Raw genomic sequence first — 144179 nt, 5'->3', positions numbered from 1 at the left:
GCACTGATTGGGGTGGGAGAGGTATAGTTGGAAAGGGGAGAATCTCCTTTGGAGATTGCCATAGAAACACGATCCCCATGCAGAGATCTACACACAATGCACCAGGGAAGAGGGGACTGGCCCCTTGGCCAAAAGCTTGTGTTCTCCCAGCACATTTAACAACAACAGTCTTTCTGCTCCCCCAGGGTGAATGGGTGTACTTACCCTGATCAAAACCCACTAGACAACATGGAAAGGAATATTTTTTTAAACATAGTGGTCAGATCGACCCACCTTTGGCATGGCCATGCCCCTACAACTTTTAAATGTGACATCAGTCTTTCTACCCCCTGGGAGAAGAATGGCGGGTATTCACCCCAATATGCCCTCCCAGATGGGGCAGAAAGCCCACTAGATGACTGAGATTTTTTTTATATATATAGGGGTGGTGCGCTCCCCACCATGAGCATGGCCATGCCTCCAAACCATTTAAATGGGCATCGGTCCTTCTGCCACCCCAGGGGGCAGATGGGGTACTTATCCCCCATCTGCTCCTGAGGGGGGGCAGAAAGCCCACTAGATGCCAGGAAAATGATTTTTTTTTTTAAATAGGGGTGGAATCTGCCCACCATAGGCATGGTCATGCCCTCACCCCATCCAAATGGCACATCAGTCTTCCTGCCCCCTCGGGGTGTATGAGGGTAATTACCCCAATCTGCCCCCAGCCCTCCTTCCCCCTGGGGAGGCAGGATACCCGCAGGACACCAGGGAAAGTATTTTTTTTTTTAAATAGCTGTCAGGGCTGCCATTGGCATGGCCTGCACTCTGCTCATCTAAATTGGGCTTTAGTCTTTCTGCCCCCCCGGGGGGGCGGATGCGGTAATTACCCCCAATCTGCCCACGAGACACCAGGGAAAGACTTAGGGGGTCATTACAACATTGGCGGTAAAAGCCACTTACCGCCGTGCAGAAGACCGCCAATGCACCGCCGCGGCGGCGGGAGACTGCCACAGCTATTATGACACACATCACGGAATCCGCCGAAATTCAGACACCCACACAAGTCCGCCACACCAAAGGTTAGCGATAAATATGCGGAAACAAATCCTCCCCCTCCACGCCAACAGAAACACGCCCATGCTATTACGACCCACGAATCCACGCGGCGGTCTTTCAACCGCGGTATTCCATTGGCGGTACACACCGCTGCGCTCAAAATACACACACAGCTCCAAAACACCGCCACATTGGACAATTCCAAATACACACACCTGAGACACATACACACACCACTCCCACACATCCAATACAATATAAAACACACACTCACATCACCCACACACCCCTATGACCACAAATTAGAGACGAAGGCCAGAGAGAGACTGCACAGAATAGATAACACCATCACACAGAGGCACACTACACCATCACCCACACAACATCCACGCACAAAACACCACATACCACTACACTCACCACACTCATCAACACATACCCCACCCCACACATCACACACACCACCCCATGTCACGCCAAAGACACCCCCGCTTCTCCGAGGAGGAGCTCCGGGTCATGGTGGAGGAAATCATCAGGGTAGAGCCACAGCTATTTGGCTCACAGGTACAGTACACATCCATAGCCAGGAAGATGGAGCTATGGCAAAGAAAAGTCGACAGGGTCAACGCTGTGGGACAGCACCCATGAAATAGGGAGGACATCAGGAAGAGGTGGAACGACCTACGGAGGAAGGTGCGTTCCACAGTATCCAGGGACCACATCGCGGTACAGCAGACTGGCGGCAGACCCCCACCTCCTCCCCCTCAACTAACAACATGGGAGGAGCAATTCTTGTCCATTTTGCATCACGAGGGCCTTGCAGGAGTCGTTGGAGGAACGGACACTGGTAAGTCTAATCTTCACTATCATATCCCCCACCCTACCTGCATGCTATCACACACTCCCACCCTCACACCCTCCCCTATCACCCTAACTCCTCACTAATCTACCCATAACACCAACCACCCATCCCAACCCCAAGACCTGCATGGCACAACTAAGCATGGACACCCATCACTAAAGCATGCCCACTGCACAGACCCACAACACCCCCCAACCATCACCACACAAGCCCCCATACAGGAATGCCTGCACTGGGGTTCACGCACACCCAACCATTGCACACCATTACACACACACATGCAATAATCATGTTCTCATACCCCTGCAGGAACCCAAAGGAACGTTACCACACCAGAGGGTCCAGACAACACCACTCCACCCCCAGAAGAGGCCCACAGTGACGACAGCAGCTCTGCCCTACTGGATCTTGATGACCAGCCCGGACCATCGTGGCCCGCAGGACAGTCGGTTCCCCTTGCCCAGCCACAGCCCAACACCGAACTTCCACCCTCTGGTAACACCAGCACAGCACCCACCCAGCGGGCACAAACCTCCCTACCCAGGACAGGTCAATCAGTGGTGTGTCCACCACTACAGGGCACCCAGGGTAATCCACCACCCCAACAACAACAGGGACCTGGGGGCAGTGGTAGTGGGCACACGGTCCAGGGGACAGAGGCACAGGAACACAGGGGAACTGGGAGGGCTGCTGTGCGACAGAGGGAGGACAGGCCAAGGAACCCACTCTCCACGAGGCCCTATCCTCCATCATGGGAGCATACCATCACTCCCAGGAGACGATGGCAACGGTCCTGGACAAGTTGCAGGAGACCCTGCGTCTGCAGGAGGAGCAGTATTTGGGGTTCAGGGAGGAGCTCAGGACCATCGGCTCCCCCCTGGGCACCATCGTAGGGGTGCTGACGGACATTCAAAAGATCTTGAGGGACACCGTGGCACTCCATGGGGCCCCTGACACTAGCCAGGACGATGAAATGCCCACCACCTCCGCCGGCGCTAGTGGACAGGACGCCCCGCCACAGGACCACCACACCAGCACCCCACCCCCTGCAGACGGACAACCACCACGAAAGCGGGCCCTGAGATCCAGGAACAGGACAGAGCAAGATGGCAAGACCCATGCCAGGAAATAAGACTACTCTAATTGTCCCCCCACTGTCCCACTTTGTTACCCTGTCCACATTGGAACTGCCCCAGCTCCACTTCCAATGGCCAGATGTGCAATGTACCTGTGAGACTAATAGACTGGACTCTGCCATGGACATTCTTCCATCATGACCTCTCCCCATTTCACAACCCCCCTACATTTTTATGCACTTCAATAAACACCCTTGAAACCTTAATGATATTGGAGTCAGTCAATGATTGTGAACTTTGTATTGTCAATTACAGTGTTAAAAAAGGTTACCCATTGGAAGGTCAACATACCAATGTCACACATCACAAGCCCTTCAAGGGTGCAAGCTGTTGACACATAGGTCACCACATTAGTGAAACTGAAATGGAAGGGGACTACTCAGTTTTCAAATAGGGAGTGAAATGTAGGTACAGGATAGAGGTAGACGTGTGAAATGTAATATAATGTAAAACATGAAATTGTACTCACCTGTGTCTCATTGAAAATATTGCTGTATGACTGACTCCCTGTTGTAATTTTCATCTTCCTCAGCTTCATCCTCATCACTGTCCACAGACTCCACAGGCTCACCCACTGCAACAACACTGTCATCGGGATCATCCTCCTGCAGAAAAGGCAACTGGCATCGCAATGCCAAGTTATGGAGCATGGAGCAGGCGATGATGATGTCGCACACCTTCTTCGGTGAGTAGAACCGGGACCCCCCTGTCATATGGAGGCACCTGAACCTGGCCTTAAGGAAGCCGAAGGTCCGCTCGATTACCCTCCTAGTCCGCCCATGGGCCTCATTGTAGCGTTCCTCTGCCCTGGGATTCCTCACTGGGGTCAGTAGCCAGGACAGGTTGGGGTAACCAGAGTTTCCCAATAGCCATACACGGTGCCTCTGGAGTTCACCCATCATATCAGGGATGCTGCTATTCTGCAGGATGTAGGCGTCATGCACAGAGCCAGGGAACATAGCATTTACCTGCAAGATGTTCTGGTCTGCCAAACAGACCATCTGGACATTCATCGAATTATAACTCTTCCTGATCCTGTACACCTGTTCATTCCTGCGGGGGCGACCAGAGCTACATGGGTCCCATCAATGGCACCTATGACGTTGGGGATATGTCCAAGGGCATAGAAGTCACCTTTCACTGTAGGCAAATCCTCCACCTCAGGGAAAATGATGTGTCTCCTTACGTGTTTCAGCAGGGCAGACAACACTCTGGACAAGACGTTGGAAAACATAGGCTGGGACATCCCTGATGCCATGGCCACTGTTGTCTGAAAAGACCCACTTGCAAAGAAATGGAGCACTGACAGCACCTGCACGTCAGGGGTATTCCAGCCGGATGGCAGATTGGTGACATCAGGTCTGGCTCCAACTGGGTACATAGTTCCCGGATTGTGGCACGGTCAAACCGGTAGGTCACGATGACATGTCGCTCTTCCATTGTCAACAGGTCCACCAGTGGTCGGTACACCGGCGGATCCCGCCATCTTACAATATGTCCCAACTGACGGTGTCTAAGAAGGACAACAGCGAAAAAACTGTCAGCATTCCTCCAGGTATGTACCCACAGTCACACACAAGACTACACCAGACAATTAACCCATCCGGGAAAGGTTTTGAGTGTAGGCCTCGGTGTGTGTGATGCAGTAGTAAATGAAGCCATGTGGGCCCCTGAAATGGCGGCTGCCTGACCTCTAAAATGGGACAATGGAATTGTGGGGTAACTGCGCTGCCGTTGAACACCGTCGCGGTAGGCGGTCGTAGAGCGCGGCGCAATGCTGCATTGGTTAACATTAGACCCTATGGGTCCCAGGAGACAATGAACAGGTGCGCTGGCGGTGATGATGCGCACCGCCGCGGACGTCACCGCCGCGGACATCATCACCATTTTCTATCTCTTCAATCACTAGATACCTGACCTTCGACAGGAGAGGACCTACACTGCTAGTGCTGCTGTGACCTCGGTCTGGAAGCGACGATGGCTGCTGCGTCTGGGGAAAGGGCCCCTGCCTTCACTGCACAGGAGTTGGAGAAACTTGTGGATGGGGTCCTCTCCCAGTATACGCTACTCTACGGTCCTCCAGACCAACAGGTTAGTACACAGGGAGCACGTTGTATGGGCTAGGCCTGGGTGGAGAGGGCTGGGTGGATGAGGGAAGGGGGCAGAGTACATAGAACAGTCATGCATGGGGATGAATGGGCCACAGGGATAGAGTTGGGAGGGGGCCAATTACAACAACGGTGCTGTAGGTAATGACTGTTCCTCTTTCCTTGTGCATGTCATGTAGGTCAGCACCCACCAGAAGAGGGACATTTGGCATGCCATCGCCAAGGAAGTCCAGACCCTGGGGGCCCACCATAGACGGGGCACCCACTGCCGGAAGAGATGGGAGGACATTCGCCGCTGCAGCAAGAAGACGGCGGAGGCTCATCTGGGGATGGCCTCCCAACGTGGGAGGGGTGCCCGTCGCACCATGACCCCCCTGATGTTCCGGATCCTGGCGGTGGCCTACCCGGAGTTGGATGGGCGCTTGAGGACATCACAGCAGACACAAGGGGGTGAGTACAACCTCATCCAATGGACTTTGCGTGCTGTGGAGCTGTCTGGGTGGGGGGGGTGGTCTGTGGGTGTCCCTAGGCCAGGGCGAGTTAGGTAGGCAAGGCCCCTCCGTTATGTAGGACATGTGGCACTCTACCCCAGCTAAAAAAAAAGGCAAATTGATGTATAGTTGCCCCTTTGCCATCCATGTGGGCAGATGTCTACCATTGCCATGTAGGCCATTTCCCAGATATAGCATGTGCAGAGGGCAGGAGCACGGCGTAATGCAGGGGGCTGCTGCGTTTGTCTTGTCCGCCAACGGTAGCGGTATGCCATGCACTAAAACTCTCTTTCTTCTGTCTCCACCCTTTTTCTGCTCTCCCTGTCCTTCTGTACATCAACAGGCGGAGGTTCAGTGGCACCGGAGCACGAGGGAGCTGCATCCCACATGGCCATGGAGGGCCACACCACAGACTCTGAATTCACCAGTGGGACGGAGGGCGAGGGGAGCTTCACGTCGGCCACAGGATCACCAAACAGCGACACGGACTCGTCCGCCGATGGGAGCTCCCCTGTGGTGGCGGCACCATCTGTGCGCCCCGCTTCTACAGGTACAGCCGCCACCTCCCCTACCAGCACGGCCCTCCCAGCAGTCCCTCAGCGTTCGCCCCGTGCCCGCTCACCCAGGAGGGTGGGCATCACCTTCGCCCCAGGCACCTCAGGCCCTGCCCCTGTCACCCCTGCTGCCCTCAGTGAGGAGGCCATTGACCTCCTCAGGTCACTCACTGTTGGGCAGTCTACCATTGTGAATGCAATCCAGGGTGTAGAACGAGAGTTGAAACACGGTAATGCATTCCTGGAAGGCATTCAATCTGGTCAGGCTGTCCTTCAGCGAACCCTGCAATCTCTGGCCTCAGCACTGATGGCAGCCATTGTCCCTGTATCCAGCCTCCCCCCTCCAACTTCCTCCACCCAGACCCAATCCCCTGTACCCCAGCCCATCCCAAGCACACCTACAGACCAGCATGCACACAAGTCAACACCCAAAAGTAGCTCAAGCAAACATAGGCACCACACACACACCACAGGCACTCACACAAGCATCAGACCCATACAGACACAGCAACATCCACTGTCTCCACTGTGTCCCCCTCCTCCTCTTCTCCCTCCTCCCTCCCAGTCTCGTCTACACACACACCTGCATGCACCACATCTAGAGGCACTAGGATTCGCACCAGGACACCCAGCACCACAAGCCGCTCACCTGCACTCACCACCTCCACTGCCATACACACGTCCCCTGTGTCCTCTCCCAGTGTGTCTGTGACGCCCCTCCCAAAGTACACAAACGCCGGCAATCACTCACCCAACATTCATCCACCTCACGACAGCCTCCAGTACCTGCACCTGCACCCAAAACAGCTAAAGTGACACCTCCTACAACCACCTCCTCTTCCTCCACTCCCAGAGCCCCTCCAGCTACCCATCCCAGTGTACGTCAGAAACTGTCCCTATGTCAAATTGACCTTTTTGCCCCCCCCTCCAATTCATCAGTCCCGTCGTAGCGCCTCAGCCAAAAATCATCCAGTACCAGTGGTGCGTGTTCCAGGTTTTTGGACTGCCCCGTCCACCAGGGCAGGCAGTAGGACCCGGAGCCAAGGCACTGTCAGCTCACCCCCTGAAATTGGAGAGTGGACCACGGGACCGTGTCAAGACTCCTGGTGGTACAAACAGTGAAATGGGATCCAAGGCGATTGGTGAGTCATCTGTAACTCAAAAGAAGGTGGGGAAGGTCCAGAGGAAGTCTCCCCAACCTGTTGTGAGTGTCACGGCGGAGAAGTGCGCCATCATTTCCGGCGGTCCAGACACAACCGCCAGCACCGTCGTTACTGGTCAGGAGACCACCGCCAGAGTCACAGCCCAGGAGGGCCCAAGTATCGTCACTGGACCAGAGACCACCGCCAGAGTCACAGCCCAGGAGGGCCCAAGTATTGTCACTGGTCCAGAGACCACCGCCAGAGTCACAGCCCAGGAGGGCCCAAGTATCGTCACTGGTCCAGAGACCACCGCCAGAGTCATAGCCCAGGAGGGCTCATGTATCGTTACTGGTCAGGAGACCACCGCCACCGCCGGAGTCATAGCCCAGGAGGGCTCAAGTATCGTTACTGGTCAGAAGACCACCGCCACCGCCGGAGTCACAGCTCAGGAGGGCTCAAGTATCGTTACTGGTCAGGAAACCACCGCCACCGCCGGAGTCACAGCCTAGGAGGGCTCAAGTATCGTTACTGGTCAGGAGACCACCGCCACCGCCGGAGTCACAGCCCAGGAGGGCTCAAGTTTCGTTACTGGTCAGGAGACCACCGCCACTGCCAGAGTCACAGCCCAGGAGGGCTCAAGTATCTTTACTGGTCAGGAGTCCACCGCCACTGCCAGAGTCATAGCCCAGGAGGGCTCAAGTATCGTTACTGGTCAGGAGACCACCGCAACCGCCGGAGTCACAGCCCAGGAGGGCTCAAGTATCGTTACTGGTCAGGAGACCACCGCCACTGCCGGAGTCACAGACCAGGAGGGTCCAGAATCCCACAGCCCCGCTGGGCAATGATGGAACATCAAGCCACACACCAACGTCCAGTGTGGAGTTCGTCATGCCACACACCAATGTCCAGTGTGGAGTTCGTCATGCCACACACCAATGTCCAGTGTGGAGTTCGTTATGCCACACATCAATGTCCAGTGTGGAGTTCGTCATGCCACACACCAATGTCCAGTGTAGAGATCGTCATGCCACACACCAATATCCGTACCAGAACCGCCATGGCAAAGCACCGCTGAACAGTCCATAGCCAGCCATGGCAAAGCACCTCTGAACAAGGCCAAGACCGCCATGGTGAAGACCGCTGAACAGGGCAAAGACCGCCATGGCAAAGCACCGCTGAACAGGCCAAAGACTGCCATGGCAAAGCACCGCTGAACAAGGCCAAGACCGCCATGGTGAAGACCGCTGAACAGGGCAAAGACCGCCATGGCAAAGCACCACTGAACAGGCCAAAGACTGCCATGGCAAAGCACCGCTGAACAAGGCCAAGACCGCCACGGTGAAGACCGCTGAACAGGGCAAAGACCGCCATGGCAAAGCACCGCTGAACAGGCCAAAGACTGCCATGGCAAAGCACCGCTGAACAAGGCCAAGACCGCCATGGTGAAGACCGCTGAACAGGGCAAAGACCGCCATGACAAAGCACCGCTGAACAAAGCCAAGACCGCCATGGTGAAGACCGCTGAACAGGGCAAAGACCGCCATGGCAAAGCACCGCTGAACAGGCCAAAGACTGCCATGGCAAAGCACCGCTGAACAAGGCCAAGACCGCCATGGTGAAGACCGCTGAACAGGGCAAAGACCGCCATGGCAAAGCACCGCTGAACAGGCCAAAGACTGCCATGGCAAAGCACCGCTGAACAAGGCCAAGACCGCCATGGTGAAGACCGCTGAACAGGGCAAAGACCGCCATGGCAAAGCACCACTGAACAGGCCAAAGACTGCCATGGCAAAGCACCGCTGAACAAGGCCAAGACCGCCACGGTGAAGACCGCTGAACAGGGCAAAGACCGCCATGGCAAAGCACCGCTGAACAAGGCCAAGACCGCCATGGTGAAGACCGCTGAACAGGGCAAAGACCGTGTGGGTATGAATAGTCAGGCACATCAGGCATCGTTCTCCCATGTGCAGCTGGGACTGTGACAGGACATGTACTTTCACGGGGAGACTCATCCAGTCTGGGCACCAGTCCCACCCAGTACCAGTTGAGCACTGCATCTACTTGCGGAGATGTGTCTTTGCACTCCCCAGGATTGAACAGTGGGCAACCCACCCACTGTGGAGACTTGAGAGACTGTGGCTTTGCACTCCCCAGGATTGAACAGTGGGCAACCCACCCACTGTAGAGACTTGAGAGACTGTGGCTTTGCACTCCCCAGGATTGGACAGGGGGCAACTCACCCACTGTAGAGACTTGAGAGACTGTGGCTTTGCACTCCCCAGGATGGTACAGTGGGCAACCCACCCACTGTAGAGACTTGAGAGACTGTGGCTTTGCACTCCCCAGGATGTAACAGTGGGAAACCCACCCACTGTAGAAACTTGAGAGACTGTGGCTTTGCACTCCCCAGGATACATCAATGGGCATGGAGCCCCGTCGTGGATCTGGCTTCGCATTCATGTGGCTGATGTGCCCCCCCTTCCCTTCCCCCTGAGGTGCCTGTAGTGTTTCTATCTGATGCCCCGGCAGTGTCCTCTCGGATTTTGGTCAGGTATCTATTGTGGGCGTCGCCCATGCATTTTTGGACTGTTTGTGCACGGACATTGTTGTGTACATATCTGCACTACTTCTTGTATTGTACATTTATTTTTGACAGATTTCGTGATATATATCCGTATATTTTTTAATGAGTAGTATATTGGCACAATACAAAGTTTGACCGCTATTCGCTTTGTCTTTGCATTCTTCTGGGGGGGATTGTGGGTTGTTACTGTGATTTTTGTGAATGCATTGGTGTGTATGTTGTAATATGTGAGGGTGGGGGTGTTTGGTGGGTCCCCGTAACTTTTGCCTCCCCCCACCCCCGTGTCGTAGGTGCAGTACTCACCGGTATGTTCTGCGCCTACGTCGCTGTTGGTCGTAGATGAGCAGGAATGCAAGGGCAGGTAAGATTTGTAGTTCCGGGTCCATGGAGTCCTCGTTCCTCGTGGGACGTGTTCAGGTGAGCGTTTTCCCATTGCAAAAGCTGTTTCCGCCGTGTTTTTATCCACGGTGAATCCACCCCAGAAAAGGTGGCGGATTGGTGTGTTGTGATAGTGTGGGCGGTACATTGTCTTCCGCCTGTCTGTTGGCGGTGACCGCTGCACTGTTTGTACCGCCGTGGCGGGCGATGTGTTAAAGTGGCTGTCTTTGTTGGCGGTTTCCGCCAGGGTCGTAATTCCCTTTTTTTGTCCGCCGGCTTGTTTGCAGTATTACCGCAGCATTAACACCGTCCGCCAGGGTTGTAATGACCACCTTAATTTTTTTTTAAGTTTATGGTTGGGGCTGTCCACCCTAGGCACTGCCATCCCCAAAAACAAAGCAGGCAGCCTTTCTACCTCCTGGGGGAATGGTGACGATTACCCCTTATCTGCCCCTTGGCGGGCGGAAAGCCGACTACACACAGGGGACTAGATCCAAGCACTTAATCTTGGTGGGAGAGCCTTCCTCGCCATCTTTGGCACAAGCTCCCACAAGTTCTTCTTACCCACAATGCCCTGCAAACCTCCAACTTAGCCTGAAATCACTCATTTTCCTTACATTACCGTAATCTGCAGGAATTCACACAATTCTTACCACCCAGCGTTGCCCCACCCCCATTGACCTTGGTTTGATCCATTCCTGTGTTGGGCACTAGGCCCAGTCACACAAGTGGCACTGCATTTTTATTGGCACATGTGGGGTTACGCTGGGTGGTAGGAATCTTGTGGATTCTTCCGGATTCCGGAAGTTTCCATAACAAAAATGTAAGGAAAATGAGTGATTTTAGGCAGTGTTGGAGGTTTGCAGAGCATTGTGGGTAAGAAAATCTCATGGGAACCATACAAGGCACACCATCTTGGAATCCCCTTGTTGTCTAGTTTTGAACAATGTCTGTGGTCAATAGGTTTGCCACAGCACAGCCCTAAATACTACACCTGTGTTGCTTATCTATCAACATAACACCTTAGTTACTTTTGTGGCGTGGTCTCTTGGTCCACTCACACAAGTGGGGAACCGTTCTTATCAGGGGACAGTAGAGAACTCAGGGTGGTAGGAAATTTGTGACTCCCTGCAGATTCCAGAACTTTCCATCACATAAATGTAAGAATAATGTATGTTTTTTACCAAAGTTTCACTTTTGGAAGGGCTTCTGGGTAAAATTACCTAGTGAGAGGCATGCAAGAAATGCAACCCTGGAGTCCCCATTTTGGAACATAAAATAGTAGAATATTTGTTATTACCAAATGTATTTTGCTGCATTTGTGCCTTCTAAATCCAAGCCAGTGCGCATGAAAGAAGACATTTTGAAAGATACCCTCTAAATCAAATGCTAGTATATATACCAACAAATTCAGAGATGTACCAATAACCACTGATCCTAAATGTCATTTCTTGTGCCCATTTCAGACATACATACGCTTCCTTAATACTAATTTTTCACTTTCCATATTTCACATATTAAATGGTCTATGCTTGGTACACAATGGAAAACAATTGCACATGCAACTCAGTTGGAGAACCTACATACACTATACATCCCCACACCCAGAGGAGTCTAAAGGATGTTACTATATTTTGCCTTTTTTTTTTTTTCCAACTCGGCCATCATGACAAAAAGTTACAGATGAAAACATTGTCATATATGGCTGTTTTTTCCTACTCATTTTCAATATTTCTTTATTTCAACAGCTACTTTCTTTGGGAAAACCTTAAAGGATCTACACATGCCGGCCCGACCGCGGCATGAGAAAGAGTTGCCGCGGTAGTGAGCAGCGACACAGTAGGCCCCCATCCCGAGGCCCCAAGTTTATCAGGAAAAAGAGAAAAAAAAAGTGCGAACCAAACGAGGTGCATGAACAGAGGAAGCATCTTCCCAGGAACAATCACTGAGGGGATAACCTTTCCAGTGGATCAGCAATTGGAGTTTGTTCCAAAAGATTTGTGAATCACAGATTTATTGAACCTCCTATTCAGGATGGCCTTCTACAGAAATGGGAGGAGGACATTGGAAACGCCTATGGTACAGATCAGGAACAAAAGGCTTAAGCTGTGAGACATGAAAAACAGGATGAACCTTCCACGTCTGTAGTAAACGCAGCCGAACAGCAACAGGATTCAATAACTTCAGTACACAAAATGGACCATAAAAATTAGGTTTGTATTTGTTTTGGGAAAATCGAAAGGGTAGAAATCAAGACGAAAGCCATACTTAGGGGGTAATTACAACCTTGGAGGAGGTGTTAATCCGTCCCAAATGTGACTGATATACCACCAGCCGTATTACGAGTTCCATAGGATATAATGGACTCATAATACGGCTGGTGGTATATCCGTCACTTTACCGTCACTTTTGGGGCAGATTAACACCTCCTTCAAAGTTGTAATAACCCCCTTAGTCTCCTGGTTGATAAGCTGGTGCCACCCGACGTTGGCGACCAGCTTTTCTTTTTGTAGTTCTTTTAGAAGCTGAAAGAGTAGTATGGATCAGGTCTCGAATATAGCAGAGTCGTCGGGCAAATGATGTAACCGCAGGAACAGAAGGCAACACACGAGGAATAGGGGAAAAAGTTTAAGGATGGATACCATAGGTGCAGTAAAAAAGGTGTGGATCCTGTTGCACTATGCACCGTATTATTGTAGGACTCAGCTAAGGAAAGGAAATCCGACCAGTTACTTTGAGTGGCACTACAGAAAAAAACGTAAATATTGTTGGAGTTCCTGATTCAAGCGTTCAGTTTGACCATTGGTTTATGGATGGAATCCTGATGAAAGGGAGACATCAATGTGCAGTACAAAAAGCTTTCCAAAAACTTGACATATACTGGTGTCCACGGTCTGAAATAATCACTTGTGGAAGGCCATGTAGGTGAAAAATATCTTTCATGAATAGATGACTCATTTCCTGAGCTGTAGGTAATTTCTTTAAGGCTGTGAAATGCGTCATTTTGGTAAAAGAATCAACAGTTACCATGATGACATGATTTCCTGAAGAAGACGGTAATGAACAGATGAAATCTGTAGACAGTGTGCCATGGAGTAGAGGGAACAGGCAGGGGCATCAATAATCCTGCTGGCTTGGTTCAAGCTGTCTTGGGTTGGGCACATACAGGACATGAAGTTACATAGGATTCGGCATCGTTCTTAAAAGTTGGACACCAGAAGGAACGTAGAAGCAATTCCTGTGTCTTTTTAATTCCACAATGTCCACCTATGAGAGAATCATGGCACATATGTAACGCCTCGGTTTGTACTTTCTTAGTTGGCAAAAAGAGGATGTCTTGATAATAGAAGTAGTCCTGATCCTTTTGTAGTTGAGGACTCAATTTCTTCCATTCGTCTAATGGAAGATACTGGTATTCCAATTTAACACGGTCAAGAAAAGACTGAGTAACCTCGATTATGTGACTTGATTCGATTATATTTGGAGATGAAGTGTTAGCACTTTCTGGATATCGACGGGATAGTACTTCAGCTACTAAGTTCTGTGATCCAGGAATGTAAGTTACAACAAAGTCATATTGGCTAAAAAAGAAGGCCCATCTTGCTTGATGACTGTTTCGACATTGGAAGTTCCAGAGACATTGTAAATTACGATGATCAGTTCTTGCTTCAAACGGTTCTTTGGCACCCATTAGGAAATGTCTCCATTCTTTACAGGCACCCTTGAGAGCAAGTAATTCCTGTTCTAACACTGAATAGTTACGTTTGGCTTCTGTAAGTATATGAGATAAGTAAAAAATAGGATGTTCCAAACTATTGTCATCTTGTTTCTGAAGCAAGACTGCACCAATTGCTCTCTCAGAGGCGTCAGTAACTACTATAAATGTCTTAGTAGTATCCGGGTGTCGTAATATAGAGGTTTGTGTGAAGATTCATTTCAGATTTTGAAAAGCCCTTTCAGCACTGTCAGTCCAGACAAATCCCTTCTTCAGATTTTCTCCCTTGATGGTCCGGGTGATAAAACGTTTTTGATGGGCAAAGTCTGGTATAAATTGTCGATAAAAGTTGGAGAGCCCTAGGAAGCATTGGGTTTCTTTGACAGAAGAGGGAGAGGGCCAATCCAAAATTGCTTGTACTTTGTCTGGATCCATAGCTATTCCTGTCTGATTGATGCAGAACCCAAGATACTGTTCTTCGGTCTTGTTGAATTCACATATTTCTTTCCAAAACCTGAAGTACATGCTCTGTATGCTGTTCAGGTATACGGAAATATACTAGGATGTCGTCCAGATAAATTACCACACTATGATTTAATAAGTCAGAAAACATGGAAACCATGAATCGTTGGAATATGGAGGGTGCATTGGTTAAACCAAAAGGCATGACATGGTATTCATAATGACCGAATGGGGTACGAAAGGCTGTTTTCCAATCATCTCCTTTCTTGACACGTAAGAGGTGATAGGCACCCCTCAAATCCAATTTTGTAAACCTCTTCGCACCTTGGAAGGCGTCCAGAATATCCCTAATAAGTGGTAAGGGATTACAATCCATACTGGTTATCTGTGAAAGTCAACAAAGGGACGCAGACCTTTCATTTTCTTTGGAACAAAGAAAAGAGGAGCCCCTGCAGGAGATGAAGAGGGAACGATTAAACCATTCTGTAGATTCTCGTCTAGGTATTCTTTTAGTACCTTCTTTTCTGGTTCAGTCAACTAATACATCTGACCAAAGGGAACCATTTCTCCTGGAATTAAAGGAATAGCGCAGTCATAGACATGATGAGGAGGTAAAATGGGTTTGCAAGGTTTCTGGAATACATCATAGTATTCTTGGTAACAACTTGGACCTCCCTGTATCATGTTGATAAGGCAGTAAGTATCTTTAGGAGAAAGACTTTGCCCTTTTGGAGAGCAATAAGAGTTCGTGGAGTAGCAGTTCTGTTGGCAAAACTGTGATGATAATGATATTGTTCTTGTCTCCCAATTGATATAAGGGTCATGCCGAGTTAACCAGGGAATTTCTAGGATCATGATATGATTTGGAGAGGATATGAGATCAAAGGTAATATGTTCCTGGTGCCTTCCAAAATGCAGACAGAAGGTAGGTGTAGAGTCCACCACTGGTCCTGAGCTTAAAGGAGAACCATCAACTGTGTGAACTTGTTCCGGCGTTTCTTTAGGAACTCGTGGGATTCCTCTTTCTTTGGCCCAGGCCTCATCCAAATATATACCACTGGCTCCGCAATCCAACAAGGCAAAAACCTGCTCCTCTTGATTTTATGAACACTGTACCATAACGAATAGAATAAACAATGCGGAGATTGTCTCCCTGGAGGAACATGTTGATGGTAATTCTACTCCTCCCGTCCCCTTCCTCCTCACAGGGGGTGGGAGCTGGCACTTCCCGAGGATCTGGAAGGATGGACAGGACACATCCGGATCAAATGGCCAGCTTTGCCACAATATAAACAAAGACCCTTTCACCTTCTATCCTCTATTTCTGAGTCAGATAAAGGAACACGGACTAGACCAATCTGCGTAGGTTCTTCGTCTGTAGATTTGGTTGTTTCAAGATGGACTTCGTCAGAGTGTCGATTTGTAGTACAGGGTACTCCTGACTGGTACTGCAAGCGAGTCGTACGCCTTTCCATCTTACGTTCTTGCAATCTATACTCTATATTCAACACTTGATCCATCAGGTCTTTCAGCGATCTACATTGAGCAGAATGTATCAATTCATCTTTTATTCCTTCTCGAAGTCCGCGGTGAAACAGGGTTACCAAAGTGCGTTCTACCCAAGTGGTCTCAGATGCTAGTTGTTTAAACAGGGTTATATATTGTAATACGTCCAGATTACCTTGCTGTATTTCACATAATGCTTCTTCAGCGGTTGCCTCCAACCCGGGTCACTCAAACATCTGCTTAAAGAGTTTAAGAAAGGCAGGATAATTATCTAAGACAGGATCTTCAGCAGAAACCAAGGGGGTTGCCCAAGCTAGTGCGGGGTCCAGACAAGGCACTGATCAAATAATCTACCTTGGCCTTGTCAGATGAGAATTGTAAGGGTCGAAATGCAAAGAAGACTGACAAAGAGTCTGTTCTCTTAGATAAAGGGTAGTCTCTCAAAAGATCCAGGTTAGGAGAGCAATAGAATTGGGTGAATGTGAATGTCTGAACAGTTGAATGGGCAGTAGGAATGTACTTATCTATGCTCTTATCACCCGACTGCAGGTCCTTCCTTTAAAAAAATACCAATAAGAAGAAAGGTGCAGGTTTTCAGAGACACACACTGAATATCCTATCTTCAAATGGGAAACACAGGCTGGAACTGGATCTGGAGGCGGTCTCTCTTTTTCTATTCCCATTCCTCTTCCCCCCCTAGTGGATGCAGGGTTCATATAATCAGTTAAAGTCTCAGCACGCACCTGTTGGAGGGAGTTGGGCAAAAGGCATCTGCTCCTGTGGAAGTTTGATTTAATGGGTAATCTTTTAACACATGGCACAGATGTTTACTACAGACATACTCAGAGGAGGTAATTGAAATGGGTGTCAGACATTAGAGGTGACTATCCTGGGGCTTACTGATTAATTGTTGAGTTTATTCTGCAGACATCTCTCCCTGACATATTGGACCTGACGTCAATGTTGTTCCTTTCAATTACAGATGTGAGGCCTGTCTGAGTGACATTGATACTACCTCCTTGACTCTACTCAGACAGGTGTCACTTTTTGAGCTGTACATTGTTGAAATATTTCCATTGCGACATGGGTATTTTCATGTCAACTAGTCCAGAATACTGCACTTTTGTATCTGAGGTAGCTGGATTTCATTGGCATCATCTCAAATTGTTGGTACATCATGTAAGTGCAAAATAGAGGTGAGAATAAATTTGTGTGTGAAATATGGGAAGATACTTTACAAAGGGGTACAATTGCTGGCTACAAGTTAACTGTGGTCTGCTGCATGTTGCACAGCTGTGAGGATGGAGAGGTCACCTAGTTGTAGTATGGGTATTGTGGTTGCAAGACTTCAGCCATGCAATTGTAGTTGTCTGGGATCCTCATTAGCGTGTGGGTAACTTTGCAAAGTCCAGATGGCATGCATGGAACCTACTTGACATGACAGTATTGTTTGTAATTCAGAGTCGTGATTGAAGTGTTATCGTGTATATTTAATGACCCTAGTTCTCATTCTTTTTGCAGCATTAGCACAGGCAAGTGAAGGAGATGGGGCACAGCCGAGTGGGGAAGCATCTGGTCACATGACCTTGGATCAAGATACCACCAATACAGAGGGACCCAGTGACCTGGTGAGCGAGGGGAGTGCCGCCGGGGAGACAGGATCTACATCCTCATCATCTGATTCCTCCTCTAGTGGTCACTCCCTAGTGTGGCAGACCCATCGGGACTCGCCCAGTACCACCCTTGTCAGCCACCCTCCATTCTATCACCGCCCTCCCTGTTGCTCCCAACCTAGTTGGCCCAAGAGGGTGGGCGTCTCCTTTGCCGGAGGCACCTCTGCCCCAACCCCTGACACCCCTGCTGCCCTTTATGAGGAGGCTATTAACCTACTGAGGTCCAGTCCGTCCCTTTCACCTTCAAGTCATCCCCTGCCCCCCGCAAGTAGCCATTCCTCTCACCCCTCGAAGAAGTCCACCCCCCCAAAAAGAAGCCTACACCTCCCAAGGAGATTACCTCTCCCAAGCCCAAACTCCCTACCCCCACAATCCGATCCCCCCCCAAACTCCCCACCCCTCTAAGGTGTCTGCCTGCTCCCTTGAAGCCCCTTACTGTGGAGGTTACATGGCAGTTAGGAGTCAAGCTTGGGCACAGCAGTGTTCCATTATTGGCTCTTTCATGGACTGGCTAATGGCCTTTAGACAATCATAGTTGTTTGAGTTCATGTTGTGTTTTGGGTACACCTTTGACCTGCAATTCCTTTTCTAGCTTTCTGTTGTCTCTGAGGGACTTTGGTTGTGTGCCTCCAGTTGTGTGTCTTGCTGCTCCAGTTGCTGTTGTTGGCAGTATATGTGTTTATGTGCAGTGCAGTTGTCCCCCAAGAGAAGGGCATATGTTGTGTGTATAGGTATGTGTGTAAATGCAATTGTGGTGTCATGGCATTTGTATGGTAAGTATTTATTTTTGTGATGCCCAATGTGAGCATGTATTGTGTTAGACTTGTCCCCCTGATCTGGCTTATGTATACGTGATGTGTGTCAGCTTGAGTTTTGTGCAGACATGGAATGTGTTGAATTGTGCTACCTTTGTTTGCAATTGCCTGTGCATGTGCCCATTTAGGTGTGTATCCCTTGAAGATAGCTCTTGTAGAGGTATGTCCTATTCAGTAGGAGTTGTATGTGCTTTGTTGACTTTCCCTTCATCATTGTGTAGATGTGCATGACAATTGGTTTTGGTACTATTTGTCCCTGAGACCCATGTACAGTAATTTCCTGTGGACATGTTGTTGAGGGTCCCGTTCAAAGTGTTATATGTCCCAGTGCAGTCTCTTTCCCTGTGTTTCCCAAATGGCCCCATCAAAATTGTGAGGGTATAGCTGTTATGTTGTTCTTGGTGTATTGTGTTTTATACATGCCATTGTGCTTCCACTGTGCTGTCATGTGTGTATCCATTGCAGGCTTGTGTACTGGGGGTGTTGTTTGTATTCCATGCCACATCGATAGATGTGTGTGTTGTATGTGTGGACGGTCCCTGGCCAGTGTGGAATGTGAGTGTGTGAGCTGTATTAGGATATGTGCTGTAGGTGTGTTGTTGTTGTTGTGTGTTACAATGTTATATGGTGCTAATGGTAAAGCTAATAGGAAAATGATCAGAAGAAGCTACTGTGCCTATGTCTACTCCAACCACAGCAGCTGAGAAGCGTGGGGAGGTCAGAGACAGATCTATGCGGGCATATATTTAGTGAGATGCCTAGAAATAGGTGTAAGCCCTGACTGAGCAGTGTTTCATCTGGCAAATATCCTCAAGTCCAACCGCCAGGGTTGGAGAACGTCCCGGTTAGGCTTTTGGTTTGGGCTGACCTGTCCAGAAGTGTGTTGGGTACTAGATTAAAGTCTCCGCCAATTAGGATGTCAGGATCGGGGGATGTCAGCACCCTCCCATTAGCATCTAGTATAAGTGACTCATGATGGTTATTAGGGGCATTAACTGTAGCAACTGTAAAGCTGTAGGAGATCAGAGTTATCCAGAGAGCAAGTAAACGGCCCGTCACTTTGTCACACATTTGCAAAACGTGACCCAGGAAGTGAAGGCCAGCAGTATTGCTACTCCCACCTGCTTCTGTGACCCAGAGGAGAGGAACTGACAATCAAACCAGTGGGATCGCAGGCAATGCCAGTCCCATTTTAGGAGGTGTGTCTCTTGGATAAGGCAGATAACGCACTTGATTTCTTTTAACAAAGACAATAATGCTAGCCTCTTCACTGTGGAATTAAGGCCTCAGACACTAAGACTTAGAATTGTGGACCAATAAAGCTCCAACAATCGAGGGTGACCATCGGGGCACAGGTGGGGACAAGACCTATATCTACTAAGGTTCCACCCCATGTCAACTGCTGCAACTGGTGTGGTGGATGAAAGAGCCAGTTTCAGGGGGAAAAACAAGAGAAAAAAACTCAACCGTAGTACTCCCTGAACAAGGAGAAACCATTTGTGGTAGACAACGGTCCCTGATCCTGGCGATCCAACATCCTTGCCACTGATCTGGATTAAACTATGGGGCCCTGCTGGGAGCGAAACATAATACATCGAAGTCAACAATAACACCGGAGCCGCCTGTTCACTGGCCCTATTTGCAGGAGGTGTTAGCTAAATTTGGCCTTGGCCCCAATTTTTGACGGTGGATATGGAGTAACTACGCCAACCCGAAGGCACACGTTGGGGTCAATGGGGTAAGATCGAGTCCCTTTATCATTTGCCGAGGCAATAGACAGGGCTGCCCCCTTTCCCTGCTCCTTTTTGCCCTCTATATGGAGCCGCTGGCCGAAAAAATACAGGGCAATCCTCAGATAATGGACAATTCAAATGGGAAGCATGGAACACAAACTGGCCTTATAAGCAGTTGATGTCATGATAGCACTCACACACCCACTTACATCCCTTCCACATTTGGTTTAGGAATTGGGGACTTTGGTACGGTCTCTGGTTTTAAGGTCAATTTCCAGAAAACAATGATGCTGGGTCTTACGATCTCACAGGCCTATCAGGCTCACCTTGCTAGCCTCTTTCCTTTTCTCTGGTCTACTCAAGGGATTCAGTACCTGGACCTGCACATCCATGCCACCTTAGAGAAAACCACAGAAGGTAATTAAGGTTTGCTACTGCCAGGTCGGACTTGCAGTCATGGATGGGGTATTCCATTAGTTGGTTGGAAGACTAGCTTCTGTAAAGATGCCAAAGATATGGTATGTAATGTAGACGCTGCCACTTCAATCCCCTGCCCATGTCTTGGGAAAACTGCAGCAATTAATTGAGCACTACATTTGGGATGACAAAAAAGGCAGAAAGTCCAAGAAACAAATATACTGGCCTCAGAGGGAGGGTGGTCTCGGTATACAGCATTTGATACACTACTACCAAGCAGCACAACTCAGATACATGGTCAAGTGGTCACGGCCAATGACTGAGAAGCACTGGTGCTTCATAGATCAGGCTATTGCAGGGATACATATTTGGAAAATACCTTGGCTTCCTAAGCCACACAGGCTGGAAGGGGTCTATGTCTCCCCCTTACTGAGGGCTACCATAAATACATGGGACAAAACCCAACTTGCAAATATCTATCTTCTTGAGAGTCACCACTAACGACGATCCTTGATAGCCCGGACTTTCCCCCCGCCACTCGTGTTGCTTCCTACCTCCAATGGCAGCTCGCTGGCTGCAAGAGGGTGGGAGACCTCTTTGACCTTGAGGGTATCATTGACTTTACACAACTCCAGTTGGCATATAAGATCACACCTAGCGCATACTGGCACTACTTGGCTATTAAACACTGGATTACACAACCCCATATTAAACAGCATGCTAGCCACCCACTCACACCATCTTAACTCTTGGTCCTTACACGTACTCCTGACAAGAAGCTTCTATCAGACATCTTTGCTTTTCTCAATAGCTCACAACATAGACCAATATCCACAGCACACCGGAGGTGAAATGTGAGCGCCCCTTTACTCCCAAGGAGTGAGCAGATGTTACTCACCGTGTATGTACATCTGCTAGCAGTGTGGCTCGTAAAGACACATTCCTGAAAATTATGCACTCCTGGTATTATGCACTTGAGAGACTTGCCAAGTGGTGGCCTGGTGGGGATAGTTGATGCTGGAGACATTGTGGTCAAGTTGGGTCACTGATGCACATCCTTTGGCACTGCCCCAATCTGCAACACTATTGGTTAGAGTTTTTAGCAGATATAGACGAGATGTATGATAATTCTATTCTGGAATTTCCCCAGCTATGTTCTGTTGGGGCTACCGGATTTTTAAATTAAGAAAAATCAGAGTGGTAGCATATCCAGCTTTATGGGAAATGAAGTCTGTTTGTAATCATGAATGACTTGGAGGAGGAGTAAAAACGTATCTAAACACTAGAGGGCGTGTGTCCTGTAATTACCGGCATAGATCCTCCCCTTTAACCCTCCTTCTCTCCCTTTGTTTAGCATTTTGTGATAGCCAGCCTTAAAAAGGTCATTTACCTAGTGATACATTACAATGTGTTGTAAAAACTATGTTCTAATGAACCACAATGTGAAGCTACGCATTGTAACATATTATATTGGTCCAGAAGCAACACAGCTCTAGGCAGTGCAGCAGGTGCAGCCATGCTTCTGGTGGAATGCACTACCGCCCTACCTCAAAGAAGGCATTTTTTTCTTTCTTGTCACGAAATATTGTGGAGGCTTATTGCCAGCAGGAAATGTTCTTGTCAGAGAAGGGACAGCACCTTTCCTGGCAGAGTAAAGAATCAAGACATATTTGTTTGCTTGCTTCTGTCCTTGTAAACATTTTCTTACCTGCAAACATCTAGCAGATGTAGTGATATCTCAGCTGGCGCTGACGGGATAGGAAAGAAAGAACACAGAATAACTGATTTGTTCAAACCAAAGGTTCCTTGGACATGAACTTTTTATTGGTGAGTAAAGGGACTTCATCCTTCATCAAGTGCTGACAGTGTGTCTGTATTATGAAAGAATGGAGGTGTCCCATTCTTCTTGCTGATGTCAAAGCCAGGAGGAGTGTTGTCATCCATGAGTTATCCGATATGAGTTCAAAGGGCAGCAGCATTAGCTTCTGAGCCCTGCATTCAGTCCCCATGGCATCAAGATCTTCAGACTGGGTGAAAGCTCTGAACAAGCCTTTGACAATGTCTCTTTGAGAGAGAACAACAATTAGGGATTGTCTGATCTTCTGCACCTTGATGTTGCTGCTAGATGGACATACACATATGTCTAGTTAAGGTCTTGCCTGGCAAGGTAGAGTAAATATGACAGAATTTGGGGTGAGTTTATAGGAATGGGATACAGGTCAGTACTTTCACACCACAGTCAGAAATGGTTACACTTGGCATTGTAACTCATACTCATAATAGGTGCACAAGCTTGCGCCAATATTTCCCTGCAGTCTGTTGAGATATCCAAATATCTGAACTTTAGGTGATAGGACTCTAGCTGTCAAGTTCAGTGACTTGTGGATGCAATGTAGAACCTGCCCATTGTGCCTGAAGAGTAGTTTCAAATGGATCTTCAGCAGGATTGGCAGCTATCAGGATAGCCCTATCAGGTCAATGTGCCAAAACAGGTGCAGTCATGTTGGGGCTATTAATATCAGAAAACATGAATATGTTTTGACCTTCCACTGGATCCTGGGGTTGAGAGAAAAAGACATGGGGAAATAGGTTCAACCATATTTTTGACGAGACATTCCCTGTGATGTCCAGTTGCTATTTACAGTTTAAGCAGGACAGGAATGTTTTGTTTTGTTAGATGGTGAGATTTAGCATTGAATTAAGCCACTTCTTCAAGATTTGTTGAAGTTGTTGTTAGTAGAGTTCCCACTCGGAGCAGTAAAGCAGGGAATGGCTAAGGGCATAGGTGTGTTCATTTTGAGTCCCTGGCAGATGTCCAACAGAGAGATCTACTCCACTGGCTCTTGCTCAGTCCCATAACAGTTATGCCTTGAATGAGTAAATGAATGGTGGTGGTTTGCCCAGTGCTAAGTATTACAGAAATCAAAACAAGGCCAGCCATAGCAGAGAGAAGAGATCAACCATGTCTTCAGCTTCCTGTGAAATAATGGGTCATAGCCAGTGGTCCGGGTTTCTAGAGGGAGCTGGTTCCGGTCACTGGCTGCCTGAAATGAAAAGGAGAGTCCTTACTTTCTCACCTGCCTGACACTTGGCACCACCGCCAAGGCATCCTTGGCTGACAGGCATGATGATGGAGATAAATCTGAAACCTCCCAGAAAGATACCAGGAGCCTGAAGAGAAAAGGGTCTGATGGACCAGGATCAAAGACTTGAAGAGGATCCTCTTCTTAATTGGCAGTCAATGGAGAGACCTAAGACAAGTAGATACTGACGCTCGTCAAGGTAGTTTCAAAATTAAATGAACCAAGGTAATCTGCACCAACTGTGGCCACTTGTTTAGACCATCAGGGAGACCAAGCTAGAGAACATTAGCGTGATCAAAACAAGAGGTTATCAAAGCATGCACCGCTGTCTTCCTGGAATGCAATGGAAACAGAAAAGGGGACTTCTTGAGGGCACGAAGCAGCACAAAACAAGAGGCTACCAATGCAAACACCTGTGGTTGGAGGGACAGTTGGTTGTCCTAATTAATTTCAAGATTCTTTGCAAGTTTGGTGGCTGGAGGTGGGGGTGGTAAAGTTTCTGCACTCCCACTTATTAGCACAGGAGTACCCAAACAAAAGAATTTCAGTTTTATCTGTAATGCACTTCAGATGATTCATGTGTATCCAGTTAAAGACTGTGTGTAAACAATCTTTGAAAGACATCTAACAGCTGCCGATCCCCTCTCAAAAGAGAGAAGCAATTGTGTATCATCAGCAAAGGAAATTATTAGAAACCCAAATAACTCAACCAGGAGGGCCAGGGGAGCCATGTACATAATTTAAAAAGTATAGCTCGAGGAGGAGCTGTGCCGCACCCTTTGAGCTAGAGGTTTAATAGCCAATGAGAAAAGAGCCAATCAGACAGCCGGCCCTCCTTGAGTCCAAAAAGGACTTGATTCAACCCTGTGCCTGGCCTCCAACCCCCAAGTGATCAAAATGTTGCAAAAGGATGGCTTGTGAGATAGTACTGAATGCCACTGAAAGAGCAAGTAAAATCAGAGTAGCATTATTTCCTTGAGCAAGTGTCAACTTGATGTAATCCAACACTTCTAACATGGCCATCTTCGTACTACATCATGGGCAGAAGCCAGACTGCTGACAATGATGCAAAAGCTTGTGTGGGACCTCCTTGTGCCCTCTTTTTTTATGACACTGAACAAGGAGTTTGTGATGTTCTTTCTGATCACGACTGCCTGATATATTGACAGCAAGGATTACAGGCCAAGTCAGATAGCCAATATTTCCTAGATGTTGATGTGGAGCAATTTCCCTCGTAGATAATCCTGCATGTGAGCTCCTGACCTTTGAAGAAAGCTTCTGTTCTGATGGTGATTTCGGTTGCCTTACATTGAAACATGAGGTCTGCACTGAGGTTTTCTGGAAATATAACAGCACAACATGTCTAACCAGGCATGTCGCTTCATGCCACTGGAATTACAGTGCCTAATGGATCTGTTTCATCCATATGAAGCAGAATACTGTAGAATGAGTAGGAAAATATGAGGTTCAGCAAAGACTATTTTCTGTCTGTGACTATATTGCAGCTGCCTACGTTTGCAGCCTTTGTCTGAGGTTCTGCAATGCATACTGTTGACAGAAAAGCTTTATTGGACCATGTGTCCAGGATTGATCCCATAAACAGGAGCCAAGTACTGGGACCAGTAGAAGATCTTTCCACGTTGAGTATTATGCCTAGTTGATGGAATAGGTTGATTCAAGCCTTTGTTGAGGCACAGACTTCCATTTCCAATGGTCCTTCCACTAGCCAATTATCCAAGTACAGAAATAGCTAGTGGCGCTGCCTTCAACAAAAGGTTGGTACCGGGGCCAGATACTTGGTAAACATCTGGGGGCAGCTTACAGGCAGAAAGGTAATACTTTGAAGTGAAAGTGCTGCCCTCCCATCGAGAATCTGTGGTTTGGTAGTATGGGGATGCATCCTGTAGTTCTCAGGAGGTGAGGAACTCTACTTCCTGCAGCAACAGATGGTCTTCTTGAAAGGTTTGCATTCAAAAGGACTTTTTTAGAGGAACGTGTTGAGCTCTCTATAAACCAATGTTGATGTTTTACGTAGGGAACCTCCCCATCAGAGGGAATGCCGAGAATCTGGAACTGCACCTCAGGAAGAAAGAGGTGTATTTGAATCAGCCCTATCTTATAAGTACTGTAGCACCTGTGAACTGGTAGAAGCCTACGTTTTGTGAAGTATATGGCTGTAGCTATTACAGCTGCAGCAGCCTCCACAACCTTTTCACCAATTACTTTGACTTGATTCCTTCTACCCTATAGAGCAATGTTGATGTTTTACAAAGGGATCCTCCCCATCAGAGGGCATGCAGACAATCTAGAATTGCACCTCAGGAAGAAAGAGATGTATTTCAATCAGCCCAGTCTTATGAGTACTGTACCACCTGTGAACTGGCAGAAGCCTATGTTTGTGAAGTATATGGCTGTGAATATTACAGCTGCAGCAGGCTTCAGAACCTCTTGAACAATGACTTTGACATGACTCCTTCTACCCTCAGAGAGGAGACTGACCAGAGGAGAAGTGGCATGCCACACTTGGTGGTCATAATGAATCTGAATGGATAGGGCATTGGCCACTTTTATTGAGGTTGCAGCCATTGAGCTGACCCTACACCCCAGGTACTCTATGCACCTCTGTCCGGTGCGCAAATGCAGATGTGACCGGTTTTTTGGTTCTCCTTTGCCCTGCCACTTTAATGAAAGATTGTTTATTAAGATGGCCAGCAAACAACACTGGCACTGAAACTAGTCCTTTATGTTTATTCTCCAGATGTAGATTGACAGCCTGAACAGTAGAAGGCATCTTCAACAGTTTTAGTCCTTCTTTCCAAATGTAATCAGGGCTGCCTTCACTGACTTCCTATGCACTTCTTTGAGTTTGAAGAGAAATCATTCTGTTTCCATGTCACCCCTGGAAGACCAAATCAACTGTCTGCTCTCTCTCAAGCTAATAATGGCAGGGAATGATATCATGTGGAGGAGACTCACAGTGGTGTCTAAGCTCCCTCCTCAGGAAGAATTCAATCTCTCCACTCTTCATTCTGTTGATGATCATCATCATAATCCCAGTCACCTTTTAGAATTTTATCTTGTTCTTTTTTGTCCTTCTTATCGCTATCCTATTGATCTATGCCCTTGCACAGATCCAAGGGGGTTGGAGGTTTTGGGTGTACTGATTATGGATCATTCTCCTCCAAATCCTGACGTGGGGAGTTGTGTAGAGAGGGGTGGGGGCAAATCTGGTAACAAAAGTAGAGGTGGAGGGAAGGCCAGCAGTGGCTGGGGTTGTGACAGCTAAAGATATTGCTGAGGAATAGGAGCAATAGAGATAAGGAACCTTTGCAGGGTTGTGGCTGAAGAACCAACTTTCAAAAAGGTCTCAAACATGGTTTGCAGTATATTAAGGAATATACAGGCACATGCATCACACGTAAGGTAGAGCAGTCTGGCCTCGTAGGGCTGCTCATTGCCACTTTGATGCTTGCAGTTCTCGCAGGGTGACTGCCAAAAAGCCTGCCCTGTGGTTTCATATTCTGCACATATTGCACATACACTAGAGTCAGACTGTAGGCTGTATCTGACTGCTCCTTGTCACTAATATCTGCTTCTATTTCAAATCTAGAATATGTACAGACAGTTGTCTAGACACCATTAACGGTGAAATGTACATTTGTGACAAAGATAGCAAAACCTACAGTAAAGGTGGAATAATGATGCCCTGAGCATGGGTGTCAATGGTGTCATTGCCAAGGTCATGAGTGGGGCTGCCATTGATGAGGTCGTTGTCAGTCACATTAATAGAGTTGACACTGAAGTTGTTGTTGAACGGCCACTCATCATTGCCAACTTCATCAGGACGGTCGTTGGTGGAGGAACCGTTGTCTTTGGCAGTTTTGTGGTCACCACCAAGAATGTAGTCGTTATCAATGGTATTGTGGCAACTGACAGAGTTCCCTTCTTCATCGACAAGAGAGCTCCTCTTAAGAGCTGGGGATTCAAAGTATCCCAATTGCAAAGTGATCCACTCTGGACCCTTTTTCAATCTTTGAGAGAGGAAAGTTTGATTTTCCCTCTGCCCGATAGGTGTTTTTATATAAAATTCCAGCTTTGAAATCTCTAAACATTTTGTTTTCATGCCACCATCATGGGAGTGCTTTGTGGAGCACTGTGAAAAGAAGCATCCCCTCACAGGCATTGTCTGCTTTAGAGGGAATTCCTTTCCTCTCCCAGAGGTTCAAGGCTAGTCTCTTTTCATGGGTCTTATAAGGTCTCCACATGAAAGTTCTTATAAATGCCACAGCAAGCTGTTTATGCTTGACGAATAGGAAGAAGGCTAACAGAGGGCTTATAATGGTACCTAATGGAGGAGAGTCCAGGAATACCACTGGAAGGTCTCACAAAATATCTGCTTTAAATATATACACGTCATTATGTTCCACAAAGCTTACCTAACACCTCAGAGGTTACATAGGATATTCTTGGGGTGGTGGTAGCCTGTCCTAGGTGCAGAACAGACCAGACTAACCTCCACCATATGATATAGACATGCCAGGATTTACAGACCTTTTGGGATGAAGTCACGACCTTTATAACTATAATCACCACTAGGCCATGTCTTGACACTAATGAAGCATGTATATGAGATATTTGACATAGGCCCAAAAACGCTAAGGTCACTGCTAAATTCACTGACTTCGCCCATGTCCTAGACAAATGGGTGATTACCATCAGATGGAAATCCCCCAGCCCCCATTGCTGACCGTGTGGCACAGAGATCTGGAACACTGGGTTGTAGGTGAAGGTGGTAGAATATGCAGAGAGGAAGCAAGGAGACGATGGCAGTATTCTATTTATGATTATTACCCTAAAGCTGCTGGCAAAAAAGATGAGCATCCACCATAAAAGGTGACTCACATTAAAAAATTTAAAAAAAGGGATTCGGAAGGACAACAAAAACAAAACCATAATGGAGATCTTCCAACCCCTCTCTGCCCCCCCCCCGATCTTTTTTTTTCTTCTCTTCCACAGCTCCCAATGGGGATGGACACTGAGTGCCCACCTCCATCACCACTACTAGTTATCCTCTGGGACTCCATACCACTACACAGCAGTTTTATCTCCCCCTTTTTACCTCGGCTGCTTACCCTTCTGGTAATGCCACACCACGTGGGTCATATCATTCCTTTTACCATATTGTGCTAGTTCTCACACACATACTGTTGAATAGTCCCTAAGAGACAGGTTGGAGGGAAGTATTTTTGCTAACAAAGAGGGGAGGGTGCGCTTTTAGAAGTACGATCAGTTGTTCAATCACTTTTATTATACTTGACACAACTCTATTATACTTGTACACAACATATACTGCCAACACCTGCTGTGAACAGTGCTCCCCCAAGAGTATCTTTGAAGTTTGTACATTATGAAAATCAATAAAGAGATTTAAAAAAGAAAAAGTGTTATGCTTGGGGTACATGTAATGCATTTGAAGTGCGGGTCTCACACCCCATATTCATCAAGCTCCTGCACAAAATTGGAATCCAAGGACCCACTATCTGCTGGCTCTGGTCCTTCTTAAGGGACAGAAGACATGCTGTCAGCCTGGCACCCTACTTCTCGAAAGCCCTTAAATTAATCTGCAGAGTGCCTTAAGGTTCATCACTAAGCCCCACCCTCTTCAATACATACATGATCCGTCTGGTCAAAGTCATCTGTGTGCACAATATCATCATCCCCTCCTACTCCAACGACATTCAAGTCATTCTCTCCCTCTCGGACAAGGCCCCCAGCACAAAAAAAGCAAAGTGGTATGACCAGTGTTCAGATCTCTAGATTGGGACCTTTTTTTAGATGGAAGAGAGTCCACTCCATAGAGCAGGGAGGTGGAAGGCTGGTGAGCAGTGCTTAATTTGTAAATAAAAAGGTGCCGGTGCTCAAAGCCCACCTCCTAAACATGCAGTTGCTGCAATTAAATGTGTGAACATGGCATACTGAGGCAGCGTAATCCTGAAGCCATCTTGGGCCTCTTCAATCCATTTAAAGCCACTCCCTGCCCCTTTAGCTCACTCTTGCAGCTTTCTGCTTTCTCACAGTGTGACGCTTTTTTGATTTTCTCTTCCTCTGTTTTTCCGATATGTCTCTTTTGTTCGCAGTAAATGCCTGAGGCAGGAAAATAAACGCGGGCCCTCAAAAATAAGTGCTGGTGCTCTGCACCGGAAACAACAAGCACAAATTAAGCACTGCTGGTGAGGAATCTGTGGTTAGAGTATCCACCATAAAGAATGTTGTTGAAGGCAGAGAAACCTGTTCTTCTGATGGTTACTTCTAATCACAGATTCCTCATCTTTTGAATATATAACAAAGCAGGTGGTTCAGATCAAAAATTCCTGCAGTACTAAACAGGTAAAATGCCCACCCAATGGACCTATCAAGGCAGTAGTGCTTCTCGAATGTGTGCACTGATCGCCACATGGCAGCCTGACAGACATACAGGACAGACACTCCCCATGCCAGTGCAGGAACAGGCTTCGCTTGAATGGAATGAGTCCCTGTTCCTTGAGGAGCTTGCTTCCTAGCTAGCGCCTAGGAGGTTTTTCTATGCAGAAGACAAACCACCTAGAGATTGTTCCTTTCTGTAATTGCTTAACCTGCTTTTCTCACAGGAAACCTACAGAGTTGATCTTCCACCCGATGGTCCTTGGCACGATCTATGTTAAAACTGAGGGCTCTCTTGAGACCAAATACTGGGAGTCTCTCCCCTTTTTTTCTTTAATTCTTTTTATTACAGTTAAACAAAACAAACTGCGGTGACATTAGACACTGCTGATCAATAAGGAAAAATAGCAGCAGCTATTGGCAAAAACCCTGAAGGACGGTTACATTACGACATTGGACCATTGCAGCAGCATTTTCCAGTTTGGTGGTTGAATCAAAAGCTGCTCTACTACAAGACATCAAGCCATGAAGTGTGGTTTGCCAGAGAGCAACTGTAGTAGCGGTTGGACTAAGTGTAAGTACAGCCCCTGAACTTCCATACATGGCTCTAAGATGGCCTCCGGGTCTCATATTGTCTTTGTCCATCCTACATGTTAGTTCCCCCTCTGGGAGATGGGCCCAGGGGTTAACTGCCATTATTTGTGAAACCCAATGGTACTTTTTTATGTCGGGAAGCGATATGCCACCCTCAAACCAACTCTGAGTCAATTTTCGCAGAGCAATATGCGGGGGACCTCCATCACAGAGAAGGCTGCCGACCTCACTATCTATGGTCTGGAAGTAGGTCACAGGAACAGGATATGGCATGTTATGGAGCATGTACAAAATTTGGGGCAGGGCCATCATCCTGAAGATGGTTGCCACCCCCTCTCGCCAATAGCAGACATCCACTCTCAGCTTGTCCAGTGGTGGATCTAGATTATGGTGTAAAAAACCCTAGGATTTGAAACCACCTGTTACAATTTGGGCCTCACAATTAGTCAGCAACACTGGAGTCTCACCGCTAGGTACATATATTAGTTGTTTATGGCAACTGATAGTATAGCCTGAGTACCTTCGGTATAATAACACACATGATTCTTTCAAGGGAGTCGGTAGGGTCAGCAACAAACAGCAGAACATCGTCCACATAAAGGGAGATTCCTTCTTCCCATTCTGCAGTCCATCCCAGTCCTGTGATCAGACTCCTCTGATCAGAGCGTCAGTTCTCACCCAGGCCACCAATGTCTTCAGCATTCAGAGCAAAGATTAAGGGGGAAAGAGGACAGCCCTGCCTCGTGCCCTGTTACAGGGAAAACAGGGATGATGTGCCCCCATTCACTGCCCCTTGGGCAAGAGGATCAGAGTAAAGGATCCAGGACAGGAAACAAGGGCAGAATCCACGTTTTTCCAACACTGTGTAAATGAAAGGCCATTCTACCATGTCGAAAGCTATACGTGCATCCAGGGACAGTATGATTGCATCTTCCCAGATTCGGTGTGCTCGGCCCAAGACATTATGCAAACGACAGCTTAAGCGCGTGCTCCTCCCTGGCATGAAGCCAGACTGAACCGGATGGACCAGTGGTCTAATCACTTGAATCAAGTGTGAAGCCAAATGTTTTGCGAGTATTTTAACTTCTGATTTCAGTAATGAAATGGGAGTGTATGAGGCACACTCCTCTGGTGACTTGGCGTCCTTGTGGATCACCACTATCCGAGCCACTCTATGTTCCCTTGGCAGCACACCAGCCTCTCGGGTTTCCAGGAACATGTGCAGTAGGTGGGGTGCTAGTTCAGGGGCTGCAGGTTTGTACAATTCTATGGGGAATCCATTGGTACCCACAATTTCACCTGATTTTAGAGCACCAATGGATTCCACCATCTCCTCTTCCATCAGATCACGTTCCATCAACTCTCTGTCTGACTGGGACAGACCCGGCATTTGGATATCTGCTTGGAGCTTTTGGGATTCCCCAAGTGTGGCTGTGTTAGCAGAGGCACAGATGTGGACACAGTAGTACTGCAAACACTGAGGCCACCACCCTGTCTATCCAGCACAAACTCCACGGTCTCATTTAAGATTTCTAGAACCTACTTCAATTTCCATAAGTTGAGGTAATCATCTTGGTTTCACTGGTTACGCTACGTATGGATGGAGGTGGGTGATATTAGCGTGCAGCTTCAATTCCGTGTGGCCAAAGGGGGGGGTGGGTGGTAACCTCCTCTCATACCTTAGCCCATGTACGTATGAATCATCCCCCGTGGTCGCCTCCCTTCTGTCCAACCAAGCGAGGAGTTTCCCGGCCCTATCACCCACCTTGTATAGATGATGTTGAGTAGCATAAAAGCAGGTCCTGCCTGCCTCACTATGGGCTACATGTATCAAAGTTTTTGTTTGCGACTCACAAATTGCGTGTCAGAGCGACTCGCAATTTGCGAGTCGCAAAACCGTATGTAGTATAGTGTCATTGACACTATTTGCAACTCGCAAGGGGGTCGCAAATGCCCACCTTATGATTATTATTGAGGTATGTCGCAAATTGCGACACCCTTGGGAATGGCGACCCTCACAGGGATGGTGGCCTGCTGGAGACAGCAGACCACCATGTCTGTGACTGCTTTTAAATAAAGCAGTTTTTTTTTTGTAATGCAGCCCGTTTTCCTTAAAGGAAAACGAGATGCATTACAAAAACAAAAAAAAGAAACGTTTTTGTTTCAGTGGTCCATAGGACCACGGCCTGCTCTGATGGTCCATAGGACCTCTGCCTGCTCTGAAAAAATGTTTTCAGTGACTTTCACAAAGGGGAAGGGGTCCCATGGAACCCCTTCCCGTTTGCGAATGTGTTAGCACGTGTGTCCCATGGGACCCCTTTCCCGTTTGCCAATGTGTTAGCACCAGTGTGACACTAGTGCTAACTGCGACTGTTTTGCGACCGCATTCACGGTCACAAAACAATCATACATGGGCCTGCGAGTCGCAATTAGGAAGGGAACACCCCTTCCTAACTGCGAGTCGCAATCTCGTTTTGCCATTCAGTAAAAAGTTTACCGAATCACAAAACTGGGTTTGTGCATCAGGAAGTGCATTTTGCACGTTGCAAACAGCCAGATTCGCTGTTTGTGACGTGCAAAATCGTTAGTACATGTGGCCCTAAATTCCCTCTGTTTCAAGGCCAAGTACCATGGATTCATTACTACTGTATTACTACCACCACCTCTGTTAGTTCATAGACTGGGGAGAGATGCGAGATAACTCTGGCCTGGCATGAGACCTCTTTAAAGCAGGGGAGTTGGCGGGCCAGCCAAGGTTAGTATGTAGTCGATGCGTGAAAAACTCCCATTGGCCCCAAGGGCTGGTGCCGAAGTGCTCCAACATCTGAAAAGGCATCAACATGTAGTCGGAGGAATGTAAAGTGATGCAATGTTAAGCGTGGCGCCCTCCCATTGTCACTGCTACATTTCTGCCATGGGGATCAGGCCATGTCTTCTATATGGTAAGTGGGAGGGTTTTACGCATGAGGATGCTCACTCCCCTCGACCCCTTTGTGTACCCCGCATGGGTCACCGTCTTGTAAACCTATCTTGTAACCCCCTCTGTCTAATGCGTGGCAGGTGTTACCCTTTAAATGTGTTTCCTGGAGAACTACAGCGGGGGAATGTCACCTAAGGTATTGTAGCACTATACCCCATTTAATTTTGTCCCCCACTCAATTGACATTCCAGGAGAGGATCTTAAAGGTCGGGGATTTTAATGACTTGACCATGGACCCTAATTACCCAAAGGGTGGCAACAGTACCAGAAGTCAAACTCCCTTTCACTGTACATAGGAACTCAGCTCAAAAGAAGATCCAAGGAGTCTAACCCAGCTCCCCAGGGAAACACATACCTGGGGTGAACCTGGCTGTTACTACAACAGGAGACAACAATGGCACCATTGAAAAACCATCAGTTCTAGCTCACCGCTTCAAGAAAGAAAGGGTGTCACCAAAGTTAAAATGGAACAACATAACAAGAAAAAACATTATAACTAAAACCCCACCATAACGCCCCCTTCCTGCCTCCCTACATGACAGACTTAAAACTGACCACCCACCAACTGTGCAGAGTGCCTGTTGCCCCAAAACATTTGGCAAACTTGGACTGTGATTCCCACCTTTGCAAAGCCACTCCCCTCATAAAAACACAAATAGCTGTTCAGTATTCAAAACGTCTCATTGGCAGAGTTCAGAGGACCCCTTTGAGGAGACACTGAGAACCAGAGCCTATTCAACCTCGACAGTAGTCACAGGGGGGCGTTGGGTTGACACATGCTCTAAACTTGTGGCTTTTGTGGCTCTTGTGTTTCGTGGAAAGGTTCAGCTTTGAAGCGCCACCTCCCCGTCTGTCCTCGGGGTCCTGATTCCACAACTTTTCTCCAGCCTTCCAACAAGTCCCTGGCCTCCTCTGGCGTTGTGAAGTAGATTATCTTTTACTCTGCCACCACATGCAGTTTTGCCAGAAACATCATGGGGTACTTCACTTCTCTCTCTAAGAGCGCTCTCTCAACCTCCAGTAAGGACTGAGGCTGTTGCTGGACACTGAGAGTGAAAGCAGGGAAGAAGGTGATGGTATGGTTGTCACACTTGACTGGTGGGTCACTATGAGCAGTCTGCAAGATGACATCCCTATCTTGGTAGTTGAAGATGCATGCTATCATCATGCGCAGGGGCACTCCTGGTTTTGCCGGAGTGCCGTGGACTCTGTCAGGCAATTCAGAAATAGTTCGATAGGCGACGGGGCTCAAGTTGCTTAAGTATGAGATCCTCAACAAACAGGTCGACTGTTGGCCCTTCCAAATGTTCTGGAATCCCTATTATTTGGACGTTGTTCCTTCTGGAATGGCCTTCATAGTCCTCTAGGCAGGCCTCCAAGGCACCTGTAGATGCACTCCATTCCAGCACTCAGGTTTTCAGCATCTTCGTCTCTGCCTGTAGAGCGAAAACAGAGTCCTTCTTATATTTGACTTGTGCTCCCCTCTTGCAGAGATACGCCCTTATACAGGTGATGTCAGTAGACACAGCCTCTATTTTCCCTTCCAAGGTAGTGCGAACCCCCTGTATTGCCGACATCATGTCCGTTAGAGTGAGGGTCTCCACCGCATCAGCCGGTTGCTCCATGGACAATTACTGGTTCTCTGGCAGTGATTTAGGAGTGGCTTCCTTAGTTAGGGTAAATTTGTTGAACTTTGTTTGATGTACAGCCAGGCTCCTTTACCACCTGTCATCATTGGGGATAATGGCTCCATCGCCCCTGCGAGCAAGCTCCGTTATGTGCTGGAAGAGGGTCGGTGGAGAGGGGGAGGGGTACTGAGTCCGTAGTCACCACGAGGAGCTACACAAACATGGAGAGTCCTCTTAGAAATGTACAGATGAAGCAGCAACACGTTTAGGGGCCAAGTACTTGGTAGCCCTGTGAACTACCACCCTCTAGCAGCACCACCTATAGTACATGGAGGCAGATTCCATGAGATGAGTTAATTGTCTCGGATTCAGTGGTTGTGCTACATATGAACGGAGGGGGGCGATATTAGCGTGCAGCTTCAATTCCGTGTGTCAAAAGGGGGGGGTGGGGGGGTAACCTCCTCTTATACCTTTGCCCATGTGCTCGTATGAATCATCCCCCAGGGCCACCACAGGAATTAACAGCTCAGTGGCAATATCATCACCTGGCCGCCACCCAGTATCAGTCAATTAGGTCTCCTGGGTGGTTGGGGATCGCACCTCCAATATGGGGTCACACCCACAACAGGCATGTGGCCATCCATGGCGATAATGCAGGTACCACTTTGGTGGCTGCCACAGTGTGGGTGGGGGCAGCAACGTTCTGTCACTCGTGGGCTCCAGTCCAGGCCCAGAGACAGGCGGGCGAGTCCCTCTGAGCCCTGGCGCAGATCCCTCACCTGGGATAATCTCCTACTCCTGACTGTAGCCTCTGGAGCTTAGCTTCTGCCCAGGCACTAGGCGTCAGCAGTTCTGGCGTCCAATTCAGGGCTGTCACAGTACGAGAATCTGCACTGCAATGTGGTAGCACCAGGTGCGCTCTCCACCTACTCACTTTACTCCAGATCATCGCCTCAGTCTGGTGAGTAGGCCTTACTGCAATTTCACTATCTAAGCCTCTTAGAAGCCCCAAAATACCACAGTTATATCCTTGCTGGATGCAGGACACAAAAAGCAAGCCCTGTGCCGGCTGATTATGTGACGAATGTTAGGGGATTAGTGTGGCTGGCTACAGGAGGCTCTTCAGAAAGCAGCCATTTTCCCCCTGTGGTTGGCCGCACCCTCCTCTTTTATGGGATGAGGTGGGGAAAACAAAGTCAGAAGATTGATAGCCTGTCTGACATGGAAAGGTGTTACTGCCTTCAGCAAAAATACAGTTCAACATCTCAACACCAGATTGTGACGCAAAGAAAGTTGTGTATGTCAGAGGGGCTGAAAGTGCCTGAAGCTCACTCATACGACATGCTAATGTAATCACAACAAGAAACACCATTGTCATGGCCAAGACACATAGTGGACAGTTGTGAATTGGGTCAAATGGACTGCACATTAGAAAAGTGAGAAGCAAATGAAAGTCCCATTGTGGCATCACAAAGGATTTTGGCAGAAACATATGTTGTAAACCTATAAGAAAGCTCATCACAACTGGTGATTTAAACAAACAGGGCTGGTCCAGCAACCTCAAAGAGAAGACAGAGCTGACAAATAGCTTTAACAGTGCCTTAAGAAAGTCCTTGCTGGGCCATGGACAAAACAAACAACACTTCAGACAGCTTAGCTTGTATCGGATCAATCTGACAGATGCCTCACCAAGCCATAAACATATCCCAGTGTAACCCCATTTCTTAGCTGGCACCCTGGCTGACAAAACATTATTGGCAAATTTAAGAGGAAGATCCAAGAAGATAAGCTGCTGTCTCTCAATCTCCACACATGGAGGTGCAGAACATTGAAGGCCGGGGGCAGGACCCTGCCCTGTAGCTGCAACACTCCATCCTGCTGAAGTGGCAGCTTGATCAGAGGACAGATGAAATTCCCAGAAAATCTGGATACCCTACCATCCTGGCCCAATCCAGAGCCACTAGGATGACTTGGGCTCCCTCGGTACTGATCTTCTTCTGAATTCAAGACAAGAAGGGTAGAGGTGGAAAGGCATTCAGATTTCCAAAGCCCTACGCAAGGAGTTATTTGCATCCAAAAGGAAGCCTCCTTGTGAAGACTAGCATGCACAAATGCTGACATTGCACATTCTGAATGGTGGTGATAAGATAGAGCCGTGGTTCTCCCTATTGTAGGAAAAGGCCCTGTGCCACCTACAGGTATAACTATCATTCGTGATCCGCTAGGCTTTGGCGACTTGTCCACCCTGGCATTTAGAGATTTTGCCAGGTGGTTCACAACTGGTGAAATGCCTTAGCAAGTTAGCCAATTCCAGAGATGCAGAGCCTCCTGGTACAGGATCCAAGACCCCACTCTGCCCTGTTTGTTGAAGTACAACATGGCAGCAGTGTTGTCTGTGAGAACATGCACTAAGTTCTCCTTGATGCATGGCAGGAAGGTCTTTAACGCCAAGTGGCTCACTCGAAACTCCAAAAAACTGATAGGGAGACCGTTTTGCTGGAGACCAAAGTCTTCCTGAGGAGTTCAGGATCAAAACTGAGAGGCACACTGATATCACCATGCTCTCACTAAGGTTCGAGATTGGCAGGAAGGGGTCAATTACCACTGTGACTTTTTGTGATTCCTCTTCGACTCACCCGAAGACTTCCTGCAGGAATGGGACCTTCTCACAACTTCGACTGATCATGATGCAGTTTTCAGATGTTTGGAAACACAATTTCACTTTCTGATCTTGTATGGAGTTCGGGTTCACATGGGTGCAGTTGTTGCATACCCTGAAGTTATGTTCCTACCCTAGGCACCACAGGCATATTTTGTTAGGGTCTGTCGCAGACATTTGCTTATAGCAATTCCTGCAAGGTTTAAACCCTGGTGTTTTGGGAGATGACATAGTTCCATTGCACACTGGTGAAAAAGCGAATTTCGGCAAGAAAGATGTTAAAGGTGAGAGGAGTGGAGCTATGGATCTGCGCCTGAAGTTGTGGAAGTAAGTAATGTCAGTGCACCCGGGTGACGCTTTCATGCGGCCCCTCTCATCACTTCGAGCAGAACAATGTCACTGCAGAACCACAGAATGCCACCAATCAGTGCTTGGGAATGCTGTTTTTTAGTTTCCAGATCCAGTCTAAAGACTGGAGAATATTCATGAGGTGAGGAATCTGTGGTTAGAAGTATCCATCAGGAAAACACTGTTCTTGGGTCTATGGACATTTGAACACCATTTAGAGCTATTTTAGAAGTACCAAGGTTTACCAGCCTGATGATTGGGAATTATTCAAGCATGAAAACTTATTAAAGATCCAATGCTGGTGAACTATTATCTTATACATCTTCCACTGAGAACTCTGAACCAAGACTCTGTCTTTGGACTCCTGTTACAGTATAGCTATACTTATTTCAAGGCACATGGCACAACTAATCTCTGAATTACCTTCTGGTTCATGCTCAGTGCATCATGTATTCAATGGGTGGTTCAAGTCATTTTGGTGATCCTTAATTACTGCATGTGCTCAGGTGTGGTACCAACCTTAACTAAGCCCTTAATCACTGTGACCAGTTTACTCATAAGACATCTTTTCATCCAGGTGATCTTGGGAACTAGAGGCCCAATGCATTGCTTGCAGCAGCCACTGACACATTAGAGGCAAATTTGACTATCCAGCTACACTAAGTTTGGGACCAATGGTGTCCTACATGGTTTCCATATTAGATACCACTCAAGTCAGAGAACTTAACCTGTCCTGGAGGCACTCCTGGATGATCTAAGGTAGGTCACAAATAAAGGTTACAACAGCATCCTAGTTCTTCCTGACATCTCTGCAATGTTTGACTCCATTAGCAAAGCCATTTTAAAATTAACTCTAGATAAGGTTAGAAGGTATATTTATAGAACGAGTTTGGTCATTCCTTCATGACTGGTCCATTTTCATCTCTCAAGTTAACCAGTTCTGCTGATTTACAAAGTTCCTCATTGTCACCAAATGCTTTCAAAGTTTATGTTACGTTTTTGCCCTGCCTTACCCAGACCTTGAGCTTTCATCTTTACAAATACACTTAGAATACCCAAGTCCAACACCAGTTCAATTGAGACATTGACATAACAGCAGATGGCATTCTTCAATGTAGGTTGAACGTACCCAATTTAATGTGCTAGCATTTGCTCAGTTTGATTCAGCACAGATGGTAATCACGGATGAACGATAATCATCCTTGATTACCATTGGTCATTGAGGTCAGTCCTTCCGGCCAGGAACTTGGGAGACAGTGCAGCCAACAATTGTGATGGAAAGCCCGCCTATAAAGTGAACTCATCTCTTTGACTGGAATTCCAGACTTCCATAAGCTCATCAGCTTTTTTCATCTTAAGATTGTACCAAGTCTTATGCCTACAGGCTAAGCCTTAGCAGCCATTACATTCCCAGGCTTTTGAGTGGATTAGAGAAACTCTCTGTACCATGACCTCCCCCATATTTCCTTTTAGAGCCTGCAAGTGGTTCAGAACATCACATCCTGCCTGCAGGTGCAATTACACTACCCCACTTCGTAGCACTTGGCTCCTAGTCTCATAAAGATCATCTTCAGGGTCTTTTGAATTGTGCACACATCAATTTATAGCTAGTTGCATATCTTTCCTAAAGCAAAACTGCCATATTACAATACAAGAACTTACTGTCTCTTTCAAAAACATTTGTCTCTTGGGGAACACAAAATTCCAGTGGTAGTGTAGTGATAACAGATCATTCAGAGTGCCTGCACCTTCCTCTACAAATCTACCTTCCTACCTGCAAATAATATCTGCTCACTTCAGCTTCTGGATAAACCTTAAGACCTGGATATTCTTTTTAAATGTAATGTATACTTCTTGGCTCTTACAGAGCCCCTGAAACCAGATTTACCTCCATGAAACTCTTTTAGGATTATGCAAGCCTTAATGAAAACACTAACATACCACATTGGAGAGAGGATTACTTGTCATGAAATGGACCAGCAAGACATAGGGTGCCCGAACAGGCTCTCCATTGGTTTGCACCGGACTATGCTTCGAAGGACTGCAGTGAAGGATGAGGGTAAATGATTGTTAGAAATAATTTCCTTAGTTTGTCGGGTCCACCTAATTTACACTAAAAAGGCTAAGAATTTTGGAGCCTGGTCATATGTAATAGTATGTAGAATTAGCCTCCAGTATTTCTATGTTCTATATTTGTGCTTCCACTATGAGCAGTTGCATGACAATACCAAACAAGTTACTTACCGTCAGTAATAACTTATAGAGACTATATCTAGGTGCAGATTCCTTACCTTTGAATTCTCCCCAGGCATCAGACTGGATCTAGGCGATTTTCGTGAGCAGTACCCCTGCACACCGTTAAGTGACTTCGATCGGCTCCGCGTCCATCGTCAGCATCATCCGCACAGGATATGGCGCTGCGAGTCCTACATAAGTGACCACCCCAACAAGCTGACATCAGTTCCTCTTCAAGACTTTTCATGCCAAAAGTGCAGAGCCATGAAGAGCACTGACTACTGGTGCATCAAACTAAGGCCCTGAAAGGGGAGTCCCTGCCTCTAGAAATCAGTTCACAAAGCGGGGACGATGGGTGGGTCTGTAGCTAATTGGCAGCTAGATAGTCTCAACCAGAAAAGGCATTACCGAAGGTAAGCAACTCCTCCACCTGATCGAGACCTCTACCTGCAGAGTGCTTACCTTTGAATAGATACCCCAGCAATACCATCTGCGAAGGTGGGTCTGTGCACCAAGTTCAGACTGGAAAGTCCTGCAGGACCAAACAGGCAAAGTGCCTGTCCCTATGGACTTGACTGTCCAGTCAGTATTGTTTGGTAAACAATCCTGCCCCCTGACAAATGTCAAGGACTGTAACTCCACGTGCTAACGCAGTGGTCGCAGCTCTAGCTCGGAAAGGAGTGTGCAAACCCTCAAGAGGTTGGAAACTCTTTGGTACACTCAGGTTGAAAGCCAACGCTCTTTGGGGTCTAGGCAGTGGCGTCTCTCCTCTTCTTTAGAATGCTGTGGGGGTGCGTAAAAAGTCGGCAAGTTGATGGACTCGCCTACATGAAAGGCGTGGCCACTTTTGGAAGAAAAGAAACCCTAGTGCGAAGCACCACTTTGTCAGGATAAAGAGAAAGGTAAGGCAGCTTAGATGACAATGTCTGCAACTCACTCACCTTGCAGGCAGATGTGATCACCACAAGGAAGGTAATTTTCAAAGTGAGAAGCCTGAAAGAACAATTGTGGTGCGGCTCGAAAGGAGTGCCCATCAGAAAGGTCAAAACAAAATTCAAATCCCACTGGGCATAAAGAATGGTGATGGAGGAAATGGATGTTTAAGACCTTTGAGGAATCTATGTACAATAGAGGACTTAAACAAAGAAGGTTGATCAGGGACCCTTAAAAAAGCAGAAATAGCAGGCAAATATTCCTTAAGAGTGCCCAGAGTACAGCTCAACTGGGCAAGGGAAAGGATAAACAACAGGACATCAGAGAGAGGGGACTTCGGGAGGAAGGTCAAAAGCTGTCAACTGCTGCTTCTCAATTGCCAGGCACGACAACGGAGAGTAGACAGGTTCAGGTGCAGAACCCTCCCCTGCATAAGAAGATCCTCCTGAAGGGGCAGTCTGATCGGAGAATCGATGGAAATGCTCAGAAGCTTGGGATAACATACTGTCTGTGCCCATTTCGGAGACACAAGGATTACTTGGGCCCTGCAATCCTGATCTTCTTGAGAACTCTGGGTAGGAGTGGTGTAGGCGGAAAGGCATACAAGAGGCCTAAACTCCACTCAAGGCAAAAAGCATCTATGAGCGATTGACACTTAGGAAACTCCAATGCACAAAACTGATGACATAGCGTCCAATGCACAAAACTGATGACATTCTTTGCAGGAGAGGCAAACAGATCTAACCACTGCTGAAAGAGGCCTTGCACCACCTCCGGATGGAGATGCCATTCGTGAAATGCTAGGCACTGTCGGCTGAGTTTGTCCGCTCTAGCGTTTAGAGAGCCCACCAAATGTTGAACCACCAGGGATATGCTCTGCTGTTCCAGCCACGTCCAGAGGCGCAGATCATCTTGACAAAGGGTCCACGACCCCACTCCATCCAGTTTCTTGCAGTACCACATGGCGGTGGTGTTGTCCCTGGACACCAGCACTATCTTTCTCTTTATAGAGGGAAGAAAGGCTTTTATTGCCAGCTGGATTGCACTGAGCTATGACAGGCTGATGTAGAGGCCTGTTTTCGCTGGAGATCAGATGCCTCTGATCTCCAGCTCTCCTAGGTGGTCTCCTGGGAAGTGAGAGGGATCTGCCTCTGACCTGGCTGCAGTTTGTTAACAACCACTGCAGATATTTCTCAGTTCCCTTCGAGATCTGGACCTTGTCGGAGAGATTCACCTAATGCTGTGCCGACTGGAACTTCAGGTCCCACTGCACAACCTGCATGTGCCATTTGGCATGTGTCATCAGCATGATGCAGGAGGCCTTGAGGCCCAGCTGCCTCAGAGTCATTCTCACCGAATCCAGGACAAAGGCTGAAACATCAGTATCATAGCCTGAATATCCTTGACTCACTACTCTGGAGGATAGGCCCAAAACTGCACTGTATCCAGAACAGCTCAGATGAAAGGGAGCATCTGAGAGGGAGTCAGGTGTGACTTCAGCATGTTTATAGTGAACTCCAGTGAATGCAGAAGGTCTGCCATAGTCTTGAGGTGGTAGACAACAGATTGGAGTGAGCCTGGCTTCCACAGCCAGTCGTCAAGATAAGGGAAGACTGCAACTCCTGATCTCCGCAGATGAGCTGCAACCACCACCATCAGCTTGGTAACACCTGAGGGGCGCTGGTAAGGCCAAAGGGTAGCTTGGTGAACTGAAAGTGCTTGTGGCCTACCGTGGACCGCAGGTAATGTTTGTGGGCAGGCAGGACAGGGATATGAAAATAAGGGTCCTGCAAGTCCAATCTCCTGGGCCCAAGGCAAATGGGACATGAGCCAAAGTCAGCATCTTGAACTTTTCCTTCTTGAGGAAGAGATTGAGGGATCGAAGGTCTAGGATAGGGCGAAGACCTGTGTCCTTTTTGGGAACCATAAAGTAGCGGAAATAGCCTACTTCTACCACAGGAACCCTTTCTATGGCTCCCTTGGCCACGAGAGCCACAACTTCCTTTCAGAGAAGGGACAAATGATCCTGAATCCTGCCATCAACTAGACCATGGTGGGGTTGAGTCAGACTAGGAAGGTTTAGAAGCTGCTGCAGGGGGGTGGCATACTGACCAGACCACTGGCCACCTGACCCACGAGGTCAGTGGGCCACACACCCTCAGCCACGCAGAGAGTGGGCAGCATGCACAGCACAGGGGCTGGCCAGGAATGGGAGCTGTTGGAAACCTCTTCCGTAGCCACAAATGGGTGACTGGGGGAGATGTGGGGCCACTGCTATACCCAAGGACTGGGCTGTAGCCCGAGAATGCTTGAAGCTGTGGAGCACCAAGTTTGTCTTGTCTCCGAAGAGATGGGTGGCATCAAAGGGCATGTCCATCAAAGAAGCATGGATATCTCTTGAAAAGCAAGACGTTCTCAGCCAGGCATGGCACCTCAGGGCCATTGTGAATGAAACAGCCCTGCGAGTCAGTTGTGTACAGTCCCCAATGAATTGTGAACTTTGCTGCATCTGTACCACCTGCAACAGCCTGAGAGAATACAGCGCAGGTCTCCTCCAGGACCTCTGGCAGCACTTGCGCAACCGGGTCCCACAGCAAGTAATGGCCCCAAAAGGCATGTGGTGTTCACAGACCGCAATGCAAGGCTGGCTGAAGAACAAGTCTTCTTCCCAAGTGAGTTCAGCCTTTTGGATTCTCTTCCCGCTGTATGGTGGTCTGGGAAGGGGGTAAGAGGGTTTCAGGTGGGTTGAGCGGCAATGCACCCAAGATCTCGGGGTGGAGTGTTACATCAAGAAACTTGGGTCCCCAGGTGTGGGGCGATGGTGGGGAGAAATCATCCTGTTCACAGGAGCCCCTGTGCTGGGTTTGGAACAGCTACCCAGTACATCAGTGAGGGCCTCATTAAATGGGAGAAGAGGTTCTGAGGTGGAAGCTCCCGCTTGCAGCACCTGACAAGACATTAATCTTGATGGCATCGAGGGCAGATGAAGGTCCAGGACCTCAGCTGCCCTCCTCACTACCATAGCATAAGAAACTCCCTCCTCTGTAGCCACAGTAGGAGTAGAAAGCATGCCAGTATCTGCAGAAGTATCCAGTCCGCTGGCTTCACCAAAGTCTTCATGCAGGTCCACTTGATCCTTGGGCTGGTGTTCTAAAGGGTTCGGCGAACCCCTCCCATTCAACACCAAAGTCTAGCCCACAGGAAAAGGGCTCAGGATCCAATTAAGGAGGCAAAGCTCCTGCCGGTGCCAGTTCTGGCGTCATATGACCCCCATCCGGCTCTGTGTCAGAGTTGGCGATTACAATGGGGATGGTGTCACCCAGGGGTGTGGGAGCATCGGCATCGGGACTGGCGTTTGGGAAGGTCGAGGTGGCATGACAGAGGCCGGTCCAGATCCAGGACTGGATATCTGGGAGCCCCTCGGCGACGAGGCCAAAGCCTCTGGCGTGAAATCCAAAGGGGCCCCCTTCGACTCTTCGTGGTCCAAAGACACTCTAGAGAGGTTGGGTTGCCTAAAATGAGGCTTATGGCCTCACGGAACTCTCAGAGTTGGGTAGGGGTCGGTCTAACTCCCAGAAACTCTGAGAGGCGCAGCGGCGGAGGTGCAGGTTCCTCAGAATTTTTTACTGTCTGGGGCCAGAACTTCTAATTAGGACAAAACTGACGCCTGTTGTAAGCCAAATAAACATACAATGGATCCTGCTTCCCACAGCCTGCCCCTATGTATTAGTGTTAGCAGGAGTCCCCCCTCTAAGTGATGACGAAACAGAATCATGGATGGAGTTACACAATCAAAGTGTTGACTGGCTTGTTAAGCACAAATATTTTAACCCAAGAGGTATAAATGAGATTAGTATGCTGTGCAGGGTGGGCTGTTAGGTCATTCTAGTAAGGATATCGATGGGGATTGCATTGTGGCACATTTCTGCAAAGCAATCTTGCGTAAGAAACATATTGAGGTCAAAAGAGGACATTGGCTGTAATGACACCAGAATATGCTCACTCCCACTAGGTTTACAAGCTTAAAGTATTGAATGGCCTGTTAGGTCCACCCAACCAATTTATCCTTAGGCCTCCACCCATACACTGGAACAGGTTCTCTGCCTTAAGTGACCATGATGGGTTAGACTGACCAAGGTCTAGATCTCTTGCAGTTGCAACGTGACAGGACGACATTTTAACATTGTCACCTGAATGGCTAATTTTTATAAGACTGTATGACATTATCATGTTCCAGGAAATGTGGGTGCCACAGAACCTAGTAATTGACGGATTCCATTGTCATAGTATCTATGCAACTGCTTGCAGATCAGGGCGAGCATCAGGTGGTCTGGCTATTTGGGTCTATCTATCTGTTGGGGGCTGTGCCAAGGCGACTGCACTCTCCAAATAATAGCTTTTAGGTTGTGAGATATAATAGGGGTTTGACTCTGTCTTTAAGTAATTTATATAATAATGATTTTATTAACACCCCAAACACCAAATTCCCAATTGTATTTGATTAAATTACCTCACTACAAAGTAATGTTGCAAATAAAGGGCAGCTTGTAGGCTTTTGTTTAGCAAGAGATTTCAATGTAAGGCTTACCTCACAGGTCAATCCCTTAAGTATTCCCACAAGACATGTGATAAGCAATTCATCATATCCCAGACTAGCTCTGTCCCTAGAGGCTTAGAGTTGATGTCTCATTTGGCCTCCCAGGATTTAAATAATGTAATGGATATAGCAGGCTAGAATGACCCACCAATGCCTACCTATAGGTGCAGAGGCTGTTCCTCTACAACAGATTATTTCTTCATATAAACTAACGTGATGAAGCCACTGTTGTATGGGAAAGCTGGTTCCATCAAATTATGAGGACCATAATCCCATTGAGGTAGCATTTACAATGTCCCCAAAGCCCCAATTTAGAACGGACTGAGGAGCTAGAACTCTCCAGCCAACAACAGTTTAAGACTGATATGGAGAGTGCAGAAACCAGCCCAAATATTCACTAAAGTGATAAGGAGAATCTGGAATTGGTTGGGATTTGCCTAGTAGAAGATGATACAGAACATCAAGAAGTTGATGCCTTCAATCAGCTTTGCACAAATATAAGGAAAATGCTACTAAAACCATCTCGCTCAACTGATACCAAGTCTAGGTGGTTTAATCATGAATGTTCTGTTGCTAACTGCCTATTATGCAGGGCCCTTGGAAAACCTAGGGACTCTTCAGAGGTGATATCCCTATGTAGGCACTATAAAGAGGTCACTTACAGGCGCAGGAGGTAAGTACTAGCCCAATAATGGGAATCATTATTATTGGCGGAAAATAAAAGGAATAGTAAAGTCTTTTTGGTCTGCTGTATCAGATATGAGACGAATGAATCAGTCTCTAATTAGTTGTCACGTTCCCAGCGAGATATGGGAGGTGCCCTTTACAAAAATGTATGCTTGTGGACCACTTCTATTATAGTGCCTATTTTTAAGAAGGGTGGTCGCTTGCAGCCGGGATGTTATAGGCCTATATTGTTGATTGACAGAACAGTAAAATCGGGTTGGGACAGTTGAGAAATGCCTGAACTTGGTCATTGGAAAATATACTGTAGCCAAACAATCCCCTATATATACATGGCTTTAATGAACCTGACTTCTGAGTTTCATTGCATCAATCGCTCAAAGTTATGGGGAAATCTCCTTGCCTGTGGGATGGACGAACCACTGGTGCACTTTTTAGCTTATCTGCACACAGACGTGAAGGCTAGAATCAGAATTCGCATGTCTCAGATGATATAGGAGGCTTTTGTGGAGTGAGACAAGGGTGTGTTTTAGCTCCGCTTTTATAATTTTATATATTATTAAGCTTCACCCTCTTTTAAATTCTATTACCCCAGATGTCCCAAAGCTAAATGGTCTGTCTCTGACCTCACTTCTATATGCCGATGACGCAGTGCTGATGGCCAGTGCCTCCTAGTACATCCTTTTGTGGATTTTTGGGCGCACTGCAACTGAAAACTAACTTTACCAAATCCTTTATTATGGCATGCAGCCCCAAGAAACAACAGTTGACTACTCTTACTGTTGGTAATAATAGCTTAAAATGCACCAGCTGATTCTCATATCTGGGGTTAACCTTTGCTGCTACTGGATCATGGGCTTCACACACTGCTCAGTGTAGGACCAAATTGACAAGGGCTATGGTACACTACTATCTTACCCCAGAAGTTGGCAGGGGGAGCTTTTATACCTTTGCTACAAATATACAAACACTGCGTTATCCAAATAGCAACATATGGCGCTGAGATGTGTGGTATCTCTAGATGTGATCTTATTCAGTCCGAAGACAATAGGTTCTGCAGAAAGGTCCTGGCGGGCCCTGTATCATCTTCCCATCTAATTTGCCATAAATAACTGGGCATCCCTTACATGGAAGATTACATCACAGCCCTCCTCCCTTTATTACGGCTAGCAGTTTGGAAAAATAAGGAGGCGAGTCTCACTAGAGATATCATCACGGACTGCCTCAGCTGTGATAAGGACCTTGTAATTCCATGGTTGGCTGGTGTGGAAAAAAGCCTTCGGCTTTCAGCATGTTTCTACGAATCCCGAGCTTCATACTAATACAAACAATAAACAAGTCCAGCAAGCCCTGTAATTCGCTTACACTGAAGGAATGACTGTAGAGCATGGAAGACGGGTGTGGCGGCCGATATGAACACTGTAATAGATAGCCTACCCACAAGGTACCTCACTAGAGTAATGGGACGCTGGGACCATAGCTTACTGTTGTGTTTTAGGGCTGGCACAATCAAATATTTACTGTGCTTATCGCTGGGCTTTTGAACAAACCTTGACTCAATGCCCTGTCCCCACGATAGGAGATCAGGACAGTCCATGCTGCATTTTACATTATTATTATTTTTTTACAATATGTACACAAAGCACTTTCTACTCTCACTTTTTAAAAGGTGCAAAAGTAGTGATTTTAGGGTTGCTTTTAATCTTTTGCTCCAACTTGCGGATGCTAAGGTAATTTTCCATGTAGGCGCTTTTCTGAGAATGGCTATAGGGGCTCGCAGCAATATACATATGGAATACGTTTGCATTAATGATTAGGATGTACTGTATTGAATATTGCTGCTAAGGTTCTGGATCTTCACTGTCTGTTTTACGCAGTGTATTTTTCATATTATGTATTTATGTTTTTATGTGCATGTTTGTGCTTTTATGGCTACTTTGTGCATCAAAAAAAAAAAATCATTCCGAACAGATGTTCCTGAAGCTGTTCAAAACTTTAGACCCTGTAACAGAGATCAACATAATGCACTGAGCAGCCAAGGAATTAGTTAGTAACCATTAATTGGAGAGGAATAATGTATTTTACACAAAGCCTGTCATATCAATTAGCCATGTAAAAGTCGATTTTACCACCTGAGTATAAAGAATAAATAAAGAAACAAAGATTGGTGCTTTTCCATTCTGGCTTTACTCCTGTTGTCAGTCGTTCAAATAACAAATGCAGCACAGGAAACAAACAGTGAGAGGGGAGTGGTTATAAAAAAGGAAGAGTAGACCAGCCTCTGGTTTACATTCTCCATGTGCTGTTGCCATTGGCATGAGGTCTCTGGCAACAAAGCCCAGCAGTGCTAACAGGTACTACCTATTCTCATCCCAAAGAGCCCTTGCCACTCGTGAGAATAAACCTGACCAGCAGGACCAGTCGGGTGACCCACCCACTAACCTTACAGAAATGCTTGCTCTTCACCCACCTGTGCGGGCTTTGTAGCAGGCACAAAGTGCTGGTCACATCAAACACCAAACAACGCTTGTAGGCGCTGGATAGCTATCTGTGGTCGCTTGCACTCTTGTAGAAGAGTTCAGTGTTCTCAATCCTTTACATGGGTGCCTAGAACCGATACATCAGTAGGCATTATACGAGGTAACTGATTACTGCATGCTGTTTCTGAACAATGCTTGTTTAGCGTACTATGTGCATGCTAGTGCACTGCTGTGCATCACTCGTGCTCTGACAATGCCTGCAGCACCACTCCTTGCACTTGTGCCTATTGCTCAAGGCTAGCCCACTGCAGGGACTGACTGGAATAAAGAAACATTCAAAAAGATGTAATAAACCTTCTAAAATGCCGAATTTGTTGTCAGCATTTTTACAGCCACATCAGCCGACTCTATCCCTCTTACCTCTAATATATCCCAGAATGCAAACACTAAGAAGAAGCAGTTCTGTCTCTTGATCGCCTACCCTGAACGCAACCTTTCACTGTGAACTCATCGTACCCACCTTGCGTCTGCCTCGGTCTCTCAGTACTTGGATACCCCATTATTTTTGGCAATAGTAAATACCAGCTACACAGGGAGTGCCGACCACACTTTTGGAGGTGATTTCAGAAATGTGAAATCTCAACTTCCTTACAGTAGACCATGAACTGAATCTTTAAAAGTTACTGAATACATATTTGAAGAAAAATAGCAGTGCTGATAAAATAACAGTTTGGGTGAGCACAGTTGGCAGTACTGTAATGCATAAGGAATTGGTTCAGAGATTGACTCGCCATTGAGGGGGCTTAAAATGCAGTCAACAACATATGTTATATTCCTGCCTGCTATGTTGTGTGACGCCACGGCACAAGACCATGATGCGGACAGGTCAGTGGGCCCTGGGTGACTGCAATTTGCGAGTGAGGCTGGAGGTGAGAAGTAAGTGCTAAGAGCTTCCCATGCTGCAGGAGCACATGAATAATGCCACGCTTTTGGCATCAGACCATAATTTGGAGATTAGAGATTAACAGCTCTGACAGGCCTCACTCGAGGGGGGCACCGCTTAAGTACTGTTCACTTTGTGTTCAAGGCAGTCTTTGACGAAACAGGTTAATAGCATCATTAAGTGCATTCCTAAAACCTAATCTGGGTGGTAGCTGTTCAAAGTATAATTGCGTTACTTGAGAGCCATCTAACAAAGAATAAAGTGCTAAATTGACCACAGCAGTCACATTTATTCATTACAAATTTCGTGTCAATGATTCTAAATGTTTTTGGCGAAACTATTTGTAGAACTGTTGGCTGAGCTCCAGTTTTTATCCATCAACGATTGCTCATCTGGCGTGGCTACCAAACCTTCCTGCAGTTTTCATAAAACTTGGCAAATGTACATGGATGAAAAAAACGCACGGCCTGAAATAAAATTCTGTATACTACAAAAAGACATATAGTCAGGATCATATCTGTCATTTCAAATAAATAACACTCCACAAATGTATTTATAGCCAGGTTGTTCGGTCTGCTTCGGGAATAGTCTTTAGGCCCTTAGACCGTCTTCAGGGTGTGGAACCTTATTTCACTTCAGTTCAATGCTAGCTTCTCAGTTCAGCTCCAATTCCGCTCTGTTCCAGCTGTGCAATCACAGACATATACTTGAAGTTACCAGGATTGTGGTTGAATGTTTCCACCAATTTGAAGATCTCTGCATTGCTGGTTCCATAAAAAAGCTGTACTTGGTTGGCCAGGCATTGTGCTTCTGTCACATTCTGAAATAGGGCAACATAAAAAAACATCTTGGTTACTTAGAGCATTTATTGAGCTCGATAGTACGCTTTAAAGTTGTTTTGAAACAGCACTAAAGCATCGCTAGGCTGAAAGTTTTGGCTTGTCTCAAAATCTAGAGCTGTCCAATGAAGGTTCAAGGGAGTTGTATCCATGCCACATCTTCTGGATAACCATATAAAATAAATTTGCATACAATGATTTGAAATGGAAATAATCTACATATTTACTAGTTATCCTGAAAATATGACGTGGATCTGACTGCCTGGTCCTAGGATGCACTTCCGTTTGTGATCATCTCACCACAAATAACATTCTGGTAACTTTCTGCATAAAGTACTGGGACACAGGGGCATCACAAGAAACAGTATGACGTGCCCAAGGGTACTTACCAGAAAGGTGGTGTCTATGTCAGTCTTCATCAGAACAATGCCCTTCTCTTCTTGAAGCTCACAGTAATGATGCAATACAAGCTGACTGGGTGCAGTTTCACCAATAGTCTGCAAGACATAAAGAGGATTCAACAGGATTTACGTTAGTATTAGTAAACGCTCAGAAAACAGTAGCAACATAAACATAAGGTTTCAGTATTTCAGGGAAAATGATAAAAAATAAATAAATACAAGCATTGCCAAAGCCAATAGACGTGGCTCTATTGTGGTAATGCATGCAAAACAGGCATCTATGCCTGTTTTGCATGCATTATGAATGGATGCATAAGAATGAATGTATATGCATATATGAATGGACAAAAAATATTTGTGCCACGTCTCTGTTCAACATGACTCTTTATGAGCCTACAGGGTTTGTGCCCTATAATTTATTCTTTAAGCTTATGAGACAGCATGACACCTGCACTACATCACAAGCTAAAGAATGAAAAAGAGCTTCACAGAAAGCTTAAGGTATAAAGATCAAGACAGATGCAGAAACACATTTAGATGCAAAATGATCATTAGTGTAAAGTTAGGAGGAGGGTGTGAAATCACTTTACAGAGAGAAAAGTTGGTAGTAAGAATTCACATTGGGTATTAAAGGTGGGCATCAATAGGACATAAAGTTTGGTGCACAGCACTCGCAGGTGAAAAATCACCCTTGGCGCAAAATCAACGTTCATATGACAAAAATACATTTAGGTATAAACTTACTTTTATTTGCAAATAATTCAGGTGCAAATCCACTCAACGCAATGTTGTATTGTGGTATTACATTTTGGATTACCATCACTTTTAGGTGCAAAGCGACACTAAGGTCTAAAATTCATACTTGCTCCAACATCAGCCGGAGCGTAGAAACACGTTTAGGAGCAACGAGGACATTTAGGTCGAAAATCATCATTGGTGCACCAACAACATTAGTATAAAAACACTTTTACGAGCACAAATGTACTTCTGCTCACATCACTCTTCGCAAACAACAATGGGAAGCATTCAGGTAGACTAATACACCTAAAAGGCAACAGCCATGGACAGACTGGAAGTGTAGGCTGCCCACATCCAAAATAGAAACTTTCTTCAAGCAACAGCTGAAGGGAGCTAACGTAGACAAATTAAGGGCTGATGAGGTCTCACCAAAGGCCCCTTTTCCTCAACAGAAGATAAGGCTGTCTTTATCCCGATCTAAGCAACGAGTGCAAATTCATAGTTATCTTTGTTAGATATGCTGACTTTGGAATTTGGGAACCAGGTTCGAGTCTCTGCATTGGGTCAACATCCTGCGATTCTGAGCAAATCACAATCTCCATGTGACTAAAAAATTTTTTTTTTAAAATGAACATGTCTTTGTGTAATGTAACTGGTGCTCATGTGAAGCACTCCGATACCTTCGGGTCGAGTTTGTGCTATATAAAACTGAAAACAAAAATAGCTCATCTAAAACTAAACCATTCTATTATATCATCATTTGACAACCATTTAGCTTTCCAAAGGACTTCAAAAATCTATCTTGCTTGGCAGATCCTACTAGCACCAAGACACTCCTATCCGTGACAGTGCGTATAAATCAATAGCACAGTACATCAAAGCATTAGCACAGAATGTATGTTCAGTAGAGTAACATAGAAAGCTAGGAACATGGGTTCCGATGGTAGTGCACAGTTATTAATACACACATTTGTGAACAGTGTTGAGCAGAAAAAGATCACTAGAACAATCTAGTCTGTCCATTGCCCACAGATGTGCTGGGTAAATAGACAGCCCAGATGCAGCACCTAGACACCATACTTATTTTCTGGCTTTACACCACCAGTCGTCTAACATTTTACTGAACTCTGTGGATCGCTGGTATTTCAAAATAATTTCTTTACGCTCCCCAACACTGTTAAATATACTCCAATAACATCTCTCTTACAAGGAAGAGACTAATTCAGAACAGAGTTTCTTGTACCAAGTCGTGTTCATCTATGATGAATTGTTCCTGCATAAATGGGATCCTCTTGCACTCAACAGGCTTTTTCTTGTCCCTTGCCCACCTACATTGAGTGGTACATCAAACATGTGATGAGGATTCATGAGAAAGAGGCTCTTTGTCTTAACAAAAAGGTTGAGGAGGCCCATGTCTGATCAACCTAGGGTCCTCCTTATGTCACAGACTCAAAATATGTCTGAGTTTTGACAATTGCACACTTTCTAGAGAAAACGAGTTAGCAAATAGACATATCTCCTACCTCCGCTTTACCTCCCTTACAGCTTTCTGCTGCTTTTCTCCTGAGATCCCTGTTTCTAGCTGCAACACAAAAGACGATTCAAAGAGAGAACGTGGGAATGGAGCAGGAGAGATTAAACTAGCTTCCTCTTCCCCCGAGTGAATGGTTGCACAGAAAAAGGTAAGGTTATCAGATGCCATCATGTGATTAAAGTTACCAGGACCAGGTTTGGGCTTTCCTTTTAAAAATCACTGTTTCCAGGTGTTTGTGTGAACTTTTGCAGTTGAAATGAACCAAGACTGCAACTCACAGCATGCTTATGATTATTAAAGAAAAGTCCAGGACTGGAAAATCGAGTCATTCATTCAATGACATTCCAATTATATTGTGACTAGTTACCTGATTTAATGTGAAAAGATTTTTTTTGGCAAAAACACCACATGTAACACTGCCTCCCTCTATTCTGAGCTTTGAAGATCACATGTGAGAAACGTGATGGGGGAAAGCCTCTCTCTATTCTGAGTTTTGAAGGTCATATGTGAGAAACGTGATGGGGGAAAACCTCACAGAACTCCAGAAAGTGGTGGGGTGAGAAGAGTTGAGCTACTGTTATTATTGCTTATTCAAAGCAGGAGCCTAACTAGCAGGATTTCCGCCTGTGTCAGATACTTTGGCCCTCATTCCGACCCTGGCGGTTTCAAACCGCCAGGGTGGAGGACCGCGGGAGCACCGCCGACAGGCCGGCGGTGCTCCAATGGGCATTCCGACCGCGGCGGTAAAGCCGCGGTCGGACCGGCAACACTGGCGGTCTCCCGCCAGTGTACCGCCGCCCATAGGAATCCTCCAAGGCGGCGCAGCTAGCTGCGCCGCCGAGGGGATTCCGACCCCCCCTACCGCCATCCAGTTCCCGGCGGTTCTCCCGCCGGGAACCGGATGGCGGTAGGGGGGGTCGCGGGGCCCCTGGGGGCCCCTGCAGTGCCCATGCCACTGGCATGGGCACTGCAGGGGCCCCCGTAAGAGGGCCCCTAAATGTATTTCACTGTCTGCTTCGCAGACAGTGAAATACGCGACGGGTGCAACTGCACCCGTCGCACAGCTTCCACTCCGCCGGCTCGATTCCGAGCCGGCTTCATCGTGGAAGCCTCTTTCCCGCTGGGCTGGCGGGCGGCCTGAAGGCGGCCGCCCGCCAGCCCAGCGGGAAAGTCAGAATCACCGCCGCGGTCTTTCGACCGCGGAACGGTATTCTGGCGGCCCCCGACAGGCCGGCGGCGACCGCCACCGGCCAATGTCGGAATGAGGGCCTTTGTGCCTTGGCACATCCACCTAAACTACGTGGGCGACAATTAAAGTTGCAATTGCTATTGGCTCGGTACTACTGATTAAATCACACACTGACATTCGCTCCTGGGTGTGCTAGTTTGCCACTTAATACAGCCTCATTGTAATTAGCAAGACTGGTCATAATGACAATGAGATGGTGATGTCTGTAGTTGCCACAAGGAAATACACGTCTGATCCCCCTGCGAGGCCTACACCAGAAAAGCTGGACAATGGCTGCTTGACCGATCTGTAGCTCAGAGCATAATATTCTGAAAGATCTCAGAGACCAGGCCCTGGGCGATCATTCTTTATGTGATATAACAAACGATCACGTTTGGGTGGGCAGATTAGAACAAACAAGCCTCATTTGTTCAGCACCTGAATGATCCCCAACAACCCATCGACTCAATCTGTAAAAAAAGGATCTTATAGGTCGAAGGGCAGGGTGGTAAGAGACTGAGAGAATCTGTTGCACGTGGACAAGAAAATAGAGTATCCGTCCAGCCTGGAAAAACTGGGGGCTAAAACCATACAGTTGTGAGACAGCACCAGGTGTAACCTCGTGGCTTCCTTAAGATGCAACTTGTGAACAGTTTCGAGAAGACATGTTTTTCAAAACATCTTGGAATTCGTTGTTACAAAGGGGCTGGAGGGAGTTTGGGTGAGAGTGACTGAACATATCCAAATTTGAGAATATGGGGTAATGCTATGTTTTCTCACCTTACGTTTGGTGTGGTACGTCCTGGGTGTCAGGCTCTTTCAATGCCTTATGGTCAGATGCAAGTTCTAGATAACTGCATGTCCCAGATTGCTTGGGTTAATATAAGTTCTCTGAATGACATGAGGTTGAATCACCCAAAAAAAAGTGACAAAAGCAAACTTCATCCGTGATTTTTAAACTGTGAAGTTGCTCTGGTGCAACAGTCACATCTATTGGCGTGGAATGTACAAAGGACTCTTAGTGCACTCGCGGCACATGATACAGTAATTGTGGGATACACCGTAATTCTACTTGCAGAATTACCAATGCTGCTTTCACGCACCATCTGTGATGGACCCCTAAGCCTAAAACCAGCAGTCCCATTTGAATGATATGAAGGCTTTGCCATGCTAGCACATGGAGATCCACACACATGATGAAAATATACAAATGTGGCAAGCATGCAGCGTCATTCCTTCAAACACAACAGGAAATGTGGCAAGGCAAACGGTCTGTAAAGGACTGCATTTAAAATAAGGTTAGGAGGCAGAATATCGCTACATTCAATCGTTTCTCCAGTGTAACAGTTAACATGATGTCCTAGGACAGAGCTCGCAATCAGATGCCTTTTTGGACCCCTGACACAGTTCAGGATTTCTCAACCTCTCAGTTCCAGCACATCATCCGTACGGAATTCCGCAGGGGATCTCTGCTGAGATTCCGAGCTCCATCCCGTGGTACATAATGTGCTTTAGTGCAGCAGCTGAAAAGTGTTGTGCCAAACGTTTCAGCGTGCTTGTGTTTAAAAGTTTTTATTGGCAACAAATTGGCATCCGGCATCAGTATGATTTTAAGGTCTTCCAAGAAATAATGCCCGCCCAAACGTTGGGCTTCCGGGAAGACGTAGGAGTAGGTACTTCAAGTTGCTCGTCTTGTGCAACTTGTCTACAAGAAATGCTAACGGAAGTCCCGCCCCGGAAGCAGATGAGGAGCGTGGGGACCTGCCACGAAGTTCGCCTTCAAGTTTAGAGTCCCACCTGGACAACTGCATCGGGATCAGGGGACGGCTAGAAAAACGAGTGAGGGAGAGCATCCAGAACGCTTTCTAAAACAAACAATAATTGGAAACCCTCAACATAACGCTTTTACTGTTAGATCTTTAAAGTATGACGCCCCACTCAAACTGTATGTAAAGGTCGCAGCTTGAATATGCCAAGGAAGGAAAAATCCTCTATATGCAATCTTACTTTATCATGTGGGTTCACTTTCATTTTATAAACACTGAATTTCTCACTATTTAACTAGATATACAGAGCAAGCGAAACTATCTTCAGACCGAATGTAAAGATTTTGATCAAATTAAAAATCACCATTTAACATTAAAGAGGGATTAGTCTGGGCAACTCACATTCTGAATTACTTTAAGAAATATAAAATAAAGCAGTAACTGGCACACAATGGCGCTGCTCTCAAGAGAAAGAATGTTGACACTAGTACTCCAGGTTTCAGAGGAGAAGTTCCAGAATGCTAAGTAGTGATTGTTAAGGCAGTTCATGTGTGTGGCTGGAGTAATGGGCAAGCGAGATGGTTGTATGTGATTTCAAGGAGAACACGCTAGCTGGAGCCCTACAATTACAAGTGACTTTTGCTTTTCCATTACGCGGTTTTCTTTGATATTTATATATAAAAAAAAATAGAACAATACTGCAAGGAAGGGGGAAGTCTGAGGCAATTTGAGGTGGGGGGGTTACATGATTCCGCTCCCCCCTCGCCATTACATAAAGGGCCCGATAAAGAACAATCCCTCCACTAAGCATTGCATACAGAAGGACTGGGGGCCTGCACGACTAACCTGGTTGACATAGGGAGACATTCAAAGATGAGGGAAAATGGGAGGGCGGGGGTTAGGGGAGACGGGTCAGCATTGGCTGCCCGCTCTCATAGCTTCTTAGAGGAGAGGCTCAGTTATAGATCTGCTGCTGCCTCCATAGCAACACTAGACTCGATCCTACTAGCCATTACAAAAACCCAGGAGACCTTGGAAAATAAGATAGACACAGTGGTGACAAACTAGTGTATTCTGCACGATGACCAGTGCAAATTGGTGGAACTAATAACAACCAAGGAATTCAAGGTTGGAGAGATCTAGCACATAACAGACATAATGGAGAGACTGAGTCCCGGAATACAGAGCGAATGCGTAAAGTAGGGCACACAGGAACAACATACAAGTGGTTGGGCTGCTAGACTCCACAGAAGGGAAAGATATGGTTGCCGTCTGTAGTGTTTAAGCCCTGAAAAGGGCTTAAACACACATCGTGCGTCGCGCGACGCTGCTGAAAGAATGCACGCGACTCGGTGTGCTTTTCATACCAGTCGGCGTGGCTGGGTGCGGCCTGGTACAAGACGAGCCCTTTAACACGGGGCTCCGTCTTGCGTCGCGGTTCCAAAGTGAACCCAGCCACGCCTCCTCTTTATCTTATAGCTCCGGGCCGGAGGCCACGGAGCAAACCAACACCACACAATAACGAGGTGAAATCCCTCTGAAACATCCGGGGATTTCACGCGGGGTGTTACACAACCCCAGAACACCCCTCTTTAGCACCTAAGTGTCAGCTGGCCAGTTACGCCACTGGCCAGCGACATTACATTCCTCCACAAAAATGCAAAAACAACAAAAACGCCAAACAGACTAATCAGTCAATAATCACACAAATGATCACGTAGACGGGTAGAAGGACAGGGATTTCCCCGCAAACCATATCTGGCAGATCCAGATCGTTGAGGTGCCACATCAGTGGCTGGACCACCAGTCACTGGTTCAAACGGGACAGGCTCAGTACCATCACCAGTGTGACTCACAGGATCACACGGTGACACACTCTCTTCAGGTCCTTCAAACACTGGGCCACCTTCATCAGCATCATCAACACTTTCGGCTCGAGAGGATCCCGCATCATGAAACCTCTTGAAAAATGACACATTTCGGGTCACTGTATCGATACCCCGCTGGGCAACCACAGAAGATCCATTCCGCTGAACAATTTTCCATGGAACCGTAGAAAAAGGCGTATGAAACTTACTACCTGGGAGGGTCTGCTTGAGCAACACATAATCACCCACTTTCAGGTCCGACGCTGTGGCTCGCCGAGCCCGGCTGACTCGTACATTCGACATCCGCAGTTTCACCTGAACCAAGTCTTGGGCCAACTCAGGAGGAACCCAAGAAGAATGATGAGGAATAGCATCAACAGACGCCCTCCCAAAAACAACATGACTCGGAGCTAGGCTGGTGGTGGAATGAGGCGTTTGTCGATAATTCCGTAAGAACGAAAAAATGGCATATTCAACAGACTGGCCACCGGCCACTGCAATTCGTATCACCTTATTTAAAGTCCGCATGAACCGCTCTACCTCCCCGTTGGCTTGAGGCCAACGAGGGGTGACCCGGCGATGACGGGTGCCAGTGATCTTTAGGTACTCAGCCAGTTCCTTGCTCTGAAAAGGTGGCCCATTGTCAGTCTTAATTTCTGCAATAAGACCGTGAGTGGCCATAGTTTTCTCTAATCCAGAAATTACTACCTCCGCCGTGAGGACAGGAATAATCTCAACCTCAGGATGCTTTGAGAAATCATCAATGATGACCATGGTGTGGCGGCATCAGGTAAACTGCCAAAATCTAGACTTGCGGAGACCCACGGACCTGTTGGGGTTGGCTCAGTCTCAATGGGAACAGGCCTGCTCGACTCACCAGTAGCCTGACACCAACGGCACGACCTGACCAAACGTTCAACCTTTTCGTCCATTAGGGGAAACCATACTTTGGATCGGAGGCGGCTCTTACTTTTGACCATCCCTTGGTGGCCATTGTGTGCCAACTCACCAGCTTTGGCAGTGAGGGATGAAGGGATAACCAAACAACTTCCCCTTAACAGGCACCCTTGAGAGTCAGTGGTGAGTTCACCCTTCACGCTATAGACTTCCAAGGATACGTTGAGACTCAATGTTCAACAAAGGCAATTGGCTTTTGACACAGTGCCATTGATTACTCTGTATGGCTGCCATGACCTTCTGCAGGCACTCGTCCGACTTAGTTGCTTGTACTATCTCCCCCATAGTCATTGGCAAAGGCCGGGATCGATCAGTCACATATCGAACATACTCTTCAGTTCCCTTTGCTTCTTTAACCTCCACCTCTGAGGCACTTCTGGGATGTCTCGACAGATAGTCAGCCGGGTTTTCGGACCCCGGGCGATATTCCAATTGACACCGATAATCTTGCAATTGTAGCATCCATTTCTCAATTCTTGGCGGTGGCTTGGAAGCGGTTCTATTGAACAGCGGAGGCAATGGCTTATGGTCAGTGGTCACCACAAACGGGCGGCCATACACGTAAATATGTAAATGCTTGCAACCCCAGTGGACCGCTATGGCCTCCTTTTCAATTTGCGAATAACGCTGTTCAGTGTCAGTGAGCGAACAGCTGGCATAGGCAACAGGAGCCCACATTCCTTCTCCCTGTTCCTGCAGCAGCACAGCACCTAAACCCTTGGGTCCCGCATCAACAGCGACCTTGGTATTTCTTCTTGGATCAAAATATTTCAGCACCGTGTCACTGGACAACGCTTCTTTGATTTTGTCAAACGCTGTTCAGTAGACCCCCATTGCCACGACTCAGATGCTTTGAGGAGATTCCTCAGAGGTTGGGTCAGATTGGATAAATCCTTTATATATCGACCACAGTAATTTACCATCCCTAGAAAACTTCTGACCTCAGTGACTGTAGTGGGTGGTGGCGCCTCCTTGATGTCATTTACCTTGGCGGGGTCTGGGGCAACCCCGCTCTCCGAGAACGTGTAACCAAAGAATTGTATTCGGTCTTTTAGAAATTCACACTTTTGCCGATGCAAAGTGAGTCCTGAATGCATTGTAGGACTTTTTGTAGTCGAGCGTTGTGTTCAGCAATGGTGGGGGCATGGACAAGGATATCATCATTGACATTTATTGTTCCAGGCAAATCCACCAACAGCTCCTGGATAACATTTTGGAATACTTCCGCGCACTGGATACCCCAAAACTCAGACGTTTGTACCTCTGGAGCCCCACATGGGTAGAGAAAGTCGTTATGTAGCGGGATTCCGGGGCCAGCACCAAATGGTGGTACCCAGACCAGAGATCAAGCTTCGAGAACCATCTAGAATCACTGAGTTCCCCCAAAATGTCATCGATCGTAGGGGGTCAGGTGTCTCTCTCTTTTAATGGCTGCATTTGGGAGACGCATGTCCACACAGATTCTCACCTCGCCTGGTTGTTTGGGCTTCCGAGCTACCGCGATGGGAGATACCCAGGGGGTGGGCCCAGAAACCTTCTCAATGATCCCAACTTTCTCCACATTGTCTAATTCTTTCTCCACCTGGGGTCTGAGATGGAACGCTACTCGCCGATGGCGGAGAGCTATTGGTTGAATTGTGTGATCAATATGGAGCTTGATCTCCCGGCCTCGGAGACACCCAATGTCATTGAAGATTCCCTCGTATCTGGCTACCAACTCCGTCACCGACTCTTGGTGAATGCGGAGCGCAAATGTCACTATTTGTAACTCCTCCGCCGCCCAACAGCCTAATAGCATGCCGGTTCCTCCCTCGGTCACGTACACCCTCGCCAATATTGACTGTTGTCCATGAGTGATAGTGGTCTGGAACATACCCCTCAGGGAGAGGGGGGTGCTCTGTTCATATGCATAAACCTTGACATTTGTCTTGGTCAATGCTGGAGTCGGGGACATTTGGCAATGTTCTTCTGCTGCCAGTAGGTTAATGGACACTCCTGGAACTACTACAGCAACCACTTCATGATGACCCATGTGTATCTGGCACTTTGGAAGTTGCGCTTGGCGGTAGCTGGTAGGTGTGACCGCAAATAAGGAGTGGACGACATGAATAACCGTTTCGTCATCATCCATGTCGCTCCCTCGCTCTGATTTTTCGAGAGGGGCATCTTCGAGTGCAATGTTGACAGCTGCCCCTCAAGTGTTTTTGGATCTGCAAACCTTGGCAAAGTGATTCATTTTTCCGCAAACAGAGCATATTTTTCCCCTTGCCGGACACTCAGATGCTCGGTGTGGCACTCCACCACAATACCCGCACTGTCTGGGGCGTGGACTATTCACTTTTTGTGGGGTTTTCTTCCTGGGTACCATGACTGCATTGGTCACTTCTTCCTTTATGGGACGCTGTAATGCTGCCTCCATGTGCGAAGCCCTGGCTTTTGATAGCTTCTTTGTGCGACCCAGCTGTAAAATATCCGGTAATGATTTTCCGGATTCCTCTAGGATGCGTTCCCTGAGCGGGAGGGAGGCACATCCTTGTATTAATTGTCCTCGGACTTCTTCAGTCTCATCATTAAATCGGCACGTGCCCGCTAACTCTCTTAGCCTTAGGTGGAAAGCATCTAACGACTCCTCCACCTGTTGCCTCGCTTGTCTAAATATGAATCTCTCGTAATCAGTATTGACCATTGGTTCAAAATGGCGGTTGAGGGCAGCAATGACTGTCGCATGTGTTTTTGGCGCATCTTCCACAAGGTTCTTATATATCTTATATATGTCCTTCCCTCCTATGTGGATGAGCATGGCACGTTTCTGGTCATTTGCTACCTTCGTGGCCTCAAAAAATAGCAACACTCTCTCTACCCATTCTCTCCACTTTGGCGCTTGCGTAGAGGGAACACCTTCTACCACAAATGGCTCTACTGGAGGTATTGCCGACATTGTGGCTAGGGTGATGCCAGATGGGTCTCTTGCAACCCCAGAACACCCCTCTTTAGCACCTAAGTGTTGGCTGGCCAGTTACGCCACTGGCCAGCGACATTACACCGTCCTAGAGACCTGGCTTAAGGAGATGGTCATGCCTGAGGGCCTCATCCACTTCTTTGCACTGGAGCGTGCCCACCGGGTGCCGGCGAAACCCCTCCACCTGGGGCCCAAGATGCATGGCCAGAGCACATGTAAAGCGTAACAAGTCACATCGGGTCATTATTAGCCTGGCTTGCCAATCCGACTAAGAGAGGGTCACAAACTCTAGAACTGGAGGATGAACAGGCTTGCAGAATCTATGGAAAGACTGAAATTAACAAATTGTTCAAGAATTACTATACGGTCCTATTAGCCCGACAGGATTTGCGACAGCATTTGCGGCTGCACAGGACTCTATTGCACAGCTGCCCTTACCGCCCCTCCCTTCAGACATGGCAGAGAGGTAAAGAGCAGACATAACTGTAAAAGAAATAATGATAGCGAATAAAGTTATGGCTTGGGGGAAAAGTGCCTGGATCTGATAGATTCCCAGTGGAGTTCTATGGAACTTATAGCGACCTATTGGCAACCTGCCTACTAGCGGTTTACAAAATGGTCAGAGAAACACATTCTTTAACCGCCAACTACAAAGGAGGCATTAATAATTCACCTAGCCAAACCAGGGTGCCCCCTCACGGCACCAAGGCACACAACCCCCTGCCGAATTTTAATGTTAATTACAAAATAGTAAGCAGAATCCTGGCCTCAAGATTGATGCCTCATATGCACCACATTACACAGCTCTGAACACCCGGAGGGTCACAGCACTTCCGATGGCAGCCCCACAATTAAACCCTTTACACTGTGATGAATAGGACGGGGCTGGGCAGGATCTTTAATGACTGGAACAAGTTATTATATACCACACACATGGCAAGGGTAAATATTGGAGGGATTATTTCTGACCTATACCATGTGGAGAGGGGTACGAGGCAGGGGTGCCTAATGCCCTCTCTGCTATTTGCTATTGTGGTACAACCATTAGCAAGCAGGGCTCCACAGGGCATACACTACGATGGGATAGAGGCACTCATTACACAGAATCATATGCAAACGACATGCTGCTCTTTCTCAATGATAAGCGAACTGACATAGACAAAGCCACCCGTTTACTTGAAGATTTTGGGGAATGGTCAGAGCTGTGCGTGAACTGACAAAAGGCATGTCTCTTCCCAATGGGGTACTACAGAAAGCTCGAGTAGTGTGGTGAACCATGGGTGATTAGTCCAAATAGGAACTATCAAAATGAGGGAGAAAGACATTTGCCTGTGCTTCCGACCCACAAATAGCAGAAGAGGGAGAGGTGGAAAGGTGTATGCAAATATCCCTGGTCAATTCATCCATAGAGCATTGCCCTTGGATAGTGGGTGTTGGAGCCTGGAGGCGAAGTCTGGGCATTTTGTGTTTTCTGCAGTTGCAAACAGGTCTATCTGTGGAAAACCCCACATGTAGAAGTATGGGAGGAGGACACAGGAGTGGAGTTCCCACTTGTGAACTTGCTGCCACATCCTGGTGAAGAGGTCAGCAAAGTCGTTGTCCATCCCTGGGATGTGTTCCGCTAGCAGGTGGATGTTGTGATGTATTGCCCAGTGCAAAATCTTCTGAGATAGGTGGGATAACTAGAGAGTATGCCCCCCTCCTGTTTTTTGTAGATAAAATATAGCTGTCATGCTTTCCGTCAGGACCAAGACAACCTTGCCTGCGAGATGAGTTATGAAGGTTTTCAATGCTAGGTGAACAGCTTGCTTGAAGCTCTAGGTAGTTGATATGGAAACTCTGGTGACTGATGTCCCAGAGACCCTGAAATGTGAGATTCTGTAGGTGATTACCCCACCCTGTGAGGTATGAGTCTGCTGTGAGAATGACCTGGAGAACAGAGTCGAGAAATGGCCACCCCTTAGACAGATTTTGTGAGTTCCACCACCGCAGAGTGATGTGTGTGGCTGTCTACCAAAACTAGATCATGTAGTTGACCCTGTGACAGAGACCATTGGCTCGCCAGAAATTCCTGCAGCGGGTATATACGCAGTCTCGCATGTGGTACAACTGCAATGCAACACCATGCCTAAAAGTCGCTGAACTGTTTTGACTGTTATGTGTCAACTGGGGTGAAACTGTTGTAGCAGGGCTGTGATGTTCTGAAGCCTTGCTGTATTTGGTTAGGCTAATCCCAATTGTGTGTTGAGAATAGCCCCTACATACGGCTGAATCTGTGAAGGTTGAAGGTGTGACTTCTGTATGTTGATGGAAAAGGTGTGGAGTGGTCCGTGTATGTTGTACACAGAACGGAAGCCTGCTGGTTTTGATGAGCCAGTCGTCCAGATATGAGAAGACACGGATGCTCTGACTACCGCTAGGCATTTGGTGAACACACTTGGCGTGGTAGTGACTCCGAATGGGAGCACTTTGAACTGATAATGTCTTCCTGCTAAAACGAACCTGAGGTATTTTCGGTGAGCTGGATGGATTGGGATGTAAAAGTAAGCGTCCTTTAAATCTAGTGCAGACATAGAGTCGCCCTTTTGTAGCAGAGGGATCACGACCTGAAGAATTACCATATTGACATGTTCTGATAGAATGTAACGATTTAATGGATTCAGGTCTAATAGAGGCCGAAGTGATTAATCTTTTATGGAAATTAGAAAGTATTGAGAGTATACTCCTGAGCCTTGCTGTTGAAGAGGGACAGGCTCTATGGCTCCTTTGTGCAAGGGAGCCTATACTTCCTGTTTGAGCAAGGTTTGCTGTTCTATGGAGAGTTTGTGTTTGCAAGGTGGGATGTTTGGAGGTGTGTTGATGAGCCCCAGACAATAACCATTTTGGATATTATCCAACACCCACTGATCTGTTATGGTTTTCCAGGTGGAGAAGAAATGTTGTAGTTGTTCCCGACAGGTGTTAAATGGCCGGGGAAAAGAGTAAAGAGTCACTGTTAGGATGTGGAGGGTGTGGTGAGAGGGGAGGGATCCTTTCCACGATCTTTGCAATTGTTTCCTCTACATGTGCCTCTGTAATAACTCCTTCAGGGGAAGGTCTGATGCTGTAGACTAGGAAGAGGTAGAGGTATCTGATGGTGTAGTTTTGGTGCCCTGTTTGTATGTGGGACCTGGAAGGAACCATGAGGAGTGGGGGTTTGGAGCACCTCCATTGATTTAGCAACCTCTGTGTCTTTTTTTCATCTTTTCTGTTTGGTCCACCAGTGGAATAAACAGGTGCTGCTTATCGAAAGGGACATCTGGAAGCGTCTGCTGTACCTGTGGCTTAAAGCCAGATATGCCTAGCCAAGCGTGTCTACACATCAGTACACTGGTATTGATGCCCCTGGCGGCTGTGTCCGCTGAGTCAAGAGCACACCAGGTTGAGTTATTTGAAATTCATTTGCCTTCTTGCACAATATTGTGACCACTTTTCTTGTACTCCTCAGGGAGATGTTGGAGGAGTTCCTCCATCTCATTCCGATGGGTCACGTTGTATCTTGCCAACAAACTTTGGTTGTTGGCAATTTGCCAATGGTTGGTGGCTTCTGCTGCCACTGTCTTCTTTGAAGCATCAATAAGTTTAGACCTGTTATCTGGTGGAGGAGCATCTGCTTTTGTCTGTGAATTTTCTCTCTTGCAGGTATTCAATACCACCAGCTAGTCTAGTGGAAGTTGGCCCTTGATGTAAGGTGGATTCTGAAGGTGCAGCTTTATACTTTTTATTCACTCTTAATGTAATAATGCGAATCTTTAAAATTCTATCAGATCTTTAAAATCAGATCTTTAAAATTCTCATCCGAGTGACGGAGCTGTAGGAAAGAAGCACCTTTCAGACATTGTTACCCCCACTTTTTGCCTGGTGTCAGTGTGTTTAGACTGTAGCACCCTGGAATCCTGCTAACCAGGACCCCAGTGTCAGTGGTTTTTCCCCTAAATTTAGTTGGTAGGTAACTTTTACACCCAACAATCGGCATACTGGTGCACCCATGTAAGTCCCTAGTATATGGTACTTAGGTTCCCAGGGCATTGGTACACCAGGGGCCCCTCATTGGCTGCAGCATGTATTGTGGCACCCATCGGGCACATGAAAACTGTTACTACAGGCCTGCCATTGCAGCCTATGTGAAATGGTGCATGCACCTTTCACCCCAGATATAAGGTTTACCTTATGTCATGGTCACTGCACTCTGACCCTATAAGTCACCCCTAAGGAAGGCTCTTCAACCCAAGGGCAGGGTGCTGGGTTCCCAGTGTGAGGGCACCCCTGCATGAGCAGAGGTGCCCCTACAAACCGCAGACTCCAATCTCCGGGCTTTGTAAGTGCGAATTGTAGGGTCTGCATGCCAGCTCGTGCTGCTGCCGACCCCAGTCACTGTTCTGCCCTCCTTCTGCTGAGCCTAACTTGGGCAGGGGAAGGCAGAACAAAAGATTTCCTGCAGAGGAGAGGCGTGACCACCATACTGCTTTGAAGGGCACATTTGGGGCCCTCCTTGCATAAACAGGTTTACTCCAGTGCAGAGCCTGTGGCTCCTGCTCTGGCGCAAAATCACACAAAGGACAGGGGAGTGACCACCCCCCTGTCCAGCTTCTCCCCTAAGGAGGTGCACAGAGCTCTGCCAGGTGGCCACTTGATTCTGCCACCCTGGAAATAAGATGAGCAGAGGTCCCGGGGAGCATCTGACTGGCTAGTCCACCTGGGTGATGTTCCTGACCCCTCTTCTGATAGGTGGGTCCCTGCAGGAAGTGTCCAACCCCCTTTCTGGGTTCCTTAAAGTCTCCCCTGAGGATGGGACCCCAGATTTGTCTGCAAGACTTCAAGATCTGTCTGCAAGTCTCCTCTGCAAGACACTTCTGCATCCTGAACACCGGAACCTCTGCTGTTCTTCACTGGGACCGAGAGCAAGACTATAAACAGTAGGAGGGCTCCTAGTGAAACTTTGCTTCCAAGTTCTGCAAGACTTCTAAAGCTCCAGTGGCCGTACATCCTCCAGGGTCACAAGGACTCTGCTTGCACTTAGGAAAGCAAGAAGGAATCCCCCTTGGAGTGAAGGAGTCACTCCCCTGCATTTGGTGGCGCCCTGTGCAACAGTCTTTTCTGGCTCCCCACCATCCCATGACCACCGCCTCAGATTCACTCACTACTCCCAGCAAATGTGCCCTCATCTCTCCATAGCCCCCCATTCACATACGTTTGTTTGTTTTAAAAGCGCCTGTAAAGGCTGGTTAACTAATCCACATAGCAATCCACATAAAATATAGTTCTGTTCTTTGCAGCCGACATATTAACCATCTATGCTACTTTATGGCGAGTCAAAGCTGCCACTAGACAAACCACACATTTCTCTCGCTAGCAAAAAAATTAATCACAAGAGGCATCTTGACATTTTAATTGTTTACTGAAGGCTTGACGCACAAGGAACTTTTCAGTAGGTGCTTTTAAAGCACAAGTTTTGTTAGTTATTGCTAAACACAGCGTTCCCCTGAGGTCAGCGCCCCCCAATCCAAGACAAGATCTGGTCCTGCTGCACCTCTCGCACCGCCCTAAAGCTGGCCCTGTCTGCAGGCACCTCAATGTCAACAACCAGTCTGTGGATCCTGCTGTCCCATGGACTCCTCAAGGCTCTACAACACGAGGTGGTTCTGTGGCTCTCCAGAGGTCTGACCTGTCTTCTTTGCATCTGATTAGTCTATCGTTCCTCGTTGGAGCTGCTTGGCTGGAACCCCTGTGCACTGCATCTGTTTGTCATTGACAAGGATCGTTGGCTTTTCCGTCCAAAGACCTCCTAGCTCCAAGAAGCCCCAGCCTCCAGCACTTTCTGGCTCCAAGAACGTCATCATCACTGCAACTCCAATGACGTGGGCATCTCTCTATGCTGGGCTGCTGAGGACTCCCTGTGCCTGCTGCCAGAGGGTCCACCTGGGGGCTCCATCGATTCCAGCTGTCTCTCTTGCCTGATGGGGGCTGGCACTGACCTACCGGCAAAGGTTGGGTCATCTGGACCTTGTGGGTCCCCATAAATCCTGCAACTCTGTGCAACACTCACCACCACGGACCTGGCACCTCACCAGATAGTTAACTCCTGGACCCCCATCACTATAGAGGACACCCAAAGACTGATGAACTCCATCTACTCAGGAGCACCCTTGGATTCATGCTTTCATCACATCCTCAGCGTGGCCAGCGCCACCATAGCACTAGAGCTCTGCCGAATTATCAACCTATCCTTTGAGACTGCTACATTCCCCTCGGACTGGAAGCATGCCAAAATCAGCCCGCTACTCGAGAAACCCACCGCCGACCCTAGGGAACTGAAGAAGTACAGACCCATCTTTCTGCTCCCTTTCCCAGCCAAGGTAACGGAGAAAACCGTCAACCAGCAACTCACCGAATTCCTCGAGACAGACCATATCATAGACTCTTCCCAGTCCAGATTCAGAAGCAACCACAGCACTTAAACCGCACTCCTAGCAGCCATTGATGACAATCATCATACTGGACCGTGGAGGCATGGCCACACCCATTCTCCTCGACCTTTCTGCCACATTTGACACTGTCTCCCAAACCACCCTCTGTGACAGACTTCACAATGCCGGCATCCGAGACAAAGCCCTGGATTGGATCAGGTCCTTTCTCACCGGAAGAACAAAGAGGGTCAGACTACCGCCGTTCAAGTCAGAACCTAAAGAAACTTGCTGCGGAGTGCCACAAGGATTTTCACTCAGCCCAACGCTTTTCAACATCTACATGGCCCCGCTTGCCAAGATCAGCAAACATGAGCTAAACATAGTCACCTATGCCGATGACATCCAACTGATCCTCTCTCTGTCCGAGGACTCTGCTCAAGCCAAGAGGAATTTCCACAACAGGATGAGAGCAGTGCCGCCTGGATGAAGGCCAGCTGCCTTAAGCTCAACTCAGACAAGACAGAAATCCTCGTAATCGACTCCACCCATTCTGCCTGGAACGACTCCTGGTGGCCCACTGCTCTGGAAAATGCCCCCACCCCCAATGACCATGCACACAACCTGGGCATCATCCTGGACTCCTCTCTATCGATCGATGACCCGCCAAGTCAACGCCATCTCTTCGTCATGCTTCCACACCCTCAGACTCCTGTGGAAGATCTTTAAATGGATTCCCCCTGACACAAGGAAGAAAGTCACCCACGCACTCATCACTAGCAAACTGGACTTCAGCAACACACTCTATGCCGGCATCACCAAGAAACTTCAATCAAGACTAGAGTCCAGAATGCAGCAGCCAGACTCATTCTGGACATCTCTGACACAGCCGCATTGCTTCCCATCTCAGAGACCTACACTAGCTCCCAGTCAACAAGCACATCACAAACAAACTTCTGATCCCCACCTACAAGGCACTGCAAAACACAGGACCGGCATACCTCAACCACGCCTCGCTTTCTACGTACCTAACAGAACTCTCCATTCCTTCCAGCTCTCCCTTGCAGCCATTCCCAAGATCCGGAAAAGCACAACAGAAGGAAGATCTTTCTCCTACCTGGCAGCCAGGACATGGAACGCACTACCTCATAAGCTCAGGCAGACCGCATCACTGAAACAGTTCAGGAAGGACCTGGCTCTTCGACTGAGCAGCACGCCCACATACAGAGCAGTGAGACCCTATGGGGGATTAGCCACACTCTGCTAATCATTGATTGACTGATTGATTGATTGATTGCTTCCCTGCATTTGCCAAGGCTTGTTGGTGGCCCTGCTGACCACTGACCCCTCTGATATCCGCTGACTGGCGTGGGACAGCTCATGGACGACTCCTGGGATCTTCCTGCATTGCCTGGACTGCATAGCTACACTTCTTCGACCACTGTGCAACAGGAAAGCATTACCAAGAAGGGTGGGCATTGCTCCCCTGCACCACCTGGGCACCGGCAGGTGGTCTGGACTCTGTCCCCTCTTTCCTTAGGTACTCTTCTTCCGGGGTCCATGGCGGGGCTCCACGACCTGGTCCATGGGTGTCAACAGCAGCTGGACAACCGAGGTCCCTATTGACTTCAACACGAGGTTTCGACACAACTTCACCCCTGTGCACCTGGGCTCTCTGGGGTAGGTACTCCATTAATCTGGGTATCCATGGTTGGGGGCACTATGCAACCTCTCTTGTCCCAACGGGTTTCCTCTGATTTCTCTGGGGAAGGTCCTAAAACTCAAACTCTAACCGTGACTTCCCTCGTTATCCTATGGACACCTAAGCCGGGGTTACACCTCTGCACGCAGGCACCTGGGGAATCCTACTTACTTACCTTGGGTGGTAGTTTGGGTTGGGAGTGATTCTCGCATTCCATTTACTTAGTATATGGTTCCCCATAGGGGCACGTTATTATATGCCTGGGCATACCTTTTTCTAAATACATTTTTGTATGATCACATCTCCAGTTAGGAGATATATCGAAGTTAGTTCTAGTGTGTGTTACAATAAATATAGATTTTTTTTCTAACACTGGTGTGTTTTTTTTTTTTCCTGTGTGTACATCACTGACTAACCTATGTGATATTTGCAACTGTTTAACACCCTCCTAGTTAAGCCTTAGCTGTTCTACACACAGCTACCCCTCTGACAGCTCTGGTTATCTAGACGTTCCTACACTATCACTATGGTTTGCCTGGACTCAGTACAGGGTGCCTCACCTATAGGTCTACACTGAGACAGCCTTCTACAGGAGCATCCCCTTTAACATGGTCAGATATTGACATGCCCTAGTGGTGATGGAAAGTGTCTCAAAGAGATAATGATTTTCGATGGGATCTTTGAGCAAAGGGACCTAGTGATATGCTGCTGCCCTAGCTATCAGTTCTTGAAAGGATGTTGCACCATCCCGGGGCTTAGTTAGGTAGAGGTCAGGGTCAGTATCCCCTGGGGGGTCAATGTCACAAATGTCCCATGGATCTGTGGGCTGTTGATCTGCGTCATCTCCACCTCCCTGATCCAAGGTGTAGTACTGTGGGGGGACCCTGTGGTGTGATGTCACCTATATCATTATGTGAATGATATGGTGGTGGTGGTAAGAGTGGAGGAGGTGGAGGCGAAGCATGCAGAGGAGGCTGAAGAGGGCTGGTTGCAATGTCCTTTTTCTTCCTCTTAGGAGGCACAGGTAAGTTAATAGCCTCCTCAAGAGATGATGGAATGGTCTCTGGCTGCACTGCTTTTGCCAAACTCCGGTCAACATGAGGCAGAATGTGTAGTTTTTTCTGTTTCGAATCAAGCCTCTCCTGCATGGTTTCGAGGATAGGTTCTGGAGCCAATGTTGATGACAAAATGGAAGGTTTCAGTGCACAAGTTGATCTTGATTTCAGCGCAGAGGTGTTAGAAGCCGAAGCGGTCAAGGCAGGGGTGCTCGGAGCTGCTGAAGCAGATGGTCGACTCAGTGCAGAGAATGGACAGCTCAGTGCAGGAGGTTTCAGCTTTGCTTTTGGTGCTGAGCCCGAGGGCAGAGCAGCCTTAGCGGATGGGCGGTATCTACCATGGCTCGTTGGCAGCAGTGGTCCATGAGCCATGGTTTCTTTTGGAACCGAGTGGCCCTTGGTGGATTGGACAGAGGCATGGGTACTCACTGAGCGCTGTCCCGAAGTAAGGTCCTACATCTGCAGGATGAACTTGATACGAGAGCCGGAGTCCTGGATGGAAAGGGCCTCTTCCTCAGCTGCCAAAGCCTTGTGGAGTTCTTCCTCTGCCTGTTCAACATCGTGTCCAAAGAAGTCAGTTTTTTCTTCGAGGTTTTTACGCTGCATTTCTTTCTTTTCTTTGATCGAAAAGATCGACAGGCCTCACATCTGTCTTTGTTATGGTCAGGAGACAGACACAGGTTACAAACCTGATGGAGGTCAGTGTGCGGGTATTTCCCTTAGCAGCTAATACAGAATCGAAATGGAGTCCGTTCCATTAGAATCGCTTCAATGGTTGAATCCGATGAAATGTGAAAAGGCTCCTATAGGTGAGACCCGAAGGCTGCGACTGGAAAACGCTGAATCGACAGGTGATGGTTTTCTTCTGTTTTCGAAGGACGATGGTGGAAAGCGTATGAAAAACAATACCAATGGATGTAGAGGTCAACAACAGATTGAAGGGTGTCCGAAAAAGGTCTTGAACCGTAGTGCCCAGGAACACGTCCCAACACGATGGTGGAAAGAAAACTAACAATGGAGTCGATGTGCATTAGCACAGAGAGGCGTCACTTTGCCTCGTAACTCGAGAGACTTCTTCGAAGAAAACAACTTGCACACATCCATACCTAACACTAGATGGCAGGAGTATGCAGAGCATGTGTATCTACAGCCTCAAATGCCATCAAACACAAAACTATTGCTGTAGGGGAGCTTTCAATCAACACATTTCTTCTAAATAACACCATGGAAGTGACTGAGAAAATGGGTCAGCTTGTTCTCCCAAACCCCTGACTTTTATCTGCGACTTTTAGTATCACTAGTTCTTGAGACTCTGTTGAAAACTCCAAACTTAGATTATGCATTAAAGTCCCCATAGGATGACATCTGGGACAGGAAAGTGCATTTGTTGTTTTGCTGATGTATGAAGAACTGACGTATAGAAGACACTAGAATATAATTTTGTGGCTGTCCCCTTCATCAACGCGCCCAAGTACTGGTGTAGGTCACTCCAGGATCCACAGAAATTCAGGAATCATCGTTGATAAGTTTTGCAGTAATTTCTGGTAACACCTGAATTTCATGACCCACTTGTCTAAGAAGTAATAGATGAAAATGGTCTACGGTCTTTGGAACCATGCCTCCAGGAACTGATTCAACATCAATTTTATGAAGGATGGCAAATATTTTCTCTTGTTGCACGAAGCCATCGACAGTAAACAAAACACTTTCTTACCCACCATCATAGAGATTAGGTCATAGAACAGCACAAATGTATTCACAAGTTTATCTGCAATACAGTCTGAAGTGTGGAGAGGGCTGTAGCATCCTCTGCAAACACACAATTTGTGTATTAAGGCGTTAGAGCAGCTTCAGAACAGGCTCTGCAAGGGGGCTAAGAGGGAGCGAGGAGCAATGTTAGCTTATTCCTTGAGGTCTAGAAGTTAAGCCAGAAATTATTAAGAAAAATCCAGCATACAAGCTATAACGAAGGAATTAATCCATGTGTACAAAAGGGCAGAAACTGTGACACTCAAAAACTGCCTCGAGTGTAGCAGCACGGGAGACATCAATGGGAATGAAGGAGAGGGGCGGCACTCCCTCCTCCACTGGGCATAAAGAATAAGACTGGGGCCTTGAAGCCTCGAGGTGCTCTAGGGCTGATCCTGGCTGAAAAGAAGTCCAAGTGTACAAGTGAGGCAGAGGCGGAGGGAGCCATAAAAAGGCTGCAAATGATCCTGCCGTGGTTCAGGGGCAGACCCCAGAAGAATGAAGGCTCGGACTAGAGGTGTAGACCCCAAGGCACACCAGAGGTGTACAGGCAAAGGGAGGTGATACCAGCTGAACTGGAGGCCACGCTGAAGTGCGTGGACTGGTGGAACTGCACAGAAAAAGGGGGGAAGAACAAAGCAACAAAAGCAGAAAGGGCACCGAGTATGAGCCGACTTCCAAGCCACACGTGCAGCAGCGTAGAACGGGCTGCGGCGTTCACGTAGGCAGCCTTCCCTGGGTCTCCCCTCATGGAATTATGACCATGGCGGTTACCGCCATGGTCATCCGCCGGTTCTCCGTTCCTCCCGCCAGGGCGGAGACGACCGCCGGGCTGGAGACATGGGTCTCCAGTCCGGCGGCCGTCACTAAACCGCCGGCGGTATTTTGACCCGGCTTACCGCTGCGGATTTCCTGCGGTTTGAACCACCATGAAATCCATGGCGGTAAGCACTATCTGTGCCAGGGAATTCCTTCCCTGGCACTGATAGGGGTCTCCCCCACCCCCCACCCCCACCTCGACCTCGACTCTCGCCCCTACACCCCCCAAAGGTGGCAGGGTCCCCCTCCCCACCCGACCCCCAACATCATAGAATCTCACACACACACGACACGCACGCAGGCACCACCTACACACTCACATACGCCAACATACATGCCTACATACACACACACAGGCAGACACGCACACCCACATTCACACATTAACGCACACATCCATACTGACATACCCACAGACATACACGCACTCATTCCCATATACACAACACCCCTGCAAGCATACACGCACTCACACACCCCCTCTACATACACACACGCACACCCCCATGCACGCACACAACACCCAACACCCCCCCACCCCCCTCCCCTCACGGATGATCGACTTACCTGGTCCGACGATCCTCTGGGAGGGGACGGGAGCCATGGGGGCAGCTCCGCGGACACCACACCGCCAACAGAACACCGCCACGGCGAATCACAGGACGTGATTCGCAGGGCGGTGTTCTGTTGGCGTGGCGGTGGAGGTGGAGCAACATCCACTTTCTTGCCTCCCGCCAGTATGGCTGTTGGCGGCTCTCCGTCCGAAAAAGGACGGAGCGCTGCCAACGGTCATAATAGGCCGAGCGGAAAACCGCCACCACTGGCGGGCTTCCGCACGGCGGTCCCTCGGCGGTCTTTCAATGACGTGCAAAGCTGTGGAAGTAAATAAACTAAGCATCCACAGTACAAATGATTGCCAATGCCAGTTGCTCTTGGAGTAATGTCTCCCAAGTGCATTCTGGTTGGCTGGTGCACAAGGAGAATTTGACATCTGGAGTGTGAATCTACTGCATAACAGAACTGGGTCAGTACCTGGGACCCTGGCTGACCTCTGAAGCCTCAAAAATTGGTGACGTGTTCAGAGGTGTCCCTCCCCCGATATCTAACATACTGCTGACCTACAGGAGTGCTGCGGCACATAATTAGAGACACTGAAGCCTACTGAAGTCACAAGATGAAACCTAGGTTGTGAAGAGGAGGGAGAGAGGCGCTGGGCCATAGGTACCGGTGACAAAGAGTAAAGGACACTCTGTCTGCTTTTGCGACTACGCAGGTTTGCTATTTATTGCACCTGCTGCTTCTGTTTCTGATTGGTGGCTTTCTGAGACTTCTGCTTGCCAAATACGGCGAGAGACTCTGGCGGGATCCCTAGTTTGATGAGAAAATAGGCACTTGACACACCAGATGTACTCTTATATGTTGTCAAGCTGGAACTCAGCATTACTAGAATAACTGATGTATTCTAGATGTTTGGCAAATTCTCATGGTTTCATATAAATTGGTCGAAATCAGTCTTGCGTAAATGGAAGTCACAATCCTACTTTGATTATCTTTTCCACGTGGATGCAAGTAGCTTTAATTATTTAGATACACAGGAGATACGAGGCAAAGATTTTTCGTGGACATAACTTAGCAAAAGTAATGAGATTTTTGAAACAAGATGTTCAGTAGCAGATATACTTTCCCACATCTCTTATTGGCTGCCATTTATAAAAATAATCCTCCTAGTGAAATTCTAGTATATGTTAAAAAATAAACCATATTGGGTACCAGAGGAATTCCTTAGGGCCATGGAAGAAATGGTGCACATCCTCCTTTGGGATGGGCAACGGTCCATGAAAAGCTGTGGGAAAATTAACAAAAGGAGTGTATGAAGGAGACATATCTGACATACAACATATTATGACGCATCACAGCTATTTGGTTGGGAATGCCTGGGCATTCAGGCCACAGTCAGAACCCTCTCTCAGTGTAGACCGACATGCCATGGAAGATTTATAAAGGCACTATATGACAGTAAACCAAACCAATCTAACACCATCCAGAACACACGGAGACGGAAAAAAACGTCTGGCATCATGACACAGCAACAAAAGGAAGGAAAAACAGACTGACCAAGTATGTAATATGGTGTAGTTATACATTAAAAGATGTGAAAAAGTTCAATGGATACTAAAAGTGGGACGAGGTTAACAAATCCATAATTAACGGCATCTAGAGTCTAAAAACTCTAAAGAGTGGTGATTAATTATACATCGAATATGAGGTAAAGGCCGGATTGCTTACAATATTTGCATCAATATTTTGACATCACACGATTTGAACCTCTAAATGAAGTTTACTCATCAGAAGTCAATATAGTCTGTAATGTACATATATCTTACCAATACACAGCGTATATCTTGGTGTAGGAGTTTTAACCTAGTCGGATGCATTTACGATCAATAAAAAATTGTCACAGCTAGATCGAACTGCAGATTCCTTACCTTAGAATTATCCCAGGCGTCAGACTGGATTAGGAAGATTTTTTTGTCAGCAGTACCCCGGCGTGCCAGTAGGAGGCTCTGTGTGCGCCATCAGCATTGTTTGCGCTGGAAGTGACATCAGTGGCACCTATATAGGCGCCACCCAAGCATGCTGATGTCAGTTTCTTTTTACGACTTTCCACGCCACAAGCGCAGAGTCATGAAGAACACTGACCAGTGGTGTAGAAAGGTAGGGCCCTGAAAGCAATGTAGCCCTGTTCCTAGAAATCTGTTTGCAGAGCCGGAAGGATGGGTGGGCTGGTAAGGACTCAGCAGTTAAATATTATCTCTACCAGATATGGCAATAGCATCCCGGGAGGTGGCTCTGCAGACCAATTTCAGACCAGGAAGTCCTGCAGGACCGAACAGGCAAAATATCCAGACAGTAATGTTTGGTAAACGTGCAGGGAAGCCTACATTGCTGCCTGGCAGATATCCAGAACCAGAACTCTGTGTGCTAACTCAGTGGTCACGGCTTTGGCTCTGGAAGAATCAGCACACAAGCCCTCAAGGTGTTTCTTCTTGACAATGCGTAGCAGATTTTAATGTAGAGCACGACCCATCTGGAGATGATCCTTTTTAGCTCCGACATACCCCACAAAGAGTTGATCGTCCACCCAGAATTCCCGCATGCGTTCAAGGTAGCACGACAATGCTCGTTTGGTGTCCAGATGATGGAGATGCTCCTCATCCTCGGAAGGGTGAGGTGAAGCATAGAAAGTAGGAAAATTAGTGACCACCTTTGGAAGAAAGGAAGCCCACGTGCAAAGCACCACTCTATCAGGAAGAATAGATAATAAAAAGGGTGGCTTAGACGATAAGGCCTGTATCTCATTAACTGGTTGGGCAGCTGTCATAGCCCCAAGAAAAGCTGTTTGACGGTGAGCAATTGCAAGGGATAACTGTGAAGCGGTTCAAAGGGAGTAGACATCAAGAACGTGAGAACCAGATTCAAGTCCCACTCAGGAATGATAAAAGGAGAAAGGGGAAAAAGATGAACCAAACCTTTAAGGAATCTATGTACTATAGGAGATTTGAAGATAGAGCGGTGATCAGGCAATCTGAGGAATGCACTTGGCAGAAAGATAATCCTTAAGAGAGTCCAGAGCAGAGCCCCGCTGGGCAAGAGATAGAATAAAGAGAAGAACAGAGAAAGGTGGGCAGAAAGGAGATCAACATTTCTGTCAGAACACTAGGCTACAATTTGTTTCCGACTTCAAAAGGAAGGTCAAAGGCTGTCAACAACCACTGCTCAATCTCTACGCATAAGAAGGTGGAGACTGGACAGGTTTGGGTGGAGAACCCTCCCCTGCTGCTGCAACAGAAATTCCTCCCGAAGAGGCAGCCTCATCAGAGGATTGATTGCCATGCTCGGTAGCTTGGGATACCAGACCTCCATGCTCAATCCGGCGCAACAAGGATAACTTGGGCCTGGTCATTCTTGATCTTCTTGAGAACTCTGGGCATGAGATGTATGGGCAGAAAGGGATACAGGAGGACTAAGCTCCACTCTAGATGAAAAGTGTTACAGAGCAAGGGCCATCTTGGAAACTCCAGTGCGCAAAACTGCTAACATTGCATGTTCAATGGAGGCGAAGAGATCTAACCAAGGCTCTCCCCACAACTGAAAGAGACCTTGCACCACCTCTTGATGGAGATGGCATTAGTGATCCGCTAAGCAATTGCAGATGAGTTTGTCTGCCCTTGTATTCTGAGAACCCGCCAGGTGTTGAACCACCAGGGAAATGCAGCACCTCTTGATACAGGGTCCACGACCCCACCCCACCCTGTTTGCTGCTGTACCACATGGCGATGGTGCTGTCTGTGTACACCTGCACCAGCCTCTCCTTGATGAAAGGTAGGAAGGGCTTCAATGCTAGTCGGACTGCCTTAAATTCCAGCAGATTTCTATGGAGTCTAGTTCCTCCAGAGTCCTCTGATACCCACTTCTTCCAGATGGCCCCCTCATCCCAGGAGAGATGCTTCTGTCACTATTGTCAGATCTGATTGTGAAAGGGAGGGGAATCTGCCACTGACCCAATCACGGTTCGTTAGCCACCACTGCAGATCTTTCGCAATTCCCTCCGAGATCTCTATTATGTTGGAAAGATTCTCCCGATGCCATACCTACTGGAATTTCAGGTCTTATTGCAGAGCCTACATATGCCAATGTACATTTGTTACTGGCAGGATACAAGAGGCCATGAGTCCCTGCAGCCTCAGAGTCTGTCTCACCGAAATGCAGGGTCGAGGCTGAAATATCAGTATCATAGCCTGAATATCCTGGACTCGCCTCTTAGGAGAATAAGCCCAAAACCACACTGTGTCCAGAACAGCTCTGATGAAAGGGAACGTCTGAGAAGGAGTCGCGCAACTATGGCACATTTATAGTGAACTCCAGCAAGAACTGGAGGTCCACCGTCTTCGGGAGGCGGGAGACAACAGCCTGGGGCGAGCCCATTTTCAACAGCCAGTTGTCAAGACAGGGCAAGACTGATACCCCTGATCTCCGCAAGTGAGCTGCAACGACCGCCATCAATTTGGTGAACACTCGAGGGGTGCTGGTCAGGTCAAAGGGGAGCATGGCAAACTGGAAATGCTTGTGGCTGAACATGAACTGCAGGTAACGCCTGTGGGCAGGCAGGATAGGGATGTGAAAATATGCATCCTGCAAGTACAACACTACCATCCAGTCTCATTGGTCCAGGGCAGACAAAGCCTGAGCCAATGTGAGCATCTTGAATTTCTCCTTCTTGAGGAAGTAGTTGAGGGACAGCAGGTCTAGGATAGGATGAAGGCCTTCGTCCTTCTTTGGCACCAGAAAGTAGCGGGAACAGCAAGCACGACATACTTCTGGCATCAAGGACCCTCTCTATATCTCCCTTGGCCAAGAGAGCTGCAACTTTGTGGAGACAAGAAAAATGACCAGACCTCTGGCTGCCTAATCCACGAGGTCTGTGGACACCGTGTTCTCAGCCACATAGAAGCTGGGGAAGATAAGCCCAGGGATTGGGCCATAGCCTGTCTTTAAAACATTTGAGCACCGAGTCTGCTTTTCTCTGAAGAGACAGGAGCCATTGAAGGGCATGTCCATCAAAGAAGAAATAACATCTCCTGAAAAGCCAGTACTACGAAGCCAGGAGAAGTGTCTCAGGGCCACCATCGACAAAACGCTCTGCCCGGCGAGTCGGATGTGTTGAGTCCACAGCAAAATGTGAACTTTGCCGTATCTCCTCCATCTGCCACGGCTTGGGAGAGCATGGCCTGGGCCTCCTCTGGGACCACAGGCAGCTCTTGTACAACCGAATCCCACAGACCATGGTAGCAGCGGCCCAAAAGACATGCATTGTTCACAGACCACAATCCCAGGCTGGCAGAAGAAAACACATCTTCTTCCCATGTGTCTCCAGCCTCCCGGGTACCCTATTTGGCACAGCGGTAGGGAATACGCGAGGGTTAATATCGAAAGTGGAAGCCTCGACGACCAAACTCGCAGGGCTTGAGTGAGAAAACTTGGGTTCCCCTGGGGAGGTGCGGTGGCAATGGGTGATTGTCCTACTCATAGGAGCTACCCAAAAGGACTTCTGTAAAGGTTTCATTGAATGTGAGGCGTTGTTCAGATGGGGAGACTTCTGGCTCAAGAACCTCTGTCAATGCATTGGTCTTAACCGCCACAGGAGGCAACTGAAGGTCAAGGACCTCCAGAGCCCTCCGCACCACCATTGCGAAAGATGCTCTCTCCTCCCAAGCCATGGTCAGGGGAGAAAGCATGCCAGCATCTGGGGAAGTGTCCAGACCACTAACTTCACCCAGGTCTTCACAACAGTCCATATCTTGGTCATAAGGCTAGACTTCCTCAGGGTCCAGTGAATCTTCCCATTTCTCCCTGAGTCCAAACCCATGGGAATAGGGCGCATGATCCAACCTGGGAGGCCAGGCTCCCAGTGGCGCCGGCTACAATGTCCAGCAATGCCCTTCCGTAAAGTAGCCATGGATTAAAATGGGGATGTTCTGGGAGCGCAGGCATCAGGACCAGCGCTGAGGAAGGCTGAGGTGGTATGAGCGGCACCAGTCTGGTTCCAGGAATGGATCCCTGGGGCCCCACTGGTGCTGTGGCTGAAGCCGCTGATGCGGAACCAGAAGGGGCCCCTGCTGAACTGGCAGGGCCCAAAGGTGCACCAAAGGGATCGGCCCGCCCGAATATGAGGCACATGGCATCATAAAACCCTTTAAGTTGGGGAGGGGGTGTTGCTCTGGCTCCCAGAAACTCAGGGACGCACGGAGTCGACCCAGGCTCAACTGCAGAGCGGGGCTTAGAATGCTGACACTCCTGTCTCTCGGCAGTCACTGGACATGGAGAAGTTGAAGCTCGATTCGACTTCTTATGCTGTGCCTTACCCAAATTTCTTGAAGACCTGGAGTGTAATGACAACATCGGACTCTGTGACAGGTCCCAGGATCTCCCTTTCGACTGGGAGCTCGATCGGCGTGTCGTCGCACGATGGGATGCTATAAGCTTGAGCGATCGCTCTCTCAAAGCCTTGGGATTCATGGCACAGCAGTCAGAGCATGATTTTGGTTCGTGTTCGCGCTCAAGGCATCACAGGCAAACAAGAAGCAGGCCTGTCACCGACATCAGCCAGTGACTGGCGCCTCATGGCTTGAAGCTGGCTTTCTTGTATGACATCCTGCCACACGGAAAACCACTGGAATGCCCGGTTGGGTAGTTATGCGCTTTACAAAAAACTATCGAAAACAATAGAAAAGCTCAAAAAAGTCTCAACAAAACGTTAAAAAAAGCTCTGTCAAAAAGTTGACTGAAGGGATAGCTCTTCCCGTATCTGCGCTTGCTGGCGCGGAAAGAAAGGAACTGACATAGGCGTGCCTGGCTGGAGCCTATATGGGTGCCAAGGACCTCACTTTTGGCGTGAATGACACCGACGATGCACATGGAGCCGATAAACGCCACCTACAGGCGCGCAGGGATGCTCACAAAAATTCTGAGGCATGGGATAATTAATTCTAAGGTAAGGAATCTGCAGCTAGAAGTCTCTATCGAGTATATTGAATTTTGATATTATTTGCTACTAGATTTTTTTATGATATGCTGCAGGATTTCACCTCTGCAGAGCAGTTTTTGCTCAAGTCAATCATAAAAATGTAAATTTTAGTCCAAGAATAGCAATAAACGGCTGATGAGAAAGGAGAGAAAGCAGAGGAACAGCAGTAGATATTGTGAATTACTTACTGTGAGATTTTTTGCCTCTTGTAAACAGACTACATGTGGGAAGGATTTAATATTTCACTGTTCTGTGCCGAAAAGCAGAACTAGAGAACTCCAAGCTAGTTCGCAGACAGCTCCTGTCAGGTCACCATGAATGCGTAACTTCAGCAGTAGAGGTGGGCTATCAGTTTAGATTTTACTGAGTTGTGATTTTCAGATTAGCACATGAAAAAGATGCCATTACTGTTAAAATACATGAGGAATTGCCTGGTCTGACAAAGAATAATGTACACATTTTGCAGTTGGAATTAACAAATGCATAAGAAGTCAACCTTTCACAAATATTTATATATTGTAAAGACATGGCGTATCTAACACAGACTTTTGATTTCAGTATACAGAATAATAATCTGTGGTTGTAGTTCCCAGATCGAGCAGTGTGAGAGTGAAGTGTATCATTAAAGGTGAGAAAGGACAAGCAAGAATGTAATGAAATGATCTATAACTCCTTTTACTCTTTAAATTGTTATAGGCAAAATGTGAGCACGTAGATCACGGGCCTACAGGAATTAGGTCATGCTGGTGGAATCCGTGTTTTACAACATGCACATTCATGGATGTATTTATCCACAAATTCTTATATAGTGCACACTTAAATATTTGAACAAGAGCAAACCAATTACAGTAAAATTCAGCCAGGAGCGTTCCAGATAGGGTTAGTGGGTGGAAGTGGAGAGGAGTAGAAATGAGGATGAATGAAGGTATGAATAGGAGGACGGCACATAGTACACAGCACAAGTAAAGAAGGGGTGGTCTGAAGTATTGAAGGTAAACAAAAAAGAAATGTGAAAGAGGAGGCGACTTGGAGGGAAAAAGTTTCATTAAGATTCTGTCCTGCATTACAAATGAGGATTGAGCGATTTAGGTGACTTCCAAAGAGGAAAGCTTTTAGTTTTTTCTTTCTGAAAAATGAATAGAGATTCAGACTGCTGAAATTTCACTGGGTGCAAGTTCCGAATCGATGTTGCAGCTCCTGAAAAAGATTGAGATGAATATCCTTGTTTCAAGCATCAGATTCTGTAGGTTTTTCAAGTTAAGTTTGTTGCCAGAGTATGGATCTCAGATAACCTGGTTTGTTGTCATGAAATGTTTTGTATGGGATACAGGCGAGTTTGAATGTAATTCTGGACCTCAAGGGAAGCTAGTGCAGGTTTCTGAGGAGCAGGGCAATATCCTCGTATTTACTGGTTACTGAAAAGAGCCTGGCAGCTTATTGTATGGTAACTGATTTGGGCCAAGAGTTGGGCAGTTAGATGGTTAGGACTGAATCTCCATAGTCCACTTTGCATAAGCATAGAGGTTCCAACACTTGTCAAAATTCACTGGGATGGAGGAATAGTTTATTTTTTTTGACGGTGAACAGAGTTGTTACTTTTGGAGGCCACATTCTCTACAAGGAAAGCCGTGCTGAGGTGTGAATCAGTCTATAAGTCCAATGACTTTACCTAATTTATTGGCAAAGCACAGATTTTGTTGCAGTTAACATTCATCAGCAAACCTGTTTATGAGGTATTCTGTTTTATCAGGGTTCAAGTTTCAGTAGCTTTTCTGCCAAGTATACCATTAGTATAGGAATATACGGAGTTGAGGACACCCTCTGCTATATCTGGGTATTATATACCCAGGAGAAGGTGTGGTGCAACGGCCTGAGCTGCAGACTTTAGATTTGGGTGAACCAGGTTTGAGTCTCGGCATCAGCTCAACATCTTGTGATTCTGGGCAAATCACTTCATCTCCCCCTTGCCAACAATTCAGCGCCTTGAGCCCCTCAGGGGTGATTTGCCACGCTTCACAAATCCTGGATATATTTATTTTATTTATATACATACTGAAGGCCACAGCTAATGTCTCCATTGGGATTCCCAGCAGCTCCATTCAAAGACTAAATGGTACTGATGCTAGAATAGAACTTTGGGGGACTCCACACATCACAGGCCCACAAGCCAATCTTGACACTGGTAGAATGGCATTAGCCGTGGCCTTTAATGTGAAAGTATTCCACTTGAAACAGCCAAATTGATGGAATGCTTGAAAGCGATATTGGGCAGAAAGATTACAAGACCTCAAATAAATGCAAAAATTGGCACCATGTTAACTGTTAACGGCTGTTTGCACAATGCACACCACCCATTATCACCAATGTGCTCCTCCTAATGTACAGCCATTTCAGGAAGTACATGAGAAGTGTGCGTCACAGCACAACCACTGCACAGCTAAGATGCACATCTGCATGTGGAAAGAGGTCAAGCTGGTCAGGATACTACCAAATCTGGCATCAACATCCTTCACGATCAACTAAACAAATCTGTTGTAAAAATGTATGGGCTCTTAGTTCAGGAGTCCAAGGTTGAACTACACCGAGGGCATAAATTGAACACAATGTATAAAAAGCATGGACTTCTCACGTTAGAGTAAAATGGGGAAAACACAAAGTAAAGTCAAGGCGTCTGCCATGGCACCGCTCTAGTACGCTAGCGCCTGCTCACTGTCACCGATGCTCAAGTGTTCTCACTGCCAAGACATTATCTGCATAACTTGGAAGTTTTGCTGGACGTTAAATTTCCTGCCGTTTTTTCATTTTCTTTTGCTCTGTGAAGCTTTCTTGGGGGCAGTTTGACCATATCACTCCAGGAATATAGTGACCATAGTTCCTCGCTGTGAAAAAGGAACTCTCAACATATGCGCACTGAGTTGCTTGATTTCACACAATCCAGGCCCCCAGCTTGAGTGGGCGTAAAACCATTTTTACCCCTGTGTGCAGGCACTGTGAAATGAGAGTTACAACAGTCAACTGTTTAGCTGCTCCAGATCAACAAAATTGTCTTGACTAAGTAGACATTCACATAATTCACATTCACACAGCCCTAGCTGACAGAGCCCAGAGGTACTCATGGACCTGAACCATGGAAGTGGAACATGCACAATTCCTGACAATGCACCGTTCTATGTATACATGTAAACACTACCATCCCCAAAGCAATGATGTTCTGAAATGTGCCAACCTTAATGCAAAATCAAATATAATCATTAAAAGTGGATTTCTATGCGTAGGGGAGCTGCTTTGATTAAGGCCAATAATGCAACAGAAATTTGTTGGTGTAGCATTAGGGGACAGACAAGTCACAGCAACAATAAACAAGAAAGATATTATAGCAATTTGATAGATTCAACAGTGGTTGCTGGAGTAGAAAATCTTCAAGAAGTAAAACGAAAATGACACAGAATAAAAGAAAGTTTACAGACAGACTAGACAAAAGCAACATAAATTACCAACAAACAAGGATGCCAGAATTAACCTGGAAAATCCTTACCTGAATATTTATGAGGGTTGTAAAGTGGAGCTCTGTACCAGACCACTGGCCCATAAAAAACTCATATCCTTCTCGTCTTGGTAACGCATACAAGAACTGCATGAAAAGAGCACAGTCACAATAAGGGACAAAGAACATTTTGAAGTCTCACCTTTCTAAAAATATGTTTTGCAAGTGTGTTGTACACCTGTGCAGGTCACCTAATTGTATTGCAAACCTTGCAGTTTATCGGAAGTTAGTTTTTGTTCTCCTGCAGGAAGTTAAAGCAGTGCAGGGCAGTATACACGTTCACCTCACTCACTCATGCCTGTTGTGAACCAATGGAATCTGTGGGCTAGATGTACTACACACTGGTCCCAATATATTGGTCACATTTAGCAATTAGAATTTTAGCAACCAGTGTTGTATTTTGTGAACCGACCTATGTATAAATAAGTGAGTTCATAAAATAACGAGTCATAATGGGTTGCAATTGCAATTCGGCCTACTGCATGAATATTAATGAGATAGGTCACAAAACGTGACCCACCACAATTCGTTGCCATCACAGGGATGATGACCTATCCAAATACCACTATGTCTGTGACTGCTTCTAAATAGAGCATTTAAAAAAAAAAGTTTTACAACTTTCCATTAAGGCTAGGTAGTGCCAATGATTTTGTCAACATTCACCAAGGGGAAGAGGTCCTTAAGGGACCCCTTTCCGTTTGCAATTGTGTTACCACTTGCATTCACTAAAATATTAATGTGGCAAATATTAAAACATCCAAATAGCGATTTGCAATGGGAAGGGGCACTTTAACCACTTCCCCGCCACGGACGTAATGGTTACGTCCATGGCAGCACCCGTGTGGCGCCATGGACGTAACCATTACGTCCTGAATGCTGCCCTCGGGAGAAGCGCTAGCGCTCCCCCCGAGGGCCGCCCCCCCCAATCCCCCCAGGTCAGGGCTGAAAGGGGAATCCCTTCCCCTTCAACCTCTGACCCCCCCCCACGCCCCCTGTGACGTCAGCGCGCTCGCGCGTGCTGACAATCACACAACCTCCCCCATTGCGCTGAATGCTCAGCATTTCTCTTTCGATCACGTGGGGGAGGCAAGGAGAGGCTTCAAAGGGAAGGAAATGTATTTCCTTCCCTTTGAAGTTTCTCCAAGCGTTTCAAAAGCCGGATTGCTTGCAATCCGGCTTTTGAAACGCCCACTAGACACCAGGGATATTTTTTTTGGGGGGGGGGAAGTGACAAAAAGGGAGCGACCCCTTGGGCAAGGGTCGCTCCCAGGGGGGCATTTTTTTTTTAAGGCCTTTTCTGCTTCCCCTGGGGGCAGAAACCTCTAGACACCAGGGATACTTTTGTTTTTTTTGTTGTTTTCTTTAGTGTTTTAGGTGTGGGGAGCGACCCCTTAGGCAACGGTCGCTCCAATAGGGGGCAAATTATATTTAGGCCATTTCTGCCCCCCTTGGGGGCAGATTGGCCTATTTTTATGAGGTCAATCTGCCCCCAAGGGGGGGCAGAAACCACTAGACACCAGGGAGTTTTTTTTGTTTGCTTGTTTTTCACGTAAGGGGAGCGACCCCTTAGGCAAGGGTCGTTCCCCTGGGGGGCAAATATATTTTAGGCCATTTCTGCCCCCCTATTTTTATTAGGCTGATCTGCCCCCACGGGGGGCAGAAACCACTAGCCACCAGGGATTTTTGTTGTTGTTGTGTTTTACAGATGGGGAGCGTCCCCTTAGGCAAGGGTCGCTCCCCTGGAGGGTCAAATTGTATTTAGGCCATTTCTGCCCACTTTGGGGGCAGATCGGCTGATTGTAGGTCAATCTGCCCCCAAGGGAGGCAGAAACCACTAGGCACCAGGGATCTTTTTTTTGCGCCGTCACGCAAGGGGAGTGACTTTGTAGGCAAGGGTCGCTCCCCCGGGGGCAAAAAGTTTTTTTTGTTTGCTTGTTTTTCAAAACAAATTTATTTTAGGCCATTTCTGCCCCCTCTGGGGGCAGAAACCTCTAGGCGCAGGGCAAATTGTTTTTTTGTGTTTTTTTTTTTTTTTTTTTTTTTTTTTTAGAGATTGGGAGCGGCCTATTAGGCAAGGGTCGCTCCCCTGAGGGGCAAATTGTATTTAGACCATTTCTGCCTCCTTTAGGGGCAGATTGGCCGATTGTAGGTCAATCTGCTCCCAAGGGGGGCAGAATCCACTAGGCACCAGGGAGCTTTTTGTTTGCGCCGTCACACAAGGGGAGCGACCTTGTAGGTAAGGGTCGGTCCCCCTGTGGGGTTCGGGGGGCAAATTTATTTTAGGCCATTTCTGCCCCCCCGGGGGCAGATCGGCCTATTGGTATTAGGCCGATCTGCCCCCAGGGAGGGCAGAAACCTCTAGGCACCAGGGCAAATCGTTTTTTGGTGGTTTTTTTTTGTTTGTTTGTTTTTTTTTAGAGATTGGGAGCGACCCATTAGGCAAGGGTCGCTCCCCTGAGGGGCAAATTGTATTTAGACCATTTCTTCCCCCCTTGGGGGCAGATTGGCCGATTTTAGGTCAATCTGCCCCGAAGGGGACAGAAACCACTAGGCACCGGGGATTTTTTTTTGCCGCCAATGTCACGCAGGGGGAGCAACCCGATAGGCAAGGGTCGCTCCCGGGAGGGGGGTGGGGGGGTTGTGGCGGGGTTGGGGGACACATTTATTTTAGGCCATTTCTGCCCCCCCTGGGGCCGGCTGAGCTAGAGGCTAAAATCCACAGGTAGGCACTGTTTTCTATGAAAAAATGTGATGTGTTCACGTTCTGTTTTAGGCCATTTCCTGTCGCTGGCGCTAGGCCTACCCACACAACTGAGGTATCATTTTTATTGGGAGACTTGGGAGAAATTTGTGGCTCCTCTCAGATTCCAGAACTTTCTGTCCCCGAAATGTGAGGAAAATGTTTTTAGCCAAAATTTGAGGTTTGCAAAGGATTCTGGGTAACAGAACCTGGTCCGAGCCCCACAAGTCACCCCATCTTGGATTCTCCTAGGTCTCTAGTTTTCAAAAATGCACAGGTTTGGTAGGTTTCCCTAGGTGCCGGCTGAGCTAGAGGCCAAAATCCACAGGTAGGCACTTCGCAAAAAACACCTCTGTTTTCTTTCAAAAAATTGGATGTGTCCACGTTGCGCTTTGGGGCGTTTCCTGTCGCGGGCGCTAGGCCTACCCACACAAGTGAAGTATCATTTTTATCGGGAGACTTGGGGGAACGCTGGGTGGAAGGACATTTGTGGCTCCTCTCAGATTCCAGAACTTTCTGCCACAGAAATGTGAGGAACATGTGTTTTTTTAGCCAAATTTTGAGGTTTGCAAAGGATTCTGGGTAACAGAACCTGGTCCGAGCCCCACAAGTCACCCCATCTTGGATTCCCCTAGGTCTCTAGTTTTCAGAAATGCACAGGTTTGGTAGGTTTCCCTGGGTGCCGGCTGAGCTAGAGGCCAAAATCTACAGGTAGGCACTTCGCAAAAAACACCTCTGTTTTCTTTAAAAAAATTGGATGTGTCCACGTTGCGCTTTGGGGCGTTTCCTGTCGCGGGTGCTAGGCCTACCCACACAAGTGAGGTATAATTTTTATCGGGAGACTTGGGGGAACGCTGGGTGGAAGGAAATGTGTGGTTCCACTCAGATTCCAGAACTTTCTGCCACAGAAATGTGAGGAACATGTGTTTTTTTAGCCAAATTTTGAGGTTTGCAAAGGATTCTGGGTAACAGAACCTGGTCCGAGCCCCACAAGTCATTTTTGTCTACTGTTCAGAAATGTTGCGGTTTCTGGGATTTAGCGTTGGTTTCATGCCCATTTCTGTCACTGACTGGAAGGAGGCTGAATGCACAAAAAATCGTAAAAATGGGGTATGTCCCAGTAAAATGCCAAAATTGTGTTGAAAAATTGGGTTTTCTGATTCAAGTCCGCCTGTTCCTGAAAGCTGGGAAGCTGGTGATTTTAGCACCGCAAACCCTTTGTTGATGCCATTTTCAGGGGGGAAAAAACACAAGCCTTCTTCTGCAGCCCCTTTTTACCATTTTTTTGAAAAAACGAAATTGTCACTGTATTTTGGCTAATTTCTTGGCCTCCTTCTGGGGAACCCACAAAGTCTGGGTACCTCTAGAATCCCTAGGATGTTGGAAAAAAAGGACGCAAATTTGGCTTGGCTAGCTTATGTGGACAAAAAGTTTGGCACCTGAGGGGGAAAAGGCCTGGCAGCGAAGGGGTTAAGGTTCATGTGATGCATTTACAAATTACGAACATGATTTACAGATCGTTCTCTCTTTTGCAGAGCCGCATGTGGGGAAAAATGCATAAGCTAATTCAGCAAGGAGACCTGTACAAATACAAATTATGATGCCGCTCTGCATATTGCTTGGTGCAGGATTCTTGCCCAGTTACAATATTTGTGACTGTGGGCAGGACAAAGATTGTGGCAGGCACAGATGTAGGAGTACTCCTTATTCGCAGAGGGATGTACACATAAGGGTTTAGTGTAGGATCAGCCCCTCCTCCTATGAAAGTCTTGACCTCTCGAAGCAATAGTCAGTTTTTCAACATCAGCAGCAAGACTACTTAGAAAGAAATGACCGAACCCTGTACCTCAGTGCTTTCCTTCTCAAAGTAGTTAAAAGCGGACAATGAGATACCATGCGGTTAATGTGTATCTCGGTGCCCATGTGAAACATGGCAAGCACTGGATCAAACTTTTTTCTCCCTACTACATGATAGACTGGTATAGCACCTTTTGGTTTACGGAGAAAAGTATGCTCCCAGTGTGCGCATTTGGGTGTGATATGTAGGAGAAGAGTGATGGGGTATGGGAGAGGAGAGGTTTGTCTAAAGAAAAGAAGGGGGAGAAGAGAGGAGAGAAATGGAAAGCAAGAGGAAGGAGAATGAGAGAGGGAGAGAAAGAAAGAGGATAGCAATGGAGAGAGGAAGGAGAATGAGATGGATTATAAGAAACAGAAGAGAGGAGAGTGAGAAAGGGAGAAAATGAACGAAGGACAAGAATGATAGCAGGAGAGAGAGAAGCGAAAAGAGAAAGGGAGAGGAAGGAAAGAAAGCGAAAGAGAAAGAAACGGGGGCGGAGACTGCTATAAGAGGACGGGGAGGAGGGAGGGAAAAAGAAAGAAAGAGAAAGTGATAAATACAAAATAAAGCAAGAGGAAGGTAAGCACAGCTGAATACGGTCTGAAGGTATGATCTGCTGTGAATACCCATGCAGGGGCAACAAACTGCTATCCATGGATGTCAATAAAATGAGTACCACAGAGACTAACAATAATAAAAACCATTATTGCCAAAAAAAACTATTTTGTTTGTCCTCTTTGCATTATAAATTGTGACAACTATCAAGGTCACACGTACACACACTACACATTGTGTACACTGAGTAGTAGTGTGTTAATTTCAAAAAGAGGAAAGCAAGGTGGATTCCTGGGTATTCAAAGGGATTATTGAGTGCAGAAGTACCCAACCGAGGTCCTGGAACCAGGGCATCTCTTAACCAACTGCTGCTCAGCATTCTACATTTAATCCGTAGTCTGACATCAGACAATTAAACATTCCAATTGAAGTAAATCAAAGTGTAACACTATGTTATCTACACGCTTAAACTACAGACATGCAGTATATTTTACAGATGATCCCGCTGTTTACCATATTGGGAGACTCTCCACATTAAATATGGGAATGTTTAGTGCTTTGTGAAGCCCACAGACATGTGAAGCTGTGTTTAAAACTGGGCCCTTTAAAGTGAAGGTACAACGTTCAGCAGAAGACAGTGAAAGAATAGTCACTAGATGTAATTTCTGCCCTGTCCTATCTTGTCAAAACCCCTCACAAACAAGGCTCACAGCATCCCTAACTTTATTCACTCTGCACAAATGATTTAGCACAAGAAAAGGACAAGGAATTTGTCTTTCTGCTAAAAATGCTAACCCAAAGCATCAAAGGTACGTCACAAAAGATGCCGTGCAAAAACAAAAGGGTTAGTGCCGTGTGAACCGGTGTACTGAGTCTGTGAGGAGTGACGACAATGTGAACTAGTGTATCATGTCTTTGAGGTGTTAGGACGGAGTGAATCAGTTTATTTTATCTGTGTGGTGTTACGACAATGGGAAACGATGGATTGTGCAGGTGGAGTATTACAGCAGAGTGAACTAGTGTACTGTGTCCCCGTTTGAACCATTAACATCAAACTTGACGGCTTTGAGCCCCAACTTTTAGTGAACGCCAAGTCACTGGATTCACCCTACACACTAACCTCACCCACAAGGAACACTATGCTAAAAAAAAAAAAACACAAGGATGGCCTGGTATCGGCTCTCTCATGTAAAGAAAGTTCAAGCCTTTGTACTCTTGCATCTGGATAGTGGTAATGTCCTACTCCATGGCCTCCCAGAATCCACACTGGCACACATTAGGGGCATCATGTGTGCCAAAGCACATCTCATACAGGGCCTGAAGAAATATGATCACATGCCAGCTTGCACCATCCTTAAAACTAGCTGCATCGTTTACAAAACCATCACAAGCAGTACCCCACCTCTTGCAGAAAAGCTCCCCATATTTTGTGATTTTCTGCACACCAGCAGCCAGGACACCATCCGACTACAGATAAAGAAGTGTCAAAAAGAAAAAAACAAGACAGCAGGCCTATTACATGTGTTCATCCAGGATCTGGAACAAAATTCCGGTATTCATCAGGGCAGATCCAACGCTGCTTCAATTTAGGAAAGAATTGAAGACTCACCTTTATAAAGAAAACTACATCAGAATGCATTAACCATCAACAATCCAGCTTCATCTTAATACTTGTTGACTTCATGCTTGTCTTTGACTATGTACAGTGCTTCACTGCCTTTTGGCTAGGTTCGCACAACAAAGTTACCACATACATACATATATATATGCGCACAAACACACACACACACACACACACACACACACACACACACACAAAGAAAGAAAGCATTTGTGGTTTTTAAAAAATTTTTTTTTTTTAGAAAACTTGAAATTTTTCCTTGCCTGTTCAATGTTTTAAACATATAAAATATCCTACTAGACTGCTGACCTTTTGTTTTTTTACGGCCAAAGCAGTGCAACTTTCACTGAGGGAATTAAACATTGTCTCCCACAGCAGAGCATCAGTCTGTGTTTGAAGAGTCATCTGGACACCATCTGCGCAGTCACAATGAGAAATGTCTCATGGTAAGATTACTCAGCAAAATCAATATTTGGACATCTGTTTTGCTGAAAAGGGCAGAAGTTTATGAGCTTCAAAACAAAGAAACCACAACAGAAAAAGTCAACAACATAAAACTGGTGTTACTTACAGAGGGGCAGGTCTTGGCTCGATGCTGAAGAACATCAAAGGATGGTCCCTTGTTAAAGAAAAATAAAACTTAGGAAAATATGTCTTAACGGCTTGGATTCAACCATGTACAACTGTATAATACTGTGGAATAAGAAACTTGTCTTTAACACAATAAAGAATACATTTTACTTTTATAAACCAGTTTTCAACTGCTTTCCAACAAGTAACCTCAGACACAAACTACCCAACGAGTAACCTTGGACACAAACTAACACAAAAGGCTTTCTTTAAACAACCAAGAGTGCTGTGAATGAGCTTACAGACGCAATGGTGTTGCAGGAGTTAAATGTACAAATGAGAGGCCACTAGGTGCATGTGGCCATGGCACACATGCAAGCACTGTGTGTACACAGAATCAGCAGGATCAGCTTGCCACACTGGATCCCTGGCTTCATGATGCAGCCACAATGGTGACACTGGTTCTGCTGCCAGAAACTACACGCTTCAAGTCACTGACCGCCAATATTGTTATCATTATAAGAAAGCATCTGCATATCTGAGCAGCTGCTACCCTAGTGTTGCAAATGACCCAGCTCCAGGTAAGCCCAAAGTAGCTGCAGGTTGTGGATTGTTAGATAAGCAGTTGTGTGAAACAAGGTCGGTGATCAAGGTGGAAGAGGAGCCCCAAGCCATCAGTACCAACCATTCATCCCAAGCAGTGCTGCAAGCCACCTCAGACAGCGTTGTAGGAGAGGAATACAAAACTTGTAGTAGTCTGGAAGCTGGATCTTATGATGCCACGTCAGGAGAAGCTAGAACAAGTTATACCAGTAGGATCCGTGGTCAGTGCGTATTGGCGATCAATGTAAGAATGCTTTACACTCATATAGGACACTTTCTCTAGTTATTTTTAATTTAAGTTGGATGTCTATTCTTCCTCACTCATTCCACTACAAAGACACAGCACTCGTATTTGTATCATGTACAGAAACAAAGCATTTGGAAACTTTATCAAGAATCCATCAATCTCCAACACCCTAACTCCACTGGTCCCAATAGCAACAGTGGCTTTTAGCAAACAGGACACCTGCTCATTGTGAAGGGAACAGTGATCACTGACGTAGCACAAATGTTATGGCTACTTTTGATGTCACAGTAATCATCTACATGTGACAAACTGCATTTTGTTAATTGAAATATTACCAATAGATTACTTGTAAAGTGGTACACTTAAGAGTCTTTATTAATGTGCATTCACTGTAGGTTACTAAACTGGAGTGATGTGGTACAGCCCTTAAACTTTATGTATAACCAATTAATTAAATTCCTTATGATTCTTTATCATGTTAATTAATAGTCTGAGCTAAAACGATAATAGACTTCTGAAGAGAAATGTTTTAAATGTTACATGCAAAAGTCGAAGAACACAGTTCTGCACTATAGTTAAAGCAATATAGTAACAGATTTATTTAATTTTAAATCTACTGTAATATGAGCCATGACAGAGCTTATCAATGATTAATTTATGAGTCTGAATAATATATATGCCTTGTTTTATAAATGAATGTGTCATTTTAATTTACTTTACTTGACCTAAGTAAGGCCTGCAAAGCCTTGTTTCCTGGTTGGGTAGACACGTTTAGTCATTCTTGCTAACATGTCATTCTTTTCAGACCTTGATCCCATGAAATGCTAGTTTGGAAGTAGTTGCCCTATTGTTTTAAGCACAGTGAGCCTGAGAAAGCAACCTTGAGCCCAGGACATTGAGGAACTGTGGAAATAGACTGTATACATTTGTTTCAGCCCATAACGATGACCAAAGATGGATGTCTTTCACATGTTGGTAATGGGAATCTTTCCTGATGTTGCAGTTTCATGTCGCATGATGAACTTTCATTGGACAATTACACCTTCGGAGTTATGCAGAGTGATGGGTGAGCGAATCATTTTGCACTATGGACTTTAATACACTGTTTCACAGCTGGACTTTGGTCAGTCTGCTCCATTCCACACTTCTTTCTAGATCACCTTGGATTTTTAGAAGAGCAGCCCTCTCTACCATTATTTATTTTCCAATACTTTGCTAAGGCTTGGAAATTTTACCCTTGACCCCAAGAAGAAGACTCTTAACCAAGCTTCTGAAATGCTAACGCCTTCCCTTTTACCTACTTTTTGTCAACTTTGGTTAGTCATCTTTTGTCCCAGCTGTCATTTTTCCAAATTCTTATTTGTCCTTTTTCTTTTTACTTTACGTATTCATGTGTTTTATCCTGAAACATGTTAACTCTTGGCTTGCTAATATGTAGGGATTTCCCTTGCCCTAGTTAGCTAAGCTTAGATGACTTTAAATTGTCTTACTGCTTAAGAAAACTGAACAGCACTTGTTTTCTACCCATCAGATTAAATTGTTGCTGTTTTGTATTTTCATTGTCGAATGATTAGTCTTCTTGATGTTGGTTTGTTGGAATCTTTCCATCATCACCTTGGTCAACCCATGGTGATTCTGTATCTTCATAATTTTGTTTTGAGAATTGTCTACATGACTGAGTCTGAGTTTGCAATAAAAACCTTTAACTCTATTTCAGACTGGAGATTTCCTTGTGTGGCTACATGGGTCATTCTGTCACTTTAAATTGTGTTGTTTGGAGAGATTCTGATTGAACTAATTCTCCACCCCTTCATACTGGGTGAAAAGATTTGTTGACCTTGTTTGTAGCATAACTCTGTAAAGGCTTTCTCACTACCAAATCTGTCAGAGAATATGGATTGAAAAAGGAAATTCCAAATATTCTAGAAGTCTCTTCTTGGCATCTTTGGATTTTACAGCAGTGCAAACAAGCAAAAGAACTCAGTAATTTTTTTCTTATACCTCGTAATAATGGAGCCCCTCAACATCACTCTAATTGGCAAGTAGGCAAACAAGAAAAGGGATCCCCATTGTGGATCCTTCATCTTCTCCAGAAATTATGTGTAACATGTACTATAGTTGCAATATGTAGTGCTTTATACACCTGGTGAGGTGCCGAAGAGCATGTGCAGAGAGAAAATCCACTACTATGTGCAAGTAATATGGCTGAAAGAGCAACCGTCTGTTATGGGGCCTGTATGAATAGTGATTTGATGTTGTGCATGGAGACCACGGTTGTTCTTTTATGGTGATTTGTCAATGCACTAGTCTTAAATTGAAGTAAAGCAATGAGTGAGGCATAGGATGCCTGAAAATTAAAGACATGTGATGGGCTAATAGTGAAGATGAAACTATCAATAACTGCTTACCGGAATAACAGCATAAACTGTATCTCTCTTCGAAAAGTACTGCTTCCAGAGCTATAAAAGAGGAAAAATGATTAGTAATAATGTAACAAAGCTTGCAGGGATCAAAGCTTGGTCTATATGTATCCAATGATAACAAAACACGTTTTGGTACCAGGGTCCATTTCAAAGTATGTGCTGGCATGGTGGTGCAATGAAATGTAATCACGCTACATGGACTGCTTCATTTCTGTTCAGGTTTTACTATTTGGTTGCCATGTAACGGCACTGCATATACTATGAATTAGCAGTGAGAATGATTTCATTAGGGGTACCCACCATTCGCTGTAGGATGCTCTTTTTCACCAAACTTGTGGTTATCCCCCTCATTTGGAGGCAGAGCCCTGTACCGCTTCACACCATCAGAAGGTCCATCTCACATTGGCTGCCACTATATGAAAGAAATTGTTGCCACAAACCGGAAAAAAAGGTTCCTCAGATGCAGGTGGAAAGATACCTCTCACGTCACAAACACTGCTTAAACGTTTTGCTGAGAGTTACTCTGCTTCAAGGTTTAAAAGAAAATGCTTATTGTGTAACCACAACTTGATGTTTCAATTGACAATGACATTTCAATTGAAGGTCTGCTCACTGTGCTGCAAGAAGCACCTTTAGTGACCAAGCACTGGTGTAGGAAAGTGCTTCTGTTGGCATGGCTAACCCCCCCCCACACACACTTTTTGCCTGATATTGATGCCAACTTTGATTGAAAGTGTGCTGGGCCCCTGCTAACCATGCCCTGGCACCAGTGTTCTTTCCCAAAACCTGTACCCTTTTTTTTTTTACAATTGGCACACAGTTAAGTCCCTTGTAAAAGGTACCCAGGGTACCAAGGGCCCTGTGGCGAGGGAAGGTCCCCAAGGGCTGCAGCATGTATTATACCATTGTGGGAGCCCCTCACCAAACCCATTAGCTACTTCCCTCTGACCCCTGTAATGCTATAAATCCAGGATTTAAGCGCATCCCTAAACCCAGCTCACCAGATTCCTGGTGACCTGACAACAAAAAAGGACTGCTAAGCTGAAACCCCAGCAGAGAAGAAGGAAGATGAAAACTGACTTTGCCCCATCCCTACCAGCCTGTCTCCTGTTTCAAAGAACCTGCACAAGAACAGCGAAGCATCCTGCGGGGCCAGCAACCTCTACCTAACTCCAGAGGACTTCCCTGAACCCAAAAGGACCCAGAACTCCGAGGACAGCAGTCCTGTGCAAAAAGAAACTACACCGAAGGACTCCAGAGCCTCCTCGGATCCGAGAGTCCTGACCACTCTGCACCCGACACCCACGGCCCTGTCTAGGTGGGCCCAACTGGCTAGAGGGGATCCCCAGGAGATTCCGAGCAAGTGCCCACCCTGTGTCGAACTCGCTTAGAGTGCAGTAGCATAGAGTAGAGTGGTGCATGGTAGCGTGCAGTACTGCAGAGTAGAGTGCTTCAGAGTACAGTAGCGTACAGTGTAGTGGTGCAGAGAGCACTGGCGTAGAGGGGTGGACAGCAGAGAGCAGAGTAGAGTGGCACAGAGTACAGTGGCGTAATGTGAAACGGTGTAGCGTGGCAGAGTACAGTGGTGCAGAGAAAAACAGAGTGCCCTAGAGTGCAGTGGTGCAGACTGCAATAGTGTAGAGTGGTGTAAAGTTCATTAGCATAGAGTATTGCAGAGTAGATTGGCATAGAGTGCAGTGGTGCAGAGTAAAGTGCACAGAATGGAGTGCCAGAGTGCAGTGGTGAAGAGTTGTAAAGAGTAGACTGTAGTGGTGTAGAGCTCGCAGACTAGAGTGGTGTAGCGTTTAGTGAAGTAGACTGTTTGCGTAGAGTAGCATACAGAAAACTGGTGCAGAGCAGGGTGTAAAGTACAGTGGTGCATTGCTATAGAGTGGCATACAGTGCACTGATGTAGTGTAGAGTGGTGCATAGCAGAATAGAGTGCAGTGACAGAGTGCAAGAGTATAGCGGCACAAAGCGCAGTGGTGTGGAGTAGAGTGCAGTGGCACAGAATGCATTGGTTTTCAGTAGAGTGGTGCAGAGTGCATTGGCATAGAGTGCAGTGATTTAGAATACAGTAGCACAGAGTGCAGTGGCAAGGAGTAGAGTGGTGCAGAATAGAGTGGGAAAGAGTGCAATGCGTAGAGTGGAGTGGCATAGAGTGGATTTTTTCAGACAGTGAAGTGGCGTAGAACGAAGTGGTGCTGGGTGGAGTGGTGCAGGGCAGAGTGCAGTGGCATACAGTGGTGTAGAATGCAGTGGTGCAGAGTAGATTAGAGTGGTTTAGTGTGGACTGGCATAGAGTGCAGTGCCGTAGAGTGCAGTGGTGCAGAGTGGCACGGAGCGCACTGGCAGGAAGTAGAGCAATACACTGCAGAGTATAGAGGTGCAGAGTGAAGTGGTGTAAGGTGCAGTGGCGTAGAGTGGAGTGGTGCAGATTAGAGTGCAGTGGCATGGAATAGAGTAGAGTAAAGTCGAATGGCATAAAGTGGAGTATGCATGGTGTGGTGGGTGGTGCACTGCCATTACAGAAAACACATTTTCAATTGAAATTACCATTACATTTGCACAGAGATACAATTTTCCAGATAAAAGTATGCAGCACACAAACGATGTGTGGGAATGCCATCACCTAGTGTACTGATTTGTTTTAATTGTATTAACCACTTCACACAGCGCTGCTGTGCCATGGACTTAACCATTACATCTTGCACCTGGCCCACGGGTGGGGGAGCCCTAGCAGAGGGCTCCCCCCGTGGGCCTCCCACCCACTCCCCTTGGCAAGGGATGGCAGTGGAATCGCTTCCACTGCCACTCCAACCCCACCCAGTGACATCTGATGACATCAGCGTGCGATCACGATCGGAGGGGGGCATTTTTTTTTTTAGCCAGATCAGCCTATTTTTATTGGGCCAATCTGCCCCCAAGGGGGGTAGAAACCACTAGACACCAAGGATTGTTTTTAAACATTTTACATAAGGGGAGTGACCCCTTAGGCAAGGGTTGCATATCATATGAGGCTACTTTTATTAGGCCAATCTGCCCCAAAGGGGGGCAGAAACCACTAGAAACCTGTTTTTTTTTATTTCTTTATAATTTTACATAAGGGGAGCGGCCCATTGGGCAAGGGCTGTTCCCCATGGGGGCATATTATTTTAAGCCATTTCTGACCCCTTTGGGGCTAGATCGGCCTCTTTCTATAAGGCCCATCTGCCCCGAAGGGGGGGCAGAATCCACTTAGGCACCAGGGACTGTTGTGTGTGTGTACGTTTTGTTTGTGGGGGCGGCACCTTAGGCAAGGGTTGCTCCCCATGGAGGCACATTACTACTGGCCGTTTCTGCCCCCCTTGTGGGCAGATCGGCCTATTTTTATTAGGCCCTTCTGCCCCCAATGGGGGCAGAAACCACTCAGGCACCAGAGATCAGTGTGTGGGTATGTGTATGTGTGTTTTGTTTGAGAGGGGGTGGCACGTTGGTCTAGGGACTCTCTCCATGGGGGCACATTACTGTTGATATTTCTGCCCCCCTAGGGTGCAGATGGCCCTATTTTTATTAGGCTCATCTGCCCCCAAGGGGGGTGAAACCACTTCGGCACCAAGGATCGGTGTGTGTTGTTTGGGGGGGCAGCCCACTGGGCAAGGGTCGCTCCCCATGGGGGCACATTACTGATGGCCATGGGGGCAGATCACCCTATTTTTGTGAGGTCCATCTGCCTTCAAGGGGGGGCAGAAAGCCCACTAGCCATAAAGAAAAACTAAAAAAATAAAAAGGAGGGTGGGGGTATGGCCCAAATAAATGGGAACAAAGTTGTTCTGCCCACTGGGGGGCAGATAGGGTAATTACCCCGATCCTATCCTGGGGGGTGGAGGGTAAAAGCCTACTAGATGCCACAGAATTAAAAAAACAAAAAAAGAGGGGTGGGGACTGCCTACTAGTATGGGCATGGCCCCCCACCCCATCTGAAGGGGGAACAGTTTTTCAGTCCCTCCCCCTTGCAAACTAAAGGATCTTATCCCAATGGCAAGCAAGAAGACATTTGATTATTTTTGGTTTGGGCCAAGCGAGCTTGGCTAACTCCCAATATCGTCCCATTTGGAATGGTGAGCAGCTACACTTTTTTGACTTTGGGACGCTGCCACCTAGAAAAATCTACCACACCTATACACATCCGAAAACTAAACATCTGGGTGAGTCCAGGGTGGTGTGCTTCACAAGCACCCCATGCCATTTTCCTACCCACAATGCCCTGCAAGCCTCCAACTTTGCTTGAAATCATGCATTTCCCCTACATTTTTATGTGATGGAACCTTCCAGAATCCACAAAATTCCTACCACCCAGCATTGTCGCATATATACCAATAAAAATTCTGCCCCATTTGTCAGCCTAAAAACGTTTTTTTTTTTTTTTCTTTCAAACTGCCCTTTTGAACCCACTTTGTTTCCCCTCAATTTCAACATGTTTTTGGCCCTTCCCTGTCACAGGCACTTGGGCTAACCTATACAAGTGATCCCACAGAGAAAGGTGAGGAAAATTTGATTATTTAGCTAAATTTGAGGTTAGCTGAGGATTCTGGGTAAGACAACATGAGGGGATCCACACAAGTCACATCTCCCTGGACTCCCTCGGGTGTCTAGTTTTCGGAAATGTCTGGGTTTAGAAGGTTTCCTTAGATGGCTGCTGAGCCCAGGACCAAAAAGCAGGTGCTCCCCTTGCAAAAACAGATAGTTTGCGATAGCTCATTTTCATGTGTCCATGTTGTGTTTTGGACCCTTCCCTGTTGCGGGCACTAGGCCTACCCATAAAAGTGAGATACAATTTTTATCGAGAGATGTGGGGGAATGCTGGGTGGAAGGAAGTTTATGGCTCCCCTCAGATTTTAGAACTTTCCATCACCGAAATGTGAGGAAAAATATATTTTTTTTGCCACATTTTGAGGCTTGCAAAGGATTATGGGTAACAGAACCTGGTGAGAGCCCCACAAGTCACCCCATTTCTGGGTTCTCCTAGGTGTCTAGTGTTGCTACTTTGTTGCGGTTTTGCAGGCGTCCTGGAGCAGTCAGCGATTGATCCTTGGCAGAAGTCGAAGAGAGAGATGCAGAGGAACACTGGTGAGCTCTTGCATTCGTTATCTGAAGAGAAACCCACAGGAGAGACCCTAAATAGCCCTCAGAGGAGGATTGGCTACCTAACCAGGTAAGCACCTATAAGGCGGGTTTCTCTGACATCACCTGCTGGCATTGGCCACTCAAGAGGCCTCCATTGTGCCCTCACACCTCTGCATTCAAGATGGCAGAGGTCTGGGACACACTGGAGGAGCTCTAAGCACCACCCCTAGGGTGGTGATGGACAGGGGAGTGGTCACTCCCCTTTCCTTTGTCCCGTTTCATGCCAGAGCAGGGGCTGGGGGATCCCTGAACCGGTGTAGACTGGCTTATGCAAGGAGGGCACCATATGTGCCCTTCAAAGCATTTCCAGAGGCGAGGGAAGGCTACTCCTCCCCATCCCTTAACACCTATTTCCAAAGGGAGAGGGTGTAACACCCTCTCTCAGAGGAAATCATTTGTTCTGCCTTCCTGGGACTGGGCTCCCCAGACCCCAGGAGGGCAGAAGCCTGTCTGAGGGTTGGCAGCAGCAGTAGCTGCAGTGAAAACCCCAGAGAGCTAGTTTGGCAGATTTGGCATCGGGGGACAATTCCATGATCTTAGACAAGTTACATGGCCAAATTCGGAGTTACCATTGTGAAGCTACATATAGGTATTGACCTATATGTAGTGCACACGTGTAATGGTGTCCCCGCACTCACAAAGCCTGGGGAAATTGGCTAGTGCCCGGGTGCCCTCAACACTTAGTGAAGGTTAGGTGCAAAGTTACTAAGTGAGGGTTAGACATATAGGTGACTTATAAGTTACTAAGTGCAGAGTTTTGCTGGTATTGTGGCTTTGCGGTTCCTTGCCCACATGATCAGCCCACATGTAGCACTACAGGCCCAACTGACCCTTCGCAAGGGGGAATCGATGAAGCAAAGTGTGAAACTTTTATCTCACAGCATGGTCTGCAGCCTCCTTGTGAGCTGGCTGGTAATCCCTGCATACAGGCTGTTTCCATCTAATGAGGGCTCAATACCAGCAGACAAGATTCCTTAACTAGCTGATCAACAACCATTTCTTCTCTCGAAATACTTCTCCCTCTTCCTGCATCACCACCCCAAGGCTACGAGGCTACCGCCTGCTCGTATGCAGTGCTTTACAAAACCCAGAATAAACACATCAATTAAAGAGGGATTCTACATGCTCAGTCCCCAATGACAGCTGTCAACAGAATATCCTGTGCAAGTTCTATAGAGTCTTGATTGGCAGAGAGGTTGGTAATCCCGTTAATTTCTAATATACAGTCGCTGTAACATGCCAGGCAAGATGGTACTTTCCTACATCTAGTTTTCAAAAATGCACAGGTTTGCTAGGTTTTGGTAGGTGCCGGATGAGTTAGAGGCCAAAATTCACAGGTAGGCACTTTCCAAAAAACACATTGAATTTCAATGTAAAAATGTGATGTGTCCACGTTGGTTTTGAGGCATTTCCTGTCGTGGGAACTAGGCCTACCTACACAAGTGAGGTACCATTTTTATTCGGACACTTGGGGGAACACCGAATAGAAGAACAAGTGTTATTGCTTATTGTCTTTCCCCACATTTTTTCTTTTCAAATGCAAGCCAGTTTGTAGGAAAGAAGTCTAGTTGAGAAATGCCCTGTTATTCACATGCTAGTATAGGGACCCCCAAATTCAGAAATGAGCAAAATAACCTCTGTTTCTCAACACTTTATCTTGTGCCTATTTTGGGAATACAAAGGTTTCCTTGATACCTATTTTTCACTCTTTATACTTTACCAAATAAATTGTGGTATACCTGGTATACAATAAAAACCCATTGCAAGGTGCAGCTCATTTATTGGCTCTGGGTACCTAGGGGGTGTTGATGAACCTACAAGCCCTATATATCCCCGCAACCAGAAGAGTCCAGCAGACATAATGGTATATTGCTTTAAAAAATCTATCATGGATGGAAAAAAATTACAGAAGAAAATGTGGACAGAAATGGCTGTATTTTTCAACTCAATTTCAAAAATATTTTATTTCAGCTGCTACCTTCTGTAGGAAAACCTTGAAGGATCTGCACAAATGACCCCTTGCTGAATTCAGAATTATGGCTACCTTTCAGAAATGTTTAGCTTTCTGGGATCCAGCATTGGTTTCACACCCATTTCTGTCACCAATTGGAAGGAGGCTAAAAGCACAAAAAATAGTAAAAATGGGGTATGTCCCAGTAAAATGCTAAAATTATGTTGAAAAATGTGGCTTTCTGATTCACGTCTGCCTGTTGCTGAAAGCTGGTGATTTTAGCACCGCAAACGCTATGTTGATGCCATTTTCAGGGGAAAAAACACAAGCCTTCTTCTGCGGCTCTTGTTTCCCTTTTTTTAAAAAAATATTTCGTTGTATTTTGGCTAATTTCTTGGTCTCCTTCAGGGGAACCAACAAACATTGGGTACCTCTAGAATCCCTAGGATGTTGGGAAACAAGGATGCACTTTTGGGGTGGGTAGCTTATGTGGACAAAAAGTTATGAGGGCCTAAGCGCGAACTGCCCCAAATAGCCAAAGAAAGGCCTGGCACCTGAGGGGGGGAAAGGCCTGGCAGCGAAGGGGTTAAGGATGACTTTAGTGTTTTCCTGGTCTCTAGTTTAAGTGTTTACCCACCTCACTGGGTGGTCAACCTCGGGAAAACAACCAATATTCACATATTCACCATCATCTCCTATTACGGATGTTTTCCTTCCGAATCTGAAGCCTATTTGAACCTATTAATCCACGTGCGACGAAACTGTAACTTTTAATAATAAAAGCAAGCCTAGCCACGTAAACCGCCTATGTTTAAGTTTAGGAAAGATAAGACAGTTATGTTAAAAAGATATGAACTTTCCCGTTTAGCAGTCTCCAAAACCAGCAACGAAGTTAATGGATGTTTATTATCATGACACAAATTAAAACTCTGCAAAAAGTGTTTATTAATTATGCCAGAAAACATTTTTCACACTGTATCTATCTGAGAACTGCTTAGCTGTTGAACATTTGGAGAGTCCTGCTATTTTGACATTTTGTGTTACTTGCAGATTGTCCATTTGTTTTGACAGATGGGTTAAGTTGAAAAATATGCTAGTATTCTTTATAATGAACTGCGGAGTATTTGACAAAAACGCATTTTCAAAGAGTAATTCAAATCAAAAGTGAAACAACAGTCTTTTATAAACCCTGTACGTGGTATGGGTTCAACATTCATTTGTGTCCAATTATATCAAACTGCTCCAAAAAGTATCGTTTTAGTAATCTCATTAAATGATCCATTTATCACTGAAATACAATAGCTCCCCCCTTAAGCATCTGGTCTGATCGACTGATCAGCACTGTCCCTGCGGGAACCCCCCTTCCAAGAACGGTTGGAAATGACCTTTTATTTGTGTAATATGGTACCTAAAAACAGTGAATAAACATTTAAAAGGTAAACCTCATAAAATATAATGAAATATTAGTGAGAGCATAAAGGTACATATATTGTGTGAGAAGTGTGCATCTGTCCTATTATTGTGTAGTGTACTGTTTGTACTGATATTTTCATACCACAACTGATACTAAATGTATTTCATTAACACACCGGAGACATCGGCTACTTTTCTGAGTAAATGAAAATGTGCATTATTTTGCGTTTGTTGACCTGGAGTGTGCAGTGAATTTACGAATACCAATCTCTGATGCACAGTTTTATCAAATATACATAACAGATGATCGAGTCACTGTTAAACACTGCAGGGACTTCGAAGGCACTTCCGGCCAACCTGAATCCATGGCAGGCCGCAGGTTCCAAGAGTCGTCCATAAAGTGAGACAATCCCAAGACGACAACTCGATAACACGAGGCTCTTTTAGTAATGGGATCTCATCAAAATGCCTCTTCCACGATTTTAAGGCATTTAGTTTAAAAAAAAATGCATAGAGGTCAAACATCTAAAAAAAAAAAAATGTGTGTGCCCCCTTTAAGAACAATCAACTCAATAGCATGCTCATACATTCTTAAGGGTCCTTCCATCCATGGCATTGCGCCAGGACTTTTTTTTTTAGGGGGGGGGGCGGGGGGGGACATTGGGTTTCCGCTTTCGTCAGATATGCTTTTGTTACTTGCAGTTTAAAAGATACAATCCTAACAAAGTAGAGTGGGCTATTAACTGTCATCAAAGAGCTGCATACAAACTGTAAGGTATTGGTTAGTGCGTTATGATTTTTTTCTCCAGTCATTATCCTAAAGTTAGTAAAAAAAGGGTTCTTTTGCGTAGAAATAATTCTTATTAGTAAATTCAACCCAACCACGGTGTTACGTTTGTTTTAAATCGTGAGTTGATGCTGCTCCAGACCAAGCACTCAAACCATACTGCCCACCAGTATGGATGACATGCGACGCCTGCGATACGTAGTACTCTTTGTCTGATGTTATGCGTTGACTTACTCACATGTGATCCATTGTCTTTATAATGTGTGTGTGATGTAAAGCGCCTGAAGCCCTACACTGGTAAGAGTAGAGCTATAAAACAAAAGAGATGCATGTGAGAAGCCATGGAGAGATAAGGTGCGCTGTTGGAGGGTGGTAGTGAGGGAGCCTGAGAAGGTGGTCCCTGCGGCGCCAACAAACATTGTTGCGCTTAAGTCGGTCCTGATTGGAGGTTCCGGAGCGGCTGGTGTGGCTCTTTGTGCTCTTGTATCTGACGGGTGCTCCGTGGATGGCTACTTAGCATGGAGAGGGCTTGAGGGACTATGCACTGCCATAGCACGCGGACTTCGTACACAGATGACTGTCGCGCTTGTGCATGATGACAGTCTGGTACCGCCATGAGGGCAGCACCTGTTAACCAAACAATGGTGGATACCAGCCTTAGGAGTCGGGGCCCAGGTGTTATATCCGGGACTCTTTCTCACTCCTTGCCTAGGGACACCAACTTCACATCATTGATTCTAGTAACTCTGAAGCAGCATACTCATGGCCTCTCCCCAATCCTTCATGGAAAACTGGCGAGAGGTGTTCTGAATCTCTTTGGGGCTCTGGGCTCCTGGAATCCTCGCCAACAAAAAGGGAGTACAAGTGAACACAGCACTTTGTGCACTGACAAATTCTGAAGCTGTGCCTGGGGTGACTCCGGTAAGGACCAGACCGCCTATTATCAAGGACCAGTATATTACAACAACAAAGCTCTGCCCTTTGAGTAATAACTTTGTATCTACGATGTTCAAAATGAAAGTACTAGAACACTAATCACTCAAGGCCATGCTGAAGAGCAGTGGGGCTTCCTGGTGGACGTGCAATGGATGATAGTGAGATTAGCACAGCATTCCCCGCACCCATCCCTTCTCTTTTTCTTTCCCTTCGCTCTCTCTTTGCAGGTTCTGATAGGCAGAGTTTTGCTGGTATTGTGGCTTTGCGGTTCCTTGCCCACATGATCAGCCCACATGTAGCACTACAGGCCCAACTGACCCTTCGCAAGGGGGAATCGATGAAGCAAAGTGTGAAACTTTTATCTCACAGCATGGTCTGCAGCCTCCTTGTGAGCTGGCTGGTAATCCCTGCATACAGGCTGTTTCCATCTAATGAGGGCTCAATACCAGCAGACAAGATTCCTTAACTAGCTGATCAACAACCATTTCTTCTCTCGAAATACTTCTCCCTCTTCCTGCATCACCACCCCAAGGCTACGAGGCTACCGCCTGCTCGTATGCAGTGCTTTACAAAACCCAGAATAAACACATCAATTAAAGAGGGATTCTACATGCTCAGTCCCCAATGACAGCTGTCAACAGAATATCCTGTGCAAGTTCTATAGAGTCTTGATTGGCAGAGAGGTTGGTAATCCCGTTAATTTCTAATATACATTCGCTGTTTCCCAAGGGATTCCACTGGGATCGAGCCTAGAGGAGACCCAGAAAGGTTAGTAGTTGGACTCCAGATTTAGCTCTGCTTTGGAAATGATTAGAATCATTCATCCACAATCTCTTATTACTGGTAGAAGGTCCTTTATTTCATGAATTGTGCTCCACAGAAACGCCCTTTGTACTGGCATAGAGATCATGGAGCTTTTACAAGGTGTGGTCCTTGATCACTTAAGTGCGTTACAACCAGTAGGGAAGTTACATTGTTATATCTGCCACCTCAGTGGGGTTTGAGTTACATGCGGACATACCTTGTTATCATAACTATGAAGCCGTGTCACTGTGCATTATTCCCAGACAACGTAGCAAACATCTCAATGTCTATGGAAGGAGGCGCTTAGGTGCAGAAAAAGAATAAAGGTATCAAGCACAGAGGACAGAAAAGGGCGCGGTGTGCAAAATCCAATCATTTTCCTTTTACTCTCTGCAATATCATTTAGACTTCAGGCTGTTCGGTCTACAATTAGAAAATATGTTAAAGGTCAAGCACCATATAAATGTCCAAGTCATTCCCCAAGGCACATAACAAGCACATCGTTTATGTATGATTAATTTGTTTAAAAAAAACAAAAAACAATTGTACCTCTGCTATTTCATCGGCTGTTTTGTCCTTCACCATTTCAATATTTAGGACTCCACTGAGCGTCTGTTACAAAAGGAAAAAAATGGATTGTGAAGTAAGTATTACGGACCAAAAATAACTTATTTCAGTGGAAAGAACAGTATATATATATATATATATATATATATATATAATATATATATATATATATATATATATCTATAGTATATATATATATATAGTGCCTGACACATTATTTTAAAGAAGTCCCACATAACCCTCACTCAACTTCCACCATGACCAATTCTTTCATTTTGAGAAGTCCCAAATGAAGTGATTTGCTCACTTCTTAAGATGCCAGTGAACGAACCCTTCATACACATGCCTACTGATTGGAGGTGGGGTTTGGAGGAGTTTACGGCCAGCACTCCTCCCAGAGTTCATCCTTTACATTGAACACCACAGTTTGGGATCACCGTCTTTACAAGTGGCACCAAGCCTAGAGGTCTGTATGCTCTGTACAGATCAAACGGGGCACAGTAGAAGTACGAGACCTTGGTTAGAAAAAGACTCAACCAAAGTTTATCTTGTCCAGATATGGGGCGTTCACCTGGCCCGCCTGTCTTTCCCATGAGGATCAATTGCAGAGCTTCTATCTAATCCTCTCTAAAGGTACTTCCGAGGCTCTATGTTTCACGGTACTGAGTGGTACTCCGGTGGGATGACAAGTTGATACATGCAGACTCTCCTTGGCCCCTTGCACGTCCGTAACGAGGAATATTAATCTATTCCTGTTTCAATAGCCATTTCAGTTGCATATAGGAACAGAAATGGACACCCATCTACCCACTTTTACTAATACTTAGGATTGGCCTCAATGTGGACTTGGATAAATAGGGTCTCCAACAAGGAGACAGAGGGCAATATCTCTGCCACCCTGGTGGACTATCTCTTACCGGGTCAAAAGATGACCGACAGCCTGGCAGACATCTCTGTGCCTTCCGAGGAATCGCTACAAATTCGGCTCTTCAGAAGGCACTACAAGCATGCTGAGCAGTCATGGTTCATGCAGCCTCTCAGTATACATTTTCGTTTTGAAAAAGGAAACTTCCACAACTGGAAGTTGTTTTTGTAAAACGATATATGAATGGCCCTGACACCCGGGGAGATTTCATCCACCGAACGGTTGGAATTTCGGGGTCTTGCCTGCAGGCAGTGTGCGTGCGCTGTTGTAACGGCGACTATCGCGTGTTTAAAAAAGAAAAAAAAAATCTTTAAAGGACTTTTAGCCCTCTTATTATTTACCATTCATTGGCATCAGTATTACTCTTCCTCGCTGCCTTCTAATTCGGCAGTACGCATTACACGTCACTTCCTGCTTTTTGTGCACAAAGTACGGATTAATTTAACTTTTGTGCGTCCGCTCCCCGTGCGTTCTTTATGATACTAATTCTTTATTTGGCCAATTTTATATAGCGCGACCAAGAACCGACGTGCATTACACAAGTTCACATTCATTTTTTTTTAGGCCTGGGAGATTAAGCTATCTGGCCAGATGTTTTCCTTTTCATATGTTTATCAGCATTCCTAAACGAGGTAGGAAGACTTTCGAAGGAAAATGAAAAAAAATAATTAGTACCCTTTACCTAAAATGGCCACTGGAGGGCATCATAGTAATACAGACAGCCCATACACATTAAGAGACAAAGAGGGATTCAGTACCGTAAGCTAGGAGGAGGAAGAGAAGAATTTGTCAATATTTTCTTTGGTATGTTGCACAGCAGTGCGGCTGCTGTACAACGTGGCTAAAACACACTGGCAAAGCCCTCGTCTCTCACTTAAGCAAGATGTATTGGCTCTGCCAAAGCTTGCTCCTTTATGTTTTCGGGATTGTCAGGCTTTCCCTGGAGTTTCCGAAAATAAAAGATAAAAACATCAAGCTTCCTGCTCTAAATAGGCAGACGGTTTGATACACTTACACCCACGGCCCTAGGTCAGCCGAGCAGTTGGTGTAAGGTTTCGGCCGGCAGAGCCAGAGGGAGCATTCTGGCAGAAATATGATGGTGTGCCGGCTTTAAATAAGGGGGACTGCATGTATCAACTTGTCATCCCACCGGAGTACCACTCAGTACCGTGAAACATAGAGCCTCGGAAGTACCTTTAGAGAGGATTAGATAGAAGCTCTGCAATTGATCCTCATGGGAAAGACAGGCGGGCCAGGTGAACGCCCCATATCTGGACAAGATAAACTTTGGTTGAGTCTTTTTCTAAGCCAGTGGTTTGGCAGACAGGGCGCTCTGCTACGTCTGTGGTGGAGGACCCTGTCCACTAGAATCTAACTGAGGCCCACGACTCTTTGGGATTTTCAATCAGTTGAGAAAATATCTAAAAAAACGAAGTCAGAGTGACTAATTATGCAGTGCCCTGGACATCAACCATGTACAGTACATATGCCTGCAAGCAATAGCAGTTCCATTCCAGACCCCTCTGAGGACTGTTCGGATTACCTCTATTAGCTCAAACTATCTTGTAGGGTGAAAAATGACAACACAGGCAAAGCTATACGGCTACGAGTGCTACATTCATGCGGCACGTGTTCCAACTACGGTGTGTTAATGGCTTAAAGTATACTATGTCTGGAACAGGCAATACCCCAGATGGATTGCTATTGCCTCTGATGTTTTCTCTATTTTGACCAGGACATTGCAGATTCACTCTTGCCTCTTTGAGGAACTCTGAGTTCGCCTGCAGACTGGGCCTAGAATGTGTGGTGCAGTGTACTGTATGTTGGCCTGTAACTCCAGGGGCTCCGGGCCTCTCTTGCTCAGGGCGTCCTATGCATCTTGTATATATCCTCCGTTTTCCGCAAGCCAAAGTGGTCGGTTTCGCTGTCTATTACATTAAACTAATTCAACAGATGTTCAGATATTAGATAAAAATATTATATTTTAAGTAGTGTGTTTTATCATGATACTAATCAAACAAAATATTACAAACGAGCAATGATATTGCTGGGATGGAAAACTCCTCTGAATGATAATGGATGTGCACCCATTATACCAAAGCAAAGACAAGAGAATATGGCTCTACGGAGCGTCAGCTTTGAGGCCCATGCAGCCAAAGTCCATAGGTAAGGCGACAAATCTGGTCGCCTCCTCGTTTGGCTCATCAGACAAAACCATACCATAAATACCATCACGAAGATAACTGTTGAACACGGGACCACGATACCCACCCTACTCCTCCCCAGTGCCAGTTAGGATTGTAATGCCTTTAATATGTCACCAACGTGTGTCTGATTTTTTCCAAACTAAAAAAAGTTGACACTTTGTCAAAGTCTTGCCAAATAAAGATTTTTACTTATTTTTGAACCAACCTTTTCTTTTGTAAGTCCAGGAGTTTTTCTTTGCAGTTGTGATCTCAGGTTTTTGGACTGAAAAACAAAAGACAGTTCAAAACTTTATTTTACTCCCCTCACTTGAGCAGATGACATGCACTCTGTGGTAATACAAACGGGGGCAAATTCTACATTTGAAAGAGGACAACTCAGGGTACATTTGATAAGAATGTTTCCTTAATTGCCAAATACACATCTCCTTCTGGTTCACCAATAAAATACACCCTTTTATTCTTGGTTTTCTTAAACCAAGACGTGAGCGGAAATCAGATTCAGACAGATTTATTGTCCAGAAAGTATGTGTTTTAGGCTAGCAAAGAACATACTATGCCTTCAACGAAACAATATATAATTGTACTAAAGTTTACCTGTCCATTATTCAGAAATACAGCTTGAGGTAACCTACGGGCTCCGCAGGAAATCAGTTTATCAAGTTATTTAAACAGAACATTTCCAGATATCAAAATTAGGTCATTAGCGCCATCCATCAATCAAATGTTACTTACATTTACGGTGTTGAAGGTACTAAGTACTTCACCCATCTATTCATCTGTGTGGTTCACTATATATCTGAAGATCCCTTGGAGAGGGCAACTAGACATCCAGGCACTGTGTCTACAATCAAAACAGACAGCCTGTGCACAAAGGACATAAAGGAGAAACAGCCTCCAGACATCAGCAGGCAAAAGTGCTGTCATGGAGGAATACCCACAAAGTACTCACTGGGAGGGACAGCTTGGTTTAGCATCAACATGCTGGGAGTCAGAGGAAAGCCCTCTTTCGAACAGTGACATATTTCACTGGATGGAAAGGAGGAGACGGGCTACTTTGTAAAATGAGAAGCTGCAGAAAGACAGAAGATAGTCAAATAGAGTTGATCAAAATGGTCCTACTCAGACCTTACACCCATTAATACAACTGCATTTGCCCGCTGGTTGAGCATCTTTCCCACGAGTACTATACATAATGAAGAAACTGCAGAAAACGAACAATCTCAATTAAAGAGTTACTTAGAAAGGATGATACACGTTATAAGTTGGACATTATACAATCTAACAGTGTGGTCCACTGATTAATTTTTCACCGGATTGTTACCTTCTCAAGGAGAAATGTAAGTTACTCATGGGGCAAAGAGTGGGATGCGACTGGCCGAGGCTCTTGGGGGCAAATATTTGCTCCACTTCAGCTGCACATGAAGGAGAGTTCAGGTCACACAAGACTGAAATATAAAGATACTGCATCTGGCGAGGGCACAGGCAGACTTGTGGATGGGGATGCCTGGTTTGCATTGTTGGGACTATGGCATCCAATGGACTGTACCAGGTACATCCATACTTCTTGATACATTCAATGGAGGGGGCGGGTATGGCAGGTGTAGATAGCAAAGCTAATGACAGTCAACAGAGAGAATGCTGTTCAATACCAGGGCAGCTGAGACTGCTACAGTGATGAAGGATGTTACACAAATGTGGTGGTCAAAGTGAATTCCAAGGTTCCTGGTAATGGACACAAGATTATTGTGTCAGGGAAGAACTGAAGCGGCCAGATATTGCGGTGTGCTGGAGCACAGGAAGGAAGTGGTTTCTGCCTCACAGAAGTATCAACAATCTCTGTACCATCCGGTGGTGAACGGAATTAGGCATACTTCAGTTTATCACTAAAGCAAGGGGCGAGGTACGGAAAGAAGAAGAAGATGACAGACAGGTTGGAAACCCGAACATCCTGTAAACGTGTTGGAGTGTGTAACCGGAGAACAGGCATGGTCCCCTGGCTGTACATTGCAGAACCCGCTGTGCAGCTGGAGGACACCACAGCACAACGTGTCTGTGCTCAGAGACGGGGGAGTTTAAAGGGAACGTTTTACAACAGATGCTGAGAGTGTAGAGGGTCGATTCAAGAATGTTGTAATCAAAATTGTCAAAGGTAGATTAACAGTCAAGAATTTGTTAAAGACCACCCTCCCAAGAAAGAAAAAAACTTGGTAAATGTAGGTAGGGGCTCTACAGGCAGCTCACTGTTTCTTAAGCAGATTCCAAATGTACGCAGTTTTAAGGGAAGAGAACGAATGCCTAATAATTGCATTATAATGTACTGAAGTATGTTAAGATATTGAAATGCCAGGACAAAGGCTTGAGGAGAGTGAGTAAAAAGGTTTGATGAATTAGCGTGGAAGTTGGTGAACTGGAGCACAAAATGAATCAATCAAACTATAAAATCAATCAAGCTATCAGACGAGCCCAGGGTTGAAGGTGAGTAGGGATTCTGCATGTGTGTGAGGGAAGACTTTGAAACTGGGGAACCACGTTCAAGTCCCGGCGTCGGATCAACTTCCTGTGATTCTGGGCAAATCACTTAAACTTCCTGTGCCTAAAAAAAATAATCTGTCCTTGTGTAACAATCTGGTGTCCATGTAAGGAGCTCTACCGGCCTCAGAGTTTACGCTATATAAAACTGCAGAAACAAATATATATATTTATGTTGTAAAGCACAGAAAAACTTTATAGTTTGGCATAGTTTGCAGGGAAGGGAATATAGAAATGAGATACTGTTTGGTAATATGAGAATTCAGACTCATGCAGGACTGAGGTGGGAGTACAAAGGTGTAGAGGTATGTTTGGGAAATCCAATTTTCTCTAGGGTCATAATTGTCAGTTTTCTTAAATGGCACTAACATGGTTGAGCGAGTAACTAGGCTGTCTTTGGAATGCATGGAATCGTCCTACGTAGCATTCAGAAATTAGTCTTGTACTGTATATTTTATATGGTGGTACATGCCACGGATGAAGCCCCATTTTCCATATAATCTTCCATACTTTTTCAACCTTGCCCTAGATAAGAAAATAGTAACTTGCCCGTAGGAGTAGTTTTAAAGCTTGAAACTTTTCAAAATCCACATGCTGAGCATCTTTGAACCCTCTAGTAATTAGGTCTGGAATTGTCTCTTGTATCCCCCTTTTCCCCCTGGGAGGCACCTACCATTTGGTATCCGGTCCCACCCACTGGGCACCAGGGATGTCTTTTTTTGGTGTGTGAAAGGTCTGCTCCCCATTTAGGGAAATAAGTATGTTTTGACTGTATTACTCCCCGCCCCACCACCACCAGGAGTAGATTGGACGTTGTTTTTTAGGCACACCTGCCTCCAAGGGAGGCAGAAAACCACTACACACCAGAAATTTTGTAATCATGTATGGCAGGGAGCAGCATCTTCAGCAAGGGTTGCTTCCCAAAAATGTTAGGACATGTTTTAGTTGTTCCCCTCCCCCCCCCCCCCCCCCGAAGACTGGTCATTTTTAGGGCACCCGGCCCCCAAGTTGGAGGGGCCATTAGTCATGCCTGTCAGGGAGAAGCCCCTCGGGCAAGGGTCACTCCCCATTTTGAAATGTGCATGTCCTTTGTTTTCTGACTTCTGTGGGCAGATCAGCCATTATTTAGGTGGACCTGCCCCAGGAGGGGCAGAAAATCACTGGACACCAGGGTATAACTCCCCAGTATTGCCCACACACTTCCTTAGTTTTCCACTCCCCCTAGGAGCATATCAGTTTTTTTGTGGTCAATCTGCTGACTGCGATGGCGGAAAACCACTAGACACCAGGGAATACCCTTTTGTGTGTGGCAGCTGGGATAAGGAACACTCCCCTCTGGTGTGCCAATTTTTTGCCTTTGCTTTGTGCCCTCCTTGGTGCCATTTTGGACAGTAGTGACACTGATCTGCCCTCATGTGGGCAACTATTTTTTGTAATCATTTGCATAATGGAGCTTAATGTTTAATTTCTTCTTTTTACTGTAGTTCAAAGCTTTTGATTTCCTTGGTGGAGACTTCTATTTGCAGTTTTGGCACTGGTGGAGCTGTAGTTTGTTTAGTTGCATGTGTTTGGTAAGAAAATGTTTTTGTAATGTTTACTTCAAATGAGTATCACTGCCCTGCCTGAATTCTTTTTTTTTTTTTTACTGTGTTAATGGCAGGATAATTAGGTTATGTCAGTCAGTAAAGAGAACTTTATTTCGCTGCAAGAGCCACAAAAGCACATAGCAGCAATAAATAAATACAGAAGGTTAAATAAAATATGTACGGTACCTGTGCTTAGATAAAAATAATTAACATTAAATGCACTCCCAGAGTGAATTAATACATTCTACTAAAACCATTATACAGATAAAAGTTTTCCTCTGACAATCCAACTTGCCCCAAGGAACTTGGCAACAGCAATCACCAACATCGGGATAGTTTATGTATTTTTTCACATTTGGATTTGTGCAGTAAGTGTATTTTGTTCTCTTGAGTATATTTTGTTTTTCCTTTCTAGTGGGTTATCATTGGTATTTGCTGTGTCTGTGCAGAGCAGGTGCTGCTTATCCTTAGTCTAGCTGTCTGCGGCATGTGAGAGGTATTTTTTTGGAGTATAAAGTTAATTGTGTGGTTTGTATTGATATTTCTGTTCTACATCATTATGTGTCAGTCGAAATATTTACTGTTTGATACAGACACAGTTTGTTGAGTTCAAATGTGACACAGTGTTGTTTACTGGTTTTGTGATAGTTTAATTAGTAACCATTATGGCAGGCTTACTGCACAGCAAGTTATTAGTTTGCGTTTTGAATCTGCCTCTGAACATGGCTCGAAGACGCATCTGAGGTAGAGGACCAAGTTGAATATTCTGGCAGTGAATATTCTGTCAGAGAGGAATCATCTGACAATGAATCCATTAATATTGTTGATAAGTGCCTCTTTTAGAGGAGGACACTGATATGCCAGCAGTACAGCAAGAGCAAGTTGCACTGCAGCCAGAAGCTCGACGGATTCCTAAGGAAAGTGCTGAACCCTGGGATGCCCCTAACATGGTACAGCCTGTGTGCCTGCCTGTAGTCGTGTTGCTGTGTGTAAAGTCAATACAGGGACCTTTTTGCCTGTCAGTTCTCCCAACTGTTTATTGATGACGTGTTTTTAGATGATATTGGCGAGCACACCAGATAATTCTCGCCTTGGTGCCTAATCTAATAATGGGTCCCACTCTGTAACTCTGGGCAATAGCTTGCTTAATCTCCATAACGGCCCTGACAGCACTTGGATGCCTGGCTTCACCCTGGGGGCTGCCCAGGAGTGGGTGCCTCACAGGGAAAAGCCAGGAGGAGTTCCACAGCGGTATGCGCACAGAGCCTTGAGACCCTAACGGGTGAGTAGTGCGCTATACAAGTGCGAAGTTTACCTTTACACTAATTTTAATGCAGAACAGCTTTTGAGGGACAATAATGTCACATTTAAGACCCACTCTAGAGCTGCCTGGTGGACTCCCACAAATCTTCAAGATTAAGCAGTTATGGGATTCAACTCTAATGGTGGCACTGATTTACAAGTTTTTATAGTGGTCTACTGGTCCCTTGATGGCATCTGCTATATTTCCATCAGCGAATAGTTAAGATCGGTATTTGCTTCTGCAGCACATGATGCATTTTGTAGATAATGCTACAGCGTTGCCACACGATCAAGCGGGACTGTGACCATCTTGTCAAGATTCAATCTGTTCTTGACCATTTAGGAACAGATCAAACCATGGACAATGGTAGTCCTCGCGAGGGTACCCCCATTGAGCCTGGTTTGATCTGGGACTTTCCCGGTCACTAGGCCGAGACACATAAGTGCGGCAGTGTATTTATCAGGACTAGTGAGGAAATTCTGGATGGTAGGAATTTTGTGGATTGCTGCTGATTTACGTCACAGAAATGCAAGGATGATGAGCAATTTTAGCCAGAGTTTGTTGTTTGCTGGGCATTGTGGTTAGGAAACCTTTTAGGGATCCATGCAAGTCACATCCCCTTGGACTCTCTTGGTTGTCTAGTTTTCAGGTATGTCTGGGTTTGTTATGTTTCGCTGGGTGGCCACTGAGCCTGGGCCCAAAAGCCACAGCTACCCCCATCGCCAAATCAGGCAATTTTTCTGACCGGAAATTATGATCTCTCCACCTTGTGTTTTAGGTCGTTTTCTGCCGCAGTCACTAGGCCTACCCACACAAGTGAGGTACTGTATTTATCGGGAGACTTGGGCGAACACAGAATAGCAGAACGTGTTCTATTACTAATTGTATTTGTCTGCATTTCTACCTTTTACATGTAAGCCAGTGTGTAAGCAAGAAGACATTTTGAAAAATGCCGTCTGACCCACATGATAGTATGGGTACCCACAAAGTCAGGGATGTAAAAATAACAACTCTCCTAAACTCCGTATCTGGCTCCCATTTCAGAAATACATAGCTTTCCCCTGATGCCCAGTTCATTATTATATTTTACCATATGAATTGTCCTATTTGCGGTACACAATGAAAAACTATTGTAAGGTTCATCTCAGTTACTGGCTCTGGGCACCTCTGGTTCTTGGAAAACCAGATATCTCCGCAACCAGAAGAGTTTAGCGAATGTAATGGTATACTGCTTTTGTAAATTGCCCCTTGTGACAAGACGTTACAGATTAAAACACTTCACAAATGGCTTTTTCATCCTACTGATTTTCTCTACTTTTTTTTATTTCAACAGTTTCTTTGGGAAAACCTCGAGGGATCTACACAAATATCCCCTTTCAGAATTAATTTAGAATTTTCTCACATTTTTGGAAATCTATAGCTTTTCGGGATCACCGATGAGCTTCAAACCAGTTTCCATCATACACTGGAATTAGGTTAAAAGAACAAAGATTAGGGAAAATGGACTATCTCTTTGAAAATGCCAAAACTCTGGCAAAAATGTATTTTTATTTTCATTCAGCTATGCATTTTCCTGAATGCTGGAATATAGTGACTTTAGCTCAGCAAATCTTTAATTGATGCATTTTGTAGGGACAAAAACAGAGACTTTTTTGCAAGCACCTTCTCCTGTTTTTTTCCCTCAAACAAAAACAAAGTGTAGCTATATTTTGGCTATTTTCTCCGTTTCCTCTAGAGGAATATCACAAACACTGTGTAACTTTAGAATTACCTGGATGTTGGAAACACAGCATCAAATTTGGTGTTGATACCTTATGTGCAAAAAAAGTTATGCAGGCCTAAGCATAACATACCCAAGTAGCCAAAAAAGGCTTGGCATTCTAGGGGGAAATGGCCTAGCAGCGAAAGGGTTAACTATGAAACAGCAAGAGAATTCGAGGAAGTCAGTTGCTGACTGACTGGGGATGCGAGTGATACTACTTTGGGATCTGCTGTTGCAGAGGCAATAAATCTTCTACAAACAAATGTATAACTAGTGGTTCACTTTGAATAACCTCTGTCACCGAAGAGAAAAGAACTAACTTGAAGTTGATATGAAAAATGTATACAAGCTTTGTGAAGTCACTCGAAGGCAAAGGAGAACAAAGGAAAAGTGGCTTGAGCTATGCTGTGGTGGGAGGAAGCTAAGTATAAATGACAATTTTATTGACCATTGAATAAAACCGGTCAACCAGAAGCCCACGCTCCGATTTTTTGGAGGGTGGGGGAAGGGGAAGAGAGAACAGTAGTCTGGCAAGGAAGCTACAGCCGTTTCACAGGCCAGACCTAAAAACAAAATATATTGAAACAAGTCTGATTGTACAGAAAAGCCTTCTTCAAATAGTCAGGGGTAACCACAGGCTGGAAGATAGCATTGCTTCTGCTTTAAAAACAAATAATCCATATCTCTCTTTTTTAGCCCACAAAACTACAGGCTCAATTAGGAGCACTGAATTATTCTCTCTAAAAAAAAAACGGTAATTTGTGGGATTGTTAGACCCAATAAGTATTGTCAGCATGTGTGTAAACCTTTGGGGTCCAGTTCTTGAAAACAAAAGAAAAAGTATAGGTGGAGATTCACACTTCCGGCTAAAAGTATGTTTACTGTTTTTTTCTATTTACAAATATTCTCAGTAGTATGGGAACTGTGTCAGGAGCAGATTTAAAGGTGTACTTGTGGGAATGTCATGTGACTTTTTTCAAGGGCTAAAATTTCACCGCTGCAGTGTTTTTCATAATGGAGAACTCCGCACAGGGGGCATGATGCTTGGAAAAACCATGCTGCAACACTTGAACTGGATTTACTGCTTTTCTCTGCACACATGGAAGAGAAATCAGCACTGGTAAATGCATTTACGCTTACCAGGAATCCCACTGTGGCGCCGGGGGAGGTGCACAAAAAGTAAACTCTGCTATAAACTTACGTTTATGACCAATTTTACCTTTGTCATTAGGGCCCCTAATATGCAAATATTTTTGACAAATAAACCTAATGTGGGCAATATGTCCTAATTTGGTATAGAAGAGGACATACTTGTGTGTTCAATTCTTTACCAATAATTGTTGAAAATTATCCTAAAGATGTATGCCTACTTCTGAAAAAGCAGTTTTGTCTTTGTATAAATATCGGTTTTGCAACTTGATTTTTTTTTATCTTACTGTATAGAAAAAATATTGGATCCTTCTACCCGAATATGAAGGACTAAACTGTATATAAATCGGGGTGGTTGCTTTTAATAACGTTCGGTGGGGTAGGAGGAAGGGTCACAATGAGGGGGTGGAGGGTGAGGGGGATGGGTAAAGTGGGGCAGGTGGGCACTTGCCACCCTGGTTTTCCTTGCAACCTTGGTGCTTCTCTGTGTCTTCTCTCCTCATCCAATCCAAACTCTTCTTTCATGCTGTTAGCCAGCAAAAGAGAAGTGCCTGGATTGGTCTGAGCTGCCTTAAATGCCGCTCAGCTGGGGACTGGGAGTCTGCATTGGTTCTTCACCCGGGCTGTGTAGAGTTCTAAGAGCGCATGTCAGCTTGGTCATGCGCACTTAGAGTGCACAATGCCCCTCCTCCCCCTAATGACAACCATCTACCCGCCGTACCCTACGTGGAGGAAGCAAAAAATGAAATAATACAATAATTGTATTATTATTTTATTATTCTGCTGTCTTTCAGCAGTGCGGCGATGCTCCTCCACGACACGCCACTGATATAAAGTAGATATATTCAATCAATAACTATCAAAAAGTCCAGTGGAGGCATCATAAAAATATGCCTCCCCTTAAATTAGTTGCAACTTACATAATCTCCCTGTTGCTTTATAAAGCAATAAGTTCTGAAGTCTTCAAATGAACAACCTCCAGGATCTACCTTCTATGTGTGAACAGCCACAGACCTAGATCTGACTTGTATCACAAGATGCCTTAACCTTTCAAGGAACCATCTTAGATTAAATAAGGTAGTATGGATTACAAATTAAACTCTAAACAGAAAGAATCGCATATCATGATCTACAAATGTGGAAAAATGAAATCTTGTTTCACAGCACAATCTACAACGTCATTTGTAAATCATTCAAGTCTGTGAATGGATCAACAACACTCCTTGTGAAGCATAAATATCTTTAAGGCAGAGGGGAATGCTTGCTTCATGAAGCATCATCTTCTTCAGTCCAAGGAGCAATTGTGTAAACAACTGCAAACATGGTTAAAATGTACGTCTGGTGTGAATAAGATGTTGATATTGTTGTTTTACGAAAGTAATACTGTTTAAAAGAACTCGGCATTTACCCTAATGTGTTTACAAATCCAAATGTAACAGCTGCACATTAATGTTTTATCTTTACTGCAGAAACTAAAGAAAGAATATGTTCAAAGTAAAGGGCTCACGAGGGGACTGATGTACTAAACATAGGCCGCAATATATTGGTCACAGTTTGAGACTAGTATTTTTGCAACCAGTGTGGTAGTTTGCGAACTGTCCTACGTGGTAATAGGTCACTTTGCAAACTACTGAACTGCAGTGAGGGTCAATTCAACATACCGCATGAATATTATGGGGACAGGTCACATACACTTCAAGTGGAGGCCACCAAGTGGATGGTGGCCTGCTGGTGTCAGCCCTCCAGCATTTCTGCGACTGCATCTTAATGAAGCTACCTTTTTGTATGTAGCCCATTTTCCTTTTTACATTCACAAAGGGCAAGGGGTTCTCAGAGAACCCCTTCCCTTGTGTGAGTGGGTTAACACCTCCTTTGAGATGTAGGTAAAATATAAATGGTTTGAAATCAGTTTCCTGTTGCAAAAGTTTCACCCACAAAAAACGTATGTGTATTGAAACGGATGCCTACAACACACCCTTTCCAAACACTGAATTGGTATCCATTTCTAAATACATTTAGTCATTCAAAAACACTTTTCCAAATGTATATAGTACTAAGGAAAAAGGCTTTTAGTGTTAGCAAAACCTCTAATGTACCAATCTGAAGGGTTTGCAAATGCTAAAACCCTTTGTACATCTTTCCCCGATGCGTAGATAAATAAAAAAAGGCATGATTTGGTTCAATATCTTATAGTGATTTAGAAGATCAACTGAGAATGTCCCAAACACACTGTGCAGTCTGTTGCATTAAAACATGGTCTCAGCTGTTGCCTAATGATGTAAAAATGCTCTAAGGGCCACTTTGAAAACAGAACAAGGGTGATGTTTCTGAATGTGTGCAAGATATAGAGACCAAGCCCACCGCTTTCATGAAAGGGAATCATATGGCTTACTGGCAGAATTATGGTGAGAACAGGAAGCTCATTTTGACGGTGCTCCTTAGTGCACAGTTAAATGTAGTGTTGGGTATATTCAACAGTTCATTCTGAGACAAGGAGAAGCGTTAATCTTACAGAGAACTCGAAAAATAGCAGGTGGCACAAACTTTGTGAATGGCTTGAAATGTCATACTGGCCATAGAAAAATGATGCATTTGTTGTACACTTGGCTTAGTCCAAATACATGGATGATAGGTCTTATCAATAAGGCGCTTTTAAGCAGTGTAGTGTATCAGTGTCTCAACAATATGCTTTAGGTGGTAGTATTTTGCCAAGAGATTGCACCGTTCCAGACATCATCAGAACTGATATCAATAAAAGGCACATTTGCATCTATGCGAGTGGGAACAGCAGTATCTAGAGTATGGCATACTGTATTTTTATATATATTTTTTCTGTGATATATTAGATGCTGGCTATGTTGGAGGGTTAAAAACACTCTGTAATGCAACTGTGAAAATGTATGTGACAGCAAACAATGATTAAATAATTGATAATTATCCATCAAGGAACTTGAAATGTAAACATTTCAAAGATAAGGATATAAAATATAGACAGTCTTTCAATCCAACAGCCTAATACAAATCTTATACATTTTGTACAATGTCCAATAACCAATACCCTTGAAGCTTTGTTTACAGCAATAAGTTCTTGCCTTTTCTTCCATGGACCGAACAAAATCAGCTTGCGTGGTGTACCCCAAAGGCTGTCTTTTCACCTCACTTCTTTTTTCCATGCGTGCATCAAACACCTCTGGTTTGGACCTGGAGCAAGCGAGATATAAAACCAAATTTAGATTTAAATAGATATGCGATGTACTATTGTCAAAGAAAACGACATTTACTCAAAACGATCTTAGTGCTCTTCACTGAAAACCAAACATAAAAACTTTAAGTGAACACTGCATTTTTAAATTGACTGCATCTTTGAATAACAGTGTAGATCAAAAACACAAACAAAAGTACTTAGATACAGTATTTTTGGTTCCATAAGAAAATATATTTGGTCTAGGAAATTATGGGGGTCATTCTGACTCCCGCCAGCCGCGGTAACCGCAGGGCCGGCGGGAGCCGCCAGAATACCGCTGCGCGGTCAGAAGACTGCCGCGGTTATTCTGAGTTTCCCGCTGGGCGGGCGGGCGGGCGACCGCCAGAAGGCCGCCCACCCGCCCAGCGGGAAACCCCCTTCCACGAGGATGCCGGCTCCGAATGGAGCCGGCGGAGTGGAAAGGGTGCGACGGGTGCAGTTGCACCCGTCGCGATTTTCAGTGTCTGCATGGCAGACACTGAAAATCTTGGTGGGGCCCTGTTATGGGGGCCCCTGCAGTGCCCATGCCATTGGCCAAAACCGCCAGGAACAGGATGGCGGTAAGGGGGTCGGAATTCCCATGGCGGCGCAGCAAGCTGCACCGCCGTGGAGGAATCCCCAGGGCAGCGGGAAACCGGCGGTACACCGCCGGTTTCCCGTTTCTGACCGCGGCTGTACCGCCGCGGTCAGAATGCCCAGGGATGCACCGCCAGCCTGTTGGCGGTGCATCCGCGGTCCCCGGCCCTGGCGGATTTTACCGCCAGGGTCGGAATGACCCCCTATGTCTTCTACGGAACCAAACAAAATACAAGATGTCACCATGTGATAGCTTCTCTTGCTTGATAGTAAATGGCCCAGGTGGGCAGATTCTGATAGTACCTTTAATTTTTAATATGGCCGAATTAGATTAGAAATGACAATAGATGAAAAGTGAACAAAGAGAATGGCAAAAGGCTATGCCAGGAACAGTAACTGCACTGCGCTATTTTCTGTTAAATGCAACATAAGAAATGGGGAATACTGCAACAAATTGTGAGAAAGTACAATTACTTCTAACTAAATATGTGAGCATGAGTGAAAGTAGGTACCATAGTGTGTTAAACACCGGTAGTTAGTTGCATGACAAGCGGACATCAAGCATGAAACATGAATCAACAAGCATTGGTACAGTCAAGCACCTCAGTGCCTTGAGACCCTCACGGGTGAATAGTGCGCTTTACAAATTCCCTGATTGATTGATTGAGTCAGTAAAAGAGTCTCGCCTATGGTAAACTATTGGCTTTGCCAAAGCTTTTTGGTGTGCAGTAGATGTTTTTGGGGAGTGCAGTAAACGTCAATGGTCCTTATAGTAGTCTACAGCAACTTTCTACCAAAATCACAACAAAGAAAAGGTTTTTCTTGCATTTTATTTGCTATATCAACTTTTATGTTAACTTTTAGACAGATTGGTCTACAACTTTGGGCTTTTTCCTGATGCTCATCCACACACATGCATGCCAGCGGAATGAGCAGAAGTAATTTGCTTTCATTTTTTATTTACCGATTAAAGGCGGTAGACGCTACTTGAATACGTATTTTTAAACAAATAAGATTTTTTTTTATGTGAAAGCGGAATAAAAAAAAATGTTTGGGAGCACTGGTGAAAGGAAATAAGCACAAGAGAGGGTGAGAAGTAGACAGACGTGACAGCAGTACAAGGAGTGGGGAGAAGCACACAAAGGCAAGAACAACGCAGAGTGCCCAGGAGCAGAGGAGAAAGCACACAAGAAAAACATGGATTGTGTAAGAAAGGTCTCAGGGGTAGGAGTGCAATCAATTGCCTTGGGCCCTCTCCTTCCAAGGGGCCCCCTACAAAAGTGAAGTTCCTCTCTGCCTCACAGCTTTCTATTTATCAAACTCAACTGTGAATGCATTGTTCAGCATTGCTGGGGCTTTTGTAGGCCGAATGTGGGGAATAAAATACAAAGCTGTTCTGGAGACGGGCGGGCCTTATTATGTCTTACCTTGTGTCCCCAAAATCCATAAAATGACACTTGAGAGTGAGGGGATGGTTATCTGGTGGGAGGAGATAGGGAGATGACAGAGCTGTAAAAAAATCATGCACTCCCATGCAGTGCTTAACCAAAAGTAAGAATAAAATCCCTAAACATGAGCATTGGCAGGACAAACACCAACCACTCGAGAGATGGTAAGTGTCTATAATGCAAAGGAGGGACAAAAACAAGATGGATAAACTGGGACAGGAAAGCCATGGTACACGTAAGCAAATGAGAGTATTAATAATGCCACGCAATAGTGAGAAGTGGATGTCAGTTTTTGGTAATATGTATTTTGGCATTAGATGGATTAAGAAAAGAAACTGCTTTCTGGGTAACTACTGAGTTGAGAGCTGATCATCTTACAAAACGTGGGTGTTTGACAAAACAAGATGTCATCTCTTAAAAGTTAAAGTGAAAATGCGAGGAGGTGACAATAACTTAGCCCCTTAAATATTTTTTATAAACTTGCTCAGCCCAGCACCACAGAAGATGCTTGCAGTGACTAAGGCAAAACCAAAGCCTATCTTAATTATGGTGAATGGCTAAACAGTGTTTTATTTGAAGACCTAAAAATCGTAACAACTAGCACAATGTTGGAGATTATTTTTTCACCAACCTTCCTCCTCGGAACAATCCCAGATTCATCTGCAAATTAGTCTGGTGTGCCAATCACAGACATTAAAGAGCCAGTTTTAAAAGCATTGTTTAAGAGTGTGCTGGGTGAGCAAAGTTGTGCTCATTGAAGTCTTTGATAGGGAACGAAATCTTGAAAGGCGCAGAAGGGCAAGTACTCTCATGGGGGAATTACACAGGTTGTATCAGCCCAGGGCTTTGTGAAAGAGATAATATACACCTTACTCAGAGCTTTAGTAAGGCAGAAGTCTGGTGATGCTTTCAAACGCTCAGGTTACAGGCTTGATAAAAGGAACATCAGTACAATTTGACTTTATGGCCCATATTTATACTTTTTTTGTGCCACATTTGCGCCATGTTTTGACGCAAAAGTGGCGCAAACTAACAAAATACAATTATATTTTGTAAGTTTGCGCCGCTTTCGCATCACAAAATGACACAAATGTGGTGCTTAAAAAGTATAATTTATGTAAGTCAATCCTCCTTAATAATTACCTTTAACAACATGTTACCAGTAGCACCACAAACAAGTATATCCGTTTAGGAGATCTCCTTCCAAACCAACGGTTTAGGAAATCACAGGCTACAATTTCAACAAGTTAGGAACGACATGCTGTGTCTTGGGGTACCAGAAAATCTGCCCCATATACTGTGTTCATATCAAAGACGACACCCAGAGCAAAAGTGGTGTTGGTCTAAAACATTTTTTAAAGAATGTGGGGTGCGAACAGTTAAGAAAGCAAGAAATCAGAGCATTAATTCCGCAAATCCTCAAAAAAGTGCAAGGAAAGTTACACTGTGTTCATGTATAGTTCATTATCTCGTCTAAAACCATCTGAATCCCTCTTTCATGGTACACATAACAGAAGTGAAGATTTAACGAAACAAGTGATTGGTGAGTCAGTTTATTTGAAAGTGAAGGCGTTAAGAGATGTCGGGATGGCAAAAAAGCAGAAAGCTTTCAGACAGATTGTGCTGATGAACTTGTCTCAAAAGCGGGCTGCCCAGGAATACAAAATGACTGTTCACGAGAGGAGTTTATAGGTCTGATGGGGCGTGAACATAACAAATCACCCGTATTTGCAAAGTGCACGTCCTATGGACCACTGCCTGCTCTGAAAAAATGGAACGAAAACGTTTCATTTTTTGTTTTTGTAATGCATCTCGTTTTCCTTTAAGGAAAACGGGCTGCATTACAAAAAAAAAAAAATGCTTTATTGAAAAGCAGTCACAGACATGGTGGTCTGCTGTCTCCAGCAGGCCACCATCCCTGTGAGGGCCGCCATTTGCAAGGGGGTCGCAAATTGCGACCCACCTCATGATTATTCATGAGGTGGGCATTTGCGAAGCCCTTGCGAATCACAGATGGTGTCAGGGACACCATCCTACATTCGGATTTGCGACTCGCAAATTGCGACTCGCTCTGACTCGCAATTTGCGGGTCGCAAATCTGAACGTACCTACATGTGGGCCCAGATTCTTAAAGAAAGTCACAAAAGTGCACCCATGGTATATGTCGTACCCCTATAAAATATTTGTGAACTGTATTTTAGCATGGGTAAATACGCATGTGTAGATTTGCTCATGTGAAAATCTATTGAGCATTTGCAAGTTCATTTTCCCTCCAGCCACTTTCTTCCCAACCCTGGAAGAAGTTCTAATTCTGCCATTGTCAGGAGTAAATGTCCAACTTTTCTTATTATGGGAAAATATTAGAGAGAAGCTGGTGAAAATCTTTAAAACATGCAGGTTAGTAGGTTTACAGACTCAAAGGCATTCCAGCCCTGGAACTATTGCTTACTGCTTCCTCCAGCCCCAGTAAGCAGATCTGCAGAAAGGTGGTAAAATAAGGAAATTGCTACAGTAGGGATTGAAACTGCAAGTATTCAAGCCATACTATGGTAGTATCCCTGGCATAATCAGAGAGGTTATTATCAGAGCTCTTACATAATGAGATTGCTGCCATAATTTGGCGCCACACTACATGGCACCAAAGGGACTAGTAGATCATTTTACAAGACAAGTAGATTTGAGAAGCAACCTGTTCCCTGGACAAGTAGATATTTTAATAAATTCCACACCCCTGCATACTAGCATGACATATAGGAGTGCCATTTTAAATTCACTTCATTGTGTGCACACTAAAAAGAGGATAATTTTATAAAGAACAGTTTCAAATGGACACATTCTGGAATGCTGTGTATTAGCAGCAGTCAGAAACAGAAAACACACCCAAAGGAATTTACAACAGCATTAGAACGAAACTGGAACTGATAAAGCTGGCATGTACCCTGTGCTCACATCTGGTAGAAAGCACCTTACTAGCTCATATAAGCCTCTAAAACAGAGAAGCAACACTAAAGTAATAATAAAGAAAAAATAAAAACACTGGTGTTGAAGGGAACTACCTTGTGTGAAGATGGGAAAAGGCTAAATGAAGCAAGGCAGCAGCTGAAGTAGGTTGGCCTACTGCCTCATGCTGTAGTGGGCGGACATGAAACGGGAATGACACAACAACAGATCAATGGATGAAGAGAGCTGGCTGAAAGCCCCTTTAATTAAGCATATTAACCATATACTTTTAGTAAAATCAAAAGGTCTTCGCTATCGCCAGCCCTACAAAGAATTTCCTTAAATGTTAGCCACAGAATAATACAAGATAGCCAAGCAAAAGAACGGTACAGGTAATGAAACAGGGGAGGCACAAGATCGACAAGGAAAGGCATCAAATAACTAGCAAGCCAATGAAAGTGATGCTAATATCAACCAATGTAAGCAATGGGTGGGCTGAAAGCCCACTGTAAATTCTTGCTAAGTCCACAATAGGTTTGGTCCAGCCAGACAAGTTTTGCTGTCTGGTAGGCTCAACCTACAAATGCAGCATGCATTACTAATATATACCACCACAAGGTTTAACTCCTCTTTGGGTTTATCAATGAGATAGCACATGCACCAATGTTGATTGAAGTCTTTATTAATAAGAGCTAATTTAGTTTCCCAAAAATACTAATATATAAAAAATACAAAAATACATTGTCCTTAACATGCATCTAAACTAAATCTATATAATTAGCAAATAATGCTACTTATTTTCAAAAATCCAAGTAAAACAATATGAAGATCAGAGTACAACTGCTTAAAAAAATGGTGTGTGGAAAAACTGACAATTGCAATGTGCATTAATGTCAGAGAATTGTGCCACTGGAAAGGCCAAAACCACCCAATACCGTAAGCATACTTTCAAATTTGTTACTCCAATTTTGTTTGTTTTCACCTAGAAAGCATTTATTTGTGGGTGTGCTGTACCCCCTGAAAATCTGCACGCTAAAAGCACACACAAGATAGGGTGGTTCACGGACAGTGTTAACCTCAATTTCATTAGGCAATGTGACCCAAAGTAAAGTACAAACCAGCACTTTAAAATGCAACAATTATGAAAGAACTGACACCATAAGGGAGTTACAGGGAGGAATTAGGAAACATATAGAGGTTTATTACAAACATTCAAAAAGATACAGTACAGGATAATTAAATTAAAAAACTGCTGGGTTACATAGAAAGCAAATGCCATTAAAGTTCAGAATCATACAGAAAAGTGACAAAATCAAGAGAAATGCCAAGTCCACAATGTGCAGCAAAATCATTAAGAAATCAGCTGCATCTCTAGTAGCATAGGAAAAGTCAAACAACTTCTGGCTCCCCCAAAATCATAGAACGTGCAGAATCACTGTAGTGTATGCAAAATAATTATATTTTCAATAAACCAGAATAAGGATTTTAAAATCTTCATCCAGCCCTATCACCTAAGCACTAACTCTAGATGAATACTGATTTAGCCATCTATGGCATCACATCATCCGGAGGTGTAAGAACAAACTAGTTACATAAACAACAGTGAACCATTATGATGAAGGAATACCACGTGCAAGCTGAAAGATTCTTGGAAAAGTGTTACGTTATTGAGCCCAATCTGAAGAGTCGTCTTCGAGAACAGCATCATTCAGAAACAAACAAACATGATTTGCTTGACTACGTGAAGAAGAAATAAAGAGTAAAAGCAATACTCATTTTGAACAAGGTTAACTAAGCCCTAGTCAGCATACGCCATAAAAATGCACTCCAGTAAGTCATAGCAAAATCGGTTCAAAAGCAATAGCTCCATGTCAGCGTATATGTGTAAATTCAAGTGTCGATTAATATTCTGCAGACTATTGATAATGCACATTCTTAATTAATGCACAAAGGCTTCCTCACTCTCACATCACTTCAATAGGTATGTGTATGCATCTCATTTTACGGTTTTTACTTTGGTAATAATAGAAATAGATGTTCTCTTAAATGTTTTAATAAAGCTCAAGGAGTTGAGCATTTACAGCTGAGACTCATGTGTAAACTACAAATGGAGGGTTCAGATGCCAGCAAGGCCAACTCAAACATTAATCCCTACAAGTCAAGTACCACTGTTGTGTTACCCTGTGTGGGAACTGCATATCAAACTTTTCATGTTATGCATGTGGGTTAAAAACACCATGAAGCCACATTCATTATTTTACTACCGTTATTATTAGCAAAATAATTATTCTTGCGAAAGAGTAATGCTTTTGTTACCTGCATTTTTAGCTTGAGTAGACAAAGCATAAATACTGCATCCATTAGTGATTTTATGACCACCTGCAGTCTGGACAAGAGAGATCAATCGGTTACTGGTGGACAATCTCCTCTTAATATTTGATCCCTCCACTGAGATGAAATGGGTGCTGGCGGTCGTTATGAGCTAGAAGACTTTGTGAAGCAACAATGGAAAGGTATGTGATAGCATAAAATACTAACACATACTAACAGACGTTGTGATATAGTTGTAAGTGACATCACTACTCAGCCAACTCCAAAGAAAGGCGATGCCCACAACTTAGTCTCATGCAATGGACAGCTTTCCAAACTTATCAGAAACACAAGGCATTGTAAGGAAAGGTGAATGCTATTTATAAAATTGTCTTTGACCATGAAGCTAGGCAAAAATATGGGGACTTAAGTTTGAGCCAGGCTCGCGATTTCAGCGGAATGCTTATGCATTTAATAGAGAACAGAAAATGCACTTAGTTGTTACTAAAGACATTTCAGCCACCATAACCCTTCTTTTTATCAGTTCATTTTTATTACCCAATAATGAAAGAAACATACCCAATGAACCAGGGGATAACCAGTAGCTATAACAAAATCAGTTCACAAATCTATTTTTATTTAGATAAAATGCATTTAATACATACAACTGCACACTAAAATAACGCGAAACGAATACTCCTCGTATTGTTTTGCTCTTTTATGTAAGGTTCTGTGCCCTGTCACAACCAAGTATTTTTTGGACGATCTGCATTTTAACATGGAACATTAATTTACCTGTGAATACTATTTATTTTTTAGTTCATTATTTACTCCGCCACATGTCTGATGTTCTTTTTCTTTATTAACGTTTCGCCTTTGTTAACCCCTTCGCTTTATTGCGTTATTTTCAGTTCCTTTATTCACATCAGCATGTGAAAAGCGTTGGGTTTATGTGTTTTTTTCTTAGCTGAACTGTGCTTCATTTCCCAGCAATATCATTATGTGCCACTCTACCCTGCACAACTTTCCTGTAACTCATTATTCACCCCAACTGCTGCCCGCACCTGCGCAATTGCTGGATCTTTTCCTGGTACTTCCCATAATAAGGGTTACCCTCGAGCGGGGGCTCCGGCCGCACCGAAAATGCCCTTACTCCTGGGATTACAACGCCCGGTAACAACCAAAGGGCCCGATCCCGCACGGCCAAGAGACCCCGGTAGGCGCAGGACATCTGCAGCACGGCAGCGGTCATCTCCCCGTTCCCTCCTAGCCACATCCGGCTGAGCAGGGCCAGGGAATGCCGTGACCGATGGGAACATTGACCGAGAGGAGGAAAGTTCCCGGAGATGAAATTGTAACACATGTTCCGTTTTTGAAAGTGAAGAAAGACAAAAAACACATAGATACGCTCTACTGTGTAAGACAGCGTGTAAGTGCGGCGGCCATCTTGAAGATGTTTAGCTGTACACACAATAGAAGCACGAAGATGATGTAGTAGAATACAAAACACACACCAATGTGTTGTATTGGTATTGTATTGGTGCGTGTGTCCTCGCGCTTATAGCGTGAGCGGCCTCGCACTTAGGAATGTAAGAATGTGTGGATACGAATGTTTGAACGGTTGTTGGATGAGAAGCGGACGGAGATGGATGGTCGGAGATGTTGGGGCGGTATTTTCCTTTAACTACCAATAAACATCTTAAGAACATATTTCGGCTGAAGATCGTTACTACAATTTTGGCGACGAGCGGGAAACTATTCTAATCAGCCCAAACGTCGTTTACGACCTTTAGCAGCAGTATTTCAACCTGTGATTCACATTTCAGGAGAAGGGATTCACCTTCGATGTGCGATCTTCTTGATTTCCAGCTGCCTCCAGGAAGCGTTTTTTTAAAATTGTTTTCTTTCCCCTACAAGGTTAAAACTTCCATTCTAACCTGTTTCCATAGTTGCCGATGCCATTTTGGAGCGCGTTGCTTGGTTACCAGAGCGTCGGAGTTGTGTGGGAACGCGTACAATGGCAACTGCTAGTGCTTGATTTTTAATATACACTGTTTAGCGCTACAGTGCGCGTTTTCCATCGCACTGCTAGAGCGTTAACCTTGGACCTATGTGGCTAATTTGGTGGCCATATTGAGAAGTCAATACCATATTCAACGGCTCTACAAAGTGATACTGTGTGGTTTTGTGGATTATTCTGCACTCCTAACATGGCTTCAAATGGTTCATTAAATCTACCTCCGCCTCAGCCATTTCAACCCCTTTTAGGTGACAATACAAGCAAGTGGCAAGAATGGAACGAATATTTCTTAAATTACCTTGCTACTTGTGATGAAGAGAATGAGTTCACACCTTCTAAGAAACAGAAAATCCTCTTACATTGTTTGGGTCCACAAGGTTTAAAAATTTATAATCGCATTGAGAAAAAACCCCGTCCAGATGGCCAAGGTGATGTCTTTTCTAACGCTATGGAAGATTTGGACAGATATTATTCACCCACAGTATGTGTTGGTATTGACAGATATAAATTCTATCATAGAAAACAACTGAAAGAAGAATCCATCGAGGAATATGTATCAGCTTAATTTTTTTTAGCTTTGACCTGTAGATTCGGTACACTGCACGATGAAATGATCAGAGATCAAATTGTCATGCAAGCGGCCAGTTCTTCTATACAGGTCTGTTTATGGGCGAAGGGAGAAGCACCATTATCTGAGGTGGTGGAAATTGTAAGGAAAGCAAAACTAACTGGAAGGTGTGCTAAAGCAGTACTTTCTGAAAAAGAAGGAGAGAAGGAAGCTATTGAACAAATTAATAAAGTTAAAAGTGGAAGGAAAACATCAAATTTTGAGCGGGAAGCTCCGAAGTCAAGAGATAACCTGGTCACGGGACAATTTAAGAAAACTGAGGCTAAAGGTGACAATTCCATGATTAAATGTTATAGATGTGGATTTATAGGTCACTATGCTAATGACAAGAAATGTCCAGCGCGGAACCAGAAATGTTCAGAATGTGGCTTACTTGGACATTTCGGAAGAGTATGTAGGCAGAAGAAAAAGAACTTCATTAAGTTGTTGGAGAAAGACTCAAATTCAGATTCATCTACGTCTGGGGATGAAAATTTAAATATGTGTGTATTTAATGTGAGAGATCAATGGGATGAGAAACAAAATCCATTGTGAAGGAAAAAACCAAAATGTAATTTATTCATAGAGGGAATTATTGTTAGTGTGGTTGCTGATTCCGGTTCCCCATACACTATTGTCACCTTAGCGGTGTGGAAAGATAAATTAGAACCGAGGTTGGGGAATAAGCTAGTACCTTCGGATATTTCTCCAAGAAGTTTTACTGGAGAACCTATAGACATAGTAGGGTATAGAACTGTGTGTTGTATGTTTAAAAACAGAGAGGCTGAATGTAAATTGTATGTGTCAAAGTCTGGGCCATCGGTATTGGGATGGTGGGACCAAGGCAAGCTTGGTATTATTCTTAATCCGTCTAGTTCTGAACCAGTTTCTGTTGTGCAAGAGGAATGTTTGGATGCAAATACTATCAAAAATAAATATCCCTTGGTGTTTGCTGGAGGTATCGGCATACTCACGGATTTCCAACACAAGATAGTTTTGAAACATGATGCCATACCAGTTACACACAAAGCTAGGAACATACCATTGAGTATCAGAGATGAGGTGTACAAAGAGTTGGATAAATTAATGCAGACAGGTGTTATTAAACAAGTGGAATCTTCGGATTGGATTTCGCCTTTGGTTGTAGTAAGGAAAGCCAATAGTAAGTTGAAGTTATGTGTTGATCTGAGAGATTTAAATAAGAAAATTATGGTAGATCAATTTCCGCTACCAAGAATTAATGAAATGATTACACGTACGAAAGGAATGAATTGGTTCACCACGATTGATCTAACCTCAGCTTACCATCAGGTTGTGCTACATCCAGAAAGCCGGAGACTTACTGCATTTGTCACACCGTTTGGTTGCTATCAGTTTACTAGGGTACCGTTTGGATTGGCGTCTGCAGCGGCCACGTTCCAGAGACTTATGTTCAAATTATTTCAAGGATTACAAGAAGTTATGTTTTTCCAGGATGACATTTTGGTCATGGGGAAAACGAGGAAGGAACATGATTCTACATTGGAGAAAGTATTAGATATAATTGCGGTTAAGGGGCTTACAGCCGATATGGCTAAGTGTAATGTTGCGAAAAATATGGTTACATATTTATGACATGAAATAAGTGTGAAGGGGGTAGAACCAAAATCTGAATTGGTAGAAGCAATAAAAAAGCACCAATTCCTACCAACAAAGATGAGGTGAGAGCATTTTTAGGTTTGGCAGAATTTTATGCCAAATATGTAAAAAACTTTTCCAGTAAGACGTACCCCATCAGACAATTGTTAAAAAACAAGGTGATGTTTGAATGGTCCAATGAGTGCCAAGCTGCGTTTGATATAATCAAGCAGAATATTATAAAGGCACCAGCGTTACAAGGTTTTGATCATAACTTACAGACCATTGTTACGAAAGATGCAAGCAATAAGGGGCTTGGAGCTGTGCTTACGCAAGTGGATGTATGTGGAAATGAAAATGTGATTGCATTTGCATCACGCTCATTAACAGAGACTGAAATTAGATATTCAGTTATTGAGCGGGAAACCTTAGCGTGCGTCTGGGGTTTGGAACACTTCAGGCAGTTTATCTGGGGCATGAAAGTCATTTTGCGTAGTGATCACACACCGCTTATTAAGGTGCTTACAACAAGTGGATTGTTTGAAGCATCCCCACGGATAGCAAGAATGTCTATAAAACTTTTAGATTATAAATATGATGTGCGATATGTTCCAGGGGTAAAGAATGTAACTGCAGATTTTTTAAGCTGTTTTCCTTTGCAAAACCTAGAAACACCTTGCAATGCAGAAGATGATGAGTTGATGGAGGATTGTGTCGCAGAAATTTTAGAAGGAATTCAGGGTATTTCAAATGAAGAATGGATAACTGCAACAAAGGAGGATAGTGTATTGTCTAGAGTACTTTCAATGATTGTAGAAGGCTGGCCTAATAAAAACATTTTGGATGGTAGTTTACGTATATTTTGGGAATTAAGACAGGAATTGTCTGTGGAAGACAATGTAGTATTACGCAATGGTAAACTGGTGCCACCGGAATGTTTTAGAGACAAATTGTTAGACATTTGTCATGAAGGACATTTAGGTATTTCTAAAATGAAGAGCAGAGTAAAACAGTTATACTGGTGGCCCGGTATAGATGTTGCTGTTGAGAGAAAAGTGAGAGTGTGTGCTTTATGTAATGAATCGGAAAATAATTTGTTAACCTTTAATCCTCCTTTATGTCCATTATCTTGTCCGGATATGCCATGGGACAGAATTGGTTTAGAGGTTGCTGGACCAATTTATGATGATGGTGAAGCAAAATTCATTTTAGTGTTAATGGATCATTTCTCGAAATGGCCAGAGATAATGATTTCAACAAAAATGGATGCTTCAGGCATGGTGGAATTTTTGGATAAGGTGTTTATCAGGGAAGGATTGCCAAAGGTTATCTTAACTGATAATGGTCACCAATTCTTGTCTGGCAAATCTAAGGACTATTTGAAAAGGAATGGCATTGTGCACAAAACTACTTCAGTATATCATCCTGCAGGAAATGGTGGAGTGGAACGTTTTAACAGGGTGTTAAAGAATGCTATACAATTAGCCAACAATGCAAAGTTATCATGGGAAAGAGAGGTATGGAAGACATTGTGGTCCTATAGAATAACGCCTAGTAACATCACAGGTGGTAGTCCATTCGAAAATATGAGGGGAAGGATTCCTTCAGGTAAGGATAATGTTGGTTGGATGGCAAAATACCTGGGTTTAAGAGAAAGGGAGCAGGAAAATTTTATCCACCATTATGTGTAGAAAAGGTTTTGTGCAACTCAGTTCTACTTAGTGATGGAAAGGTATGGCATGTTAGCAGAATTGCGCCTTATAAGGGTGGTATTGACATGGAAAAGAGGGAAAATTTTGATATGGAAAAAAACAGAAGTTTTGGTTAAACGATCTAATGGAGAACCAGAGTGCACAAGATACTCAAGGGTTGAGTGGAAAGGGGATACCCCAAGAGAACAAAAATTTACAAGTGCCCACTGGCCGAGTTCAAGGCGAGGAACCAGATGGAAATGCAAAGTCTGGTAATGATGTTAGTAAATATGGAAGATTGAGAGTGAGGTCTAAAATATTGAATGATTATCAATGTGTCATTTAGAGGTTTTCTGGATTATCTAAAATGTTGAATGATTATCAAATGTGACATTTAAACATTTTTCTGGATTATTTTGGTTATGTCTGCGTATTTGCATAATTAGTATGTTATATTTTAGTATGTTATATTTTTATCTCTGTTCTTCTCTTCTTTGTTTGCTGTTTGAAATGGTTAGGGTATAATACAATTGCTTGTTATTTTTTCGTTTGCATTGTTATAAGGGGGGAGATGTGTTGTATTGGTGTTGTATTGGTGCATGTGTCCTCGCGCTTATAGCGCGAGCGGCCTCGCACTTAGGAATGTAAGAATGTGTGGATACGAATGTTTGAACGGTTGTTGGATGAGAAGCGGACGGAGATGGATGGTCAGAGATGTTGGGGCTGTATTTTCCTTTAACTACCAATAAACATCTTAAGAACATATTTCGGCTGAAGATCGTTACTACACAATGGAACGTTTGTTTGCCTTTTTAGGGCTACTGGCAGCGCTCTTAGGTAGGCAAGATATCTAAATTCTATGTCAGGACCGGAGGCTCTGATTATGCTTCTCTTTCCATGCTTTTAATATTCAGAAGCCAATAGGAAAGACTTATACAAAAAAACTACAAATCCCATGAACCCCAAGGGACACAACCATAACCATAGAGACCAGCCCTATAAAACCCTCGTGACCCAGTGTCTCTTCCTCTTGCTTTGCTGCTCCGCAGCCAGTTAAGTCACCTTCAATATGTATAATTGCTGCATGTCTGTGTATTTATTCTACTTTTAAAAGCTTTGTTTTTGGCGCGTAGCATATTTCCAACGGGCGGCTTGTCGCCCGCAGGTTCAGTGGAGTGGGAGCCGGTGTTGGGGAGCGGGACTGCGCGACCTTGTCGCGCAGTCCTATTTCTATTACGGGTGGAATGCGCACGAGCCGACCGGCGTTCATTTTCCTTCGTCCAGAGCCGATCGACTCGCGCGTCTTCTATTTGGCAGAGAGAGCCCTTGAATCATTGTGTTCTGGGCATATTGCACATACGATAAAGAAAGCCTGAAGGCATATACCATTGCCATAGACCTGTGCTCCCCCTGAACGCCCTGCCAGAAGTTTCTGCGGGGTTGTAAAATTATATATAGGTGTTCCACCTAGAGCTTGGTGCAGGTGCTCCCTCCACATTTAAATCTCTTATCTATCTCACCTGCTTTGGGGTCAGATTTGTGTATATATATATATATATATATATATATATATATATATATATATATATATATATATACACATTGACAAGCTCCCCCTCTACACCATTGTTAGTGGTGCTTCTACCAATTTAAAGAACTATGTACGAAGGAGAGCTTGAGGGTGATGAAGGCTATTTTTATGAGGAATCCCACCCAGGTTCCTTCGAGCAAGATCTGGCCCAAGCTCTGGACGCAGGCGTGCGCCAGACTGTGAATGATGCCCTAGACAAGGCAATCACTCCTTTGAAACACCACCTTTACGGGTTCGCACAACAACAGGGCTGGCTACCCCCCAAAGGAGGCATATTGGAGGGTCAGTCCAATCCTCCCACCAAATCCATTCATGCCGAAGCATTCGAGAAACTAACGGCATCATTAATGACTGAGCACCCTTATAGTATGTCTGCAGATCCTCCTTCAGACCCATCTGAGGACTCGGATGCTAGCTCATCTCACAGCCCACCTAAGGAAGACTCACAACCCCGTAAGCACAAAGCAAAATCCCACCACACCTCCGCTGCTAAACAACCTAAGCTTCTAACGTTTGAACCAGGGGAAATCATTCACCCCAGATCCTCTGCTTGGATTCCTCCCCCTGAGGTCTCCGACTATGTAAAAAAATCACCTGCAACAAGAATTTAATAAGGAGGTAAGGGCTCGCCTGCGTTCTGAGTGCCCCAGACCGGATCTTCCGGACAAAATATCAGAAACTCCAGAAATAGATCCCTCCATGGTTACTTACCTCAAAAAGTATACAAAGGATCCTAAGAAGGGAATCGACAGGGCCTGGAAATCCTGTCAGGATAAACTCTTGGATTTAACAAGCCCTTTGACTAAGATCCTGGAACTCGCTTACCAAGCGAAGGAATCCAATGTCCCGATAGACTCGGAAACCCTCATTGGATGGTCTCAAAGAGCAATCTGCATGCTGGGTAATACCAATTGCGCCATTTCCAATGAGTGGCGCAGGTCCATTCTGATGAAAATGGATTCCAAATTAGCCGATCTTGCATCTTCGGAAGCGGGCCCAGCGGCCCAAGGCCTCTTATTTGGAGCTCCCTTCTTGAAAGAACTTTCCAAGTTTGTTGCCACTTTTTGCAGTCTGGATAAAGCTCAGGGCTCTATTAGGAAAGCTCTTCGCCCTCTTTTTTCTCGGGCCGGACGCTTCAGAGGGCAATCGTTCGGCCGGGGATTTCACAACCCCCCTGGGGATGGCTTCCAAGGCCATCAAGGCAGAGGTGGTTACCAGGATCAGCCCTCCACCTTCTATCCCTCAAGACGGTCCTTCCGCGGCCGCTTTCGCAGAGGAAGATTCAGAGGTGCAGCTGCCGCCATTCAAGACTCCTCCCTTGCAGGTGAAAATCATTCCTTGGGAGGAAATTTCTTTGGGGGGGCGCACTCGCCTTTTCTATCACAATTGGCAAAAGATATCAAATGATCCTTGGATACTCGAGACCATTCTCGGTTTCAATATAGAATTTTTTCAATCCCCTCTTCAGACTTTTCCCACAAACACGATGTATTTTTCCCTCTCAGATCGATCTTTTATACACAAAGAAATTCTTTCTCTCCTGTCAAAGGAGGCGATAGAAGAATCAAGCTTACACCCCAAGGGTTTTGTGAGTCCCATCTTTATGGTAGACAAAAAGGGAGGCGGCTCAAGATTGGTCCTCAATTTGAAGGAATTCAATCAATGGATCCTTTACCGACATTTGAAAATGGAGGGGATCCATTTACTTCGAGACAACCTTCGGACAGGAGATTGGAGCGTCCGTCTGGACCTCAAAGATGCTTATTTGTCCGTTCCCATCTTTCCCCCTCACAGACGGTTTATTCAATTCCGCTGGGAGGGGAAGATATTCGAATTCAAGGTTCTCCCTTTCGGCCTATCATCGGCTCCGTGGTGCTTCACGAAGTTGATGAGACCGGTGGTGGAATACCTGAAAGCCAGGGGTGTTCGTCTGATCATCTACCTGGACGACATCATAATAATGTTTCAGTGTCACCAGACGCTCATGTTACATCTGGAATGGGCGATTTCTCTCCTTCAGGATCTGGGTTTTGTGATCAATGTCCAGAAATCCATTCTGTCTCCGTGTCAATCGATAGAATTCCTAGGGTTCCTGGTGGACTCCCCCTCCGCTCAATTGATTCTTCTGCAAGTGAAAGTAAGGAAGATCAAGAGAGAATTGAGACTTGCATTGTCCAAGAAGACTGTATCATTGAGATTCCTAGCTCATATAGTGGGCCTGCTAGCGTCTTCTATCCAGGCGACATTTCCGGGTCCTCTGCATTACAGATCTCTCCAGCGCCTGAAGATCCTACACTTGAACAAGGGTTTGTCCTACTCCCAGTTAGTTCCTCTCTCAGAGGAGGCGAGACTCGAGATTTCTTGGTGGTTAAACCACATGGAGGCATGGAACGGCAGAGCCATTTTTCCATGCTCTCCAGAACTGACCATAGAGGCGGATGCCAGCCGTTGGGGTTGGGGTGCTCATTGCGGCCCCCTCTCCACCGGGGGTCGTTGGTCTCAGGAGGAACTTTCGATGCATATCAACTGTCTGGAACTCTTGGCAGGTTCCTTTGCCATCCGCAGTTTTTCTGCAGGCAGGGCGAAATGTTGCATCCTTCTTTGGATGGACAATGTATCAGCAGTTCGATATGTGAACAAATTGGGGGGAACCCGGTCCCAGATCCTGACGGAGATCGCCAAGGATTTTTGGCACTTCTGTCTTCAGAACCAAATTTCGATGACAGCAGAGTACCTTCCGGGTCAACGGAATGTAATAGCGGATTGGCATTCCCGTCATCTGAGGGATGCCAGCGATTGGAGATTACATCCTCAAGTCTTCAAGACGATTATGCAGATTTGGGGTCCTTGTTCAATAGACCTCTTCGCCTCCCGTCTGAACACACAACTCCCGACTTATTTCAGTTGGCGCCCGGATCCGGGAGCGAGAGCGACAGACGCTTTTCTCCAGGATTGGTCTCCTTTTCTAACATATGCCTTTCCCCCCTTTGTAATGATTCCCAGGGTCCTAGCACATCTTCGGAGGCAAGAGGCAGAAATGGTGTTGATTGCTCCCTTTTGGAGAGCGCAACCATGGTTCCCCATCATTATGGAGCTGGCTTGTGCTCCTCCCTTCCTCTTACCTTGGTCTTGGAATCTCCTCCTGGACCCAGGGAGATCGCCTCACCCCTTGATCTTATCAGGCCAACTGTCTCTTCTGGCCTGGCGTCTTTCAGGCAAAATTGGAACCTCCCAGGCCTTTCGAGCGAAGCTCAGGAATTCATCAATCAGGCCTGGGCCCCCAACACTCATAAACGCTATACCTCAGCCTGACGACGTTGGTGTAGTTGGTGTTCTTCACGGGGTTCAGGTCCCCTTACTGCCGATTGCACCATGATTTTGAATTTTCTAGCTTCATTGGCCGCCTCTGGAATGGCCTATATCTCGATCAACAATTTTCGTTCGCCATTTCGGCTGGCCATGTGTTTGTCGAAGGTAGACCTATTGGTCAATTGCCTATGATTTGTAAACTGATTCGAGGTATTAGAATGTTGAATCTGCCTCGTCCCCGATATTCTCATCTTTGGGATGTTAACATTGTTCTTCAGTTTTTAGACTCCTGGCCTTCTAATAAGTACCTCTCCAGAAAACAGCTGTCGGCGAAACTTACCTTCTTACTTTGTCTGGTATCTTGTAAGCGAGTGTCTGATGTTAAAGCCTTAGATTTGGCAGGGAGAAGATTTTCTCCGGAGGGTGTCTCCTTTGCCATATCCAGAAGAACAAAATGCAATACCAGGGTAGTATCTTATCCAGCATTTCCTGATAACCAGAAACTCTGCGTTGTGCAATGCCTGAAGGATTACGAGGTGAGTACGGCAGAATTTCGTACTGATATGACAGGTCAACTGCTTATTTCTCTTCAAAAGCCTTTTCGTCCAGTTTCATCGGCAACTCTTGCTAGGTGGGTGAAATGGATTTTAGCGGAAGCAGGCATTGATGTTTCCAAATTTGGTGCTCACTCAGTGAGAGGTGCTATGGCATCGAAATCTTTTGCCTTAGGTTCTCGTCTTGAGGACATATTAAACACAGCAGACTGGTCCTCTGACTCCACGTTTAAGAGGTTTTATTACAAACCCATTTTAGATGTAGCTTCTGTAGTAATGACTAAACTTTAAACTAGCATAATCAGAGCCTCCGGTCCTGACATAGAATATGAAATTTTCTAGCTTTCGCGTCTAGAATTTTCAATTCTATTAAGGACACGGAGGCAAGGATTATCCCTCCCTGGCAGAAAGTTCGTTAGTACGGAGTCTGTTAAACAATGTGCTGCTTGTGTTGACTATTTGTTTCTGTTCCCTCCCTGAATTTCAAGTTGTTTTATACATGTAAAAAAAAAAAAAAAAAGTCATATTTCAATTAGGTTGTAATGTGTTTTGGAATGCTTTGTCATTCAAGGCAGTTTTTATGGCTATGTGTTTTGTTCTTGTCTTAGGTCAAGAAGAAAAGTGATGGTTTTATCTTCGTTTTGATTCCGCCTTGGGACCCGTTTTTCCTTCCTCTCTGTGGTCTTCTGCTTCGCCCTTGTTGGATGTTTCGTTGATTCTGGACTTGAGGTTTCGTTTATATGACTTTGGGCATCAGTGAATCAACTGTGTCTATTTGCAAAGAAAGAGGAAGAGACACTGGGTCACAAGGGTTTTATAGGGCTGGTCTCTATGGTTATGGCTGTGTCCCTTGGGGTTCATGAGATTTGTAGTTTTTTTTTGCATAAGTCTTTCCTATTGGCTGCTGAATATTAAAAGCATGGAAAGAGAAGCATAATCTTCGCCTCTTTTTGAGCTGGTGTTTTGTAGGTGAGCTTGGGCATCTAGCTAGTTGGTAAAGATATTAATTTGATATGATAAAATTAAGCGACCTTCTGTATCAAGTGCTTGGCAACAATAGTAATAGCTAAGGGAAAGCACGTGTTAGAATAGAATTGGAATTAAAAATCAAATATAGCACAGCAACACTCATATGTAGTGTTTCTCCTTGCATAGTATTTTTCAAATGTTTTTATTTCTGAACAACTAGTTTGTATCGTTTACTGTCCTACAACTTTTTATGCACCGTTCTGTTATTGAATTGGAATATACTTCTGTTTCATTTACTTGTTTTTATGGTAATTTTATATTGTGTCTACTATAGCCTTATGGCCCACTGCTGAGGGCTATAATGGTTGATAAAGGAAGAGGGCATTTGCAACCTATATGGCCTGAGGAAAAAGGGCTACATGGCTTTTAGAACATTCCACACACTGACAGTAGAATGTTCTAAATTGCAAAGGGAGAATCAGAAAGACAAACATTGGAATTTTGGAGCTCGGGAAATATTCCAGCCATTATAAACCCGGAGCTACTTATTTGTCTTCAATGGAGCTCTCAGCATTCCAATGTTATAATTGTCATGTGTTTTTTCTGAAAATGACATGAATTAAAAATGCAATACATAGAAAATAGGAGCAACAAGCAGAAAGAGAATGGTAGGTACTGCGACCACAACTACATATAATCAAACAGATGTAGATCGTTGAATTACAATTTATGGTTGAAGTCATTTTACATCTGTAGCCACTTACTCCATTAGAAAACTCCTTAGCTTCATCCATTTTTTTAAATAGATTTTATTGACGATTTTAGCATAACACTCAGCAACCATAGTACTTCAGAATACTTGCCCTTAGCCGCCCCTACCCCCGCCCTTGTGCCGCCACCCTTGCTTGACCTATATCCTGTTGTGTGCGATCTGTGTAAGTGCGTGCATTTATCCACAATTGTGCTAGGTGAATGCTAGTGGGGTAGCCTTACTGGTCCAGCTTTCCCAATGGGCAGTTCCTTACTCTCTTCTAGGAGGTGTCTGTTCTTGGCGGGTGTCAGGTGGTAAGCGCTCTATAGGTCAGTTGAGGGATAGCTTATTCTGATCTTTCAGGGCTTCCACCAGTTGTTCCCAAATTTGTGTTAGATCCGATGAACCCCTGCCCTGCTTGGTCTCACGTTGTGAAACTAAACTCTCATATTCCGCTCATCGTTCCAATTCCCTCTTCCAGCTAATCAGCCTGGAGCCTGAGGGACGTTTCCAGTTCCTTGTTATTTCCCTCTTTACCAGTATGTATGCAAGGTCCTGTAGCCTAATAGTGGCCTTATGCTTGGAAATATGGGGGAACCAGTGAAGGAGACAATGTCCAGGCGTGCAAGGGATAACTCGGTTTAGGATCTCCGCCGTATGAGTCGTTACCCCACGCCAATAAGCGGTTAGGTTTGTACAAGTCCACAACATGGTTATGAGTTCTGCGGCTGCTTCCCTGCAACGTGGACATTTAGCATATTACCGGAAAGTGTTCACGGAGCTGCCTAGGGGTGAGATATGCCCTATGTATTACACAGAAGTGTATTAATTTGAATCAGGTGTTTCTAGATACCTTTGGTGCTGTCTCTAATATCTGCCCCCAGGACCTGGAATCCCTAATCCTGTCTCCCATTTTATTAGCAGATCCTCCGAGGGACATAATGCTCCCACAGGGATTGCCCTGTATAAGCGGGTTACTGCCTTGTATATAGCTTCCGAGTTCATTATATGGTTGCTGACTCCATGGGGTCGCGGTTCTATGCTCCCCGAGTGCCAATGCTTTTGGATGGCATGGGCAATGGCACAGTGTAACAGAAAGTGACCTTGTGGGAGATCATACTCCTGCCTGAATTCCTCAAAGGGTAGAAACCCCCCATGCCTTTACAGGTCCCCCAGCCATGTAGCTCCAGCGTCCACCCAGGATGCAATGCCCCCCCAATCTTCCCGGTGGGGTACCCATACTAGCCAAGTCATTGGTATGTCAGGTGAGTAAGGTGTACCCTTGTCAGTTTTTGTTGAGACATCTCCTCCAGCATTTGCGAATAACACGGACCTCTGGGGTATCTGATTTAGCAGGTCCAGTGATTTTGAATAGCGTTCCCACCAATTGAGAGAGATGGGGGACCACTGAAGCCAACCCACCCGTTCGGAGTCGTCACCCCGCTATCCACTGGGTCAGCCATTGTAGTTGGGCAGCCAGATATTACGA

General features: G+C 45.5%; 1 protein-coding gene across 1 annotated transcript; it reads right to left on the bottom strand.

Annotated features, from left to right (window-relative positions):
* Positions 1-48940: 48940 nt before the first annotated feature.
* On the bottom strand, positions 48941-130943 carry ATPAF1 (ATP synthase mitochondrial F1 complex assembly factor 1). The gene is made up of 9 exons (XM_069232728.1): positions 130646-130943; positions 122156-122264; positions 110940-110996; positions 107585-107647; positions 95964-96014; positions 92707-92754; positions 85374-85469; positions 51424-51531; positions 48941-51015 (listed from the first exon to the last, which is right to left on the bottom strand). Exons 1-9 carry the CDS (start codon positions 130855-130857, stop codon positions 50842-50844), a joined length of 918 nt encoding a protein of 305 aa, XP_069088829.1. The 5' UTR covers positions 130858-130943; the 3' UTR covers positions 48941-50841.
* Between the last annotated feature and the right edge of the window lie 13236 nt (positions 130944-144179).

Source organism: Pleurodeles waltl, chromosome 4_2, assembly GCF_031143425.1.
Source record: "Pleurodeles waltl isolate 20211129_DDA chromosome 4_2, aPleWal1.hap1.20221129, whole genome shotgun sequence".
NCBI lineage: Eukaryota > Metazoa > Chordata > Amphibia > Caudata > Salamandridae > Pleurodeles > Pleurodeles waltl.
This window is presented reverse-complemented; position numbering and strand designations above follow the sequence as displayed.

What these genes read in the sequence shown, in the direction of transcription:
- ATPAF1 (XM_069232728.1), bottom strand. Translation starts at nt 130,857, where the DNA reads ATGTGGCTAGGAGGGAACGGGGAGATGACCGCTGCCGTGCTGCAGATG. An exon ending in CAACCCTCATAAATATTCAG is followed by an intron (nt 51,532 to 85,373) that starts GTAAGGATTTTC and finishes TATGTCTTGCAG; the next exon opens with ACTATTGGTGAAACTGCACC. An exon ending in ACATAGACACCACCTTTCTG is followed by an intron (nt 51,016 to 51,423) that starts GTAAGTACCCTT and finishes GCCCTATTTCAG; the next exon opens with AATGTGACAGAAGCACAATG.